The sequence below is a fragment of the Corvus moneduloides genome, chromosome 4 (genome assembly GCF_009650955.1).
Source record: "Corvus moneduloides isolate bCorMon1 chromosome 4, bCorMon1.pri, whole genome shotgun sequence".
Classification (NCBI taxonomy): domain Eukaryota; kingdom Metazoa; phylum Chordata; class Aves; order Passeriformes; family Corvidae; genus Corvus; species Corvus moneduloides.
In genome coordinates this window covers 22,413,687-22,554,682 of record NC_045479.1, presented here as the reverse complement: position 1 = coordinate 22,554,682, position 140,996 = coordinate 22,413,687, and the positions used below count along the sequence as shown (strand labels likewise).

The 140,996-nt window shown below is 46.9% G+C and overlaps 4 protein-coding genes and 4 long non-coding RNA genes across 12 annotated transcripts; 2 read left to right on the top strand and 6 right to left on the bottom strand.

Annotated features, from left to right (window-relative positions):
* Nucleotides 1–12,284: 12,284 nt before the first annotated feature.
* On the bottom strand, nt 12,285–14,731 carry LOC116443627. The gene is made up of 2 exons (XR_004240004.1): nt 14,657–14,731; nt 12,285–14,379 (listed from the first exon to the last, which is right to left on the bottom strand). It is a non-coding gene; the product is annotated as an uncharacterized LOC116443627 (long non-coding RNA).
* Nucleotides 14,732–38,738: 24,007 nt separating this feature from the next.
* LOC116443238 lies at nt 38,739–46,296 on the bottom strand. Its single transcript, XR_004239788.1, has 4 exons — nt 41,517–46,296; nt 41,021–41,173; nt 40,120–40,273; nt 38,739–40,016 (listed from the first exon to the last, which is right to left on the bottom strand). It is a non-coding gene; the product is annotated as an uncharacterized LOC116443238 (long non-coding RNA).
* A 7,674-nt stretch (nt 46,297–53,970) lies between these two features.
* Nucleotides 53,971–63,212, bottom strand: MCM5 (minichromosome maintenance complex component 5). 2 transcript variants are annotated; one of them, XM_032107280.1, is made up of 17 exons: nt 63,114–63,212; nt 62,715–62,897; nt 61,776–61,902; nt 61,534–61,662; nt 61,070–61,242; nt 59,642–59,797; nt 59,388–59,554; nt 58,601–58,772; nt 58,387–58,498; nt 57,481–57,624; nt 57,112–57,177; nt 56,348–56,524; nt 56,132–56,244; nt 55,835–55,963; nt 55,441–55,583; nt 54,743–54,870; nt 54,212–54,313 (listed from the first exon to the last, which is right to left on the bottom strand). In XM_032107280.1, exons 2-17 carry the CDS (start codon nt 62,879–62,881, stop codon nt 54,212–54,214), a joined length of 2,205 nt encoding a protein of 734 aa, XP_031963171.1. In that variant the 5' UTR covers nt 62,882–62,897; nt 63,114–63,212. The 2 variants fall into 2 exon arrangements, with proteins under 2 accessions (XP_031963172.1, XP_031963171.1); XM_032107281.1 differs by lacking the exon at nt 63,114–63,212 and having other exon boundaries at nt 53,971–54,313; nt 62,715–62,881.
* A 2,045-nt stretch (nt 63,213–65,257) lies between these two features.
* On the bottom strand, nt 65,258–71,467 carry HMOX1 (heme oxygenase 1). The gene is made up of 5 exons (XM_032106221.1): nt 71,326–71,467; nt 70,885–71,005; nt 68,089–68,580; nt 67,361–67,472; nt 65,258–66,004 (listed from the first exon to the last, which is right to left on the bottom strand). The coding sequence occupies exons 1-5, from the start codon at nt 71,355–71,357 to the stop codon at nt 65,868–65,870; spliced, it is 894 nt and encodes a 297-aa protein (XP_031962112.1). The 5' UTR covers nt 71,358–71,467; the 3' UTR covers nt 65,258–65,867.
* Nucleotides 69,354–77,257, top strand: LOC116442780. The gene is made up of 2 exons (XR_004239643.1): nt 69,354–69,434; nt 70,644–77,257. It is a non-coding gene; the product is annotated as an uncharacterized LOC116442780 (long non-coding RNA).
* Nucleotides 77,258–80,342: 3,085 nt separating this feature from the next.
* TOM1 (target of myb1 membrane trafficking protein) lies at nt 80,343–101,369 on the bottom strand. Of its 3 annotated transcripts, none has more exons than XM_032106218.1 (16): nt 101,252–101,369; nt 93,823–93,907; nt 91,986–92,064; nt 91,669–91,818; nt 91,422–91,556; nt 91,030–91,176; nt 89,939–90,055; nt 89,361–89,494; nt 88,671–88,704; nt 88,033–88,141; nt 86,912–87,032; nt 84,439–84,514; nt 83,990–84,052; nt 82,235–82,294; nt 81,853–81,889; nt 80,343–81,745 (listed from the first exon to the last, which is right to left on the bottom strand). In XM_032106218.1, exons 1-16 carry the CDS (start codon nt 101,301–101,303, stop codon nt 81,597–81,599), a joined length of 1,548 nt encoding a protein of 515 aa, XP_031962109.1. In that variant the 5' UTR covers nt 101,304–101,369; the 3' UTR covers nt 80,343–81,596. The 3 variants fall into 3 exon arrangements, with proteins under 3 accessions (XP_031962109.1, XP_031962111.1, XP_031962110.1); XM_032106220.1 differs by lacking the exon at nt 101,252–101,369 and adding an exon at nt 94,885–95,040; XM_032106219.1 differs by lacking the exon at nt 83,990–84,052.
* A 1,017-nt stretch (nt 101,370–102,386) lies between these two features.
* Nucleotides 102,387–116,661, bottom strand: HMGXB4 (HMG-box containing 4). 2 transcript variants are annotated; one of them, XM_032106640.1, is made up of 11 exons: nt 116,538–116,661; nt 114,405–114,510; nt 113,694–113,809; nt 112,341–112,416; nt 110,252–111,393; nt 109,005–109,086; nt 108,694–108,758; nt 108,292–108,397; nt 107,576–107,745; nt 106,282–106,404; nt 102,387–104,704 (listed from the first exon to the last, which is right to left on the bottom strand). In XM_032106640.1, exons 2-11 carry the CDS (start codon nt 114,433–114,435, stop codon nt 104,660–104,662), a joined length of 1,956 nt encoding a protein of 651 aa, XP_031962531.1. In that variant the 5' UTR covers nt 114,436–114,510; nt 116,538–116,661; the 3' UTR covers nt 102,387–104,659. The 2 variants fall into 2 exon arrangements, with proteins under 2 accessions (XP_031962531.1, XP_031962532.1); XM_032106641.1 differs by lacking the exon at nt 116,538–116,661 and adding an exon at nt 116,010–116,430 and having other exon boundaries at nt 114,405–114,513.
* A 390-nt stretch (nt 116,662–117,051) lies between these two features.
* Nucleotides 117,052–124,290, top strand: LOC116442944. Its single transcript, XR_004239700.1, has 3 exons — nt 117,052–117,274; nt 120,295–120,486; nt 122,212–124,290. It is a non-coding gene; the product is annotated as an uncharacterized LOC116442944 (long non-coding RNA).
* The last annotated feature ends 16,706 nt before the right edge of the window (nt 124,291–140,996 follow it).

Sequence of the window (140,996 nt, the reverse complement as noted above, 5' to 3'; positions counted from 1 at the left end):
ATGTGCATTGCAGACTGCACATTCCCCGTCTTTCCACCAGAGACCTGTATGTATGCATGTGAGGGGAATGAGTTAGTGTATGTGTATGAGAGACACAGGGAATTCATTTACTTTGCAAGCTGTAAATTCATAAGCTGTTTCTAAAAGCTCTATACTTCCGTGCTGATTTTTTCTGCTAGACAGCAGCAGACTGACTCATTCCCCAAGCAGGGGCTTTCTGTCCATAATTTCTGTAAATCTTTTGCTGTGTGGAATGCTTTCCCCTGTTTGCTCAACCTCAAGACATTTACATCAGAATGGCTGGTCGGCTTGATTAAGAAATAAGAATAATGTGTAACTGTTGTTCTTTCATTAATATTTAAATAAATGAAAAAACTAAACTAGGGATGAGTAATAGAAATGTTAAAAAAGGTCAAACAAACTGAAAGTGTGTGGAACTGAAGCTCAGGAAAAAGAGAGAAACAAACTAAAAATAGGGTGAATTCAAGGAATTTGTTCAACCCCAAGTGAAACATTGCGTTTGCAGTTTATTTAATTGCTGATTGACTTGAATTTTTTCTCCTTTTTGAGCTGAAGCAATAGTTTAAATCTATGCATTTATTTTAAAAGATGTCAAAAAGCTTGCTTTTGAAAGATTTGAAATGAAATACTTCAGCATTTCCCACTTAAAAATCCTAATTGGGGGTGAGGCAGAAAAAGAAGAAAAACACTGAGATTTTCAAGATATTTTGACAATAAGAAAATGGAAGGGAGGCACAGTCTTCCAAATGCAAACACAGTTTCAGGTCTCCCACAGTTGTCCCTCTTTTTTTTCCCCCTGAGAAATTCACTCTTTTTTCGAACACAAAGATTCTTTCAATTACCATGTATGTATCATCCCGAAACCTCCTCCCCTCACCAATTCCTGCAGCTTTTGAGGGATTTCCAAGACGCCTCGCTTTCTCTCCTCCTTTTCCTCAGAGCACAGGGATGTTTCTGTTGCCACCCTCGGAATAAACCTTCCCTCCTTTGCCTGCACTCCTGGTGCTGCCCAGTAGCCATCCACAGCCATCTGCAGCAACCACTGAGGAGAGTTCCACAGCTGTTGCAGGCACAGCCTGACAAGCCTGTGAGTGTCTCTGTGCCCACAGACCTCAAAGGATACAAAGCAGGCTGTGGGATGAGTCCAGCTGGAACTGTCTGTGAGAGGAAGCAGCTCCCACTGAAGTCAGGGTCATGGTCATCCTAAGCAGGATGTGCATCTGGGGACTCACAGGCTAACACAAAGGCAAAACAACATTGATCAAATTTGGGAAGCAGCAGATCCTGCAAACAACTTTAGATTTGGGAAGAAAAGGCAGGACGTGGCAGAGCACAACTGAAACAGTGCAGCAGTACTGAACTGGTATTGGGTCATTGTTACAGTGTGGATACTGCAACACGATGTATCAGACAACGAGGCCCCTGGAAAGAAATACATATGGACCAATTCTTGGTAGATGTTTCAGAGATGTTTATTTCTCCAGCCGCATGGCCGGGATCTGCCAAGGAACTGCTCAATCACGGGACCCGAGGGTCCTTGCCCGCGCAGGGGAACACAAAACATCCAATGGGGAACGAGGCTGACCAGGGGCTAGGGAAACCCTGTGGTCCCCCTGCCGAGGCCCCTCTCCCAGGACTAAATGGCAGGGGGGAGGCCCCCAACATTTCACCCATTTATTTTTAACAAAAAGAGATTTTAAACTTAACATTGAAAACCACTGGATAAACATAACAAGAACAGTTTCAAAACAAAACAAGCCACCCTCCTGAGTCTTTAAATGTCCAAACAGATTCTCTGGAACATCTTAAGGCTGACAGAAGGGAGACAGGACTCTCCGGGCATGCTTTGTGGGGAAACTGAGGCAGGAGAGGGTTTCTTCCATTTGTACCTGTTGGAACTCTAAACAACGATAGTTAATTTCTTCCCTCCCCCTCTTCATCCCCCACTTGGCATTGGAAAGGGATTTTTGGGGAAACAATTGGCAAAGGCATGGTTTTGTGAGGGAAACCATGGGTGAAAAAACGGATTGGGAATACACTGGGGGTTATAGGACATAAGGTAAAAGGGAAAGGTGGGATTAGGAAAGGGAGGGGCTTATAATGGAGATATTGTCTAACATGACTATGATATTTAGCATATATACTGCCTTTTACAGAAACACCACAGGCCCAGTGACCTCTGTTGCTTGTAACCCTTTTCTACCTTGCACAGTTTTGAACTCCACCACCGCCCTATCTCCCAAGCTTGAGATGCATTTTTCAGGGTTATTCTTTTTAACAGCAGTTCTATGAATGGATATGTCTTTTTGGTTGTGACATCTAGTTATAAAACCATAATTTTGTTTAACATTATACCATTTTACTATTCCTAAAACCTTAGCTACAATGATTTTTTCCTTTTTCCAAGTGGCTGCTGTTTTCTGTCTCGCTGCATTTTTGCTTTTTCTTTCGCTTACTCCTGTGTCGGAATTGCCAGGGTTGTCAGTGCCGCCAGGGCTGCCGGGGCTGCTTCTGCCTCCGCGCTCTTCCCTGCGCGCTCTTCCCGGGGTTGCATTCGGGGCCGTGTGGGCCGGGCCGGGCCGCACCGCTCAGCTCCCTGAATGCCGTCTCCTCTGCTCTCAGCTGTGCAGCCGCTGCCTGGTGCCGCACCCACGTCTCGGCCGGGTTCCCGAGCGATGACCCCCCGTGCCCTGCTCCAGCACGCGTTTCGGCTGGGTGTGGCTCCGCTCCACCGCCACCACCGCCAGCTGCTGCCTGCGTGCCGCCCCTCTCAGGCGTTCACAGGACTCGTTCCACCACGCGCTGCACGGGGTCAGGCAGGCACCACTGGGTCACGCCACTTCCGCTGCGCCTCACTCTGCTGCTGACACTGCAGCTCGCGTCGCTCCTCCCGCACGCGGGAACTGCCTCGCTGCTGCTCGGAGAGCGCTCGGTGCACGTGGCCTGGGCCGCACGGTCCCTGCGCCAGGCTTCCCTTCGCCAGGACACAGCTGACATTGCTCAACAGTCTCGGTAATTAAATAACATTCACGAAAATATTCTTCCATCGGCATATATTTTGACTCAAAAATTAACTGTGTCCAAACGGTCTTCCAAAAGTCTTTGGTAAGAATCACATCCCAAGAAACATAGAATAAGTTCTTAAACAACCATGCCAGGAAGTGTTTCAGTTCCTTCTGAACTTGAATTAAGCTAAAATTTACAAAGCGTTGTTCAAGAATCTTTTCAATTTTAAGATAAATGTCCATATGCGGCTCTGAGAGCCAAGAGTCTTTCCACAGTTCCTCCATAGTATAGAGATGGAATAGCAAAACAAAAACAAGGAGAGGAATCCAGAGTTTACTCACAAATCAGTCACTGTAGGGATCGGGGATCGTTCTGCCTGCATTTCTCTACCATTTGTTACAGTACGGATACTGCAACACGATGTATCAGACAACGAGGCCCCTGGAAAGAAATCTGTATGGACTGATTCTTGGTAGATGTTTCAGAGATGTTTATTTCTCCAGCCGCATGGCCGGGATCTGCTGAGGAACTGCTCAATCACGGGACCCGAGGGTCCTTGCCCGCGCAGGGGAACACAAAACAACCAATGGGGAACGAGGCTGACCAGGGCAGGGAAACCCCGTGTCTCCCCCCAGGGCCCCTCTCCCAGGACTAAATGGCAGGGGGAGGCCCCCAACAGGTCATGACCAGAACTGAACTCTTTTTGGACCATTGTACCAGGTCTTCTTTGTTAGCTCCTGAGCCTTTTGGCAAAAGGTGAGGGAGCACATTCATGGCTCAGACAAATTTTTGACATAAGATATGATGTTTCCCATTTCTAAGTCATCAGTTCAGATCAAACCTGGGCTATTTCTGGTGTTTTATCAGCTCTTGTGTAGCTTAGATCCAAACAGAATGACCAGCATCCTGTTGTCATTGCCATAGGAGGAGGAACGGCCACAAAACCCAGCAAAGTGAAATCCTGTAGTGCTACAGAAAATAAACTCCTCTTGCACCCCAATAGTTCACATGTGAAGCGTATTGAGTTCTCTACCAAGAAAGAAGTGTAGTCATAGTGGAGACCATTTCATCAGCCTGGAATTTCAGCCTACTCAAGCTCTTTTGTAAACCAAATGCAAAACTCTTGGCTAGTTGGCTTCACTCAGCCCAAACTCCTACTGAGCTATTCTCTCCAGTCTTTCAAGTAACCAATCAAATTCCTCAAAAGATAACAAAATAAAATAAGAACATACTTAACTAGGCACCTTAGCTTTATTTGATCACTTATTGAACAGCTAACAAAATAATAAATTACTTTTGAAGTAATAACTTTTTGAAAGATAGTTGCTAACTGTAATGCTTCAGAGGCTTGAAAGAAATTGTTGTAGCTTTTTGAGTTGGTGTTTTTTGTTTCATTTCTTCTGGTGTGCTACCAGTTAAGGAGTTGACAAAAAGCTGAGCTTTCCTGTTTTCCCTCTGGGCTCAGGAGACCAGAGCTCAAAAAATCCCTACTTTTTCAAAGACATCCCAGGAGTGGCTCTGCTGCAGAAGTCACGTTACATCTGCCCTCATCTGAGGAGTAGGGATGGCAGCACCTCTTTGCTTTGAGGGTTATAAAGAGAATAAGTGAATCAGAGAGACAAAGGCTCTGCCAAGCAAGAGGAGAAGTTTCCAGTCTCAGCAGTTTCCTCAAAGTCAGAGACCATCAGGCTTTCTTAGAGCTTACAGATATTTATCAATTTAAAAGCCAGGATTGCAACATATTATTCTCTAGAGGCATTTATCCCTCCCACTCCTCCAGTCTATAAAGAAAGTCTAAATGAAGTTTTTATCCGGCTAAAGCTTTCTCAGAGGATGACAGGCAGTGGCTACAGAGAACCACCACTGCTAAGAATGGCTGTGCCTGCCTTGCTGAGTGACAGGCTGGAGGGAAGGGATGCCATCCAGAGGGACCTTGACAGACTTGAGAGGTGAGCCTGTGTGAACCTCATGAAGTTCAAAAGGCCAAGTCCACGGTCTTGCACATGGGGTGGTCCCAAGAAGAAATACAGGCAAGGCAGGGAATGAATTGAGAGCAGCCCTGGGGAGAAGGACTTAGAGGTGTTGGTGGATGAGAAGCTCGACATGACCCAGCAATGTGCACTCACAGCTCTGTATCCTGGGCTGCATCAAAAGGAATGTGGTCAGTAGCTCGAGGGAGGGGATTCTGCCCCTCTACTCAATTCTCATGAGACCCCACCTGGAGTGCTGCATCCAGCTCTGGGGCCCTCAAGATACTAGGGACATGGACCTGTTGGAGGGGGCCCAGAGGGCCACAAAGATGATGAGAGGGATGGAGCACATCTCCTGTGAAGACAGCCTGAGAGGCTGTCTCCTTCTTTCCTGGAGAAGAGAAGGGATTCCTTATAGCACCTTCCAACACCTAAGTAGAGCCTACAGAAAAGAAGGAGAGGAGATAGGACAACTGGTAATGATTTCAAACTGAAAAGGAGAAATTTATATTAGATTTAAGGAAAGAATACTTACTATGAGAGTAGTGAGACACTTGAACAGTTGTCCAAAGAAGCTGTAGATGACCCATCCCTGGAAGTGTTCAAGGCCAAGTTGGGTGGAGCTTTGAGCAATGTGGTCTAGTGGAAGGTGTCCCTGACCATGGCAGGGTGGTTGGAACGAAAGGATCTTTAAGATCCCTTCCAAAAGGAATCGTTCTGTGATTCTGTGGTTTGTTGATGCAATGGCCATTAGCACACATAGCTGTTGTCTCTGATGCTGGCAAGCAGGTCCTGTCAGCTCATCTGTGGGGCTGCCTCAGCTGTGGAAGGTGCTGCAAACTGTGCAGCTGTGACTGGTAGACAAGGCAGCTGCGTGGCTTTTGGCCCTGCCTAGACTGTGTGTGAGAGGAGCGGAGGACTACAGAGGGCGAGTCAAGGGAAGCGAAAGAGTGTGGCAGAAAGAGGCTGGGTGGAAAGATGTAAAGAGGAATGCGGACAGACAAGAAGAAATTACAGCTGATATGTGTTGTACTAACCACCTGTTTCAAATGGTGAAGACCTAAATGAAGTGACTTACTATATGGGGGAACACAACTGCTCCTCAGACCTCTCCAAGCAGTTTCCTTCTCCAAAGAAGGGTGCAGCTCTCGGGTGGCACATATGCTGACCACACCGGCACCAGGATGCAGGACAATGTGGGCTCATTAAGCCAAGTTTCATGGTCATGAGTAATTTAATGCCTTCTGCAGCTTCAGGCACTGGCTGCGGCTGGTGACAGAGACTGATGTGCCGGGCTGATGCAGCAGGACCAATTTGTTTCTCTCCACCTTAATGCAAATGACAGAAGTGACAATCACATGCCCATTCATCTCTGGTCAGAATTAGTTCAAGACAAAAGATGTTCCAAGCCTTTTGTCTCCTCTTCAAAAGCAAATGCAACTGAGATTAAATATTTAAACCAGTTTTTTCTCTCTTTTCCCATTCCTTTTCGTTCTCCCCATTATTCAGTAAAGCAGACTCATTTTTCCACCCCCTCACCTTCCTTCCCTACCTCCCTCCCACATTCATCCCTCCTGCTTGGTGCTCCTCCCTTCCAGCAGTGCCGAAAAGTTAGTGTTCAGGAGCCAGTAAACTGCAGGTACCAAGTCATATTCTGAAAAGCTAATAGATGAGCAGCTGATCTGTTACTGCCTCTGAATTATCTGTTGCTCCCCCCCAGCATTTACACTCAGTGAAGGGCTCTCCAAGGGTGTTACAGTGACCGGGAAAATAACTAATGATCATCAGTTATGAGTGAGAACAGTAATACTTGAGAGAATGCAGCTGAAGAAGGCATACAATTTAGAAAGTGGTGGTTTGACTTATATTCTTGGCCCTGTCACAGAATTTGTGCATGGCTGTAATTTCTCAGCATCCTAGGGTGTAAAATGTAGTAATAGTATTTACTGAGATCCCTACAAAATGGAAAAACATTGTTGTGAAAAATGAATTCAAGTCACCTCTTCTTTGTTGCATTTCTTGTGAATCAGATTTTTATTACATTTTAATGAAATATTTTTGAGAAAAGACTGCATTTCTAGTCCCTCTCCTTTCCATTTGCCACTGGCACAGCATGTTCAGATTTCCTTACCAGACATGCATGCATCCTTTCATTTTTATTTCCCTGCTGAACTTTATAAAACACTCCCCATCTTGGAAAAACTACTCGAAGGAAAAGTTAAAGCTTAACTTCCCTCCCCTTATTTTGAAAAGCTTCAGAATGGAACATGGGGGAAAAAAACCACCTGAAGTGTAAATTTCCTTGCCCTCGGTGAATATCAAGGTAGGATTGTTTATGGTCTCAGGCTCTGATGGAGCAAAAGCAATCCCCAACACATCCATCTTGTAGCTTATGATCCTGCTGGAGCAGAAGGGCAAGTCAGGCACTCACCTGACAGTGACTACAGAATGCTTCAGGAAGTAGTGGCTGTAGGTAAACTTCACAATTTCCATTTCCCTAGCTGCTCTCAGGCCCTGTGTCCATACAGATAACTGCATACCTGTGAGAGAGCCAACATGTCCCTCCTGCTGATGCTGGTAGGAAGGGGTTCATTCAAAAAGGCCCCAAGAGCTCTCCCCTGACTGACACCTTCCAAAAGACAGAGAGGAAAATGATTCCTTTTGGGCCATTTCTACAGCTGTGTCCCCAGTGATGTTGCTTGGATCCCCAAGATAAGTACTTACTCATCCTATTTTACCATCCATTCTGACCCCCTACCAGGGATGATGATCATCTCTTAAACATTTTTACCTGCAATGGGAATATGGACAACTAAGGAGGGCAGAAGGGGGAGGAGGGGGAAGGAAGACTTGGGAGAAGATGAAAAGGATTAGGGACAAGAGCCCTGTAAGCCTTCACAGAAAAATAGCTCATCAAAAGCACAATTAAGCCTCATTAGATGCAGCTGAAAACAAAGACAAAACAAATGGAACATGAAGAGATGCATGAAAAAGAGACAGACAAGCCAGAGCCCTCTGCATCCCATGTGGTGCTGCCTGTGACCATCTATTTTATTTGAGTCTCCATTAAGAAGTGGCAATTGCAAATCTGGGTCTGGCCACTATATTTGGTATCAGCTGGTTCCATATAAACTTTCCCAGTCAGAAGCTCTTCTTGCCTAATGAGCTGTTGAGGGCAGAAAATTGTTTCTCTAAGGATCTGGTTTGTCCATTCCTTTATACTCCACCAACACCTTCAATCTATGCCTGTGCCTCCAGAAAACAGGGTTAACTCACCTGTGAAACCTGTCAGTCTTTACAGGTACATCCTTCCGGCACAGCTCTGCTTGTACCAATGTCTTTTTATGCCTGGCTGCCAAACATCTCTAAATTCAATGCCTTGAAGTTGTATGGGTGGACTACACGATGACAAGCTGATCTCTCCGACAATTCCCTTGGTTGTCTCCTGGAGCCAGACCCTGAGCACGAAAACTGTCTAATACTTAGTGATCTTCTTGGGTTACCACCCTGAAGCTCCATGGTGGCTCTGGCTCTACATCTGCATGATTCTGCACGATTCTGCACAGGTTTTATCTGGGACTTGGTTTCACTGCAGTTATTAATGAGAACATGTGAGTTAGAGCTCTGTGTGTTCACACAGGGTTAATTGTTTCTGTGCCCTCCTCTATCTAAAGGATCAGTTCCATGTTAGAACCTTGGTATTTACAGTTCCTTTATTAAGAAAATAAGAATGTGTTAAGGATTGAAAAATGCCTCATCCCTTTGATTTGAGAGATACTATACACCTTTATTTTTCATGAAAGGAAGCCAGTGAATGGGAATATCACTCTGAGGGAAGAACAGGTGATAATGACAGGTTGTTCTTTTATATTTCCTTTTTGTTCTTGTTCTGTTTCCTCCTCTCAGAGGACTGCAATCATGTACTCAAGAACCAAAGTAAAATACATTATAATAGTAATAATGGTAATACTACATACTCCTAGTGTAACTTTTTTGCTAATATCTCCACACATTCTGCAAATATCTAGGAAGTTAGGCTCAGTCTCTCCTATGCAGCAGGAACATAAATATTTTAGCAGTTTGCAGATGGAAAAACTGAATGTGCATACAGGTTTTAAACAGTTAGTCCCAGGTTACTTGGAGTAAGCACCTCCAGACTTAAGCTCCCCCTGCCCACACACCAAACTAACTGAAAACTGAGCAGCCATTACTAATGAGCCAGCTGCTGAGCGTGAGTTAATCAGTCCTGGTAAGAGATTATATAGCTTTTGGCTAGTTCAGAGCATGAGCAGAGTGAGTTTTATCTGTCTGCAAAGGGCCACACAAATAATAGCCTTCAGGCTGCAGGGCTGGAAACAGTCCTCAGCATCATCTGTATGGCCAGGAGGTGACACAACACACAGAGATGTGTGTATAACAAACTCATTGCAGAGCACCAAAACCTTCCAGGGAGGTACAGTTAATGGACATGTCAATAACCTCATCTGCGTCTTTGAAAGGAGCCAGAGCACAGAACTGCTTTGGCCCAGTTTTTAAAAGGCAGTGCTGTCTGCTACAATCTCTCCACAAATACGTCAGGTCCTCAAAATCATAAAACAGGCTTGAAAACTGCAAGATTAAAACCAACCAGATAAGAGGAAAGAGATCCTCAGGGTGCTGCAGGGTCAGGTTTTTCTCTGCAGTGGAAATGACTAGCATCTTATTTTTTAACGAAAAAATCAGAACTCTGATTAAAGCTTCTCTATTTGCACATACTTACCGACAGGGGTCAAATATGAATGGGCCCCTTTCGTTAATGTGAAACTGGAGAATTTTCCTGAACCTACCTGGTTCCTCTGCCTGCAAATCTCTCTGATTATCTGTAATCAGGAAAATTCAGGGTTTTTTAGCAACAGCTACAGTCAGGTCTTGTTTGTATGAAGCCAGTGGTGCTGTGTCCTGCCTCCTCAAGGGCCAGATTCTAAGGCTGGGGCAATCCCCCTCGAGCCCTGCCCAGCAGAAGCAGGAGGGCAGCACCAGCCTTTCCTTGCTACCAGCCCGTGTCCCCTGCTCAGGCTGCAGGTGGTGCTAGCCTGGCACCCCAGTATTAGCAATGCAAAGAGTGATCATTCTGACATGAAAACCTATCAGAGTGCCTTTTACTCTGGTGTAAATGACAATGCAAGCTGCTGAGACAAAGGAAATCAGATCTAAGCCATCTTCTATGTGTTTTTTCTGGCTGAAGGCTCAGAGAACATGTACAGGAGTATAAATTTACCCATCACCTTTTCCATCATTCTGCACATTCCCAGCCTTCCTCTGTCCAGAGGAGCTTGTTCCTCTTAGATAATTACACAACAGTCCAATTAACAAGAAAACTTTCCCTCTTCAGCGCCCAATCAGACTACCAGATTATTAAAGGCTCCCATCGGCACTGACCTGCACTTTGCTTCGAATCAGAGGGCAACCACATCTGTGAAACGAACAGAAGGGACAAATTTAATTACTGGCAAACTAACTCGTCAGGATTTCCATTCCTGGTATTGCTGGAGTGTAGAGAAAAGGGTTTGTGGTTTATGTGGGAGGTCAAACAAAGATGGGAAAGGGGCTAACCATAAGAATTTGTGCTGGAAATCACTGCTAATTAAGATAAAATGCAAAACCAGGGAGCTGCTTCATCTGCCAGCCTCTTCCATGCAGTATAGACCTAAATCACACTGGTTTTTTGTTCTTGCTCAAGGATTTGACCCTTTTACCATACAACCTAGGTCTATATAGTGTCCTTCTTAAGGGAGGGGTCCGGGGAAGAGCCTAAGGAGTTCAAGTTTTTCCGCTTTTGCACTTGAGGACCGTTTACGTAAGTGCCTGGAAATAGTGATTCCTCCTTCCCAGTGCCTTTGAAAGGCACTTTATTTTAATGCTACAGAAGGGAAAGCAGGCACACGGACTCATGCTGAACTTGTGATTCCTTTGATGGGTAACAGCACAGACTCAGCGCTGTCAATGAGGACTTGAAACTAAATTCAGCAGCAAAGGTAAAGCCCTTGGGACATGGAAGCAGAAGTGCTGCAAACCACTTGCTCTGGTGTAGTCTCCCATCGGAGGCACAAGGGCTGTGGGTACACACAGCTCGCAGAGTCCTTCAGTCTGCTCCACTGATGGAGCAGAACCTCTGCTGCAGGTCGATCGTTTGTTATGTTTCAGGATGGACTCCTGCTCCTTCAGGCCCACGGCATTGTTCAAATGGGGAGGTGGATGGGAGGAACTATGCAAGTTGGCATAGCAACCTCAGGCTCTGCGCTTTGAGGCTTATGCAACCACGAACAGGTTGAGAAGGTGGGAAAGGGCACTTCCCTTCTCTCGCATCAACAATTGCTTCATATCCTTGGCAAATAAGCAGAAATAAACGATCTGCCAGAACTTTGAGCTTCCTGCAAAGCCTCCCCCTTGCCCTGCTTTTCCTTCTGGAGGCTTTACAAGCTTTTGGGCAACAGCAGGAGCCTGCAAAGCGCTCATCACCCCATCCATCACCCATGAGAGCATGACCTGAGAAAGGTTACTGGCTTTCCGGGTTTTACTCACCACCAGCAGCCAACCAAGGGTGCTGCAGGTACAGAGTGCATGACTAAAAATAGGATGGATGACCCACTGACTGCTGTGCTTTAGCCCTTACAGACTCAGCCTTACCAAACCACGTGCTCCAGGTCTGCACCACAGAGATGCAATCCTGCACCTCCAAGGAGAAGATAAAGAGGGTGTATGACAGCTTTTTGCTCTCACTGCCAATACAAAGCGTGGAGGTTTTAGGTACTAAGTGTTTTCAGGTGAACAGCTAAGCAGCTCTTCTGTCCTCCCCCTTTAAGCAAAGGAAAAGGTGAAGAAAAGCCAGGGGTTTTGTTAGCAGAATGAATCCCCGAGATACTTTTCCAGCATAGAGTAGTTCATGAGGTTGATTGGAGATCTGCTTCCATCTTGGCTTATTGCAGCCTCAGTTGTGAGTTTTTTAGACACCACTAGCAACTGCATCTATCATGCTGGACAAATTTTATTTGTGAATACTGAAAAGGGCAGCTAGGGAATAAATCTGATGTCCTCTCTGTAGCTGAGCTAATGTAAACTCTTGCCAGCAGGGAGAGCTTTAAAGTGGGCAGATAGGCAGCTTGGTCAGAAGCGCAAAAGGGCACTGCACTGAGCTGAGCATATGGCTGCTCAATAACCACTGCAAATCCTTGTGGTTTTACAGTGAATCTCCTAACAGCTGATGAGTCCTTCAGGATTTGGATCTGTGTGATGAGAAGAAAAAACTCCTCAGTTTTGTTTTTATTTTAAGGCAGGGAAAGCAACACAAAGACAACAAAACAAAGTTTTCATGAATGCAGAGAAAATTCTGTAAGCAGCATTGGAATTAATCCTACAGATCCAAAGGTTTGGAACTAAATGCAGGTCATTCCTATTTTCAGGCAGAAAATAAATATTAATAACTTGTAGGCCAGTCTCATGATTCAGGAAGAGGTGACTCATGCTTCAAGATGCTTGGCAAGCCAGCATTGACATTGCTACAAACACCTTCAGTGTCCCATTAGCACCTAGTCAGAGGTGCTAGGACTTCCTGAACAGCCACTATGAAGAAGCAAAAAGCCTTGGCTGCCCAGGTTATTATCCCTCTGTGCCTTGGCCTGCCAAACATGCCCCGATGTGTTTCCCAGTGAACCTGGCCAAGCCTCTTTAGGATCATCAAAGGTGGTGAGGAGCTCAGACAGTTCTTTACTGCTCTGTGGCTGGATGGCTTTTTTCTGTATGGAAATTATCTCTACCCAGGGTGCAGTTTTCCGGCACCCCTGACACTGAGCTTCAGGGAATTTTTTATACGACTTGATGAACCAAAGCCAGCCCATGCACTTTGGGGTACTTCAATTTTTCCTCATGCTCTGGACAGGAGAAAGCAGAGGAAGGTGATAGCTGGCAAGCTCATCCCAGCTATTCTGAAGATGGATGTACTTATGGAAAGGAAACAGCTACACAAGGTGCGTTTAACAGCCTTTCCAGACCTCTGTCCCAACTCCTGTCTCACAGCTATCCTGTTTGTGGCACATGAGCATCATGAAAATGGGTCTGCAAAGGGAAGGGAGAAAGGGACATTCAAACCTTGTGCCAACACATCTAGAGGGGAACACTGCTCCTGCTAGAGCCTGCCCAGAGCAAGCACAGATCCACTGGGTTCACACTAAGGAAGAAGGTTATGGTCTGTTCACCAGCACCTGGGCAAACTAACACTTACATGCAAGCCAGCCTGCACTGAAAGGTCCTCACATTTGGTGGCTTGGGTCTGTAAGCTTCCTTCAGGCTTCCTTTTTGATCAACCCCAGGCTACTAAATAAAGATGAAAATTGCAGGTAGCCCTAAGAATGACATGGCAGGTACTGTCACCTCCCCTCTGGTTATTGCTGAAGGAAGATACGCAGACCTAAGGCTGCAGCGTGCCAGACCCAACTACAGTGAGATAACACAAAGTCCTAAATAGCCAAGAAAAATGTTACAGAGCAGTTTTAAACTCTTCCTTAAGCTAAAGGTTTTGCATTCCCTAACTGTCCCACAGTTGCAGTGCAGAGAGGTCCTGGAATATCACCTGTATCTGTGTGTGGTAGTGGAAATGTCCCTCAGCTTCACTCAGACTGTCACTTGCTACCACACAGACAGCATCCCCCATCCTCACCGACCACTGTCTGTCCCAAGAGACAGTGTGACACAACAGGCCAGAGTTATGTAGGGACACCATTGCCTTTTGAGGCTGTGACAGAGTCCAGTGCAAAGTGGAGGCCAAGCACACATGGACTGCACAGCCAAGCACGATTTGCTGCCTGCTGTTTCTCTCCAGTGTCTCTGTAGCCATGGCTGCTTTGCATTTCCTCCTTGCCATAGCAGCAAGACTAACCCAGCATACAGACACAGTTAGGAAGTCAAATCCCAGGAGTTCAAGGGAGTTGTGGGAGACACGGTGAGTGCCTTTCACAGTGCTTCCTTGCTGTTGAAGGAATTTGACAGGCAATACATTTAAAATGGGTTGAGTGGCTCTTGGAGGGGGTGCCTTGCCGGGGGTGGCAGAGGGACGGCGCAGAGCTGCTCATTGTTCTCCTGTCTAGATGCTACCCCCTCAGTCTTTCTGCTCACAAAGGGATTTATCAGCACTCCATGCCAGCCATTTTCTTGGATTTGGCCTGATGACCAAAGCTGCCCTCAGATGAGAAGACAGCCAGATTCCTTCACATCTCTGCTGCTTTCTGTTGTCTGCCATTGTCAGGGAGAGTAAAAGAGGATCATGGATACAGTGTCCAAGCGTGATGGAGTTGAAGTCAGTGGTTGTGGGGAATGGCTGGCACTCTTGCCATCAGACCTTTAAGAAGCTCTGTAAGACAAACAGATACCAATCTGTGGTGAATGCAGTGCTTATTCTCTGCAAAACCTCCCTCTGTAGTCCCTCTTTGGGCAGCAAGATCCAAGTGAGCACGCACTTAAAAGAGCCCTGTTAGATAGTGCACCACAAGCGTGGCATCGTACCATTGCAGGCTTTGTCTCCAGTGGCATTTGGGGGTGGGAAGGGGGAACATTACAAATACTTCCCCTTCCTCTGCCACCTTCCTGCACCCAAAACCTCCTTCTCACTCTCTAGTATTGACTCTTACCAGTCCCATGCAAAGTTAGGCACTGGTCCACTTGCTGTAAAGCTCTTCCCTTCTTCCAACGTGTGTTGTTCCAAGTTGGGTACTGCAGACAGCAAGCGTCAGAAGGAAAACAACCATGTTAACAGAAATGGATTTTTCTCTCCAAACAGATGGACAGCAAATATTTTTAAACACAGTCTCAACCAGATGTGCTAATTTGTACCTCTGTAACCCCACAATCCTTTCTCGTAAGAAAGCAAAAGAACAGATGGGTAATATTATATTATATATATAATTATATATATAATTATATATATATTATATAATAATTAAAATAAACTCCAGGGAGATGGATGGCTGCATAGTGGACACATTTGATTCTTCTCCAGTTCTCAGACAGGACTCCAACAAAGCACTTAATTTTTGAAGCCTAGCCTGTAGTCACAACTAGCCCTGAGATTTGCACACTAATCCAGGTTCAAAAGCACCAAGCATGGTTGCATCAACACTCTAAAGAGAGAAGGGATATGTAGACAAGACAGTAAGAGAAAGTTGTGTCAAATGCTAACTTTTGGAAACAGCAAAAAGCACAGATGCTCCCTGGAAGGGAGAAACATAAAGCAACAGTGTCTAAAGAGACATGAGAGGAATCACGGGCAGCAAACTGGTCTTGGCTCCACAGGTCATGAATGTCAGCCAGAAAACTAAACACAAGCAGTTTGGTCTGCATTGCTTTCTGCCACAGCCTTGGAAGGAAACACTACTTAGGTGACTGTGGCCAGCAATCTTATGGAACAGTTATCTTGAGTGTGGGCCCTTACCAGAAAGATACTGGGGAAATTCATTGCTTAGAGTCCAGCTCAGATCCCTCCATCTCCCAGAGGGTCACATCTCCCTCTCCTCTAAGTCACACCCTACCAGAATCCACCACAGGAATCTGTAAAGGAAGAAACTTGTTTTTCACATACCTATTTTGCCCCATTTAGAGCAGGGACAAACCCAAACTGCTGGAAGTGTGACCTGACCATCACATTCCTGATGACTCAAGAGCTGAGGACTCTAAATCTTGCTGGGATTACTCTTCTTTGAAAGTGGGGATGACTGTGACACTATCCCATGGACCCTGGCACACTTCTTTCCTCTGGTCTCTTGAGTTTGCTCAGGTTGATACAATGATGCCTCTGCAAATCCAGGAATTATGAAACTTCGTGTATGAGATACCCATGAAGAGACACTCATAAAGCCTTTCCTATAAAATAGCTGCTTTGTGAAATGAGTAACTAAAATAAGAGCATCTGCTACCTCAAATATAAATAGGTTTTTCTGCCTAAATTGAAGGCAGATGAAAGACTTTTACCTATTACTGCTCCCGTGAAAAGCAGACAGCAACTTTGAAAAAGGAAATGCATGGAAGAATGGCCCTGAAGAGAGCTTGGAGAAAGGCTGCTGTGCTGTATGCTCTTTAAAAGATTTTAAGACCCAAGAGGAAAGAAGCTGCACAGAAGAAGGATTCCATACCTCCTTGTTAAACATACAGGACCATGTCAAAAATCTGCAACTGCTTTAACAATTTCTTGGCCTGGTGGAAATTACCCTTTGGAAGACATAGCAGCTGTAGATCCATCCCTCCATAGGCAGTAAGGCCTTTGCATAAGGGAAATGCCTAAAACAGGGAGATAAATAGAGGATATAACCCTAGTCCACAGAAGTCCCAAGGATGCAGACATCAAGGAAAAGAGAGAACTGTTTGGCTGGTTTGTGGAGCAGACATTCTGTCCAATGCCATGACAGTCTCTCAGTGCTGGGATCCATCTGGTTTTGGACTAATCTCCAGGAAGATCGGTGAAAGCCACTTTGCTTTTTGTTGCTTGTATAAAGCTTGACAGATTCAGACTCTGGGAGGTGCCCTGAAGTGAGCAGTCCTCTTCTGGCAAGGAGTTACCATCACGATAAACACCAGCCTTTCTTGCCCCTAAATAACCCAAGCAGATGCACAGCCTTGCCTTTCATGGACAAGAGTCCCAGGAGTCCTCCAGGGCAGGCTGCAGCACATTTCAACCTTTGGACACAGCGGGGCAGGGGACTCTCACAATCAGAAATCCAGGTCTAGTCTGTCATTAAGAAGACTTGCTTGGAGGCAGTGCAGATAAAAAACATGGAATGCACAGCTTAAAATGGGAAGCTGTCCATCTGACTGTCTCCTGGAATAATTTTCTTTGCTTCCACAATCTGACCCTGGGCAGCTCCCTCCCTGCCCTGAGGCCTGGACCTATTCTTGGTGGTGCCACTGGATTAATATTGCAGGGAACGGAAAGGTGATTGCAGATTTGGACAAAGGAGAGCATGCCCTTCTCCGTGGGAAGGAGACAACAGCACAATGAATGTGGGAAGCTGTCAGTCAACATTCGAGCCCCTCCACAAGGCTGGACTCCTGCTCTTCCAGCAGCAGGAATGCTAATCATCCAGATGAGCTGGTTGTTCCGCTGCTCCAAGGGTGATACCAGCAATTAAAACGGCATTTCTTTATGGGGCAACTTGGTGTGGTTGCTGCATCTTAGGAACTCAGGCACTTTGGAGGCAGAGTTCAGGGTGGGCTTTGTCTTCTGGAGGGAGCTGTAAAGGCCACTCTGCAGTGAAGTCACCACTCATGTCAAGCAGACCCTCTCACCATGTTAACTCAATTAGCATGCATTTTGTGGGGGGTTTTTGCTCTGTTTTGTGTTTTCGTGCTGCAGATCAACTAATTTTCTTAGTCCAATTAGAGTTACAGCTGCTAAAGCCTAAGGCATGACTGGCTGATTGGGTTTTGAAGAATGTGACATTTTGCAGCTAAAAGCTTTATCAAGGGTAAGCAGTATTAACCTCTTTTCTTGCTTCCTTTTTTCTCTTTAAGCAATAGAGATTTGCTGTCTGCAGCTGGACCCACTGCTCACGCCCGAGTCTGGGCAGCTCGTGATAAATGACTGCTTCCCCACAGCTTTGCATCTCAGTCCTCCCAGCTCAGCCAGTGAGTGCCCAGCCTACTGCCAGGGAAGGTAGATCCCTCACATTAAACCGTACACCTGATGTGAAACTGTCCCTGTGCAAACACAGGCATGGCAGAAACTCCCCTGAATGACCTGGATGGGCTGGGGCCCCTATTTGCTTCAGTAGGAGTGCCCTCATCTGCCTGCTCATCCCACCTTCCCAGACTGAGTTACTGCTGCACACAGATATAACCTTCCCTGCTCCATATGGATATAACATATCCTGCTTCTCTCCTTACAGTCTTGCTGCACTACACCTACACACACACCTGTCTGCACACTCACAGGAAACTCTCAGCACACTGGGAGTTAAGGGCACATTACCTTAATAAGCAGGCAGATTTAACCAAAGCCAACAATGCTGCCAGAATGGCCCCAAGCCCAGCTTTGACGTGACTCTGGAAAGGCCACCAGCACATGGATGAACGAGCTGTGGCCTCTCTGGCTTCTTGAAAGCAAAATGCCACAGTGCAGAGAAACAGCGTCCTTGTCACAGAGCTAATGCAGGCTGAACAAGAGACACCTTGTCCTAAGCCTCTCTCTGTGTGATTCATCTGAGAAATACCAGCTTGCAAAGCTTTTGATTAGGAGTCTTCTTCCAAAATGGCAGCATCCCTTCATACTCTGTTGCCCACTGAAGGGATTTCCTCCTCTCATCCCACCCAGATTTCCCCATTCTTTATAAGGGTCTTGAGACAGAGGTTGCCAGAGCTGTTCTGGGTCATGGTACTCCCTAAGCCAAAGAAAGAACCAGGGGTTCTTCCCTGCAAACAGTATTTTTCTGTAGATACAGGCTCACAGCAAGAGCTTGACTTTTAGAAGGGAAAGGAAATCAAATCCTTCAAAATGTGTCTGCTTTGAGGATTAAATCATATTCATTGCAGCCTATTTGTATATTTAGCACATATTCTTGGCACAGATATAGATTCAATTCTCATTTCGTTTACACAGCTGCAAATCCCCATCTGAGTTAAAAGAAGAGGGTAAAATCAGAGCCTGTAAATCCACTCTAGAAAAGATATTCAATCTTGTAAGTCACAGTTTACACCAGACCTTAACCACAAGAGACTGAGAGGTTGTCTATTTACTTCTAGAGTGAGGATGCAGGACTTACAGACAGTTTACTTCTAGAAGCCAGTTCTGCCCCCATCTGTAACTGCAAAGCATCTCAGCACATTATGGGTAATTACTGCTCAGTGGTGAAAGACTGCTGTAGTTTCCATTGGGATAAACCATACCCATAGCCTAAGCATTGAATGACAGCCTGGCACAACTGTCAGAGTCTGGCTCGTGAATGGTCTGTGTGTCAGTACACTTAGCAATCCAGAAAAAACACACTTCCCTATTCTTCCAAAGGAAGGTTTTAAGCAAAAAATGTGTGGGAAGAGACATCTCAAGGGTGCCTGGAACCACTGAATACACCAGTTGGAGTCAGTTTTGGAGAATGCCTTTTCCACTTGCTCAGGGAGAATTTAGAGATGATTCAAACCTGCCACAAAGAGCCCAGTCCTAAAAGGGATGTGGGGATCAGCCAGTTGTCTCCAGTTTCCATCTCTTCCTTACTGATAAAGGTAGCTTGGTGCAAATCCTCCTGTCTGTATTCATTACTGGTAGATCGGACTATTCTTTCAAGACTTTTCTTTTTAACTGGAATATGGCATTTTACTGATGCCATGTTTTTTACACCAGGTCCAAAATATGGCATCTCCATATGGCTGCAAAACATATTAGCCAGTCTGAACACGAACAAGGATGTGGAGTTAACTATTAAAGATACAGTAAAAATCTACTATATAGCTGATAATTCTGGCTTTCTTAAAATGTTTTCAACATGTAAAAAACTATACATGTTAATATGAATTAACATTGTGACTTCTACTCCTTCTATTTAAAGCCTGGATCTGGACTCCAGGATTTTCCTGCAAGCCTTCAGACTCGGATTTGGTTTTTGACAGTTGAAAACAAATATGAGAGGCTGGCGGATGGAACATCTCTGTTCAGTACTGGCGTAGTTCAGAAAATTGTGCGTGTGTGTGGGGGAAGATGGGCCTTGACATTTCCCAAAAGCCATGCAGCATGTCACCTTTGTGCAGAAGGTGCTTTACCACACAGCCTACCTGGCAGAAGAGCAGGGAAATCATGGGCTGGGGCAACACTGTGCTGGAGTTACCACCTAAGTGGTGGAATGATGCTCCCCCAGCAAGTCTGCGCCAGCCTAAGTGCTAATAACCATCGTGCGCTGGGAACAGACTGAGACCCCTCCCTGACAGCAGCACCAGAGGCAGTGGGAGAAAAATCAGTTTTTCATATTAAGAGGCAGTTCAAGAGACTCTGATACTTGGGTAGGGGAATAGTCTGCTGCTTTGGCCATGAACTCCGTCTGTCCTACACCCCAGCAGTGGGACAGGGCTGCTCTGATTCTGGGTCAGCTCTCTCATTGCAGAGCATGGTCATGGGAACATCCACACTACACGTATGTTAGCTTACTCCTAGCCTCTGCTGGAACAGGTAAACCAGCTGCTACTGAGGCAAAAGCTGTGTGTTCTTCTATGGACATTTAGCTTCACCCTTCAGGCAGAATGGTGGAGTCCTCACCAGACTTGGCTTCCTCAGCACTATACAGCCGTTCAGTATTGTGCCCCCAGGCACTGACTGCTTACATCTTCTGCCAAGGGCGCTTTTCTGGCTCTTTCTCTGGCCCAGAGTGCTGACTGTCTGGTGTGAGCCTTGGAGTAATCCCTGGGCACTCTGCCCAGCAACCACAGGAGTTTCACACACCTTCCAAATCTACGGGAACTGGTTTTGAGATGATGTCCTCAGCAACTGCTGATCAGTGCTCCCCCGGGATCCGAGACTCGATGGTGAGGTGACATGTAACTTCCACCCAAGACCTCCTGGAGCAAATTTCTTAGATGGGGAGTTTCCAAGTAACTTGCTCCTTTAGGAATTTAGTAATGCCTATAAAGACATGAAATAGCCTTTGATTAGGAACTCCTAACTGCTACTTATTTCCCTGGAGAATTTGGCTGTTTACTGCATTGTTCATTCTTCTGTACTCTTACTCCCAACCAAATGGAGGTTGTTATTTTGGGGCTGCATTCAAAAACACCCATATGGGAAGAACATAAGTTGCTTTCAGAACAGAAATAAGTCATGGTTATGTACATGCTTTAAAAGACAGTCAGTCCCCGTCTGCTTCTTGCAACGGTATTCAAGCACCTTGATCTTTTGCAGTATTTACCCCACGACTCAGTCAGCAAAGCACCTGGGAAAGATGGAATGTAGCCATAACTCTCTTTTCAGATGTGCATTGGCTAGTTTAGGCACTTAGTCTACAAGGAAACCACTTGCAAACCCTAATTCTCCCAATGAATTGCTTAGGCATCTAACTCAGAGTGGGCCACCTGGGCAGCCATCTCCTCCTCTCCTATAGCATCTGCTTGTAGCATCTTCTGCCTTTTTCCCCTTCCCTTTCCCCATGCCAGCTATATCTGGCTGTACCCTATCCAGCTGCCTTCACAGACTGGGGGGGAGCAGGGGGACACAGATGGGACAGGCTGTGGAGGCTGCTCTTAGCCTTAAGGATCCGCACTGCTTCCGCTAACGGATAAGAAAGGTGAAGGACTGAGGTTTAAAATTAACAGTTGTAAGGAGAGATTAATTGCTATAAATTTAAAAAACTGGCTGAAACAACTATCTGCCAGGAATGAGAGTTTACTGAAGTGGTGGATAGCTTTGACCACTGAGATCCCTTTTTCAGCTGAATAACATTTTCTCTGCTTTTGTTTCCAGTTTACGTCAGTCCAACAGTTAACCCACTCAAAGCTAAGAAACATAACAGACAATGAAAAGGGGAAGTCTGTCTTCTTCAAAATTAGGCTGATATCTACTAGCGCTACAGACCTGATGAACACCAAAATGAAAATAACTGCCATTAGTATATTTTCTTTGGGTAACAAACCATATGTTTCAATGCAAAATATTTTGATAAGTGACTTCTGTCCGGCACAGGTAATGTTGTTTGACTTGGCTAATAATATCAGTTTAAATGCTAGTTTTCTGGATTCTCAGCTGTTTCCTAATGGTATTTACATAGATTAGGAATTCTAAAGATGTAACTATTTAAAAAATGGTGAATAGTTGTTCCACTATACTAAGATATTTAAGTATGTGCACAAGTTATTCTTTTGATTTGCAAAAAGAAATACCTTATTTATTCTTCAGTGTGTAACTAGTTGCAAATCTGACTTTCAAGTAGCGGGGGGTGAGGGGAGGAAGCTACTTCTCTTTTTTCCAGAGCAACAATTTAAAAGAAAAAATGAAAAAAACCACCACAAAAAACTCAAACTCATGAATAACAATAATAGATTAAACTTTCTTGTTTGGTAGCTTTAGTCAAAGCTAAATGCAGTGATTTTAAAAACACATTCATTTCAGCCAGCTGCCCTTGCAATGATGACCTGACATTTCTGAGGGGGGCAATCAAATATGATCCTGTTATTTGTTTGTCCACCTGTTACAAAGCAGGGATAGACAGGTCCCTGTGCTGAAATGAGATTGAGTTCCCGTGTACTCTGGCTCAGCTGTCTCTAACCTTGCATGCACCATGCTGTCTTTGTACTCTGTGGAATTGCATTCCTGCCAGAGACATTCAAATGTGCTCCATTGCCTGGATCCTGGGGTCTGCTTAAAGGAGTGAAAGAATTGCATAGCTCACGTGTGCGATCTTTATGTGCGGTCCTTTCTTCCTATGCCGAGGCCATTGCTGTCTCTGTAAGAATCTACCAATAACCTCCCACCAGCCTCACTCAGTACGCTCTGGTTCAGTACACTGTGGACCCGAAATACCTTTCCAAGTACAGCAGCCTTGTGATGCAGGGCTTAACGTTCCTTGATCATGTAGCCAAGTAAGTTAGAAAGATTGATTGCCTTGTCTTTTCATGTTGCTGTAGCTCTGGGCTGGATGATGGGCGATTCCTGGCTCTCTTGGTCCAGCTTCACTCTCGCAGCTTCTTGCCAGCCTCTCTGTCAGCCCTTTGATGCCTCCTCCAGCTTTTGCCACTGGTGGGTCTATCTGCATGCTCAGTTCACAAGCTCCTAAAAAGGCTTTGGCTACAAATCCCTGGGTCTGTCTGGGACATGGATTTTTTCAATCTGGGAAAGTCACTGCTGAGTTGACTTCTCCTGTCCCTGTGGACTTTGTAACCGTGGCTCCTCGTCTTAGACGTGAGCAATGTTTTCTTCTAGCTCCCAGCATACATGTCTCAGCAGCAGTGCGGATGTGGGAAGCCCATGTCTTCTAGGTAAGGATGCTTCCCTAGAGATAGCTTGCAGGTGAACACAGTGCCCTGTACTGGAAGTACATGGGGCACAGTTAAGGGGAAATTGAAGGGGAGCATTTACAGCTGTTCAAGAACTCTCTACTCCTCGCTTCCTACACACACCACAGGAGAAAAGTAAAGTCCCCATATTTTAACTAAGAATCAAGTTCAGTTGAGTCAAACATATATTTTAGGTGCAAGTGTTCATCTGGTGATGCTGCACCACAGACACCAGATCTTGATTGTCACAGATACAGTTTTCTTGGAACATATCCTTCAGTTTGCCCTTGTCCAGGTGACACAAGGTCTTTGGCACCCCTGGGAGAGCCAGGAGAAGGGTTGATACCTGCAAGACACTGTGGCAAGCAGAGGGAGGGAGCCTGAGGAGGCAGGTGTGGAATGGGGAGGTCAGCATGTTCCAATCTTGCAGAAACCCTGGGCGTGAAATGCCCAACTGGTGCAAACTCTTCAGATCCCCCAGCAAGAGGAGCTACAGAAATTCCTCAGGAAGATGGATAAGCACTCTCCCAAATTAGTGAGCATCTAAATATAGTGGCTCAACCCTTGCTGAATGACATGTAATCAGACCTCTACCTTAATGCTCTATTATATTGTTAAGCTGCATTATCAAAAATAATCATCACATACGTGTGATTAATACCAACGCAATGTATTATAATTATTTTTTTCTCCCCAAAGGCAGCAGGTATGGGTGTATGTGGTGATGAAGACATCTTTTAAAGGCAGGCTTTAAACTGTCTCAAAAATGAATCATCTTGAAGTGTGTAGGTCAAAAGATTGCTGTAAATATAGGATAACTGCAGTTTACCAGCTTGCTTTTCAGGTGGGGAGCTTTGTTCTTCCAGTTTCCTGCATTTTAGGGGAACTTGGGGGTTTTTTTGGCCAAAAGGATTCAGGTTTTAGAAGTATAATTCTTAAAAATGTTAAATGGCCAGCTGAAAAATAATAAAGACTAAATGACTCAATGATCACAAGAGCCTCTTCAAGAGGTTATCAGATATTCCCACATTTATAACATATGTCATGATGTTGCAATAGGAAAGAGACTTTACAAGATTTCTGTGGAACGCAGGGCTTTTTAAAAAATTCATTGCTTTTTTCTAGAAAAGTATCTTATGAAGGACAGCAGTATCTTCTTAGAACAAAGGCCTGGGAGGACCAATTAACTCTATTCCCTTTTCCATAGCAAAGTGCATTGCAATATCTAGTTCACTGGCTCTGCTTTAAAAGCATTGCTAGTTTTTGCCTCACTAGTCCTATCAGCAGGGGTTGCTCAAAGGTTAAATGCATTTGTGGAAAACTTTTGCTCATTTGCCACTTTTTAACATCATCCTGTGTCTGGAACAGCTGCTCTCCTGACCTGGTATTTTCCTCCTGCTGTATTTAGCTGAAGCCAAACTCCAGAGACAGGCTGTTGTAGTCTCTCCTTGTATGACAGCATCTCCTTAAACTCCCCAGGACATGCTTTCTCTGCCTGTTGGATTCACCTTTCCTGAACATGGCTCAGCTAGGGTTGAATGCAGCCTGCCAGCCTGAGTTTCACCGCAGCTGGTACCCACTATTCTTTAAGATGTCTGAGCATCTGAGCAGTTTTTTTAGTTCCTTGAAAAGATACTCACATGTATCCTAGGAAGACCTGGACTCACTTCCTGGTCCCTTAGGGATGTCTCTTTCCAAAGGCTTTTCATTTCAGAGCTGAATGCAGAACAGGTGATCAACCCATGGAATTTACCTTATCATAGCTGCTGTCATTTGCTTCCCTATTCCCACCAGGATAAAGTCTCATTGAGATGAGATTCCTTTGGTGTAAAGTGAATTCTCAGGGAAGGCAGCTTTGGGTGTTCATGGCTGAAGCAGGCAGCAGATTACGACCCTGTGTTGTATTTTTGGCTGTGATGCTGATTTGATAATAAACATTCTGCAGGTCATTCCTCCTCTGTATCCCCTCCATCCATATTTCTGTTTTGTCTGTTCACAGAGTTATAGTCCTTGGGGCAGCAGCTCTTCACTATAAAACAGAATAAAGCCCAGCACAATGCCTCTTGGATTCAGTGACTCTAATTGCTGCTGTTTTAAATACTAATAATCGCAATTCAACAAAAAAATTTGGTTTTGAAGTAGGAATTCTGCTCTCATCCCAGAGGCTGATTGCTCTGACATTATCAGTGCACAGTTCTAGTTTAGCTTTACCATTTCAGTCCAAAGCTGTAATACTGCATCATGGGAGCTCAGGGCTTTAAGAATAGCATCTTTCCTATTCACATCAGACCATTCAGCATGTAATCTTTTTATCTCCTGCTGCAAATGCTTCTTGTGGTGAGTCCAATCTTCTATTGCAGCATTATTTGAAGTGATTAGATTTGACAGATTCTTAAATTCTGACTCCCAAACTTGATTTCTGGAGGTATCGAGGCACGATGCTTCATGATACATTTCCCCCCAGATTATGATCAAAAATGGAGCAGTGATTGTTGTTAGTTTGAAGTTGAATCTTATTTCCCCTTAGGCATCTGAATAAGGCAGTATTCTGGAGCTTGATACTCACAGAGGAAACACAAGATTAAGAGCTTAATCAAACCAAGAAACAATGCCTGGCAGGAGCCAAATACCTCCCAGTCTCCTTCTCAGTATCAGCCTGTGCTTAGAACTCTCTGTAAGAAAATTCCTGGTCAGGAACTTTCCAAAGAAGCTTTTTTTTTTTTTTTTTAAAAACATTTTCATGCCCATCCACTGAAATGAGGATTTTTTTTTCAAGAATAAACCATATGAGTTGAAACTTGTCTTTGGAGGAGGTTGGTTGTCATTCAGCACTTTGCTGTGTATTGTTTGTCAGTGTTGAAACTGAAGAGAGAGACCCATCCCCCAGCAGATTCATATCAACGCAGGAATAGAAGAATATTTGCCATTCCAAAAACTTATAAGGATGGAAAAATACATGTACTATACATATTTATTCTGAAATATATCTCCCACTGAAGACAGCAGGCTGATTTCCATCTCAAATGAATCACAGACACTTCTACTGGCCTGCAGGGATGTTCTGCATCTATGTAGTCTTCTTAACCCAAAGAACTTGCAAATATCTTTACAGCCCATAGATATATGATCCAGAGTCAATAGCAGGTTTTGCTACCTACTTCAAAGGCTTTACATTAGTCCTCTCTATACACAGCAGAATTTACTTTAAGAAATTCACATCTGTTATGAAATGTGGCATCTGTGTAACAGTCTGGATAGAGCTTTAAGCTTCTCCAGAGTCCAAAAAAAAAAAAAAAAAAAAAAATCCCCCCAAAACTGCAGTTAAAGCTTGCCAGACTGGAATAAGACCAGGACATGAGCAGTCTGACCACTGCTCTTTGAGAAGGTACTTGCAAATGACCATAAATGATGAGTAGCCTGTGTTTTTGTCTGGTCAGAATTTAGAAAGTCTTTTGATACCTGAATGTCAGCCTCCTAGTAAAGATATTATTACATTTCTGAGGAAAGAAAATGATACAGTTATGCCAAGTAGCAGGAAAAGAAGTGTCTATTTTGTAAGAGCTAGGCTAAAACTGGTCACTAGCTTGCATTAACACTGTAAACAGGGGTCCAGGAGAAAGCCAAAACACTAAAATAAAATGCCAAGGTTCATACAAAAGAAGGCAAGTTGTCTCTTTAAATGGGAAATGAGAATTGTGGTAAATCAATATATATTTCTAACATTTTGAAAGTTATTCTGTTCATCTTTTGGACCGCAGGAGGTGGGATAAATCTTTATTCTCCTCTGAAATGGCTGATAGCTCCTTTTGCAAAGAACAGGACAAAAGGCTGCAGTTTATTTTAATCATCCCTCTGACTCTAGCTGCTACTGAAAGCCACCTGATTGGCAGCCCACAAGAGTGAAATCTTCCACTTACCCACAAAAAAAGCTACAGCTGTGATAGTGGGAAGGCAAGCTATTCACCACCAGGAGAGGACCATGGAGGAAAACGCTTAGACCAAGTGAAAAAGGTGCTGTTCATAATACATTTGAACCATTCAATTCCATTGAAAATTATACTGGAGGGCTGTGATGTTGGCACCTGGCCATTGTGTCAAGGATCCTCTCCATCTCACCTCTATTTATGTAGCTCAGTGAAAAATCCACCAGGCAGGAACCACTTCCAGTTACTAATGACCAAGGCTGTGTTTAAATGAGTGGCTGGCAGTGGAAAGTATTAGCACTCCCTAAATTCAGGGGTTTTTTGGTAAGGACCCTCTTAAACCTGTAATCTCTTGTGTTGTTGAGGGTTTGGTTATTACTCTTCTCTAAAAAAATCCCCTTCCATTTTAATGTGACTATTTTTAGCAAGTATCTATAGTGAGGGAAGAAATATTCAGTGAGGCCCAACAGTTTCAGGTGAACAGAAGATACCAGCAGTTCAGCATCTAGACAGCATCAACATCCTGGCAAGCATTCCCCACCTGCTGGACCAGTATGGCCTGAAATGTGTGGTTTCAAATCCAATGGCCACTTGTCTCTGGCAAGTTTGTCCTGCACTCTGTCCCCAGCCAGGTCCCCATATCCCTTTCCTTGCCCTGATACTGATGATTTTCTGTACCTGGAGTGAATCAAATAACAGGGTTAGGTCAAAAAAAAAAACCCCATTAGTTTTCAAGAGCTTTTTTCTGTAAACCAGTGTACTGAAGGGGTTAAATGAGGCCCCGTTCCATCAGGAAGGAGGGGAGGCATAAAGGTAGCTGTCACACACCTTTCTCATCTGGACAGTCTGTGGTGATGGCCACACGAGTCTCAGCCAAAGGCTGCACTTAGGGTTTGGGAGAGGGTTAGGATTAAGAAAGCCACAAAGCCTGGAGCTCCAGGGACAAAGTACAAAAGGCATGCCAAGGGGAGCACAGCACTGCCCCAACATTGCTCCCTTCACACCTCTTGCATCTTGACTACCCACAGTGGCAGAGCAAAGGAGAGAAACCTCCCTTAAAGAATGGTATCGTCAGAAGCTGGTTGAGCTACCTCAGATTGTGACCAGGAAAATGCCTGCAAACCCCCGTGTTTCCTAACCTACTCTCACTCAGCATTCTTCTGATGTAGGTGCTGGGAAATACATACACAGATGGAATTAACTGAATCAATAGATTTATTGCTAATGGATTGTTACTGGCTTGTGAATTAAAACCTCCATGGAAACACAGCATAAGTTGTCCTTGGAGCCCTTTCAGAAGGGAAAGTTGGTCCTTGGATTCCGAAAGCTTGTGAAACTGCCCTAAGGATATTTCTGTTTGACAAGATTAGGTCTAATGGCTCTGTACAATAAGTTAGCAGAGCTGTTTCTTTGTTACTCTGAGTAAAGTAAGAGTGTCAAGTAGGTGCCCGGGTAAGAGGAATGGAAAGCACCATGCCAACAAAAGGCCGTAAGTCTGTATCTGACAAAAAAACCTGTTCAGTTTGCCATTGAAAATAGGGTTTAATAGTCACTGAGAGCAACAGAAATATCCCAGGATGGCAGAGGATATACCTGGAAGGGTTACAACCAAGTTAGGCAGAATAACCTGAAGCCATGTACAATATCCTGAGGTGGAATGAATGTGAAATACAGCAGAAGTCTTGTGTGGAGATGGGAAGGGGGCCCTAAACATATGTCCTTTACATACACTAAAGTCCTGGATAGAGGGGTTGCGTGGAATCAAACCTCTTGTACAATGTGCCCTCTGGTACACTGGGCCTCTGATCAAGCATCTTCCCCCTGAAACTTAAGTTCCAGAGGTCCCTGTGATCTTTAGTGCCCTCCTCCCACCCTCTTCTGAGCCAAACCAGCCCTTTCACAAGTCCTTGTCCTTCCCATGCTAGAGCTCAGATCAGCTCAGGACCTTGGCACAGACTAACCATTTTTGTTTTCTGGTTCAACTGATTTTCCTCCAAGTTAGTGAGTCAAATCTGCAAACCGAGGAGTCCAGTGGGTGCCAGAAGTACCCATGAGAGAGCTGCTGGGGATTGTGACTTTTCTGCCTTAGTGAAAGGGATACCCTGGATCCATGGCAGTGCTGGTCTTACGTGCCTGCAGCTGCTACCGTGACACAGAATGCTTTTGTGAATTTAAACTAAGGGATTAGACAAAGAATCAGCTAACCTAGAGTGCAGCACTGTTTTGTTAGAATTAAAACCTTTCTACATTTTTCACCAGATCTTTATACTTTGTTTAAAAACACATTGCTCAGATATTTCATTTTAACCTTGACATGTTTCTGTCAGCTTTTTTTTTTCTCTTGCCTATATTTCCCTGCTTGTAAATACAGAACACAGTGCTATCTAATCCTTCTTCAGTTCTACATTTCCAAGCAATTGCTGGTCAGGCTGGGGCCTACACTGTCCCCTTCTCCTACTGAGGAAATGCTGTTCTGTGACCACCCTAAGATAAGAGCTGGGCAAGTGCTGCTTCCTCCTGCTTAAGAGATCAGCCTTGTACAACACCAACCTCTGCTCAGCCTGACTCCTCATTCCAGCTGTTGCTCGAGGGAGCCTCCTCCCTCTGCCTGCACCACTCAGGCAGGGCAGAACCATACTTAACTTAGGATGAAGTGGAAACTGCATGAAGATGGTGAGACTCTGACATTTCCTAGAACTGGACTTTTGTGTTTCTAGTTTTTCTAGGTATTTTTACAGGAAATATTTTTCATAGATTCAAAGCTAGGGGAGTTTAGACATTTATTTTATTAACCCCTATTTTCATGGCTTAGAAGCCTGGGGAGCCTAGAGCAAAGACTTGAAAATGGCGTGGCCCTCACTGCGGAGTCATTCTGCCTTTCTGAGCACACCCAAGAGCTCTCTACCTGTTTCGCTGTTTTCACTGGAAAAGCATTCGTAAAACAAAAGGGGACCCATGAGAAACAGGGAACTAAAGGCAGAGTATATAGGACACAGCCAAAGCCAGAGAGAGCAACTGGACCAACGGTACCATCAGGGTATTTAAGGATTTTGATCTCATGTTGAACTGAGAAGGAAGATCTCAGTTTACTGACAGAGGGGATAGCATGAGAACAACTCGCTGTGTGTGCTGACAGATGCTTATTTGGCTGTGCAGCAATGCTGAGTTATTCTAGCTGAGAATCTACACAATTATTCCTCTATGCAGAGAAGAAACTAGAGCTTGCAATATCTCTCTCTGCTTAGCTCTAGAGAGATGAGTACTACTTGTTCCCCCTCCTTCCTCTAAAAACCCCCTATCTTCCTTGCCCAGATCTCTCAAGCATCCTCCTGTGTAATGCTTGAGAGATCCCGTTATGTGATGACAGACATATCCAGCATATCAGGGAGGATGGGGAAAGGGCTGCAGAGGGAAGCAGCAGCTGTGGAGGCTGGTGTATGTCCTGTGGCAGTGTGGTACTGCAGGGCCTCTCCCACCCAGGCACCATGGATCAAAAGACACCCAGGACACCCAGCTCCATCTGGGCCTGGAGGGCTTTGGGGAAGGAAATAGCCAGAGTATTATGTCCTACACACAAGGTATGGGATATCTGGCCTGACACAAGGAAGAGCAAGGCAATTTGAGTTTCACATTTTAATCACCAGCCTCTATTGTTGTACCTCCCCCCACCACTGCTTGCAAAACACAAAGCTACCAGGCTTCCTTTATCCCTGGATATTTTCTGTATCCTTGAGGAATATCTAAAATATATGGGCTTCCCCCAGCCCTGTGGGTGAGTACTCTTTCCCATGGATGTCTCTTCTCCTTAAATATCACAGAAAAACACAGACATAAAGAGATATAGTAGTTTACCATGGAAGCCAGCCCAAGAAGTAAATAATAGGAGAGAGAACAGTTCCCCATGAGCCCTGAAGACCTGCTTGGCTCAAACTGCTCTGACATCTCAGTGCTGTGTACCCCAGCAGATGCTTCTGTCCTTGAGCAGCATAGAGGGATGGATGGCCATTTGTTCTGGTTTGAAAGTGAACCAGCAGGAGAAACGAACCCCACTCAGTTACCTTAAGAGAGATTTCAGGTCAGAGTTATAATTTACTAGAGAGATTACAATAAATGCAACAATACAGAGAAAAACTGGCTTAAACCCACAAAGTCAGAGTACAACCTGGCACTATTTTCATCCAGGTGGTTGCAGTCCTGCTGAAGACGATGATCCTGTGGAAATTCTGGTTTTCTGGATCCATTGAGAGGTGGTGTCCTAGGTCTCCAAATCCCAAGATTGTATACGCTCAGGTTCAGGTGGGGAATGCTCAGTACCTCCTCCAGGGCAGGGAATTTTACGCTGGAATGATGTAATCCTGTGAGTCATGGGGTGCTTTGGGAGTCCCTCATGGTCTAAGTCCTTGCAGCTGTCTATTCTGCTGGTGCCATTGAGTCCATTATGGCCCATTAGAAGAGATGATCCCCTCAGGGTGGGTGTAACTGTGCTGGTGCTTCGCCGGAGGGAGTTATCACAGCTGAGTCATTTGTGAAGGAAAAGAAACATTACCCTGCCTTGCAGAGCTTGCCTCTTTTTCCTTATCTCATTTAACACCCAGTTTGTAGCCTGAGGTGTCAGGTGTGCACTGGGCGGCTCCTGCAAACCACCCATCATTAACAGTTTATCAGAAATGACCTAGAGGGGAGTAGAATGCACAGTTTGGTTACATCCCTATAGCGCTAAACTGGCCCTCTGCTCCTATCACCAGGACATCACTGAACAAGGGAAGGGGGGGAAACTGACTGCAAGTTTTTAAAACGTTGTTTCCGGAAACCCTTTCCTAGATTTCCTGATCTTTATGCTTTAGTGTGCGTCTGTGTCAGTTTTCCCTTGCTGCCCGCAGAGGCAGCCCCCGTTGTCTTTCACAGCTCAGCTCTGCTGCATGCCTTGGGCTTGGCATGGCCATGGGGAGCTGGATCAAACCCTGGGCTGTGAAGAAACCCAGCCAGTGTCTGAACACAGAGGCTTTGCCTTCAACAGGCATGGTGTTATCCAAGGGCAGAAGTGAATTTGAGGGGTATCGTCTGTGCTTTCCCTGCGTTGGTCACCTGGAACCCCAGAGAGTCCGCAGCACATCTCCCGCTCCAGGGTGTGTCTGGGCACTGAGGGGCTTGGCTTCTGTAGCCACCATAGGGATAGGAATGCAAACACAGCCTGTTTTATTGCAAGTGAGACTGAGAGCTCACAGCAGTAATGCTGGCAGTCTAATGGGCAAAAAATGTGAGCCAGCATTTGGGACTTCACCCGCTCCCCATTCCTGTTTGGGCCAGCTCAAAGACGTACTGCCCAGCTGGCTGAGCTTAACCCTCTGCATGCCCATCTGCATAGACTCTGGGTCTGCTTTATATCACTTTCGTTGCGTTCAGTTCCTTGCTGAGCTGTGATGAATTAGTGAGGCTTTACTGTCACCAGAGAACACATTCATGTTTTATTTCAGCTGTTCCAATTAACTCTTTCTCTCTTTCCCCTTAGTTTTTCTCCTGGAGCCTTCCGCACTCCGGTTTTCCTCCCAGTTCTTCTTCCCTGAGTGGTGCCCTGGCTGTGACACCCCATTTACTGAATTTAAGCATCCACAATGAAGATGGTGGTGAAAACCAGCTGTGCCCCTGCTCAACCATTCCCACCTCTGCCCTCTGTTCCTTCCTCACACAGCCCTTGCTGCATCCCACGCCTCCTCCTGGCGTCTCACCCCAGCACAGCTAGATCATCTGGAAAATGTTTTGACAAGCACTAAATGGAACTACTTGCAAAACTGTGTCAAAATCAACAAATAATTTTGGCTGGAAAAAAAAAAAGTTGTGAAGAGAAGGAGGAATTTTGAAAATGCCATGCAATGTCACTCAGACGTGCAAAATGAGATGTTCCATTTTGGAAAAGCCTAAATCACATCAAAGATTTTCAGACTGACTTCAGACTTTCCAACAGCATTCCAATTACTAGATTTCAAAACAGTGGGTTTTGATAGCTGACTGGCAATTTTGTATTAAAAAAAAAAAAAAAAAGATTTGCAGAAGATTCACAAGACAATGGTGAAGTGTTTTCTCTTGGTCTGAGCAAAAAGGCCTCAGGATGACCTGAATCATCTTTTCTTTCAGGTTTTCAATTTTATTTTGAGAAAAATATATGTAAAACTTTCTACTTCAGTTTGACCCAAACAATCTCCTCTACCTCTCCAGTATTCATCCCACTGAAAAGACACACTAAGAAGGATCCTCTTTCACTCAGTCCAAGCCAGGACCTTGATTTCTACCATTTTAAAGAGAATTTTGTACAGCTTCTTTCATCTTAGGCAACAGGGGCAGCTCCCCGAGACAGATTGGCTTTGCTGGGCTAACAGTAGCCTTTGAAAATCCACCCAGTAGGCACACCTAGAGTTTAAATACAATGTGAAAAGATTTGAAGTTAATGTAATGCACTTTTAATGCAGCCAAGCCTAGAGGTAACAGCTTTCAGCACGACGCCTCACTCAGAGAATGAAGCAGGCGACCCACCCCACTGAAGTTTGAAATTAAAATGGAAATGAACTTCCCCACTCATCCATCATTACACCCTCACCTTAAAAAAGCTGAGGTCATCAAGAAAAAAGATGGGATGTATTTTTTAATTCTGTTTTCATTATGCTCTGAGTTAATTTTCATGGAAATTTGGAGAAATCACTTGGGAGAGAGCCCAGAAAAAGAAGGCAAAGAAGGATGGATTTTAAGTGGTTTATAGGAATTTGAAAGAGAAGGCAGTGATTCATTTCTGAGGTGAGGTGCCACTTCCTTCAGCCAGGAACAGTCCTAGCAGCCTCCTGGCATTCCCAGGGGTCAGGTTTCCAACCGGGAGCTGCTGTGCAGGGTGTGTGCCGGACCTGGCTTGACCAAGGGCATCTTTGCTCAAAGCAAGGGTGACAAAGGGCAGCCAGCAGCACCTAAAGACACAGCTGTACCCGGGGTGCTGCGTCCCCGGCCAGTCCCTGCCCACCTCAGGGCTTGCAGGCTGTCACTGTTCTGTTCTGTCACAGCAGTGACTTGTGCTGTCCCATCTGCATCCCATTCTGCACATCAGGGATTGCAGTGCGGGGCCATCTTCACCATACAAAGGTGTCAGCAGAAAATGTGACTTCAAAGGCTGGAAATGCCCCCCCCACTAAGCCAGGAGTCTGACTGCAGCGTCTGAATCTGGCTGAGAGCCGAAATGCGCAATCCTGTCAACCATTTGTGGCATTTTTTTTCCTCCAGCATCTCTTTGGTGTCTCTCATCACTTCAGCTTGCTAATTAGCATGCTTATTGTGGGTTTCTTGCTTCTTTTGAAATGTGCTAAGACACACAGTTCTGGAAAAAGCACACTGACAAACTTGAAACACCTGTAATTATCTGCAGTAATAGAACTTGGGTCCAATGGCAGTGAGCCACGCTATCGTGCTGAATCACATCCTCTGCCTATGAGCAGGCAGATGTCCCCTGCTTCCCAAAGCACCTTCCCCACAACCAAGTAGCACTTGGCCCTCCACAGCAAGGAGTGCTCATCACAACCGGGCAGCAGCGCCGTTTCCACACCCCGCTCAGAAGTGTGTCTGTTGCTTCAGGGGACGATTGAGTACAGCTGCCAAAAAATCACCAGGGAATCTTTAAACTCCACAATTAAGATAATTTCACTGCCTTCCTTGTCATTTCCTTGCTAGATCTGAATCCTGTAGACTTAGGACGACCCACCCCATCTTTCTCGCCTGGCCCACACTGCTGAAATCAAACAGAATGCTGTGAAACCTGAATCACTTATGTCTCCTTAATCAAACTTCAGGGCACAGGCAGTATGACACAGAAAACCCCTGCTGGAGGAAACAAACACTGTGTTTTAACCAGAACTAATCTCCCTGCCTGATAAGGAGGACACCAGTTTGCAGGTTCTTCCACTTTCTTCCAACCTACGCATCAGCCCCTGCATCCTCGCTCAGATCACACAGCATCTGCATGATCTGAATCACACAGGCAGCGTTTATTCATTGTCACATGGCTGGAGAAAACCCACACTCATCACTTGACATATCTGCAGCTTAACCCAGGACATGGGAGAGACCGACAATTTAGGCAGCAGTTGGAAGCTCCCTCTCTGGAAGCTCTCATGGGACATGGAGACCTGATGAAGCTGCTCAGGCTTCCAGGAAGCTCTGTACCAGTGAGTGCACCAGCCACATCAGCACAAAATTGGAAAACACTTTATCTGAAACACAGAAGAGTAACAGGACAGTTGAACCCAAAGAGCAAAACATTTTCTGCCCCTCATCTAAGATGGGCAGCAACACTATCTGGTCAGTCTAGAAAAGAGCTCCATCTCTACCTTAAAAGGGTAACCAGCCTGCCTGCTCACTCCTGGAGGTGTACCCATAAACTCTCTCTGCTCCAGCTGCAGTGTTTAGTGGGGCTAGGCTCTCAGGCTGATTCTTATCACCTGTGCCATTCCTCTTCACTAATTTAAAAATACTGGTATGCTCCACTACTCTTTGCTAGGTGCAGCTTTCTGTGAGCCCACGGAGTGCTTCCAGCACAGTGATGAATTGCACAGCTCAGGCCACGCATCATAGTGTGGTGAAAGTGCAAGATGGAGGAGAAGATGAGGTAGGAGTTCTACACTTGACATTTGCAGCATTTGCCCACCCGTGAAACACAGTGATCTGGAAAGGGATGGTGACATTTCCTCATCACCCCTGAGCTAATGTCTGGGCCTCTGGGCTTGCCTTGCTCACATCTGAATCACCCCATGTTGGTTGCAGCATTACCTTTCCTGCTCTGTGCCAGGTTCTTGCCTGGGCTTTGGAGCAAGTGAAGACATTGTCCTGTGTGGGCACACACCAGTGACCACCTACGACACCTCTGCACATCCTCGCTGATGCCAGTGCAGCCTTTGTCTCACAGGTGCATGACCATGAAGGAGGCAGAGTGTTTCCATCAGAGGGTGGCACAGTCTCTCTGCTGACCAGGGCCAGCCACCATGTCAGAGGGAGGACAGGTGACAGTGAGGGATGGAGGCAGGAAGGGATGCTCCTCACTGCATGGATTAGGACAGAAGGTTGGGAGAGTGGTTGGCCACACTGTATCTCCCTGACTTGAGTCTGAAGCCATGTGGCAGCAGATACTCTGCGTGATCTGGGAGGCCCCCATCTCAAAGGGGCAAGATTGGCCAAAGTGGTGCTTGGAAGTGCCTGGCCCTGCAGCCCATGGAGCTGGGGCTGAGCTACGAACCCAGGCTGGGACCTCCTGCCTCTCTTCAACAGCCCCCTGCCACTGGCCTTGGTCCTTCTGGACACCAGTCCAAACTTCAGCTCTGGGTCTTTGACCACAATGTAATATCTACCCTTGCAGCCAAAAGCATTTTGGAACATGCATGTTTAAGCACCTGGCTAAAACCATCATGACAAAGGACCAAATCACATCACCCATCCTCTTAATATAATTTAATATATATGGTGTGCATACAGTCAATGGTCCAAACTCATTCAGATTCACCAAAATAAACAGAAACAACTGGCATTTGACAGCTGTTTGTGCAGATGGCATAACTAAATTTTCTTATCCTTTAATGTTTGTCTTTAATAGAGAAATGTGATTTATTTGCACCTGTATTTGCAAGGCAGGTTAAATTCATTTTATAAAATAAGCAGTGTAAAATTCCTTTACCTAAATTACGTGTAGATTGCTTTTGATTCTTTATCTCTGTTTCTTCTCAATTACTTGTTGTCTTCTTCTTTTCCCATCTCAGATTATCTTAACACATATTTTTTCCTTTGTTCACCATACTTCTCCATCCTTTCCTCTCTTCCTTCCTCTCTTCCTCACTCATTTTTTGTTTCTTTCTTTCTTTAGTTCACTGAGACTAAAAAAAATGTGGATTTATATTTTGTTTTTCATCTGGCTCTCCTAAGGAAAGAAGACATGAGACAATACAGTCTGGCCATCACTCTCCCTAGTTTCTACGGTGAAAGCCTCAAACATAACAAGTTCTTACAAGCTGCATGAAAACCAATGACCAAGTGAAGATATTCAAGCTAGGAGTGTGCTGAGGGGAAGGCCATAGCATAAATTTAACAATTATTTTTCCTGTTCGCTATGCAGTCAAGCCAAACTGCGAATGGGTGTCAGCCACATGATCACTGTCTGTGTTGTTTGGGCTCTTGAGTGGATATAGAAACAGGGGCAGTGGGTACAGATTTACAGGAATTCACATTGCATTCTTTCTGCTGTTCACTGCGCAGTTTGCTTTCTCAATTTCCTAGAAGACATTTTATTACAGTAAAAATAAACAAAACCTCTGCTACATCTGCTTTATGAGGGGGAAAAAAAAGCTGGCACTGAGAGAAGGAAAACATAGGAATGAGAGAACACAGAGAAAAAGATTTTGAGACTAACTGCTGCCTCAAAGTTGTGAAGAAAGAAACTGTTTCCTGCTGTTTCGTTCCTGTTTTGTTCAAAGAAAGAGGGTTTCCTGTACCTTCAGCGTAAATAAAGCAGGGCTGCAATAAGAAAATACAGGGCTCCATTATTAGCTGTTTTCTCCTAAATGAAACAGTCCTCAGGACATTTAAAACTGGCTAAAAATGCAAGTCAAAAAGGGATAATAGCTTTGTGAAGCGATCTAAAATGATCCTGACATTGCACAGGCCTGGTGTGTGTGCATTATCTTAACACTCCACTGGTGTTTATTTTATATGTGTTGTCACGTCAGAGCTCTGACAAGGCTTGAGCTGAGTTTCCATTCCCCTGGAAACTCTTAACCCTCCCAAGACTAACAGCCCTGTTCAAATGAGCAGAGATCAGCCTAAACTTCCTCCCATTCCCTTGACCTTTCCCCATGCCCACTGTCTCCCCTACCCCACATTACTCCTTCTAAGCAATCCTGTCCTCCAGTGGCATCCAAATTGCAGTACTGATGGCTCCAGAGCACTAAACTGGGGCCCTGGAAATTCCTGGTTGTACTTTGAACTATGAAATGTTAGTGGCTGAGAAACCTTGGGTTCATTGTTTTGCCCTTCTGATTTTGAATTTCCATGTTGGTTTTTTTTTGTTATGTTTGTCTCTTTTAACCTAAAAAGTCTGCTTTCTTTTTCTTTTTCTTTTTTTCTTTTTCTTTTTTTCTTTTTCTTTTTTTTTTTTTTTTTTATTTTTCTCATCTAGTTCATGCCTTCTGGGGTCTGGGTTTTAGAAAAGCAGCATCCCAGGCTACAGATAAAAGTTGTGATAAAGATGAGTGGTGCTGGCATCTGTTTTAGTACACTTATTCTGCAACTCCTGCTCTTGTGGCCTTCCCTAGCTGTCAAAGAGCTTTTTTGACTCCCAGCATTAGGCTCTTTACCCTTCTTGTGATGAAGGGGTTTTTTGATGCCAAAAAAGAAAGTCATATGGATAAAGTACTTCATGACTCAGTCCAAAAAGAAGTCACAGATTGTTTTGCTTTCCAAGTTGTTTCAATAACCTTATGCAAATCTCCAGCTCTGGAATTCTGATATCCCCATTTCTCAGATTTCAGACATCTTTTGCCTGATCGATGCACGGGGCACTGTCCTGTGACTGAAGCGTTAAGGAAGTTTCCTTTATTGAATTGTATTTTCATTCTGTCTGTCTCTACTGTTCCCCACCCCACACCCCCTCAGGATTTTATAACCTCCATGCTCTATTTTGCCAGTGATGTCAGAGGCAGAGCAGTTACCATGGAGAAGGGGACAGACTTCACTGAGATGGACACAAACATAGCATCTACAGCAAACTCGTGATTCATCGGCCAAATTGTGTGTCATTATTAATGACTTGCAAAAGGGGTCATTGATAATTTTTCATTTTAATGTATGTGGTGGTGGACAAGTTTATTAAAAACTTAATGAAAGCCTGGCTAATGTTTACATCAGAAAAAGCCACAACACATGTTATTAATGAATAAGTGGAACAATATCAGGCACCCTCTCAAGAATGGTTACAAGAACATGGCTATAGAAACCAAGCTGGGGGCTGGGGATTTTCACTAAAAGAAAACAACAATTACTCATTGCATGCTAGGATCAATGTTGCAACGATGCACAGAAAATGCAAGGAGCTCCTTAAATGGTGAGGAGAGAACAAATCCAATGGCAGTAGGTTGTGTAAAGGGCATCTCTATGAGGATGCACTGATGAGATTCAAAATATTTCTGCTTTTCTTTCTGTTGTTTGGTTATTCCTAATGTTTGGCTTACTTCTTAAGTTTTGCTTATTATGTGAAATATTTAGCTCCTGCATAACCCTCTTTTCTCAACAGCTGTTTAAACTTTTTCCTCTTCCATCACTCTAGGAACATTTTCATGAGGTGAATGCTCCACAGTAACCTTTGCTTGCATGAAGGGGGAAGCTCAGCACCAGGAGAGGTTCTAGGAGCACCATCTGGCTCCAGAACACTGTGACTTGCCATGTGTTCTGGAGCCAAATAAGTGTCTAAGATCAGTGAAAAATCCTACATGCTACCTAGATTTAGGAAAAGCAGTTCAGAAACACCAAGAAACCCTTTTTTGGTCACAGAATCCAGCACTGAGATGCTCTGCAGAAGTTTTCTATGAAAATAGCTTGCATATTATTTCATAAGAATAGGAAATATTCTCATCTTATAAATAATAACAGAGTTGAGAGTTATTTGTTTTCTCAATTTCCTTTATGATTGTGAGGCTTTTTTGCTCATCATCAGGGTGCTGGGAGTATTTATCTCTAGCAATACAGAGGCTGAGATGAAACACCAAATTCAGCTCCAGCTCACAGTCCAGCATAGGCAGAACAGCATTAAGTTCACTTTTGTATAATTTTATAGTGTTTTGAAAACTGTCAACTATAAAAATGTAGTTAAAATGACAGCACTAAGAGCTCTCTGGATCTTGGCAAAAAATGCTCATTATTGCTCAGTGGAACTTCTTGATGAGGTGTTGTAGCTGTAACTGGCTTCTTTGGTGATTATTAAACACAGTCACCCAGAAGCATCTCCTGGCTCAGGAATTCCTGTAACTACTGTTTTTCAGAAGGGTTCTCCTGAGGCAACATCCCTTAAGACTTACCCTGCATGCTGTACTCATCCTGCCTGCTGGAAAAGGGAAAGGAAAGTTAGAATCTCAGGCTCGTACCATCACATCTTTCTTTACCTTACATTCACCTTAGCCCCACTGGCATGAATCACATGAACCTACCTTGGAAATTACGGAGTTGTGAGGGCTCCCATCCCTTCAGGATCCAGGATTCTGGAGAGCACTCTTCCATGAGTATGGCATGTACACTACCCTTGTCCCTAAAGGTCCTGACCCCTCTCAACTGGACTTGTCCTCTGCCACGGAACAGGGAGTCCTGCTCAGGAAAGAGAGGTATAACACCCTTCAGAAATACATCCCACTCTGCCAGAGCAGGGAAAGAAAAAACAGGGGAAAAAAAAAAAAGAAATTATGGAAGACTCCCAACTGTGCTGCAGTACAAAGGAATATCTTGTTCTTTTTGAGATCCATATGGGAAACTTAAAATGAATTGGTTTGCTTTATGAATTTTTAACTCTGAAGCCAAACAACCCCATGTATAAAAGAACTGTGGAATGGGAGATCCTGACACAGATCTGCAGTTCCAAGAGCAGAAGAAATACATCTCATTTTTCCCTGTTTGTTTCTTTTACTCATCTCCCATCTCCCAGCTAAGGGAGAACTCCTGCAGAGTGCATTTAATTAAGCAAAACCCATTTGTTTAATGTCTCGAACTCGGGGAAACAGGAGTAAACATTCTCGTGAAACACCAATGTAAATTTATTTAAGGACAGGAGTTTGTAATGACCAAATCACATCTTGTACTCAAACCCCACTTAAATAATCAGATTGAGAGTGCCCAGAGACCGCCTGGGAGCTGTTTTTAGAAGAAGAAATGTTTTGTTCTGTTATCTGAGATGTCCCAGGACAATCCTGCTGAGAGGATGTTGTTACCAAAGGGTGTCCTAAGTGGGTACTCATGGAATGACCCTCTGTGCAAACTGAGAGAGACATGGGACACAGCATGACAAAACACTGTTGCGGAAAATCATCTCACTTTCCCCCTAATGTGTTCTGAAATTACCTATTTTATTCCTTCTAGGATGAGTCTTCATTCAAGCCATCTTCATGAAGCCATCTTCACCAATTTCCACTCTTGGATTTGGTAGAAAAGTAAGTATTGAAAATGAAAAAGATTTTTTTTTTTCCTTCTGAAATCCCAGCATTTTTCTTTTCTCTGTGAGAAAGCAAACAATACAAACATGAAGTTTTGAAAAAAAAACCCTAATTTTTTTGATTTCACTAAAATTTTCCATTTGCTGAGCAGGTCTGCCTGCCAATAAAGACCCCGGCCTGTGCCCCCCTCCATCCCATTTCTGCTGAAATGCACCCTCCTCAGGGTGAGACGTGTCTGCCTGAAAGCCCTCAGGGCAATGGTTTCCAAGAAGGGAGATTCACAGTGGCCTCAAAACGAATCATCTGAAAGTGGTCACTGCTGCGTGTCACGCTCACCACAAATTGGTTCTGGCAAATCGAGTGTGGCTGACCTTTTTCTAAGTGAGTCATTTATTTCTGTATACCTGTCCTTGCCTGCTCCACTCAGAGGTACTCCAGCTCCATCCTGATGGCCTCGATACTCAGAGATAATGCTTCCCGCCTCCTTTCTGATTTCAGGTGGTCCTGGGTGTTAATCAACATGCTTTCATCTCTTCCTGCTGTCTTCTGCACCTTCCTCTGGACATGGGAGATGTGCTGCCACTGTCTCTTCAAAGCAGCAGTGCCTTCAGGCTCGGGGCTGGCTGCAAACCAGCCCTGAGAAGAGATGCTGGCCTTCCTGGTGTGAGGGGTGAGAGCTCTGTTGAGGAAAGTTGCTGGAAAACCCATGCTACCATTGCATCTCACACTGGGTGTTAGCAAATGGTCAAAGGTGAAGCCCAGACCAGTTCACAGCCAAGCTAGAGGCCCCCAGGGATGCACACAAGAAGGAAGAGTGCAGCCCTGCCTCTCCTGGGGCACAAGAACAACTCTGCCCTGGTTGCAAGGAGCTGGGATGTATCCAGTCCTACTGCCTTGGGGGTGTCACAGCATGCCTTGTTGGAGGACAGATAGCTTTTAGGTGGAGAGCAAATTTCCAGGAGAAGCTCCTACTAACCAACACCTAATCTCTCTTCCCTCATTGGCCCTTTCTCCTTCTTTCTGGCACTGTCAGCGATGCCACCCTCTCTGCTCTGTCACACATGTACCAAAATCCTGTGTGACCTTCAGCTCATTCTTCTCTCTCCTCTTTCCCCAAGTTCATAACAAATTCCTGCAGTTACAGTTCAGCAGAGAGGGGGTGGCAGGGCCATGTTCCAGCCCTGGCACTGCGGCTGTTTCTGCACATGTGTACACACATGTGGTTTCTGCCAGCTGCTGAGACCAAAAAGCAGGGATTCATTCAGTCCAAGCCCCCTTTAAAAAAAAAATAAATTAAGTATGGTGAGAAATGGAAGCCATTTTCCTATTTTGGGATGTGGGAAATTGCAGGTCTCCCTGGTTATTTATGCTGGTAGTGTTTTCAGCCAGCAGTTCTCGAGGGTGTTGAGAAGGAGCTACAGTGTCTTTTGGTTGAGCAGCACAGTAATTTACAACTTACAGATGAGTGCACACCCACAAAAACTTGTGCACATATCAAACCCCAAGCACCAAAACTGCAGGCAACCACAGAGCCACGCTGCAGAAACCTTCCTGACAGGTCCTGTGAGGAACTGTCAGAGGTAATGGCACGTGGCCATCTTCACCATCCTGGGAATCCACGTCACCAGGCTCTGTCCTGCAAGGCAGATTCTGCCACTGCTGATCAGGCCTCCTCTGGACAGAGTGAGTCAACTCTGAGCAATAAAGTATTAGCAAAGCAACCACCACGGATCCACTGGGACTTCTCTAGGAAACCAGTTCTGCTTCATTCCCACCAATTCAACTTTACTCATCACTACTAACAGAAACTACACCACCAGTGAAAAATACTAACATAACATGAAACAGACCTTCATTCCTTACCTGAACACTACACAGATCCCACTCCCTGAAAGCCTCCACTGCTGGGGCAGGCTGACTGGCTTGGGCTGGGGTACACACAATCTACTTTAAAAGCCCTGTTCTCACATGGTGACGGTGATACCCTTGTACCATGTACACAGAGAGGAGACAGACCCATTCCATGTAAAATAACTAAATATGGTGGACAGGATCATAGACAGGGCAATACTTTAATTTTGGTTAATGATGCTTCTCTGTGCTTATTCTTATGTAAACTGAGAAGAGGTTTCTGTCTAAGTCTATAAAGTATGTGCCTCAGAAATATATTTAGCCCTCATGGCACAAAATAAACCTCCTAAATGAGATTGCTGTAGGCTTGAGCACTTGTCTAGTAAACTGGAATAACCCAAATTTACTGAAGATTAAGGATTTTATACAATTTCTTTATAAAGTAATCGTGGCATTAGTCTCCAGCAAAACTGCCACAGACCTCAACAGGCTCAGATCAAGGGATCCATTTGAAGTGAATATTTAGAGTAACCTCACACTCTTTCCATTTATTTTCCAGATCCCATCTTCATCTGCTGGGTATGTACCATGCCTTTCCATCTATTGGCATGGCTCTGTACAAACAGTAGATAAGGAACAGTAATTAGGTGGAGTGGCAGAGAGGAGTTCCATGAGGGATGAAGCTCATAGCCCAGCAGTCCCAAATATCACAGCAGAGCACGGCTGCAAAGAGGAACCTGTCACCAGGCATGGGACTGGTCCCATCCCTCGAGTCTCCTGCAGTTGTGGAGGCCAAGAGAAGAAAAGGCAGGTGTAGGACTGGAGGCTGGGGAGCTGGCACTGACTAGAGAGCATCCTTACGAAACAGCTGGCATTTCTCTGCTTGCCTGCCCGGAGAGAGCTGCGCATTTTGTCTGAAGCCAGTCTCTTGAGAGCAAGCCCTGAAGAGCCCCTATTGTAAACACCACACAAAAACACAAAGGAGAGAGCCCAAAGTAAAAAATATTTCCATAATAAAACTGTCAAGGGAAAATGAGAGACCAGAAACCTCTGTACCGCCAAGTAATTAAGAACAGTGACTCCCTCTCCAAAGCACTTGAGATAAACTGTCTCCTTGGAGAGGAGCATTTGGGATGAGACGAACACAGGGACTAGAGGAGTAGATGACCCAGGGAAGAGTGCCTAGAAGCTGCAGGGGATGAATACGTGGCTTGAGCTCCTGCCAAGGAGCACAGAAATCCCCACTTCCCTGTGGGCTTCCTGATGTTCTTCCACAATTTCTCCAAATTAGGTCACTCCCACACAGCCTACAAGTAAGAGCAGCCAGCACTGGACCACCCAGGGCAATGGGGACAACGCTAAGGATGATGAAAGAGAACCCCAGATGATATGATGCAAGGAAGGGTTGGGCAACTAGAAACACACTCCAGTGGAAGAGGGACAAAGAAAAGTCACAGATGATGGTGGAACGTGATCTCTGAGTTGTGCCCAGCCTAGGGTGGGAAGCCCTCATGTCATGGAGCTCTGTGCACGCAGTCAGCCCAAGCTGGCACGTGGGGGTCCATCTGTGGCCTCGCTGCATCCGTAGTATGGTGGCTCCTCAGCTGAGGTGTTTCTCTGCCAGCACAGGAGAGCTGACTTTGCCAAAGTCTTATGTTTGCTGTGGCCAGCTGAGAGAGCTGTCCCCATGCTTAGCTTTCAGAAGGGGTTCACCAGCAAGGAATGAAATGTGGTGTCAGGGTCCCGGGTTATTTCTCAGCTAAATACTGAGAATCTGCCTCCTTCTATGAACCATCTGGGATTCACTCTTCTCAGCACTGGACCAGTGCCTCTTTCCCTGCTGCATCTCACAGCCCTTTTCTGACCAACACTGCATTTACCAGAGGGCTGGCTAGCTGCCTGAGACAGTGAAGAATAATAGCAACAGATCACCAAAATTCAATTTCTCACTCTCCTTCTGCTCTTACTTCCCAGGTCACAGGAAGCCCCACCAAGAAGTTGCCAAACAAGAATCAGGCCTTTCTAGGGCAAATGGTGATGAACTCCAGACCCGGATGGTCTTACAGACTCTCAGAGGAATTCAGTTCACATTTGGGCTTGCAAAGTGAGTCTGTCCAACCGGCACAGGAATACCTTCAGGCTGATTATTCCTCTTCCTCACTGTAATTAGGAGAAGGCATCCAGCTGCTGAAGAAAAATCACGTTCAGTTCAGCTCAAAGAGCTGAACGAAAAAGTCTGTGGCCTCTGAAACCCGCTCATGCACCTTATAGCTGAAAAGAAAGACTGTGGGACTAGCAAGAGGACCCATATTTTTGAACAAATCACCTGCTGTTTTTAGCCCAGACACTGAGACATAGAAGTGCCCCAAATGAAATAACAGATGAAACACAGATGTGGAAACCAAGACAACCAAGACCTGATGGAGTTCAAATGACAGAAATAACCCTAACAGATCAATACCACGCTAGGCAACCTAGAAGAACCTGTGGTCTCAAACACTCATCTGTCAGACTCAGAGCAGAAATTACTTCCATTTCAGAAGTGATGAAGTCATTCACATGCCAGGTATAAAACACAAATGCCAGACCCTTGGCATTGTGCAGCTACCTGACAAAGGCATTAAGTTAGTTGGACTCATCTGAAGCACAGTCTTTTTATATTTTCAAAACACCAAGTTCTGTGCAAGTATTCAGGCTGCCATGGCAACGTGGTACATTTGTTCCTGAGTGTCATTTCCCATCACAATTGGTAGTTTTTTTTCAGAACTTTGCCCAACTTTAAAACTTTGGTTGCTGAGGCAACATCTCCCTTTAAAGGGAAGTGATTGGCTCTGCCTATTGTGCCAAGGCAAGGGCTCTTCTGTGAAGACCAGAGTGCTATGGCAAGGGAGGAGGTGTTAGGGAGGCTTAAAAGATATCCAAGGAAGCAGGGGGAGAGGAAGGAAGTGCGCTGAGAAGAGGCTGCGTAAGGGCAACACACGCCTTTGTGGGAGGCAGGTGGGATGGGCTCTGAGTGGGAGGCTCCAGGCTTAGCACAAAGAGCTAATGTGCCACATTACATCACTGAGGAGATTAAATGAGATCTCGTTGAGAAAACACTTTGCCTTTAATGTATCCCGTGAGGATCTCGTGGAGATGCATAGTCCTCACAAGACCTCTGCAAGAAAGGCATTTGTCACTGGGCTTGTTTGATAAAAAAAGTGATGGAGGCAGAGAGAGCTTGAATGAACTACTGAAGGTCACACAGTAAATTAGTGGCTGATACAGGAATAAGCCCCTGGGGGTGTTATGTTTCATTTGTAAGATCATCATTCCTGCGATATTTAACTTAGGCTTAAACAGAAACCCATTTGTGCTCTGCAGAGAAGTGCTGCAATCCCTTTTTCTCTCACTAACATATTACAGTCCTCACCTCTGCTATCTGTCAACGTATTTGGCTGAAATGCACTGAAGCAGGGTTCCTTCCAGATAGCAAGGCCTGGATTTGGACTCTTCCTGATGTCCTGCTGCAATAAACGTGATCACCACCAACCATCATAACAGCCCTGGGCAGCAGTTTGGGAACCAGTTTAGGACTGGGAAGTGGGATTGTCCAGGCATGCTTTACGCAGGACTTCCCCTCTCAGCGGCTCCCACTAGTCTTGTGCTTCCCTTGCCTCCACCAGCACCCAGTCCGGGCAGCCTCTAACTGCTCCTTTTGCTCTGCTGTGATCTTCACATGCAGGAGCCCACAAAAGTGGCCAGAAGAAGCAGAGAAATTAGCTAGCAGAGAAGTTACAGTCCTTTGGACTGTACAGGTTTCACCTACCTCTTGCTGCTCACTCTGCGACCCAGAACAGAACCACTCACATCGTTTTCTATGTCATAAGCAGGCGGATGACACACTTAAAACAATTTACCGCTTCAACAGGAGTTCTCCAAAGCCCTTGGCTACTGCAATGCCTGTGAGCTGGCATCTTTTCCAGCCTGGAGGTGCACACAGGACATGCTGCTGAAAAGCAAAGCCAGTGAGTAAATACATGGGGTTGGTACCAGCTATGGCTTGACCTGAGGGCACAACTGATTCATTAGGGCAGCTCTTGCCAGGTCTCCACTTTCCAGCCTGTATCTCAGTGCCCCAGTTCCAGACTGATGGTGACTCTGATGCTTGTGTAAGGGTCACTGGAGATTAGGCTTTGATTTCTTTCCATTTCAGCATTTCATAGCTGACTGCATAAGCAGAGTCAGATACAAACCCACCGCCTGGATCACCACCTGCCTGTTCCAAATCTGGGTCAATGTAGCATTAAAAAACATAAACAGACAACACAGCCCTGACAGGCAGATGCAAAGAAAAGTAAACATGAGAAGTGCTTTTGATGTCAACAGAGAAACATACAAAGACAGAGGGCAACGAGCTTTGTTTTTATCTTGCATTTAATTGTCTTTGATGCTTCCTTCCCATAGGCATTCAATTTTAACTGCCTCTTCCAAGCTGATGGAGGAGATCAAAAATGGCCTAAGGTGATGGCATGTCTGGCAGAGAACCTCCTGGGAGCTGCAACCTCCACATCCTGGGACATTTTCTTCTGTCCAAGTCACCACAAAAGCAGCCTGAGGAGTGACTCCCATAGTGATAATATTTTCAGGGATTGTCTACACCCCAAGACTTCTCTTGCCTGGGCACTGACTCCAGGGATTTTCCCTCACTGGTCCCGGATGTTTCATAGCCTTAGCTATGAACCCCAACTCATGTCTAGCAGCATTTGCTGAGGTTATGAGACCCTGAGGCAGAGTACTGCCTCTGCTCTCCCATGGGTAACACAGAACATCCCTAGGGCACACATGAACCAGGTGAAGAAGTCAAAGGAGGTCCTATAGCTCCTAAAATACTTCAGCATACAGCAGATGTTGAAGAAGACCTCAGGACCTCTTTCCTGCCTGCTGATCCCTGTGTGGGGGGAACAAGTCCTCTCCCATGCTCTAGCATCTGAGAATTGCCTGGGAGTCTCCTATTCCCAAAGGCAGGACATTCAGCAGCTGCTGGACGGCCCAGCAAACAAACAAGCAACTTCTGCAAAAAGTGTCTGGACATCAGCCATATTAACCATGAGTGCTGCTCTCCCCTGTGGATTCAACAGCTGCCCATTGGAATAAACAGGAAACCGTTTTATCCTCTGAGGAGCAAGAAAGGTGAAGGGGTCACGACTGTAAATTGTGTCTCTGGGTTTGGGGCGTGCAGCATGAGCCACAAACGAATAGGTCTTCTGTTTTTTCTCATAGAGGAGGGACTCAAATGCTGGGCTTCTCCTTCTGAGCTGTCTCTCTGACCCAGCATTGCCCTTTTCTCCAGTGCAAGAGATGCAACAGCAGAAGCTTCACCCTCTTTCCATGTGATTTATCTATTACTGTAAGTTGCATCTGTACCTGAATAAGATACAGTAAAGTGATGTTGCTGTGGAAACCATGATATTTTAATTGCCTGACTCAGGAGAAGCCAGGTAAATCAGTCACTGTAGTTCCCCCGTTGCAGCAGCTGGGCTGCCGAAAGATCTGGGCTGAGCACCAGGTACGCAGGACTCTGGCACTGAGCAGTTTGTGAGAGCCCATGTGGTGCTGGGAAAGCTGTTTTCCTCTGTGTCTTCAGTTCTCCCCAGCTCATGCCCTTACCCTTCACCTGCTGGACCTGCATGAATGCAAACCTCCCAGATTGGTGACAGTCTCTGCACTCCTGGGCATACCACCAAACACCTCATTACAAAACACAAATAGAAGATAACTGATAATGTAGAATGTGCCTCTTATTGTGGTGCAAGAGTCTCGGACAGTGACATTACCTGCATGCTAGATGAGCTGTCAACTGTTTCTCTAAAAACCAAATAAATACCTTTAGCACTGTGCACTTAGCTCCAGAGTCCTAGTGAAATACTGAAGTTCATCTTTCCGATCATTTGTGTTAGAGTCCAAAAAGTACCAGGTGCAGTCTGAAACCTGACAGACTCTATCAAGTGAAGGATTTCCAGAAAGGAAGGACGCCTATGCATATTTATACTGCAGAGGTGCTGGGTGCCAACAAGCATACAGTGTGTGGCCAGCTGTGGGTAGACCTGCTTCCCACTCAGCAAGCAGTCCCTGGGTACTGGGATCAAGGCAGGCATGATAGTGCTCCTGCTTTCGTTCTTATAAACCAGCGCTGCCTGGCTTCCCTGGCCAGAGATTTGTGGGATTTCTGGCCAAATTTCCCACACACAAGTCTGAGAAGAAGAAAAGAAAAGCCTTATGAAAAAATAAAAAAGGGAGCAGAGATAAGGTGAAGATAAATAATGGGGAGAGGAGGTGGAGCACCTTGGCTGGGTGAAAGCTGAAGGGCAAGGAGGAGAGGAACGGCCGAGAAGCAGCAGATGGTCCAGGGACATTCTCTTAGGAATGTCCCTTGGTGTCCTGTTCCTAACAGGCAGTGCTGAGAGTTATACCCTGATGTCCTGCCTGCCTGTAAAGCAGGGAGGCTTTTGCTAAGCACTCTGTAAGGTGGCATGGGACAGACCACAATGACCAGGAAGGGAAATAGGAGGTGATGACCATGCAGATGAGAAGAGAGAGCAGGCATGAGGCATGCAGTGGAGGGGAGGAGGAGTAAATGGACTGCCTGGCATTGCTGGGAGAGACCTGGAACAGAGGTGCCCAGGAAAGAGCAAAGGATGATGCAAAAGGATGGCAAAACATGGCAAAGAGCAGTAGCAGACATTTGTACGTCACCACTGTGGGAGAATGAGTGGTTTGGGATTTTGAAGGAACCAGAATTAGGTTAGAAGGAACTAGCCCAGAATTACAGGCTGTTAACCAAACTCAGAGGACGTGAGACTCAGCATGAGACCCCCCCACCCAGCAGAGCACTTCACAGACACCCTGACCCATGACACGTGTGCTGTTCCGCAGGGTCGTGCCATGGCAGTGCAGCATTGCTGTACCACGGTCTCCCATGGTTTCTTGATCTTTTCTGGCATTGTCCAGAGCAAATCACAGGAATTTCTTTGCCTGCAGGAGATCATTTCTCATCTTAACAAGGGCTGGAGAAGCCCTAGAATATGTTACTGTTACTTAAGCCAGCAGGTAAAAATTCTGCCACTGAGATTGGGCTACTTGTTCTGCCAGGGACCGCACCAAATCATGGTAAGAAGTGATCTGTGCTCCAAAAAGGTTATTATCCAGAATAGGCAAGGAGATAAAGTCACTTGCTCAACTAGTCCAGTAAGCCAGCAGCTGAAAGGGGGAAGGAGTCCCAGCTTCATTTGTCTGAGATTGGTACTTGTTGGACCAGATGAGATTATTTCTCACATTGCCCATATGAGCACATCCCACTCGCCAGTGTTTATCTCACATCCTTGAGCAATAGCCCTCAGGACTGTGCAGTTCGGTTTTGTTTTATTTTATGGAGGAAGTGACACTCACAATACGCTCAGGGGTTATGTTGCTGCACTGCAACAGCTCTCGTCCTACACAGAGATGGAAGAAATCTGAGTGGTGCAGATGTGATGACTCAGCTTTGCTGGATTTTACAGTAGTGGAGGTCCACTGACATTTCACAGAAATATTCTGATGAGTTTCACAGAATCACAAATCAACTAGATTGGAAAAGACCTTTGAGATCATCAAGTCTAACCTATGACCTAACACCACCATGTCAACTAGACCATGGCACTAAGCACCACGTCCAGTCGTTTCTTAAATGCCTCCAGGGACAGTGACTCCACCACCTCCCCAGTCAGCCATCTCAATGTCTAATCACCCTTTCTGTGAATAACTTCTTCCTAAAGTCCAATCTAAACTTTCCCTGGTGCAGCTTAAGGCTATGTCCTTGGACAACCAAAAATGCTGGCAAGAGCTCAATGGACTGGATCTCTTTGGAGTGATCCACTCACATAGATTGACACACCTCATGCAGAATTAGATGTAATCTGCAAGTTCTTTGAGTACTAATTCATTGTGGCAAGATGTTGGTGTCTTCTACAACAGCCCAAGCTTTGAGTCAAAGGCACCTGAGCATTGTTGGTGACTGCCTGGTTTAGGGTGATTACATTCATCCAACTGTGCTTCCCAAGGAGACAAGCCAGGGGTGGGGAAGGGGCCTCCTGTGCCAGTGACAGCACTGAGGTGAGGAAGGGACAAAGTCAGGTCAGCAGGCTAGGTAAGGGAATGCTGTGCTGCTCAAGAACAAGTGGCTAAGCCTGACTGCTTTTACTCTCTCTGTTAGTATTGTATTTGAGAACAGTATTTTTGGTCATCTAAGGACACTTGGACAAGGACTTTATCCCAAATCTCAGCATGCCAGAACTTCAGATGAGACCAAAAGGAGACACCTTCACCAGGAGGATGACAGTCCTTTATCAAGTAGTTATCATTTGAGGAAAAATCTGGTCATTGTTACCAGCAGGACCAGCAATCCCTTATCAAGTAGATATCACCTTGCACCTACCCAGTTGAGAAGTGCTGTTCCTCACAAAATTTCCACCTGCAGTGCTATGCTCAACACAAGTCAGCACTAATCAGCAATCTCACGTTCCAAACAATACCAGTTGCGCACATCCCAGCTCCGCTCCTTGTGATAACACTGCATGCATTAATTGCTAAACAATGTTGTTTCAAGTTGCATGTACACTTATATAACCTCATACCATATAATCAACACATTTCTTGGCATGAAGAGATCAATCATTCTGATCCCCATCACAGAAATATACCTCAGCTCTCTATCATGTCACAAAAACAACATAAAAAAATTAGAATTTCCAACCTCCACACCTGCTAACGCCCAGCACAGCTTGATGTTCCTGGAGATGATGGCTCATTTAAAACCTCTGAATGACACATGACCACCATTGGTAGCCAGCAGCAGCCAAAATCCAGCCATGTCCTACAGAGAAAAAATTATGATGATGGGGGGTGTCTGAGGGAAGAAAGGAGGCAAGAAGGGAAGGGAGGAAGGAAGGTACGTGATGGAAATAGAGCCCTTTGCACTGTGTTCCCTGATCCCATTTCCATCTCTCTCCCCACACAGCCCCATCACTGGGTGTTCTTTCCAAGCCTGGGAACAGAGACTCACAGTCTCCTCTGGAGGCAGCAGGCTGTGGGTACTGATCCCATACTCCCACACTCACTTCCCCGTTTGCTTTGCTCCTGCTGCACCTCTGAAACAAGGTCCATAGACAGGTACTGCCTGCACCTTCGAAGCAAGGACAGAGGTTCTTGTGGGAAGGCGGCAGGGGCTGAGAGACCTGCAGGACCCATTACTACAGCTCCACAGGGGCTGTGGCTCGTGGCAGAAAAAAAGCCACGACACCATGCTGCTACCTCAGGCCTGTGTTGACCCTGCTCTAAGAGCCATTCCTGATCCTGCAAGAGCAAGTGCTTGATCAGGGGTGCAGGAGCTTGTGAGGAGGGCAGGATGTTTTCTACCAGACACTGGTTGTTTTGAGAACTTCGGTTTCTAAGGAAGGATGTGGCCCTGTTATTCCCACATTCCCTTACTCCTCCTCCATGGAGATAATCCCCTCTCTGGAGCAGCAACATCCTCTTGTTTTTCCATCCAGGGAGCACTGTGAGGACAGGTGTCTTTTTTTTCCTAAGGGGAAAAGAAGGGGCCCTCTTTTGTTCCAGCATTGCTTGCTCCAAGAAGCACTCTGAGGTGCTTGGCACATGCAAAAATACGGGGCAATAAAATCACTAGAATGAGAGACCTATCCCTGCCTATCCCTTGTGAGTCTTTGGGCCAGCCTTCTCTTCCTTCCAGCCCTCCACAAGGCTGTCCCCATCCAAAAAATTGGAGAATGAAGAGCAGAAGGCTGTTTCCCCAATTTGCAGCCAATGTTTCCCGGCCCACCACCACCCCAGCCCCTACAGACTTCCGACTCCACAACCACATAAGGAGTGGATTGTGTGCCTCTCAAAACACCCAGAAGCGGAGGGATGCTGTTGAACCCCCAAGTTTTGCAGTGGGGCCCAGCCCTCGTGTGACAGCTGTCAGACTGGGTGCACACCACAGCCCATTGGGACCCCTTGGTTTCCCCTCTAGGAGGAGGCAGTGCCACAAGCAGGCCCACAGCTCAGCATCCTTGGGACTCTGGTACCCTCTGCTGGCCCTGAACGTTTCTTTTGCTATTGAAACCTCTCCTGTAGACACAGGCACCGGCCTCTCCGCCACCTGCGGCAGCTGTGCTCACCCAACACTGCAGTCTTCAAAGGTCCCCACCAGTGCTCTCACAGCCAAGCTGCCGAGGGCACAGACCTACCAGCACCGTTCATCTCTGTGAGAACACCTAAGAGAGCCAGCACTACTTTGCTAGAAATAACAGAAACCTGCCAGTTTGTAAGTGCAAGGCTGTGCAGCAAATGCAGAAGGGTGAGAGGCTGCACAAGGGCACCCTGGGGCAGTGTCCAGGAGAGGCTCCTGGTGTGTGGGACAGTCCTCCCCACGGCCATTGGCATAGATGAAGGAGGTGGCAGGGACTACTTGGAGGATACCACATAGCTCAGGGGGATTACCCTGCATCCACATCCTCACTGGAGCAAGCAGGGAACTGTGCCCATGCCTCCAGCAAGGCTTTCACACAGCCCCTTAACACTGCAGGATAAAGGGCTTTGCTTTTACAAGCCCTGGGAGAAGGCAAAGAGGGGTAAGCAAAGAGCAGGGAACAAGCAGGACAAAAGTCATTTGCTTCACTGCCACTGGCCGAGGGGAAAGCAAGCAGCAGACTGCACACAGGGACTGGGTAAAGTGCCTCCCACCCTGCTGAGCCCAACTGGACAGCCTGTGCCAACAGGCTTTAATGCCTTAATAGACAAACCCCGAGTGAGAAATGAGTTTCTGCCTTCAGGGCTGTTGGTGCTGCCCATGAGGCTGGAGCCTGACTGAGGGCAAGTGCGTAACAGAGGGCAGGCAAGAGGGACACCTTTCTATCCAAAATCCTGCACCACCTCCAAAGGAGGAAGGGGATCCACCCCCCCTGCCCCTCAGGGCCAAAGATCCCAAGCTACCAATATCAGTTTTTACTTTAATACAAACTAAAAGCTTTTGGAGTTCAAAGAAACACGGACACGACACAGCAACAGAGCACACAAAGGAAACCCTAACCATCCCAAACCCTGGTTCAAAACGGAGGCCTGGGGCTGTTTGGCTCCCTAAGGAAAAGCTTATTTCAGGAGCAGTCCCCAACTCCCTGGGCAGGTGTCAAGCAGCAGCAGCAGCTCCCTCCTGGAGCCTGGGACAGGGTGGTCACTTGATGCGGTACAGGACTTTGCGCTGCATGCGGTGCTGGATCTCCCCCCTCCGCATCATCAACTGCAGCACCTTGTAGATGGCATGTTCTGGGTACTTCTGCAAAAGGGAAGAGCAGGGGAAGGTGAGCCAGCACAGAATAGCTGACAGGAGTTCAGCAGGAACCTGCAACCTCTGCTAAAGCCTGGCTATGACTCTCTAGAAGGAGTGAGCCCCATAGTCCAAGATACTGATGCTCCCTTCCCCTTTCACTATTTCAGGTGTGACTGCAGCCAGTGTCACAAATCAAACGGTTCTGGTCTCAAGGGTAGGACCCCAAACCAGTCCCAGACCTCGGAGCTTTTGCAGAAATTCGCCTCAGTCCCCTTAAACTCAGCAATCACTTTGCACACCATTCCCTACAAACAACTTCAAAGGCATGACCAAAAGGCTCTCCAGTCAGCTCTTGGTGAAGGGGTTTCATGCCCCCAGCAGCAGCCTGGGGTCCCTGGTTTCACAGCCCAGCCCTCCACGGGGTCTCTGACCCACCTGCCGCATGAAGTCCTGGATGATGCTGTGCTCCGACACCTGGGAGCCGATGGCAAAGCGGCGCTTGAGCTGCTTCTCAATGCGGGACAGCATCTCTTGGTCCTCCTGTGTTGTGAAGCCTTCTGCCCCTGCAGGGAGACACTGTGTGAACTCCCCAGATGTTACTCTCCAAGACAAGGTGCTCATCTCCTGTGTCTCCCACCATACCTGCACAGCTTAGCTTAGAGACTTTAGAGAACCCATGAACAACTGCACCATCAAAGGCTGTGGAGCACCAGCTACACAACTGAACACGGACCTGACTGCTGGAGCTTTCTTCAAACCCTTTGTTCCATGCTGCTGCCCAAGGAAACGTTGTCTTCACCCCCACAGAGAAAGATATTAGAGAATTAATAGGTTGGGGAACCACCTCCAGCACCAGACTCTGCCCTTGGGACCACAAGGGGCCAGACCAGCCCTCCCCTGACCAGCACAGGAGACCCTCAGTGTCATTTGCCATTGCCCTCCCTGTGAGGCACAGCCCCACAGCCATGGCAGCCCCTTGCTGCCACAAGTATTGCTTTGTCTTTGCTCAGAAAGGAGGTCCAGCACCTGCGCCTGACAGCCAGGTCATGAGAGAGGAGCTCGTCTCTCCCTGCCTTGAGCAGCCAGGCCCAGCATGTCTCTCCTGCCCCCAGCACAAAACACCTCCTCCTTACCTGACAGGCTGCCCGACATGGCTGCATCGAGCGTGGACACCTGGAAGAGCCGCAAGGCCTCCTCAACATCTGCCTCGGTGGCAAAGGGCTGAAGCCTCATCTTCGCCAAGGACTCGGCAATGCGCACGATGGCCTCCAGCTGCCTGTGGCCACAGGAGACATTCCCTGCTTTCTACTGCAGCTAAAAGGGTGTTTTCTTCCCCCTGACTCCTGCCATCCCCACCTACTCCACTCCAGGCACCTCCTGTCCCCATCCACAGCACTTTCAGTGTTTCCCGGTTCAGGGCCACATCCTCACATCCCAGCACCTCGCCAACCCCCTTCCTGGGTTACCCCAGAGTAACGCAGCCCCAACCCCAGAGGTGCTGGTGGGCGAGGAGGGGGTGCTGCTCACCGGATGGTGATGGGGATGCTGGAGCGGCGGTCGCTCTCCTGCTCATGCTGGCGGGTGCCGCTGCGCATCAGGATGTAGCGGTTCTTCAGCTTCTCCGCCGCCCCTGCCGACAGCCGAGGGCCGCACTTCCTGCAAGGGGGGACAGGAGCTAGAGGCAGCACCACTGGGGAGGGTCCCCTGGGCACCACTCCCTTCCTTGGGCCATGCTGCTGCACCACTGTGAGCCCCTCTTGCCTCTCACCACTGCCTCCCACCGCACATCCCGGGTGCTGCCAAAAATGCACTCCCGTCACTCACGTCCGACAGAAGGAGATGAGCTTCTTCAGCTTGTTCAGCTCGATCTCGCCCTCCACGGCCTGGGTCTGCGTCAAGGCACTCACGTGTAAGGACATCACGTGCTTGGCCAGTGTCTAGGAAAGCAGAAGGCAGTCAGACAGCAGGAATTCCCCTGCCTCCTCCTCCCAAAGAAAGGGGCACTGTGAGTCCCAGCTGCACCCGCGCGGCTCAACCCACCATGTCTCGCTCCTCATTGTGCTCATCCTTAACGATGAAGATCATGTCAAATCGGGACAGGATGGTGGGCATAAAATCAATGTTCTCCTCGCCCTTAGTCTCATCCCAGCGCCCAAAGACAGAGTTGGCAGCTGCCAGCACCGAGCAGCGGGAGTTGAGTGTGGTTGTGATTCCTGCCTGTGGGGGAAGGCAAAAAAAGGGATGGTGTCAAGACCACCTCCATGTCACAGCAGGGCAAGAAGGCCACTAGTTCAGGGAAAGGTCCAAAGCTGTTTTCAAGGACTCATCCTCAATCACTTGCATTTAAACAAAGCCCCTTAAGTGGTACCCAATTGCCCTGTAATGGTGCAGCTGGACCCACATGTCCTTCTCAATGGGACTGGCTTCAGCTGAGACTTGAGCACTGAGTAATTTCATTTAAAACCTCTTGTCAAAGGCAGAGACAGAGGAGCCCTCACCCCAGGTTTGTGATCTGAGACAAATACTAGGCAGCCAGGACTGAGTCCTCCTGTGCCAGGCAGCTCTGGCACAAAGCATAGGTTTGCAGGAGCAGCCTGAGAGTGACCAGCAAGGAGAAGCCATGAAGTTCAGGCTGCCCAAAGCCTCCACGCAGGGCTAACTGGTCTCAGACCAGAGATATCAGCAATCACCAATACCACTGCCTGGACTCTAAAATGGGCAGTTCTGGCAAAAGATGTGTGACCACTGGTTGCTGGGCTCTCAGTTTCCCACCTCAGGGCAGCATGCATCAATCCACAGCTCACCTTGGCAATGGAGATGGTCTGCTGCTCCATCGCCTCATGGATGGCCACGCGGTCATCCTCCCGCATCTTTTCATCCCGGGTGAGAGAAACCGGGCAAGGAGAAAAAGTCACCATCAGTCACCTGTGCCAGACCGCTGCTACACACCTACTGAAGTGACCCCCAACATAAAGCTCTGTGAGGACCTCCACCCAAGAGAGCAGGATGTAACTGAATTCCCTTGCAGCCCCATCCCCCCTGACCTTCCCTGAAAGGAAGTGAGGCAGTCTCAAGGGAGTTGCCCTTCCTCCTGCAGCTCTGGGCTCTCCTGGGACAAGCTGGCATCCCAAGGGCTCTCCTTCCCACTCCCACGTAGGCAGCCCCACAGGTACCTTGTCGAACTCATCAATGCACACCACTCCCCCGTCTGCCAACACCATGGCTCCTCCCTCCATGAAGAAATTCCTGGAGGAAGGGTCGCGCATCACTGAGGCTGTCAAGCCGGCAGCGCTGCTGCCTTTTCCCGAGGTGTACACCTAGTGGCGTGTGGGACAAGGAAAGGGACAGCACATCAGCTGCTGCAGCACCCAGGAGCCCACTGCTCTAGCTGAGATAAAGCACCCCTGGCTCTGCAAAGCCCGGAGCTCCCAGGGGGAAACACAAGAACCCTTCAGGAACAGCCCTCAGCACATGTAAAAAAACAGATGTGCTGGGCAAAGAGCAGGACTATTGCCTCATCCCAAGCCTTGGACTAAGCAGCTGTGACACACCGGAGGGCACGCAGACACACAAACACAGATATTAAGTACAGAACAGGGAGTGATTCATTGTTTGGTGGGCTGCTGCATTAGCTTTGTTTTCCCCTGGAGAGAACAATACAGACAGAGGCCGAGTTTAATAGAGACTACAAAAAACCACTGCTGAAAACATAATTCTATGCCTTGGCTCAGGCTGGAGGTCCGTGCTTGTGCTGCAGTCAACTTAATTTGTCCTGACCAGCCAGCCCCTCTGCTGATCAAGTCTCAACAATAAACAGCAGCACCAGGCACGTCTGTGGACATCTGCAAACAGCCTGGCTCATAGCATAATAAAAGGCATGACCTGCTTCCCCTTCCCTCCCTCATCCCCCATCCCTTCTAAGCTAGTGCTGCAAGCGGCAGTTCACACCTCTGCCAGCAAGTCCACCTGTGGATGCACAGGCAGGTGTCTGCTGTGGCTACTGTCGTGTCTCTGGTGCGAGACAAGGGGCAGAAGGCAGAAAAGGGCTGCACTACAAGTGGGCACCTCAAGCCACGTACCCCAATGGGTGAACACTTCTCAACGAACTTCAGCAATTGGGACTTGGCCGTGCCAGGGTCCCCCAGCATCAGCAAGTTGATGTCCCCTCTGCGGGTCAGGCCATCTGGGAGCCTGGAGTGACCGAGTTGGGAAGAAGAGAGGGAGGAGAGATGGTGAGCCTTTATTCTGATAACAAAGCACTGACTTTGATAACAAAAGCTGACTCTTTCCCACCTCTTGCGGGAGCCTCCAAATAAGAGGCAGGCGATGGCCTTCTTGATGTCAGTGCTGCCATAGATGGAGGGAGCGATGCTCTTGGCAATGGTCTCGTAGATGTTGGGCATGGCAGCAAGGCGACGAAGTTCCTCCTCTTCTTGAGGTGTCACTGAGCCTGTGAAGCTATGTCCTGTACAGGGATGAGGGGAATGATGCAACAGTGAACAAATGGATGTTTTAAAGGAAATTATACCACTCCCCCCCCACACACGACAACCAAAATCCCCTCCTGAAGATCAGGCCAAGTGCCACCAGGTGGGAAGGGTGGAGAGGGCAAGCATCTGCTAACCCAGCAAGGCAGGCTGTGCCCTTAGAGGCTGGTAAGGAAAAGGATCTTGGGCGAAGCAGCTCTGCAGGAACCAGAGGGAGAATTACAGTCAGGACCATGTTTTAAATACAATTTTAACCGTGGACTTCAGCTGGGATCCTCAGGGATGGCTTAGCAGATTCTCACTAAGATCAGTAAGACAAAATCACTTAAAGACCATGGAGGACTCAGACTGAGACCTCCTCATTTAATATCACTGAGGAAAAGTCCTACAGGACACAACTAGAGAGAGCTCAGGGCAAGTCAGACCCCTGGAATGGCTTGAACCTTCTGCTATATGAACACCAGAGAAAGACCAAGGCTGTGATTTCAAACAGTCCTTGCTGAGGGATCACCTTATTCAGGAACAGGGTGGGGAGTGTCTCGCAACACCAGGCTACCAACACAGACCAAATGCACACCAAAAGCAGCCCTCACCTGAGCCCTCCATGTCCACCTGGATGCCCACCACGCGGATGTAAGCGCTCCGAATGCCCACGCCCACATTGTAACGGCCTTTGTTCTTGCTCTGCGCAGACTTCTTGATGGAGTAGATCCCCATGATAGTGACTCTGTTCCCTGGGACAACTTTGTCACACAGGTACCTAGAAGGGGAAAGCAGAGGATGGTAGTGGGAAAGGATGGCACCAGCAACAGCCAGCAGGGTCAGGGTGGGAAGGCTGTGCCAGTACCTGTCACAGTACAGCTGCAAGTGCCGGGGCATCTCCCCGTGCGGCACGGCGTCCGGGGACTCCTGCAGTTTCAGGACCTGGAAATCCACGCACTTGCACTTATCTGGCATGATAAAATAGGGGTCTAGAGGGCACCTTGGGCGACCAGCTTGTTCTCTGTGCAGAGAGATTAATCAGGGAAGGCTGTTAGCACTCAGGAGCCACCCCTTGGAGTGCACCTGTAGAGGGGACAGCAGTGACAGCAAGGAGCAGCTGCCCCTTCCAAGCAGTGCCACATCAGCAGGTAAGGGCAGACACACGGGGCCAGACCGGAGGCCACCAAGCCCTCTGTCTTGTCTTCACCAGCTGCCAAATATGTACATGAGAACAAGCCAGAGGCAGGGTGTCACTTGTCTGAGCACTCTCCCTGCCTCCCTCCCCTCCCCTGCTAGCTGTAAGCAGGGAGGAAGGTAATTCATTAATTACACAGAAGGTAAGAGTACAGACTCAGTGACACGGCAGGGCATTTTTCTTTATAACCTCATGCACGAAGCAAATGTTAAGTGGTTTCTGGTGAGAAAGCAATTAGCAATGTGACAAGGCTGACATAAACCTCCCAGTCTCTCAAGACATATCTGCCTTGCTAGCTTACAAGCTCTCTGAGACAAAGAGCAGCTCCACGTCCTGCTGCCATCTCAGAATGGCACGACTGATGCTTGACTCCATGCAGGGCTTTCAGGGAAGGCAACACAAGAGTGCAGATACACTCATGCAGTCAGGGATCAGGAGTGAGGTGCTGTACAGACCACACACAAGAACGATCCCCAGCCCAAACCCCTCTCAAGCTGCATTAAGAGTTCAGGTGCAGAAAATAAATACTGGCAGGTATGAGCCAAAGATACAACCCACCAGGACTCACTGCCTTGAGAGCTACAGCATGATGGCAGCCTAATGCTCACAGCTCTCACAGGCACCAAGAGCTGTAAAGCAGGATAAAAAGGCTAGTAGAAAAGCATCCCTAAGGAAGGTAACACAAAACAACCCCCTCAGGAGGGGGAGGCAAGGAGTTTGTTTGGAAAAGAGGAGAGCAGCTTAACACAGCATTATGGGACAGCTGGAGGCAGGAATGGACCTTTACATACAACAGGCAAAGTTCCCTATGAACAAAAAGAACTCCCTGGACATGGTCACTCAACATTGCATGCAGCACTGACCATGCAGGGTCACAATCAGCATGACCACAGATGGACAGCTAAAACTTGCCAGCCACAACTGCACACTGGCACATGGGCAGCACGAAGGGTGGAGGCAGAGCAGTGCAGATGCTGCTGCCTTGTACAACAGGGAGCAGATTCTGCAATGGATGGGATGTAGAGCTGGAGCAGGAGGAAGGAATGCAGTCTTTTCTCCCCCTCCAGCCTGCTGGAGCATTCCTGTGTCAGTCCTTACGTGTTGCATTTCCTGGGCAGAGCGTAGCCCTCCAGGCCTGGGCGCACCGCGATGTTGCTGATGGTGTTGCGGCAGCTGCGGCACTGGATGGTGATTCTGGTGGCTTTGGCTCTCACAGGGGTTGCTGCAATTACAATCCCGGGGATCTTCACAAGGTGGGACATCTGGTCAGACTGAAAGGGAAAAGGTGAGAGGACAGTGACAAAGCCATCAATGGAGGATGTGAGGGAAACTACAGAGCATGAGCGCCAAGGACAGAACACTCTGTGCTGAACATCACTGACAGCAATAATGTCCCTGCAGCAGGAACCAGCAATAACAGCCCTTTGCAGTCAGATTTAAGCTGCAGTGTATCACTGCTTGTAAATTTGTCTGTGAGCTATGTGACCAGGTAGCAAAAGCTACCCTGCAATCACACACACACAAGCACCGTTCTGCGTGGCAGCCGATTCACTTCACCTCACCTTCAGGCTGCGGATGTTGGCTGCGTTGGCATCTGACCTCAGCATCACTTGGATGTCCTGGAGAGTCTCCTCCCCTGAGGGACGAGGACGAGTGACCTCATCCGCGACTTCTTTTGCCGCTTCTTCCAACTAGAGAGGGAATAGCTGTGCTTTAATGGTTTGTCCCAGCAGAACGTCAAGGCTGCTCTCGCGATGTGACAGTGTTCTAGGTTGCCAACCAGGCTGCCAACCTCCATTCTTACCAGCTGCAGGTGCTCTGCTGGTTGCTTGTACAGATAGTCTGCGAGATCTTCATCAAAGCTGGCCAAGTCTTCCATCTCCACCTCCACCCAGTACTGCCCCAGGTTATAGTGCCGTTTGAGCTCATCCCTGGAAGGCAGAAGTGGCAAAGGTTTGCAGGGCAGAAAGCACCAGTCACCCACAGTGGCCTTAGAACAAGCAAAGATCAGAAAAGGCAGGTTCTGCAGGTAGTTCTTGGTTTGGAAAACAAACAGGGAAAATTAGGTGACTGCTAGGAGAAGCGCAGGGGAACCTGGGCAATCTTTCACCCAAGCCCACTTTGAAAGGTGACATAAGACCAGGGACATCAGTGCTTGCAGTGGCAATGTAAAGTATTTACTAGAGTTACGTGACCAGATAAACAATGAGAAAATTTCTATGTAGGATAGTTATAATCCTAAGACGCAATTTAAAACTAAGGAAGTAATAACAGAACAGACAAGATTTTCCTAAAAAATGCCAGGAGTCATGAAATTCAGAGGTGAAAGACTGTTCTAGCCCTTGATTGTGATGTATCTCCATGTTTTCTCAGTTGTGTCTCCAAAATGCATAAGCAAAGGGATGGCCAAAGGAACTTCACAGACTTGGAAGGCGCATGTGGAGAGTGTTGCACTGATTTTAATGGATACAGACAATACTCCAGACCAGAAAGCACTACAACTTCAAGGACAGACCTTGAATTTCAGAACTAAGTGCAAGCCTGGCAGTGTGGATCCCTCTATTGCTACCTCTGCCACTGTCTGTATGCCTAAAAATTTGTGAGTACACCAGACCTCCACTTTTCTATCAGGTTAAATACAAACATCTCTTAATACCGAGCTTTTTACGGCCTACAGGAAGAGATAAGTGGCTATTGTATATGTGGGGTGTGCACTGCAGGAGAAAAGGGGCCACAGCAGCACCTGTATTTGAAAGTGAAGCCCGTCCGGTCCGTGCCCACTCGGTACTGCCGCAGGAACTCCTTGAACCGCTTCTGCAGCTGCGACTTCCGAACCTGCCCCTCGTCCACGGACGCATCTGCCCCCAAACTGTCGCTGTAGTAAATTCCGGGGTCGTCGAAGCCGGACATCGCGGCTGCTGCTCCTCTGCGGGGGCGAGAGCGCTCGGTCAGCTCCCACCGCCTCCTTCCCCCGCCCCGCACCAAGTGCTCCGCGGGATCGCCCCTCGCCTGCCGCTCCGCTCCGCTCCGCACCCCGCCCCACCCCACCCCCACTGGCCGCGCTCTTTCCCCGCAATGCCCCAGGGACCCCCAATCCCAATCCCAATCCCAATCCCAATCCCAATCCCCTCCCGCCCCGCACCTCGATTCCCGCCGGAATCCGCCGCCAACTTTTTCGCGGCAAAAGCGGCGCGCGGCGGAAACCAAACCGGCGCAGGGCGCGCGCGCCGCCTCCGCTGCCGCGCGCTCCGATTGGCCCGCCCGCCGCGCGCCGCCGCCGATTGGGCCGCGGCCGCCCTCCCGCCCCGCCCAGAGAGGGAGCGCGCGGCCCCGCTGCCGCCGCTGATTGGCCGGGGCGCTCCGCCCCCTGCCCGCCCCGAGCGGTTTGGCGCGAAATCTGGGAGCGAAGAGCGAGGCGAAATGGCGGGTGGGCCGCACCATTGCGGCGGTGCGCGGAGGGGGAGCGGGTGACACCATTGAGGGCGGGGGGAGCGGCCCGGGAGGTGCGGGAATGAGGTGAATTAATACTGCTGTAGGCTCCTGGGGCCTGTCACTGCTTCAGGGCTTCAGGACACGAGTTCTCCGGGATGCCTTCCTCCTGGCTAGTAGTGAATTTAGGGAGAAGGCTGGCAAGTGGCTGGGTGCACATTTTGCCCCTTCCAGAGGGTGGGAATGCGCGCCCTAGGTGAAGAGAAAGCTGGGAAGCGGAGTGCATGGCAAGGGAGGTTTCAGCTGCAGCCGTGGGAAATAAAGACGGTGTCGTCGTTGCAGAGAAACCAGATGTATTCATAAAGATCATAAGCATGTACAAACAAAGCCTTAGTCTCCACCTCTGTGGACTTGAGGCTCGGTCTGGAGTCCTTCAATGTGTGATAGCGATGGCTGTGAGATACCCACAGCACCACCTCTCCTGCCGTGAGCAGGGAGGGTATGATGCCAGCCAGAACCTGTATTTTCCAACTTTGAGGTTGGGCTCTCTGGGCAGTGGAGAGGGGCTGAGTGTGGTGCAGTGTGATTCCGAGCTCATGGACACGTGTTTGGCTCTTTGGGATCTTACCTCAGCATGGTTGAATGAACAAAATGGTTTTGTTGGGGTGCTTTAGAGGGACTGAATGGGTAGAATTTAATACAAATCGGAATGAACGAGTTCTTGTATTTGAATAGCTATCAAGCCTCATATCCCTGCTTTTCAAGCACTTGACTGTCTTTTTCAAGAATTAACTATATTTTTCTGGCAGGGGGATCCAAAGAGAGAATTATTAAATGGGGTTGGGGAAGGGATGTGTAGTAGATAAGAGCCTAAGAATGATGACAGTGCTGTTTTCCCACTGCTTATTCTCAGCAGGACCTGCCTTCTGATTCTTGTTCCTTGAGCAGGTTCAGTGCTGGTCATTAAAATAGATCAGTAGGAACACCTGTGTTTGGGATTAAGGTCACAGCCAGAACACGCAGATCATGGAGACAGATTGATCACAGAGGCTTTCTGGTAGAAAGAGAGGACTCTGAGGTGATAACACAGCAGTTTTGTCAGTCCCTGCAGTGCCATACCCAAACTGCAGCCTCTCCTGTGTTGGGAGAGCTTCTGGAGCAGGCAGGGCCTGTGGCTGGACACAAAGCCAGCCCTCCAGACCCGCCCCAGCAAAAGGCAGGGACAGGAAGCTGTGTGCATGGCCTGCTCCAGCAGTGCTGTGTGTTTGGAGTGCCTTTAGCGATGCCACATGTGTGCCGACTCCTGGGAGTGAGGGGTGTTGGTTTGCCACTCGGGTGAGGGCGTGTGGTTGTGTGCTTGATGCCTCTCATTCAGCTGCCTCGACCAAAACCTAGGATGCCTTTAACTTTTGGGTGGTGAAAACGTAGTTGCAGTTCTGATTCATGCCGAAGTTCTTGCAAAGGCAGCCTGGTAATGCAGCCCTTTGCTGGCAGCTCAGGGACAGCTGTCCTGGTTTCCCCCAGCTGAGGGTCCCATCCCCTTTTGCTTGTGATAGAACAGCAGCCAGTTCTTACGTACCTCTTCCACCCCTCAAAGATACTTTGCACGCTCACTGAATTTCATGGTGTTTCTAGAAATAGAGAGCAGTGTGTAGGAGCTGAAGGAACCTGCCCCAGCTCATAACAGGTTATTGTTAGCACTGAGTGGGAGCAGAGTCTGGCTCTGATGATAGCTCCCACTTCTGTCTATTGTCACGTCTGTGCAGGCAGCAGCTCCAAAAGACATAAAACCAGGAGGAAGAAAGACACTTCCGCTCTCTCTGGGTAAGGCTTTAATAATAGGAAACACCAGGCCTGAAGACTTTACATTGAAATTTATTATGTGTATAAATTATACAACCAGAAAAGAATGACACTGTATCTTCAACAACTGTCTTTTGCTTTTCAAAGACCAAAAATGATTGGCCAAAGAATTAACAAAGACCTACTAGTGTCATATAAAACCGTCTGTAACCCATGGGAACCATGTGGCTCTACAGAGAAAGTGATCACAGTATTATCTAGCAGTATAAAAAAACTGAGCAAAAAGAGCTCTGAGGAGCTCTGTATTTCTGAGGAAAGACAGATGTCAAAGCTGTGTTTCTGATCCTGTATGCTTTTAGTAGGCACTCTGTAAAGCAACGACAATTCTTGGCCATTGTTCTTAGCCTTTCCTACCCTTGGTTTTTGGTGATAAAGTTAGTCTCTGAGAAGAGCTCACACCAAGCACAGGAGAGACTTTGCCTGAACCCCCTTACAGCACAAAGAGAACCCCTCTTTGATTTCTGGGGAGAAAAGTCTCCTAGTATTAGTGGCAGAACCAAGATCACAGTACCCAGTCAGGGGTAATTTCTCTCGCAAGGACTGGGGAAGGTGGATTAGTTCAGGTTGAGAGAAGTCACAAAGAGAAGATGAAGGTCCTGCTTTTTCACATGGCAAATAAGCCCACGGCAACTGTCATGGCGAGGAAGCTGAGGGCCACAATCCACCGCACCAGGGACGTGGTGGGTGTTGTGTCTGTATTTCTCATCTTTGTCCTCTCACTTTCTTTTCCAGCTGCTGGACCTAGATCAAATAGAGAGAAAAAGAAAATAAAGACAAGTGAGAAGAGGTTGTGGCAAGAAGCTGCTAACATGCCACGTTTGCTCTCCCCAGTGCCAGAGCACACCCTGCTGGAGTCATCCAGGGAAGAAGGAGAAAGCCCAGAGCCCAGATGGGAGAAACGGTGGCAGCAGGTTCTGCTCTCCCAGTGGAGAAGGGAAGCAGCAGACTTGACCTGGGAATCACAAAGGCTCACAACCCCTCTGCCTGTAAATGACTACCAGCCTCTTCCCTTGTCTCCTTACAGGCTTGTAACTGCGCTGCCCAGCTCCATCAGACCCCTGATGTGTGCAGAAGACAGATAAATACTTAAGCCAGAATTTTAAAAGGCATTTTGTCTCCTATTTCTCATTGATTTAATTAGTTACGCATCTAATGACCTTGAACAGTCTTCAGCACTCGAACCAATTTTTGCAGTACAGCTACAGGATGGGATTCCTCATCCAACACTAGGTTTTTCTGAAAAATCTTACTTGTATGCATCTATTGGGAAAGGAATGGCAAAGTTTCACAGAGAACCTTTAATGTCTTTCCCACAGAAGCTGCTTTAAGCTTCACTATCTAGAGATGCTTAAGGCAAGGCTTGCTTTTCATTCTTTGCTGTGGAAAAACTGTGGTTCAATCCAGTATGCACTGAAAAAAATCTCCATTTTAGTTTCAGAATGTGTAGGTCGCAAGGGTTTTTTTATTTGAATTGCGTGTCATCATGGAAACCACTCTGCTCTGTAAACATCTGAGCTCGCTCCTCACTCAGGTACAAGCCTGACTTACAAGCTGATTACATTCCACCATCCAGAGCAGTGCTCACTATAAACCCAGCACACTCTCTGGAGTGTTTTCAGTAAATACTTCTGGAAGGCAGGAAAATGATCAGAGGGAGATACAGTCCAAAAGGACAGGCTGCTGGATAGGACTGTGTGTCCAGAAGAGCCTTCTGTCAGCATCACAGCACCACGGCTGATCTGCGGCACCCAAAATTGATGCCTTTTCTTCTCTGAAATCAAGGTCAGTTTTCCCTGTGGTGAATGAACCTTACATTTGTTAAAGCCCTAGAGGTGGAGAGAGGAGTCTCTTTTTGTAAAGCTTCCTCACTGCCACTCTTTCTGGAGAGCCCACATGTGTTATCCTTGCTCTGTCATGTCCAGAAGAAGATTTGCACACAGCAGTGCCTCTCCTTGCACTACCTGCTGATGGCTGGAGAAGAGATGGGGCAAGCACCTCGTGCTTGTTTCCCAATGGCTTTTACAAATAAGGACAGAGGAAGGAAGGAGAAGGAAACAAAGGAGCACTGTGAAGCACCTGCCCTTAGAAGTCTCTTACCGTGCTCATGTGATTTGTTGATGTTCCTCATGCGAAGAAGCTCTGCTTTTGGCTGCACAGGGTGACCATTCTCCTGGCCCTTGGACACCAGCTCCTGCAGTGCCTCGAACACCTGAGAAGAAAGAACGCTGTCTCATTATGTGGCCTCCTCTTGTTCTTTCAGTGGACCCCTTGCCCCTTCTCCAGCCACTTAAGGAACTGGAGGAAGTCATGAGGCTTCAGTCCAAGTCTCCTGGCAAATTTTGCACAGAACAAAAGCTGCCTGTGAGGTCAGGAGGATGTCTCTCAAACTCCTTGCTCAATTTACAGATTCTCCTTGAAGCTTTCAGCTAAGGAGAAGGCTATTGCCCATCTTCTGATGGGAAGGAAAGCAAGGTACCTGTCACCTAGTCAGAGTCCACAGAGGACCTGTGGAACTTCACCACAGAGGCAGGACAGATAGTAGATGGTAATCCCCACTCCAGTATGAGCCCTCATTCGTATCTGAATAGTGGCACATGGAAGAGACTGGATTCAAACACGAAGGGAGGGAGAAGAGCTTTTCAGAGACCCCTGTTTTATTCGGCTCCCAGGTTGGAGAAGCATGGCCATCCAACTCTGACCAGCTCACCCTGATCCACAACTTCTCATAAGCTCCCCAGCAGCAATACTGGCCTTCTATTTCCCCTCAGCTGTTTTCTTGTTTGAGAGAGGATGTGGGCTGGCAGGGCTGACTGGTTGTTACTCACCTGTATATTTAACAGGAATGCTTTCTTGGCCTCCTCCATGACTCTTTTCTTAGTGGCAAGGTCCATCTCGAGAGCATTCATGCGGGAGCGATAGAGCTGCTTGAACTTGGTGGCATTGGAGACCCCATCAAAGGTGAAGAAAGCCAGCCCTTCCCCAGTGCTGGGCAGCTGAAGGGCCTTCTGGGCAATTTTCTTCAGCACCTGCCCCCCTGACAGGTCTCCCAAATACCGAGTGTAGGCATGGGCCACCAGGAGCTCTGGCTCATTCTTGCCTACGTAGTGGAGCCTCTCGACATATTTCCAAGTAGCCTCAGGACATGGGATCTCTTCCCTCCAGTTTCTGCCATAGAAGTACTTGAGGTCTTCCTCCAGGGCAGCTTTGCGGTGCAGCTCCGCCGGAAAATACACTGGGGCATAAACTGGATTGTTCTTGTTACGCTCAATCTCTTCCTCCAGAGCAGAGTAGATGAAGTACAGGGATGCCGTAACCAGCTGAAAGGGAAGAAAGAGGATGAGCTACAGGTGCATGTGTTTGTCTTTCTCAAGTCTGTGGGAAAAAGTGTACTAACAAAAAAGGCACACCCACTGTGAGTCATGCACATCTGTGATGTTGCAGATTTCCAGTGTGGAAAACAGAGTGCAAGGTACAGGGAGACACTGTTTAGTCCCTCCCCTTCTGCTTGAGGCCACAATCAAGCCCTTTCCAGCAGGTATGGGTCTTACTGGCTCTTCAAGTCACTGCTTTGCCTTCAAGTTGAAGTCCTGCAGCTTGATGTCATGTAAACTGGAGCCCTGCTTAAGCATTCCTGGTCTCTTCCCATTCCCTCAGTCAATAGGGTATTCCCAAAGGTATCCTTTCTGGTACATTGTTCAAATTTGAATGCTCCAAAACGTGGCTTCCCTTTGTGGGGCCTTGTGAGATGCTAACACACTCTGGTTATTTTTCAACATATTCATCCTGTCAGCATCCCACCATCCTGGGGACTGAAGCACCACCACTCTGCTCACTCAGGCATGCAAGTGGGGTTGCCTCCTTGCTTGCCCCAGGGAGACAAGATGAAAGGGAGCTGGAAGCACAGCCTGCCTCTGAAAGATGCCTTTGTGAAGGAGTGCTGTGAGGCTGTGTTCTCCCCTCTATTTTGAAACCATTGTTATTGTTGTTTTTCCCAGCTTATGTGATACTTTCTATCTGCCAGCTTTTCCACGTGGTCTGAGACAATATAGCTGTGTTCTTTCCTTTTCCAGGCATTCTGTTTTCAGAGGCTGTTACACCTACACCACCCCTTCCTTACCCTGGGACCCCTTGTGAGCAGCAAAGGGTAAAAGATGAAGGTGTTGCAGTACAGGTGAGTCTGGGGAGGGGGGGATTATGCTGCTCACAGGAGAGAAAGCAGTTTCCTTTCTCACAAAGCAGTCAGTTCTGCAGGAAAAGAGTTCCTGTTTCAACCTTTCCCCACTGTGCCAGCAAACAGGACTTTGATAAACACATGGGCAGTGACTGGTTGTGGAAACAAATATCCACCATCTGGGGAGTCACATAGCAGGGCAGATATATAGGTCTGCCAAGAGAGTAAACAAAAACAGAGTTTTTTAAACAGTAACCTGTTACCCAGCTTACTGGAAAAGAAACAAAAGATGGGAACATTGCCTTAAAAATTAAGCAAAAATATAGCTTAACTGTTTTCAGAGGCAGGGAGTGATTTAATGAGAATGGATTTTTTAAACTTGCTAATTTTTAAAGTTCATGTCCCATCTTGTTCCCCTGACAGCATATAAAAATCATCTAAGAAACAAAGTTTTATTTCTGAAGGTCTTTTTACACTCTTGCCTGTCTCAAAGTTCACTGCCTAACCAATGCCATATTTCTAACAGCAGGAAGTCAGTATCTGAGATTGAATTTATGCTTGACTAAGTATTCTGAATGTCACCTGTCAGAAGTAAGTAGTCTCTTTCCTACTTTTGTGGATTTATTTGCTAAGGAACAATTGAACAACAAAGTAATTAAGCCACAGGTTGAATCGGTAGCTGTTATTTGCAAGTCCATGCGTCACATCCTACAGTCTCTCAGGAATTTCTGGCCCAGGTGTTTGCTTTGGTTTTGCTCACGGCTTTGTTATGTGGCTCACATCCCAGGAATTGTATCTAGCCAGGTTAGGCTAATATGTGAAAATGTTTCTCTTTTATCTCGAAAAAAGCAACAGGCTCCTGCTTGTTAGCAGCAGACACGGATTGCTCAAACTCAGTCTGCTTTTGAGTTATTGTTCATGATTTGAGCTGTGGTATAACTCAAGTGATAATGCTAGGTTCAGTGCCAGCAATGATCCCACATCCTCACTTTCTCACCATCCCATCATTATTTCTATCTGCAGCTGCCTAGAGTGTTGTAAATATAGAATTCCCCCTCTTTTGGGCATTCCAGCTGCTCAAGTATCTGAACATAGTTCTATGTGCATTAACCATCACTGGCAATAATTATCATGCAGGCATTTATGAAGGAAGAGAAAAGCAATAGCATTAGTCCCATCAACCTCTCTGTCCTTTTTCTCCTGTTTCAGCTTGGCTGTCCATCCTGATATGCAGAGTCCTTCCCTACCTTCTGCAAGAGGAGCCAGTAACACCTCAGGGTGCAGGAGTTTGATGTTTTTAATCTTTTTCATAGGAGATGCTGATACCAGCATCATGTCCCCATCCTCCTTACTTGGACTGGCCCCATCCTCCTGCCTTTAGTGCCCTCACAGCCCATCTGATCTAACTGGTGAGGAAATCCTATCCTCAAGCAATGCTGCTATGAAGTACCTTAAACTCCTGGAGTGACACCTGCCCCTTTTGGAAATTCCTCATGAACGGTGTATTCTCCGCCCGCTCGTGCACCTCCTTGGTAGCTTCTTTCAACAGTTCTGACAGGTCTGTGGACATTCTGGGGAAGAACAGTGAAACAGGTATTAGTGCTGTCTGCTCTGACAAAATAGATCTTAGCTCTCCAAGACAAAAGGGGGAGCCTGGGATGGCAGGAAAAGGAGCAGAGCATTCCGGAGAGCTGTGGATGGGAGTCAGAGAGCACCAGCTTTCCAAACACTGTCCCGAGCAAGGAAGACTGACAGACTCTATCCAGAAGTGAAAGCAGCAGCATGCCTTTCCCTGCAGAGCAGGAACAGGAACAGCATGCCTAAAAGCAAGGGGAGAAACACAACACTCCCCTAGCAAAGCGCTTCCCTTTCACTCCCGTCCCGCTCTCACCTTTCGGAGCTGTGCGCCTGGGAAGTTTCCATGTTTCTCCACGTCGTTTCACTCCTCTGCTTCCCTGCTGTTGCTCGTGCTTTCCTCCTTCCTTTCTGCTCCCAGGACAGTGAAGCTCTGAGCCGGGCAGCCTGGCTCCCACATCCAGCTTTATACTGCCAGGCCACGTGAGCAGCGAACCGCTGACCTCAGTGTGAGTACAAACTTCTTGCAACACAGCAGCACTTCCCTTCCGAGCCTGGCTGTCACCCTCTCCTAGCCTGCAGCCCCAAGGAACCAGAAGGAAGTCACCTGATGCATCTTGATAACTAAGCACAAACAAGAGGATGTCCAGAAACTTCTCTTTTAAGGGTGCCTGGCTCTGTAACCCTTTCAGTGCCTTGCCCGTGGCAGGCAGAGCCCGGGTACTGCAAGAGGTGCTCGTTGTCCTGGAGACAGTGGGGTTGGACAAGGAGGGTGGATTTACAGGGGATTTAGTGGATTTAGTGCCTGGGGCAAGGAGAGCAGCCTTCTCTCCCTACACCCCAGTCTGTGTCCCCTGCACCCTCCCTGGAAAGCTAATCCAGCACTCACCCTCACCTGCTCTACCGCAGCTCAGGTAAAAGCATCTTATCTCCCATGGCCGTGCATAGGCATGCACCACCTCTGGCCTGCAGGTGCCAGAACTGCCCTTGAGCAGTTCCCCCTTGCCCTTGGCACTGGGCAGCAAACCCTGACGGTGTGCACAGAGCCAACACAGGTGTGCCAGTGCTGACGTGCAGAGAAATCCATTCCATGCTCTCTTGCTCATGGAAACAATGGCATCTGATTAGTTTGACAGCTGGCTCCTGTTGTCATCACAGCAGCGTGCAGGGCAATTTAGGAAAATAGCACTCCATCTCCTAGATACCCAGAAGGCTGGGAGAGCTGAAAAGATATCATACGGGACTTGGGGAAAACTGAGGGAGTCTGCAGAGACTTTCAAAGGCACATAATTTCTCTGATGTGGGGAAAGAGTTGGACATGGTGCTTCTGCCAGTAGCTGTTGCTCTGCTGGGTTTTTTTGATAAAGTGGTCAGTGAAGCAGCCAACAAATGAAGCTGGGCCCTTCTTTCCCACCTGTAGCTGGGCTGGAAGCTGGGCTAGCAGGGATAGATGATTCATTGGCTAGCTGTGCTTTGGGAAATCCCACATTTGTGCTCAGCCCAAAAGAGCAGGGCACTTAGAGCCACCATTCCCCTGCTGCTGCAGGTATGAGCAAGTCCCTGACAGAGTCGTGCAGGGGGTGGTGGGGAGGCAGAGCCTGGGGTGGAAGGAGAAGGACTGTGGCGTCTGCTGTCCCTCTGCAGCCAGTCCCCTCTGTGGATGCTGCCATCCAAGCCAGCACCTCACCTGTCTCCCTGTCACTGCACCCACACCAGCCCCAGCAGGGTTGGGGGCTGTAGGTTAAAAAGCTGTTCTGGAAAAAATATGCTTCCTCGCTTCTTTTTTGACTCCAGCAGACATCTGGCTTGCAGTGTTCAGGAAGGATTACTCAGCGTTTCCATCCTGACTCAGCCAGACTTTTCCTGTCTTGCTTTTGTCTTTTAAAGCAACAGTGCATGCTGGCAAAAAGCTGACACGTTCCATTCTTACCCCCATGCCACTGCAGACAACTTGCTTACTTTTCTGTAAGGTAAAATAAATGTATCAGGATGTCTGAATCTTCAAAGCAAGTGTGACAACGCCCCAAACATCTCCTGGGAGTGCAGAGTCCACGTGTAGAGCAGCGAGTGGCATGGCCAGTCCCTCCTGGAAACACTGATACCAGTTTGCTGCAGAGATGGCCCCAAAATGAATGTTTCCCTCTGGCATAATTCCTTAATGCTCTCATTTTCTGTCATTTTCAGTGAGTCCTATTCTGACAGGGGAAGCTGGAGCACAAATTGAACCTCTAGTTCTAGTGGAGGGAAGTAGGAAACATATGAGAATTACATGAGAATAAGAATTATATTATGAGAGTATATTATTCATTTTGTGAAATCATATGAAAAGAATCCAATCCTCAAGCCCTGCCCCTCCTTTCACCTGCAGCCCTGGCAATGCACCCAGTTCTTCCCCAAGGATTTTCTGGGTGCTTTCAAGCCAATGACTTTGTCCCCAGCCTGCCTGCCTGCCTTCTTCCAAGTAGCTGCATGCTTGGAGGCCATATAAAGGATGTATCCCAAAGTCCTTCTCCTTTTCATCCAGGATTGTGGTAGGTTTGAATGAGACTGGGGGGAAGAAAAAGAGAGTCTAGTCATGTTGCTACCATTCCATGTAGGTTTTCTGGCTTGTAACCATACTGCCCCAGGACATGGAGCAGTACCTCCTCTGGATCCTGGGGCTTTACCTTCCCCATGGCAGGTCACAAGAGATGCAGCTCACCTCTGCCAGGAGATTTGCAAAGGTGCAGACAAGCAAGCCATGCCCCATAAGTGATTTATGCTGTCTGATCTCCCGCTGATTTGGGTTTCTTGGGATGGGGCAGCTGTGAGACTGAGCCTAGCTCTCTGGAAAGGCCCAAATGCCCTGCAGCAAGATGGAACGAGAACTGAAAGTGGGGTGTCATCATCTTTGCAGTTGCTGGCCTGGAGCATTTCTGGTCCCATCCAGCAAGGACTTGAATTGCTTCTGCTGTGCTGTTGCTTTGTGGTATGGGGAAGGTCAGTGACACCGAGTGAGCCAATGTGCCAGCAGGGATTTGTGAGGGCCATCTCTTCCTCAAAGAGAACTTTGGACGTTGACACTTGAGAGCGGTGAACGAGGAAGGAGATGTGTGCTTTTAGTGGAAGGAACAAACTGGCTCCCAGAGCAGAGCGGGCCATGGGAAATCAGAGGCCAGCTGCATCCAGATCACTAGGAAATTTTGCTTGAATATCACTGAAGTATCAGAGCTGTGGTCTCCACCGTGCCTGCCAGAGGCCCTGTTGTCTCCTGCTCTTCCATCGATCTCTGGCTGGGTGGTGCCAGAGCTACACACTGTGAGGACACCAGCAAAACTGCCCAGGGGATTTCTAGCAAAGATGAATAAAGTAGCCTCAGGCAAGAAGATATTTGCAAAAGTTCCTGCTGGGCTTAAAAGCCTGTCTGCACATCCCAGCCCCTGAGAAAATGCTTAGTCATGAGATGGGAGATGAATGGTTAAAAACAACAGAAAGTTATTGAGGGGTCAGTGTTTCCATGTGGAACAGGAAAGTGGGGAATTTTCCCCTCTTTGTACATTAGCAGCCTATTTTGCCAGTAGATTTATGGCCAGAAGTATCTAGTTACACAGGCAGTCACGGGATGCAAAGTCAGCTCTCCTGAGTCCCTTGTGGGTAGCACTGTTCCACGCTGGGCTCTGGCAGGCTCAGCTCAGCTCAGCTTGGCTTGGCTTGCGTGGGGAAAACCAGCCTCAGCCAGCTCAGAGGGAATGATGGGCTCTCTCAAACCATGACACAGCAAAATGCAGCTGCCTGGTTTGCACTCGGAAAGCTGACTCAGTAACCAGGATTTGCTGTGTAATGGTAGGGGAAAAAGGAGTTACGATAACTGCTTAAAGTTACTTGCTCTAGGAAGGAGTCCATGCTGGAATTTACAGGGATATCCTGTGTGTTAATCTGTGTTTACCAAAGGGACATTACCTCTCCCAGCCCTGCCTTGGCAGAACTGACTGTGCTCACTGCTCTCTCAGCATCCAAAAATCCCAGTCTCGATCAACGATACGGGTGGAAAAAAAGGAGGTCAAGAGTCCAATGCACTGGAAATCCCTATTGGGAGCTCAGGCACTGCAGCTGTTCATGGGGCTGGCACTGCTGGTACCTTTGGAGGGTTGGACAGCCAGGCATGGCTGTGCTAGGCAAACCCCACACATAGGAACCCCAGAAAATGGTGTGGTGGGAGATGGAGGCACAGGCAGATTTCTCAGGATAAATGAACCAGCATGACAAAAATAGGAAATGCATATTACAATACATATTTTCACAGATGTATGGGTATATATAGCACAGAGCTATGGGCAAGGAGAGAGCCTGGGCTGTCTGGAAACAGAGCGGGGAGAAGGAGGGAGAACAGTGCAAGCACCCTGAAAAGCATATGCCTGACCAGAGTCAGGCAGCGACCTAAAGCACACAGCGGGTCTCCATGTTATGGGTACACTGGGGTGAAGTTTTGGGGGAGGGTGAGTAGAGCCCACCACATTTCTTAGAGTCTTGGTAGCCATGGGAATCAATCCTGTGTCCAGCTAGGAGCTGCTTCGGCAGCCAAATGGAGGTGTGGGAGGGAGTGGGGCAGAGTTAGCAAATAAAAATCCCATTTTGTGAAAGTGTTTCACTCGGTGCTGCTCCCTCCTTTGTTTCAGTGCTACAACCGTGGAAAACAAAGTGTGCCCTGACTGCGAGACAGAACAAACCGTGAAACTTTGGATTTGACAAACAACACGTATTCAACAAGGAAGACCTTGTACCACACTGCTCACGCCTCAGGAGAAGGAGGAACTGGAAGCCAAGTTTTGCATAGAAAACGAGACCCAAGTCCCCCCTCCCCGCCAAGGTTTCCAAACGACCTCTGCGTGGTTCCCTGCTCCAGGCTATAGGAGAAATGCTGGGCCGAAGGAAGGGGCTGTTTCTGGAGATTTCTCCAGCTGTCCGGAGCAGCGGGACCGGGGCCAGGAGCAGCAGCTGCAATCTCCGCGCTGCCATAAAGAGCCTCCCGTGGCGCCTGCTCCGCCGTGACTCAGCAAAGCGCCCCTCGCGCAGCCTTTACTCAGCAATCGCCCGGCCTGACCCTGACTCAGCAGGACGCCCACGCTGGGAAAAGGCTGACTCAGCACTAGCGAGAGGCGGCTGCGGGTTTTGGGGCTCGTGGGAGAGGGGGGGAGCCCTGGTGGAACGTGCGGCATCGCTCACAGCCACAAAATGTTCCCCTTTCAGCTGTCCTTCCCAGAGCCACACCGGGTGAGGCAGGAAGGGTTGGAAAAGCTGGTGTCCCAAGGTGGGGAAGCTGCACACTCTGACCTGGAGACGTGGAGGATGCTGTGGCCATCTGCTCTGGGACCGGGACAGTCCGTGCTCCATACGGGGGGAGTCAAGGCATGGGAACACTCAGGGGCCGGATGGGCACCCAGCTTTCACTTGTGCTGGTGGAAAATAGCAAACTAAGGAACCATGTGTGGGAACGAAGCCATTTTAGAGACAGGCATTTAGGATGTGCCAAATTTAAGTGACTTACTCAAGGCCACGTAAGGTGTCTGTGGCATGGCCTGTGCCCTCTCCTTCGCTCATTACCAAGGATCGCTCCAGGGCAAGCAGGCAGGACCTCATTTACCCCACCGAGCTGCTGTCTTTTGAGAGGGTGACAGGTACATGCTGACGAGGAGAAATAAGTCAAAGAAGGGTTAGAAAGGGCAGATATTTCTTCAAAGTCCTTAGTTTATGGCACAGTGGGCTCAGCACTGGAGAGCCCTGTGCACGATGGAGCATACGGACTGCAGCCCCCACGGCAAGAGAGCCAGAACATCCCCGTTTTTTGGGGGGATGCATTCCCTAGAATCCCAGGCACCGACGAATCAGGGCTTTGGGCTCAGCCCTTCTCCTAAGCAGTGCTGGGCACAGCAGGACCTCAAGGCCGTGGCGGCAGCTCTTTGGCTAAATAATCATTAACAAGGCGACGTGGGATTTGAATTGTAGTGTTAGCTGCTGGGTGTGGTCTGGCAGAGGCGGAGAGGGACCAAAGGTGCTCGGCAAATGGTGAGACTGAAGGTGCCTGGTATGGGGCGAGCCACCACCTGACTGCCCTGCTGGACTTGATGGTTCATGGTGTGACAAAACATGTCCCTGCCCAGGGGCAGCAGGGCACTGCTGGCAGATCACCCACTGGCTTTTCTTCTTTTCTTTTATTTTTTTTTTTTTTCCTTTTTGGACTCAGGCTGCAAAACAGCTCAGAGAAATTGGCACCTCTCTCTCTCTCTGAAACTGATCTGGTATTTAAGCTTTTTTTTTTGGGTCAAGCAGCTAAAAATACCACTGAAGTGCCTTGCAGCAACTTTTCTAAACACAGATTCTCCTACCACTCTGTGCTGGTGAAAGAGACCCCCTTAAAACCACAGGAAAGCTGTGTCCTTGCCTCATCCTGCTGCGAGATTTGCTTCATGCCTGATCCACGCTTTGCTGCCGAGATTGGCTAGGAAAACAAGTGCCTGGATACAGGCACATGTAGCTTTCCTGTGCTGGGAGGGAATTCCTGATCCCCCCGAGAAAATCCCTGCTGCATCCCCCCTCTCCCTGGCAGCCTCCCTGCCGGGACTGAGCCCCCAGCCTCACTGTTGCACAGTGTAGCACCCCTGCATACCCCGTCCAAGGACTCCTGGCAAGGGCCAACGTCCAGCCCTGCAGGAAGGCTGCTGGAGACAGCACTGCAGCAAACTTGTACTCATGGAGAGCCATCCTGTCAATGACCATCTCTGTTCCCTTGATCCTAAGCACTGGGGCAGGCACTTTTCTTCTCATTTGTTTATACATTTTCCTATCCTTCCTCCCTCTTTTTTTTTTTTTTTTTTTTTCTTTTGGCCTCTTCATCTCTTCTTGTGCTTCCGTTTGTTTATGCCACCTACACAGATAAAAATGAGTTACCTACAGAAACGTTGTCCTTCCTCACAACCCACCTCTCTGCTGCCCACTGGGTTTCCACCATACCCTTCCCAGCATCTTCATCCACTCTTAGCAGCACCAACAGTAATCTGAAGGAAAGGGGAAGTGGCTTTATTCTCATTTTGTGAAGGGAGGGAGAATTTGGTTATTCAAAATAAGCTTTGAGGAAGTTTTGACATGGCAAAGCAATATGAAAGTCCTGTGGAATGGAGAACAGCCCTCCCAGTGTACTGGCTTTGGACATTTCTGTGCTGACTTTGTGAGACAATACTGTGGGAAGTCAAGACATATTTTTGTTACCTCCCTTTAGAAAAATTCATGTACTATTTGGAGGTTAGTGGTTGGTAAAAGAGAAACATGTAATTTTTTGCCTCTATGAATGTGATGCTGGCACGCCAAGTATCACGCTACCCAGACATCACGGAAATTCTCATTAACTTTTAGCATATATTTCGTTTTTAGAGATGTGGAGCAACTCTGACCCAGTACAAGGAAGTTATGTCTTTCTTCATCTGGCATAGCAACAGCTGTTCTGGGTCATGCAAAATATCTGTCCAGGTCAAGATCCTGTTCCCAGTGTGGCTATTAATGGATGCTTAGGCAGATTACAAGCACCCCTTCCCGTCCTCCGTGCAGTCACAACACGTGGATGCATGTTCTGGAGTGGTAGTTGTGCGAGTCTGCACAGGGCTGATGGTTGCAGTGAAATACTAGAATAAGGAAAAACTTTGTTTTGTTTCTGTCCCCCGGGGCGGCAGAGCCTGCTAAGCAGGTCACTGCCAAGGGAGGGGCTGTCTCTGCAATGGGGAAGCCCGAGCTGGGTGTGCGAGGGACCACAGCCATCTGGTGGTCAGAGCGAGCAGGCAGCGCTGTTCTTTCTTCAACAACGTCAGAAAACTTTTAAAAAGGGAAAAGGGAAAGGCATTTAAAATAATTCCTTGCAGTGCTTTTTTTTTTTTTTTTTTTTTTTTTTTTGCAATCATGAAGCAGTTTTTGCCAATGCAAAGTGCCCAACCTCTATTTGAAATGATCTCTTGCAGAACTAGCAGGTTTTTTTTCCCTTCGCTTCTGAAAAGAAACCTTGCAAAATTATTCAAGCTATTATTGGTATAATCTATAACAGCACGACAGTACTAATTTGGAGTCTTTCCATGCCTTCATCCCCATTCTTCATATTTTCAGTTACTTGAAAAAGAGATACATTTTCCCTGTCAGATAAATCTCAGTGAAAAGCACTGTGGGGAGGGGACAGGCTCACCCCGGGGGCCGCAAGCAGCACTCTGAATTTTCACCTGTTGGCCATCGATTCAAACTGACCTCACTTGGCAGACACCAAAAACCCTTTCCATCTGTTTGCCCCTTGACGAAAATAGCAGCAACTCATTTCTCCTGCACTCAAGTCTTCCTTGGGGACAGTTCCCTCTTAGATTTGCCAGGTCCTGTGCCAGCTGTCTGGGGAATTAAAAACAAGGTGAGGGTGAAGACGGGGGCTTTATCCTGAGGTGGACTCAGGGCATCCCAGAGGCAGTAAGGAGGAGTTTGAACTCCCCATACTCAGGATATCCATTCAGGGATGTCTTCATCTCTCCTTTTGGGAAAGTTGCAGGCAGTGCTCCGAGGTAGCTGGAGGCACTGAGAGCTTTCAGTGCCAGCTGAGGCATGAACCAGTGTTAAAGCATCACCAGTGTGAACAGCCTGGTACCCTGCAGAAACACTGACTGGGCACCAGAAGCCCTTCCTTCCCAGCTGAGCCAGGCAGCCTGAGGCCAGGCACTGGCTAGAGGGCTTGGGCCTTGCTTGCTCTGGAAGCCCTTCCAGCCTCACAGTTACAAAACTAGCCTGTATTCCATCATGAGCCAGCTCTTGCTTCCTCTCCTGCACGTGCTCCAGCAGGGGAACCTCAGCCACTTGGCCCTTTTGCCTTTCTTCGGATGACATTTTCAAATCTACTTAACCTCCTTTTAAGAATCCTTCCCACAGCTCCCACTCAGCTGGACACTGGAGAGGTAGCATAGGGACAACTGAGGATGTCCTGTGGATACCAGAGGGCCCTTTAGTAGCAACTGTATTTCTTGCATGTCTTTATAAGTGACTTACAGACTGCAAGGTGGGTATTCAGATCTGGCCACAAGGCAGAGAGAGAAAGGAGAGGGGGTAGCTTGCCTTCTTGCTGTTTTGAGATGGGCTGTAATCACCTCCCCACAAGACTGTGGTAAAAAGCAGGGAGCACCTCCCTTGACTCCCAGCACCCTCAGCCCCCATGCTGTTCTCCTCTCAGCACCAGTGCCCTTGCCTTTTCATGGAGAGCAAATGTGGCTGCATGGTTTCATCCCTCTTCTCCCCACAGCATCCTCCCCTCCCCACACCAGCACTGACAGCACACACCGTATCTTCAAGGGAGACTCAAGTCTTTGCTCCTTTAATGTGCAGTAAAAAAAGACAACTCTCCCACGCTCAACAAGAAATCCCACGAGCAGAAGCCCTGAGCTTGGCACCCTTCTCCCTGGCTTTCATTTACAACTGGGCAGCGTGTGCAGTTTGCTCAGGAGGGTTTTTCTCCCCATGTGCAGAGGAGCTTCTGGCTGCTGCAGGGCTGCTTTGCTGGCATGAAATGACTGATGTCTCGCTTCCCCTCTGTGCTCATCAGCTGAACAAGCTTCTACAGCAACAGCACGTTCCCACATGCTGATGGAAGGGCCTCCTGCTTTAAGGGGACGCAGTTCTGTGACCCCAGTGCACACAGCCACCCTGAGGGAGTCTGTAGCATTGGCCTGGCTCAGAGAGACTTCCCACACCACGGCACAATGTGGTGGAAGGCATCAGTGGAAGTGAGAGAGGGAGGTAGGATCACATTGGGAGAAAAATATGATAATGGAGAATTAAATTAACTGCAAATAGTTTGCTGAAGGCACATCCTACCCCGTGGGAGACAGTCCCTTCAGCCTGGGGTACCACTTGCAGTCCTGGGTGCTGCCAAGGGCTTGGATGACTGGCTGTCATGCAATGGAAACATCTGAGCTGTGGGTAGGATTCTGAATAAACTGATAGGGAAAGGAAGGCGGGGAAGAGGAAGAGAAGGGGTTGAGTGGGAAGGTGTTGCATACCACAAGCACTTGTGAAAGAGAGATTAGAGCAACAGGGTTCCTCTACCGTTAGTGTTCCTCCTTGGCCACCAGTAATGTTTCACATCCCCGTGCTTTCCAGTCTAACACTGGCAGGCAGAGGGCTGGAGATACATTCTAGGAGAGGGGTGAGGAAAGAGGCAGGCAGGAATGATTTCAGCAGCAGACTGCAGCCTCTCCTGTTTCTTGGCCAAGATCTCTAACTACCTCATTGGAGACTAGGATGAAGGAGCTTCTTCCGGAGCTTCTGCTTTGTCCACACTGTACCATAAAAAGCCCACTGAACTCCCACATTCTCTAGCAGCTTTGAACCCCCCCCTTCAGAAGTCTATTGTATGATATCCCTAAACACAACAAAGATTATCTGAAGTCTGAAAGCAGCTTAAAAATAAAAATAACTCAAAGGTGAAACAGGAAGAGAATGGAGGAAGGGGACAGAGTCCTTCCTGTGCTGGCCCCTGGTTGGAGGCAAGCAAAACAGCACACACAGCCTCTTGCTCCACAGCACACCGGTCCATAGCATTCACAAGGCAAACATAGCATCATCTTCCTTTGCTTGCTTCCGATGATGGCTGGCAGCAGGAGGGGACACGGACGTCCCTGCCGAGGAGCTGGACAAAGTGGGGAGGCGGTCCGCAACTTTCGCTCGCTCTTCCAGAAATTTGTCAAACTCTGAGGGCAAGAGAAGAGCAGAGCATTAGCAAGGAGGGGGGTTTGTGGAAGAGCTAAGGTGCTGCCAGGAACAGTTAAAGAAGAGGGTTGGCTGGCACCAACCTTACCTTCACTGGTGACACCTTTTGCATCCTCTGATTCGCCCTAAAGAAGAAGGAGAAAGGCATGGTTAGAAGGAAGATAGGTAAAGGCATCTCACAGATGTGATTCTTTGCACATGGAGAGACAGGATAGTGCTGCCCCCACTTCCACAGTACAGACACGTTAGAGGGACCCTGAGCCTCAGTTCATTAGCTATGTCTCCCAGAAGGCTGATTGTACTGTTGTGGTATCCCAAAGCCTGTGTCCTTGCCTTTTCCTTTCGTGATCCCTCCCAGCAGCCTGCGCCACACATTCAGCAATGCCAGCACTGTTACACACTGCCTGAAATCCAGCCCACAGACAACTCCAGCAGGACTGCTGGCTCCAGGAAAGCAGCCCCTCACTTACCACGTCAGTGGAGAGCCACTTTTCTATGTCTTCCATGAAATTGGCTTGAGGAACTGGTACCTGGGGCAGAAAAAAAGGGGTGATGAGGCCAAGAAAATAGAGGATGTTCCAGTAAATCCACTATGCAAAATGAAAGCCCAACTCACAAGCTCACCCTCTCGCTCCACTGTTCTGTCAGCTCAGGCCCATCCAAATCCAGCCAGTGCCACTGCAAAGCTCTCCCAGCTACCGGTGCCATTGCTTACCTGCTTCCTCTGCCCCATCCATGCCCAGACACGCAGTTTCTAGGATACATGCCATTAAAAGCATCTGTGGTTTGGTGGTTGGCTTTGGGGTATTAGGACTGGACCAGACTTTGCTTTTTGGTGAGGACCCACTAGGTGAATATTGGCTGCTTGTGTTAGGCAGCCAGAGAACAAGAGACATGCATTTTTCTACACCTCCTCCCTTCTACAAACCAGTGACAGTCTGATGTCAAAATCTGAAATGCTGAAGATATTAGAGGTGCCAGGTCTGGCAGCACAATAAAGGGGAAAGACACCTGCCAAGAACTGATTCCCTGGTAGGATCATGGACCACAGCAGGATTTGACATCACACTTTCAAACTACTGAAACAGACCCATCAAAGAGAAAGTCATCTACAGTTAAATTTTACTTCCAGTAGGGATGAGGCTAGCTCAGAAGAATTCATGTCCCTGATCAATTTAAACAGAAAAGAGACATATTCCTAGTGGACAGAGATAACCTTGACAGAAACAAAATCAGATTCAAAACCCCAGATCCTTTTTTCCAGTCATGAGCTCCTGAACAAAGCTGAGCAAGAAGCAGCCCTTGCTAGAGGCTCCCCAAGCAGAAGCATGAGACAGTATTTGTGGGAACTTATTTATTAGTTTTCTAATATATATAGCTCCCTTGCCCTCAGGAAAACACTGAGACCAAGAAAAAGAGCAACGCCTTTGTACCAAAGACAGGCAGATTTTCCCAAACCAGGGAGCAAGCGCAGATAGTTATCACAGCTGGCAGATGGATGAATGGGAACAGAAGAGGATGTGTGAGATTAGGGAAGTTTCAAAGCAAACTGGCTTTGCCTACACAGAGAGGATCTCTCTGGGGTAGAAGTGCATTCAAGCCAACTGTACAGCATGTGGGGAAACTTCCTAGAGCAGACATCAGTCTGGGCAGTGCCCATTACAGGAAGACAGGCTAACAAGCTTCAGACCCAGGAGCTGTCAAAGCCTCTGTGTGCCTGTGGGAATGCAATTGCAGGAATTCCTGCTGCCAAAAGACCAAATTCAACCTCCTGAAAGCTCAGTCACTAGCTATAGGAAGAGGCCTTCAACAGGGTAAAGTCGGAACGCGTTTTCCTTCAAATGAGGCACTTCATGCTAAGGAGGAGAGACTGCAAGGACAATGAATGGCAGCAGCTGCCCTCAGCAGCTGCCCTATTGCCTCTGCTTCAGACACCCATCCCAAAACAGGCCATCCTCTAGCTCAGAGTGGCACATGCTCTCTTGGCCTCAGAGCTCTTAGGATTTTTTCCTGCACAAATGTTTACTTGAGGAAGGACTGACACACTGCCTGTTTCCTTCCCAAACCTGGTCTCCACTACTGGCCCAGCCCAGGGCTGCTTAATTTCAGTTAGCAGTATCTGCTGATGTCTGCTGTGCATCCTCATGTGCTGTGCCAGTGACACTTCTGTGCCAGAGCCCCAGCCTCCTTCCTCCCTGCTGGTGCTCCACGACCTCAGATCTCACCATTCCTTGACGCATCATCCACTTTGTCAGCTGGGCTCCATCACTAGAGGCACCAGACTCCCCCTGAATGAGAGAGAGTCTGCATTGCAGTGTGAGGGAGAGGGGAGGCAGTGGGTTTGGGGTGGGGGAAAGAATATACTAGTACTGGTGGCCTACTTCTCTGATTGCTGAGAGAAGGCAACTGGACTTGGAAATTTGCTGAAGAGGAATAAAACATACATTTCCAGGTGGAAATTTCCCTGGGGAAGGACATCCTTCAGGCAACCCCAGACCTTCCATAGCTCCTCACCTCAGGGCTTTAAAGAATGAGGTATGTAGCCCAGCTAGGAAATGCAGGTTGGTGGAGAGTGGGAGTTACTTGACTTTTTCCAGATAGCACACTTACTGCCTTGGTGAGCCAGGAGGTTGCTCCCATTCCTGGTGATGTACTAAAAGCTGTGGCCACTTACCGCTCCTGTGTTCTGCTGCCGGGCATCCAGGGCACCAGCGAGGCCTTTGGTGGCTTGGGGGTCTTCATACTTTACCCTGGAAGCAAAAAGTGAGACAAAACACAGGCTGATGAGAGGCCTGAGAATGAAGAGCAGGAAAACTCCTAAACATAATATTCAGTTCTTCTGACTGCACAACTTTTCATGCCTCATCTTTCTGCTCCCAAGAGCATCTAGAAAGGTGTGCAAAGCCCTTATTAAAGGCATAGCCCACCACAAAACAGACTAATCTACTCACTGGAACAGCATTGTGGGATCCAACAGGACAGCCCTGGCACACTGACAGAAGAATGACAAGGACTCATATGAAAACTAAGACACAGACTTACAGCTAGGTGCATTAACCACAACACTTACCTTCTTTGGGGTGGACTATAAAGAGAGAAAACTAACACAGACTGACCAGAATATTACAGACATTTCAGAAAGGATTTGAGCAACAAGCCCCTACATACTCATCTATCTTCATAGACACAAACAGCTCAGAAACATCTCTTTAACTAATACCACTTGAGAAATGATGGTGGCAGAGGCTCACTGGCCTATTCTATATAGGTGGGACTGGATGATCAGAAGAGCCTCATGTTGCTTCCAGGCCTCCAAACGCACCATTCCACACGCAGACACGTCTCACCCATAATTTCCCTCATCCCATTCCTGTGCCCCCTCTAGACTGCTACTACACGTGACAATGCCACACGTCACCATTTGATCCATGCTGAGTGGGGAAAGCTGTCCATGCTAGGAAAATGAAGCCTTTCACAGAAACTCTCCACAAGTTTCCTCTCCAGCTGCTCCCAGGCCCCTTTCCACAGATCCAGCAGAACATCAAGTGGAGCTGGTTTTGTTGGAGGCCAGGGGCTTGGGCCACCGCCGCTCAAACTTCTCAAAGAAGTGCTCATCAGTGAAGGGGCCGCTGTGGACAATGGCATCCAGGATGAAGTACAGCGCTGCTATCATGCCACTGATGAGGAAGAATGGCAGGAAAGGCTTGAAGTGCCTCAAGCACTGCTTCACCGAGACACACATAAAGCATGGGGGGTCAGGAACAAACTCCAGAGGCTCTGCCAGCACGTCCTGTTCGGGAGCTGCAGGGCAATGAGTCTGTCCAAGTGCAGGGAGACACTGAGAGCAGACACTCGTGAGTGAAATGTGAAGCCTGAGCCACCAGAGGTTACCTGGCAGGAGTGCAAGTGCAGGCAGATGAAGGGCAGTGAGGAATAAATAGAAGATGCCTTGTTACTTGTGCAGAGATCATAAACCTCAGCCTGTTAAGGACTGCGCTACAGCAGAGAGGATACAATTCCACCTCTGTGCACATCTCCAGCACTGAGCACATACCAATGGCTCCAGTTTCAGCCCCAGATTGGGTGCTGTTGAGACAACTGTTTTTGTGCTGGACTGTCTCTGTCCTCAGGCAGCACAACCCACAGTAAAAGCGGTGGGGAAACCCAGGGACAAAACACATGAAGTCATGTGTAGGCCATGGGTTTCCCCACCATGTTTACCAGAAGCAGTCTGAGGCAGAGGAATGGAAGGAGATGTAGTTAAGAGACCTTAACTTGACATGTGTAAGAGACCTTAACTTGCTACTGGCCAGCTGCAGAACAAGGCACTCCAGTGGCTGCAGGAATGCAGGAGCACAGGTCTTGGAGGGCTGGAGGCAGTGATGTGCCCTTGGTCTCTACTGCTTGGTACTCAATGGAGAGCAGTGAATGGCACTGACAGGCAAAGCAGTGTGAGATCAGCCACAGTCTCTAAACCCAGGGGATCTGGTCAGCACAGCTCTTGTCAGCTCCTCCAGAACAAGGGTTCGGGAATCCACTCTGCAGTGGAGAAGACCTCTTCAGTTCATCCAGTTCTATGGAGACCCAACTCTTAGTGCTTTACACCAGGAGGTCTCAAACACACCATGGACGAAGAAACATCAGTCCCACTTGCCAACGGGGAAGCTGAGGCACAGAAGAGTGCCCTCTTGCAAGGCACAACTGACTGCACTCTTCCTGCACTCCAGCTCAATACTCTGTCTGTTAGGCTGAATCAGTACTCAGCAATTCCCAAATTCAACATTACCCCTGTCAGGGCACATGAGTTAAGAGGCAGACAAGAAGACTGAGACAGTCCCACTCCACACCTTCATCCCCAGACACTGAATCTTCCAGAACATGTGGCACTGCAATGCTCACATGCTCACTAATTCCTTCTCCCCATACCCAGGACGACACTGTGAAGGGGAGATGTTGGCAGCAGGAAAAAGGACTGGGAGCACAGAGCTCATCCTACAAACACTGTGCATGTGAAGAGTGCATTTCTGTTGCATCCTCCTGTCTCCCAGGAAGTGCTGCTGGTTGGGGTCATGGCCCCATTTACCCTGAGCCCTCATCCTTTGCAAGAAGGCAGGACAGGACAGGACAGAGGGAGCTGCTCCACTCACCCTCTGCGCTGCTCAGCCAGCGAGCTGCCACGGGTCAGGGCAAACATGTCAAAGTCTTCTTCCAGCTTGCCAGAAGTGTCGAGGGAGTGCAGCCCTGCACTTACACTGCTTGAGCCTAGGTCTGTGGGAGAGAGAGCAGGGTCAGCAGGCAGCACAGAGCAGCAAACGGAGGACTGTAGGCTTGGAGAGTGCTGGATGGGAAGCTATCATCAGAATGGGCTAAACTGCTCTAGGTCCACTCCTCCATCCCGCTCCTCAGCTGCAGCACAGTCTGTTCATGTGGGCAGTGTCGTGGGTGAAGTAACAGAAGCAGTTTCTTTGCCTACTCAGTAGATACTTTTGGCTCAGTTTCAGACAGCAGCAGCATCAATTTACTGATGCTGAAGGCTAGATGTTCCTGACCATCTTAGACAACTCTGGAGGGAATTGCTCCATAACCTGTGGAAGAAAATAACCTGTGCTTCTGGGCAAATGCCTCTGAGACAGATGAGTGGATTTTGTGACTCAGGCATCATCTGAAAAAAAGGTGACTTGAAAAATATCTTAGCTGGCTTGTCTGTAAAAACAGTCTTGTGCCAATTTTCTGCACCTGCATCCAGGCAGTGCTATGTAGGCCGTTGGTATATCTTGAAGAACCCCCAGGATCCCTCAGGCTTCTTGAGTAAACAGCCTGTCAAATCCTGGGTCCTGAGCCCAAGATGCTCATGGCTGCCTTTGCAGCATAGCTTCAGCTGCTCTGCTTCTCCCAGACCTCAGTGGTCAGCCTGACACCACACAGCAAGAGAGGTAAGCAGGCAATGCTGCCAGGCATTGCAGAGAGAGCAACTTTATTCCCGATCCTTCTGGAAGGCAAGGTCCTTAGCCACACACTAATGCTGAGGTCCTTCTTAAGTCATGGCCACCTCCTGCACAATGTGAGGTGAGAACACCAAGACATATGCTTGAGTGCCCTGGGGCATATACAAGCTTCTTCATGAGTTTATTAGTTGAAAACACAGGGCATTTCTCTAGGTTACTCTATGAATCTGACTAAATAATTTTGGGAGATGATTCAAGGGCAGGAAAGGATTTTCAAAGCAGTACAGGAGAAAGACTGAGGGGAAAACCACATGGCAACATACTCATTCCAGCCAGCTGAGAGGAAAGGTTGCTGGTGACTTCAGGCTGTTTCAGTGCTGAAGGAGTACTGGGTGCCAGGTCAATCAAGCTGTTCTCTGCCTCATTTGGTGCCTTTGTAGGAAGAAAAAAGAAGATGGTGGAGAGTTTCTGAAGCTTGGACACCCTGACCCTACAATCCTAGCTCATTGATACTGGAGAGGAAAGCCCTTCTGCACTCATTAAAAGGTATCAGCTATGAAGAGGGAGAAGAGGGACAGTGACCAGAGAACTGGCTGGGAATAGTGTCCCAGGGCAGGATATGCCGTGGTAGCCAGCCTCCCAGCTCTGCTGGATGTCAATAAGTAGGGTAGATGCTGGTTCAGAGGACAGGGTAGTGCTCAGAGAAGGTTTATATGGGAATTGGAATCTCACTAATAAACATAACTGCTGCTCTGCTCTTGCTCATTGGGCAGGGCAGGAGAGGCTTGCAGTGGGAACTGGGGTGTCCCACACACCAGGTGGTCTGGTGCAGCCTGGCTGGGACAGCAAAGCCCACCATTTCTAAGTGGGGCAGACTGAACCTCCCTCCAAGTCAGCAGGGCACTGCTGGACCTGCAGGATGTAAACCAAGCTGCACAGAGGGGCAGTTGCTCCGAGTTACCTTAACAGGCTGTCCTGTCCGAAGTCGCTCAAACCTGCAAGAAAGATGACAGGATGCATTTCAGTCGTGTGGGCTCATTCACTCACAGCCCAGGAGATTTCTTATAAGACTTGGCACAGTCTGCCGTTTCCTACCCACAAGGAAAGGGGAATCATGGCTCAGGGCCCAATTTCCCCTCAAGACACCCCAACAAGACCCAGAGAGTTGATGTCTCCTGAGAGGTGGTGTGAGAATGCTTCTTAGGATCCTCCAGAGTTACTCCTAACCAACAGCTCTCCATACAGTTCATCTGGGGATGAACTCCCCAGACTTCAATCTAGCAAAGAGATGTGTTTGTTGAAATAGAAGGAAAAAAAAAAAAAGGAGTGCTGATCCCACCTGGGCAATTTCTTTCTGTCCCCATCTGCCTCAGAGCCAGAAAACCAGCTCTTTCCATGCAGTTGCCTCCTTCTTCTGGGTTATGCCACAGGCACATCTTTATATCCCGTCAGGAACTTACACAGCAGTTTTGAAGGGACAGGAATTAGTCAGCAAAAACTGAGAACAGGCTTTGTTCTCAAGGATGGATGATACAGACTGATATGTCTCGAGTATTATACTCATGGGCAGATCAAAAGGGTGGGCTAGGCAGCCTTCAAGGGCAGTGAACTCTTGAGGGAGAGCAGGGAAGAGAAGGGAGGAGAGAGGTACCTTTCATGGCGTAGAAACACGTTATTGAGGTTGTCATTGATGAGGAGCAGCTCCTCGGTGAGTTGCTCGTGGAGGACACGGGGAATCAGCTCCAGGACTCGCTGCTGCATGGCTCTGCATGTCCGATTCAGCTCCTGTTCAAAGCAGGGCAATTTACCACAAAGGTCACGCTTATGGCTGAGCACTCACAAATCTAGAAGTCTGTCTGGAACACAGACCCCAGAGGCTACTATCAGGGATCTATCAGGAACTGTTGATGAGCAACAAATACTGGTGTGAGAGGTAAATTGAGTCTGAGCTTTACATGGAATAATTGTATGCTTTTAGTGTAACACATCACCCAGAAAGAAAGGCCCTTGGCAACTACAAATTCCCATGTGAGATGATTCCAGCCTCGGTAGTGCAATTTCCATCCACCATTGAAACTCTACCTTCCCTGTGTGTCCCTTATCCCTTCACTCCCTGATAAAGCCCCACACTAAACTGTCCAGTCCTTCCTCTGGCATGCATCGGGCCTCAGTCCATCCAGTCATTGTGCTTCATGTGCCAGCCCTCCACCCCTGCCGTGTGTTCCTTACTTGCAGCAGCTCCAGGTCAGAAGGCTCAGCCTGGGATGGCACCAGCTCCGTCAACATCTCCGACATAACCTTTGTGTTCCCATTCACCACTTCCAGTTCTCTGCGCAGCTTCCCCATCTGCAAAAGCAAAGCAAAGTGACAGCTCCACCAGGGAAGGTGGGGGACGCAGCTGAGGTAGCTCTGAATGGCAGGGAATGGCACCACATATGTAAGCATGTTCACAGAGCTGGAGGAACAGCCACTGGGGAGTTTGTTTGTCACCATTCATTTTAGCTCTCAGGAGCTCCCAACAGGAAACACCTTCATTACTTACCATCAAATTCATTTGCTGGTAACAGATGCCAGGCCCTCACCTGGGATCTTTGGCCACTAGCCTTTGATTTTTAATAGCCAGCACAGGCTGCTGTTATGATTCAAATCTCTCCTCAGCTAACAGCCCCCGTGTGGTAGCCATTTAAATAGTTTAATTTCCAAAGTGGTGTACGAGAGGGGAAAAAAATTAATTCCCATTCAACAGGAGAGCCTCAGCTCAGTGTGCAGTTGAAGCTTTATTCGTCTGGTTTACAAGCTGCTAATGACCCTCTTTAGAACAGTTTCTACTCTCTGTTCTGCAAGGGAATGCAAAATACCGACAGCTGGAGGTTTGGTGCTGAACATGGTATCATATGAAGTCAGGGTGAGGAAGGAGAAAAGAGGATGGGGAAACAAGTGAGGAAGCCCTAGCCTTTGGAAACCACATAGCCAGACAGGGTTGATTCATATAAAGTAAGCAGTGAGGCAAGATAAACAAAGATGATAAAGAGGCATCATGTCTCAGCTCCCCACTTCCCTATAGCCAGGAGAACTTTCCTCTACCTGCAAGCAGCCCTGTCTTAGGAAAACATAACCACTCTATGGTTGCGGTATCCCAGTTCATCACTGTGACCACAATGGAGCTCTGGGGAGCTCTCGAAGAACTGTGCTTTAGATGAACAACTCCTTGAAGACAGAGGCCGGGGCAGGACCAGGACTGCAGTCCCAGAACAGTGTTTGTGAAATAGCCTCAAACACAGGCAGAGTCAGCAACATCCTGGGATTTGTGTCCAGCTCACCTGCTCTGGTGTGGGCGTGATGGGCGCGTCGCTGGATGTCCCTCTCCCAGGGGGCAGGGTGACAGGGTGGAGGATGGACTCCATCTGCTGAGGGGAGTTGACTGTGGGTGAGTTCTGTCCAGATTGAGAGTTGGAGCTATACACAGTCTGCAGACAAAAGTGGGGAAGGTGACAGAGAGAAGGAGATGTTAGACACTCACACTTGACAGGGCAGTGCAACTAGAGGAAAAATATTGATGGCAACTCCCCATCTGCTTTCAACAGCTCTTGGCTGTCCTGGAGCTTCTCACCACCCAAAAACCCTCTAAATGCAAGACAGAGTTCCTGAAATCCCCTCATTGCTCCAGAATGGCAGCTGCCCAACATTCTTCTCTTCAGCAATACTCCCATACCCTCTGTGGTGTGTGGATGGGTGACAGCATGTCCAGATCAGTCATGGGGAACTCCAGGCCCTTCCTTCTCAGGTCTTCATAGACAGCAACGACACCAGTCAAGTCCGGAGAGCTGCGGAAGGCATCTGCCCAGGACTGGGGAGAAGGAGACAGTACAGCCCATCACCACATACAACAACTTTCTGTACAGACACCCAAACACACACACTCTCTGGATGGGTGCAGATGCTCACACTTCTTGACTCACCTGGATGAGGGTCAGCACCTTGTCGTGCACTATGGCAGGTGGATTGTTCTTTGGCAGGATCGTTCTCACCAGGACACCTTCTACAAAGTCCTGGCTGGACACAAGGATGTGGAAGCGATGGCCGCAGTTCTTGACGCAGGTCTCCAGGACCTTCAAAGGCAATGAAGCATTAGCTGTAGCCTTCTCTGCCCACATGTTAGACTTGTTGGCTTTAGGTGCATGTGTCTGTTCAGCATGTGTGCTAAAAAGTACTTGTGTTCAGCACTCAGCTTTACAGCAGGGTATCACAGAGCAGAGAAAGAGCCCTGACCACTCACCGTCAAAGCCAGCATAACTTCATGGAAGTTCTTATTCCCTACAATTCTCTTTTTAATGGCTCGGAAGGCATCTTTGGGCCTGAAGGAGAAATAAGATGAAGGAAGATCATCAGAAGGTTGAGGCAAAGAAAAACAGCCACTGGTTTTGGATGCCTCACACTCAACAGGTATCCCTCACCATGTTTTCAGGATGGCTTGAAGCAGTGACTGGTAAAGCAGCGTCTGCTTGTAGTTCTGCAAGAGGAGTGGGGTTGGCTGATCATAGAACCATTTAGGTTGGAAAAGACCTTCTAAGGTCATCAAGTCCAACCATAAACCTAACACTGCAAAGTCCAGCACTAAACCATGTCCCCGAGTGCTGTTACTGAAGTTGGAGGCCTCTGCGCTGACATCTGAAACAGCTCAAGATGTTTAGGACACAAGAGAGAACAGAGGAAAAACAATGCTAGAAACACACTTGCTGGGGATAGAGCAAAATCCCATGGCAGAGAGACTGAAGAGGAGGAGATCACAGAAAAGCTTGGCATGGGTTAGAAACAGGAAGGAGAAGCAAGCTGTGGCAATTCCTGTGTTGCTCAAAGAGGAGATGTTTAACATTTCCCTGGAGACAAGGAGGCTCAAAAGCCGCAGGGGAGATGCAGTGGCAAAATCTTGCCTATATTGCAGGTGGGTATGAGAGCAACAGCATAGCAGGGCCTCATTAACCATTCTCAGAGGGGAGAAACACCATGGTCTCAGACAACTGTGGTCTTAAGAGGGCACAAATGAACCAACATGCTTTAGCAGAGCACAGGAAGAGAAGCTGAGCTAGAAGAGCAGCAGTGCCGGAGGAGAAAAGTGGGGTGGAGACACTGAGGCAGTGAGGAGGGCAGGAGTGTATTGGGCTATGGGGCAGCATGGTGTCAGTGGATGGGCATTAGCAGGGCAATGGGAGAGCCTGTCAAGCTGTGTTATCAGGTGTCCAAATCTGAAACAAGTGGCCACAGCTCAGGCCTGAGAACTGTGAACAGCAACAGGTGTCTTTGCACCATGGGGATAGTGGAAAAGGAGCGGTGGCAGATCTGTAAGTAGAGATGTTTGACTTGTTTCCATACAACTGTGAAGCTGAAAACTGGGCTTGCTAATCCTCTGTCAACATCACTGTGGGATAGGACAGCAGGAGTGAGACCTACGTGTTTTATTCCATGTAGCACCTTCCTTTTTACATGCTGCTCTTGACATCTCCACTGTGAGAAGGAGCATTCTCCCCTGAATTCACTGGCAAATCCCCAGCTCCAGAGTTAACAAGTCTGGCAGATTGATGATTGATCTCCCTGCAGGGAGAGGGAGACAAGAGCTCCCCCCACCCACTTTGTGTGTGTTTGAGTGACTGTACATGAAAATACCAGAGAAGAAACCTAAGAAAGACTGGCACAGTGAGAGGACTGAATAGCAGCCTGAGATTTTCCCCTCCTCAGTCACCAGCCTTTAGATTTTTACATTCCCAGAGGAGAGAAAGAGAAGGGTAGGAAGAGAGAATAAATCAAAGTAGAAGAAATGCAAATATGCCTTTTGGAGTTGGGAGGCAGCCTGGCTTGAACAGAGGGTTGTCTGGGGACCCTGAAGGCCTGTTTCAATGGCTCCTAGCACTCACCAAGATTATAGACAAGCATCTAATATGTGCTCTGACAGCTTTGCTATGTCTCTAGGTCTCCTAGCAGAGCCTTGTCTCAGGGATTGTTGGGAAGCACAGCTTATTACCTCCACCAGTGCATGTTACCACTGCAGCCTAGGGATGTGGTGTTACAGGCAGTGCAGGGACCTGCCGCTGGATATGGACCCTTGCCAGCTGCCTTACCCTTCTTCAGTCTCGTTAATGATGTCACAGATCTCCATGTTGAGAGCCCAGTCCTCACTCCGCAGGGACCCATCGGTAGCTCTCTCTGGAAAACAGAAACCAAGACAGGGTAAAGAGCAGCCCTGGCACTCTTAAGTTAACCTCTCACAAGACCCCAGACCCCAGCCTGTTTCTCCCTGGCTGCCACTACAACATGCAAGGAAGCTAATCCATATGCAAATTCCAGGTCACCAAGTGCTCCCCACTAGGTGTCACCACGGCAGAGGACATGGCTGGGATGGTGGGTGACCATGGCACCCGACAATACCGACGCACAAACACTCTGTGTGATCTCAGGTGTTCTGCACACGAAACGAAGGGGCTCAGCATGACTTCAGCTCCAGAGCTGGGGAAAAGGGGGCTTATTTGCTTTGTTACTGCAAGGCCAGAAACTGTGAGTTCGGCCCACTCACGCTGATATGGATCTAATGCCAGTAGCACCAATTATTGATTTGTACCACATAAGGAAACAAAAGAATCAACTCCACTTTCTTCTGTACACCAGCTCTATAAAAATAAACAAGCAAACATAGAAAACTATAAGCAGAGCTTTCTCTTGTTCAACATTTACACCTCTCCCCTGAACTTCTGGCCTTTAGGGAGTGTGGGCAGAAGCAAACTGCAGGCTGAAGTTGAAGCAATATTGTTTCAGCTTTGATTGTGTCCCCTTTAATTAGGAATTCCTCAGTCAGCCTTGATGTTATTTATTCAAGGCAGAGATTTGGGAAATGAGCAGCTATTACTGGGAGCACCAGTGTCTCCACCCTGTAATCATCCATGTCTCAGTCCTAGCCATGCCACCGACTGATGCCTTCAGGGACACCACCAGTAGCTGGGGGAAAGAGAACTGCCAGCGGGGCCAGCAGGACCCAGGCACTCCCGAGACCACAGGGAAACACAGAGACACAGCAAATGGCAAGCAAAGGACAAAACCCATCATTTCCAGCTCTCTCATCCTACAAAACACTTGACTTAGCACTGGGGCAAGAGAATTAAAACTGGCCAGACCAGTTTAGCACTTACCAGGTGCTCTTCAGGAGAGCTCAGTCCCAGCGAGGTACTTATAGAAGTGCCTGCATTTTCAAAACTGCTGTCCCTGCAAAATCTGGGGCTGTCCCTTGCTGCTGTGGGTCCTCTACCACTTTTGAGAGGTCCTTCCTCTGCAGAGCTGCCTTTTTCTGCCTTTGACCGAGCAGTTAATGATCCCTGTGTGGGAATGAAATTAAATGCCCATTCACATAGTAAGGGGATAAGGCCATAACACAGGAACATGATTTTTTAATTCCTGCCTGGGTAAGCACATCCATCATGACCTGTTAAGGGTCAGGAACAGAACTATTCACACCACTGTGCAATGGAGCCTCTTATACACGTGTCCCTCCCACAGATTGCACACCACAGTGTGAGGCTATCTGCATCTTATCACAATCCAGCCACCACCTTTTCTGTTGGCTACAGAATGTATTGATTACACAGTGATTAGGCTGATGACATTGTGGCCACAGCCAGATGAAAGAGGGCAGACAAGGGAAGGAGAGTGGCAGAATGTTCTTGATACTCTTCCACTTTTCTGAAGGTCTGGCTATTATTGGAATAACCTTAAAGCTCCTTGATTCAGGTAAACTTTTGTCACTTTGAGTATTAACTTTACATAGGGATTCTGATCTTGGGCGATCCAAGCTTCCTCAGTAAGGCATAGGAGGAAGCATTGCACTGGGTGCTGTGGTGGAGAATACAACCAGGGCAGTGGGCATGTCTGGTGCACCAGTCAATGGGGAAAACTGTGGTAACACATGAGGGAAAATGTTTTCCATTGGGGCTCCTTTGAGATCAGTACTCAGTACAATGTCAGAGCTCCAGGTTTCCTCCTTCCCTGGGACACCAGCCTTGCTGGCAGGCAGGTTGCAGGTCAGGTCAGTGTGATGGGTTTGGCTCATGTGGTTACAAAGCCACCCCTCACTTGCGCTCTCCCCTGGGATCCCTTGCTCATGACACATGATGGTTTGAACAAGCCAGAAATTTCCCTGCACTGTTTACTGCCACTGGCAATGAAATCACAGAAATCCATTACACAGGGGTTGCTCTGCTGAAAGGGAAGTTTACATCCACTCTTCTCACTGCACATGGAAGGAAAAACCCACAACTCAGGAACAGGGCTGAGCTTGCTTGGAAACTGAGCTACAGAAGAAACACAGGACAAAATAAAGCCTGCTTTTAACCATCAATCCTTGCTGTTCAGATCTCCCCAACCTTCCTTTGCATTGTACACAAACATGAATTGAATCTGCAAACACCCTTCCTTCGCTTCCCAGTGTTTGGTGGCATGCTGTAACCTGCTCTCCACCACCCTTTCCCTCCAAATGCACCAATCCTGCCAAGGTCAAGCAGTGGGTTTGCTTTTCAGAGAGGAATGCAAATAAACCATGTGTGCTCCTTCACCTGGCTGGCCACTTAGGGGAAAACTGGGCTTCCTCAGAAGTGACACATCCTGCCCCGCTGCTACCCCACAAGACAGTGGTCATCCTGCTACTTCACTCCAGTTCATACACTCATCAAGGGACAGCTGTAGTAAAGCAGAAAATCTGTCATAAACTCAACACAGGCTCACAAAATACAAAGCTGGAAGAGTAGTATTAGAGCATATGGAAAACAGGAGTGTGACCCTGAGGCAATTTCAAGGACAAAACGCTTGAATTTACCCAGTACAAATTAAGGCCTGGCCTAGCTGGCATTGGGAGAGCTGGAGTTAATGCCCTTCTAATCATCCTTGCCCTCTTCCAAGCTGTAAGGGACTGTCCAAGCCTAGTAAGATACGGAGTTTTCTCTGAAATCCTGAACTTTACCCTTTTGTAAAGCCTGCAGAAGGGGAGGAAACAAAGTCTAATTCATTAGTCACATGAAGGATCAGAGTGGCTGGCCCCATTTCATGAGCTGTAATTAGCACATGAGCTGTCTGCTCCGCATGAAATCTGAGCCCGGGATGGCTGGGGACAGCGACAAGTCCCTAAAAAGAGCGAGCACAGGAGGCAGGGCACTGCCACACACCCAGCACTCTGCCTGGTGGGACTCATCAGGCAGCATCTACTTCTGTGTGTTACCAGCTGAGCCTGACCTGCAGCAGAGAATTCCCCTGGCAGAGGTTACTGTGAGCCTGCGAGTGCTGTCCCCCTCCAAGCCCCAAACCAACTGGCCGCTGAATGTACAGGAGGCCCTTACGGGGCCGCTCCAAAGCCACATTGTTTTGGCAGCCAGTCCGGCTCCCCGGGTGTGACAGCACTGGGGTTTGTCTGATTCCAGTCTGCTGCCTCACAAATTCCTCGGGTCGACCCAGAACTGTGGAGGACTGTGGTACGGGTTGAACCAGAGCATCAGCTCTTTTCCTGCATGGCATTTGATGTGCTCCTGCTGACTGCAGCTAGGTGATAAAAGTTATTTGGAACCGTCAGATGATGAAGAACTCCGAGCTTGGCATAACTGGCGCAAAGGAGCTGTACATTGCTTTGTGCTATGAGTACATTTCACAACTTTGCTTCTTTTCAAGGTTACTGTCTCTGCCCTGGTGGCAGGGGAGAGCACACTGTGGGGCTGGGGATCCCACTCAGCTGTCCCTGCAGCAGCACACCAGCACTGCAGCCAGTATTGTGGGGAAGTACAGGAGCCAGGGACAGAAGGTACTGTGCAGGCTCCTGTCCCCTTTGCTCCCCATTCCAGACCTGGAGTACCCATAACCAGCCAGATGCTTCTCAGAAACCCTTTGCTCGTGATATGCTCTGCCCCTCCTCCAAGCGAAGCCTTCAAACGGTGTTCCCTGCAGTGCTTCTTGCTGGCTCTAAGTTCCTCAGCAAAGCATCAAGCACTTTCTCACTCATTTCAACAGGCGTTTGAGGGCACCAGCAGTTTGTTGCATGAGCCAGCTTAGGTTCAGCAGAAAGCAATTCAAGAGTCCCTTCTCCCAACTTCAGTTCACAAACTCACAGGCCCAAATCAGCATCCTGAACAAGCCTCATGCTTTTACTTCCCTTGAGGGAACTTCAGCACCAGCTCTTTCAGGACTTCACCATTTAGATGTATCCTTCCCCCAAAGCCTGAGAGGACAATGTGCTTTCTAGAGAGACCAGAGATACAGCTCCAAACCTAATTCCAGGATGGTGATGGACACAGACTTTGCTGACATAGTGGTGTGGGTATTTGTGTCTCTGAACTCCTGCCCCTTTCCTGTGAATCAACTCAAATTCTCAGGGATCAAGTGGCTCTTCAACTGCTGCCTTTGCCCCTTTTCCTCCAGACAGAGCAGGCACAGAAGACAAGGCAATGCCTTTTTGAGAAGCACAACCTCACAGGGACCCACAGAGCCCACAGAGGGGTGCAGGAACACCTGCGAGGTGGGATCCAAAAGGTTGTGGGGATTTTTTTGACATATTGTCTTGCATCTGCCTCTCTTCCTCACCCAGGAGCCTTTCCTACTTGCTCCCTCTTTACAGTCTTAACTTTTCCCAGTCCTCGTGCTTAAAATAACCCCCATCCATAAAAAAATCTGTGTCATCTCTGTGCTACACCGTTACTTCTATGCCTTGCCTGCCCTCACTCACTGAAATAACCTGCCTCTGTCCATTTTGGTATTGCTATAATTACTAGTTATTTTAGACTTCCAGGGTGAGGAGAGAGCATTGGTGGTTTCCTGTCCATCCTCTCACTAAGAGAGAATTCACCTCCTTGAAATTAGATTTTCCATTTTGAAAATGGAAAAAAGCTTCTCTTAGCTCCTAGATGGAGGCACAGTGGATTTCCCTTTTGAGGGGAGAATCTGAACTATGGTGCTTTATCACTCTTTGGAAATTTTCCCACTGGATTTTAAAAAAACCCACCACACAACAGAAACAAAAACTAAAAAACTCAAACAAGCAAGTCTGTATTCCTCTTACTTGGGAAGAGACATCACAGGAAGAGACATCATCCTGTGCAAAAACCAGACAGAGGCAACTTTTGTGACTAAATCTCAGAACTGTGAGTAAGAAACTAGGAAACCTACTCCTCTGCAACTGACTCATTCTGTGACAGATCACTGAGATTATCTGGGCATTGCTTTCCTAATCAGAAAAATAAATGGGTCTTACTAGATTAACATTAATGAAGGAATTTGAGAATGTTGCTAGAGTATGCCACAGAGGATTTATTTTTTTTCTTCCTTAGCCTTCATCTAAAGCTATTTTAGACTTCATAAGCTCTATCAAGCATACATGACTTTGCCCAAATAATTTACAAGGACGCAGCATTATCTTTCTGCAGACAGCCCAGAGCAGCAGTGCTGTGCAGGTTTGGTGATCAGGCTCATGGGTTGGACACGCAGCTGCCACGGACCTACCAAACGAGTTTGGGTAAGTCATGTTTGCATCCCAAATTAAGCAGGGAAGATAGCATTTATCCATGTCCCCAGGATGTTGATAGGCAATGTTCAAAAGGAGAAAATATTCATATTTTCAGTCACCAGCCCTTTCAAGTCCTCCACAGAGTTCCTTTCTCACACGCTGTAATTCCTCCATTCCTTTGGACTCCCATAACCCAAATCAACCCCATTCACTAAGATCTCCCTACTATCACACCTCTGCTACTGAGGCTTCTCAACCCCTCTCTGACAACACTTTTGAAATAACTTTTCTTTTTCCTCTTCTTTGCTGTTGGTTTGTTAATTGGGAATCCCTTGCTTAATTGAAGCAAAGCCTGGTTACAATCTGGTTACTCTACTGACTAGAAAAATCTGTGAGGCAACCTTCAGATTGCCTCTACCCAAACGCAAGGGCATATCTGATACACTCACTGAGGGAACACAGAGCATTCATTCAGGAAAGGACAGGAGATGGCTTCTCCTGGAATGTGTGACCAAACATGTGATGTTCTTCTGGGGGTATGTTAAAGATCATCTGGAGGATTTTGATAACAGGAAGTATTTCCTGATGATCCTTCCCCCACCTGGCTGTAATGCATCTCACCTATCTGTCCCAACACCAGAGTGGCACAACACAGTGCCCCTGACACACTTTGGGACAGTGTTAGGATAGCCTCTACAATCATTATAATAAAAGCATTACTTAAAGCAGCTACTTGCTCCCTTCCCACGGCACACACAGCCACTTGCTCACTCATGCAAGCACATCAAAAAGACTGAATGTGGGACCACATGTTCACAGCAAAGAGCAAAGGTCTGACAAGTGACGAACAGCAAAAGTGACCAAGTACATAAACTTACAAGTGGAGAGTTTAAATGGGCATCAACCTTCAAGCACAACTTGAAGGCCCTTAGGCAACACAACATGGGAACAGAGTCTTCATTCTAAGCATTTTAAAGACTGCATCACTGTCTGACACCAGCACGGCTGTTGACGGTCTTGTTCTCTCTAACTGCGGCATCTCTGCTCCACTTTCTCCGACCACATCCTTCTCCCATGTTCCCTGAGCAGCCCTGAGCACAGGGTCTGTGGGACACCATGTGCCTGTGGGCCTGCCAGGTCACAGAGGGGGTGCTGTGTTCATTGTCAAAGCTGGTGCTCCATGCCGTGAACCAGCTCCTGCTGCAGGACCCAGTGCATGGCCCTGCCAAGCACCGCTTGTCCCACAGCTCAATGCAGGGAGGCTCGGGGCACACAAACACCCCCAGCTGCCCAGCGCATGAGTCCTTTGGGTAAGGGACACGGGTCCGAAAGGGTGAGCCGCGTGCCCCAAAGCCAGCCCAGCCTGCACCCGCTGTCTCCGCAGCCCCGCTGTCCCCGCAGCCCCTGCCACCCCCGTCCCACAGCCCGGCTGTCTCCACAGCCCCGCTGTCCCCGCTGTCCCCGCAGCCCCTGCCCTCCCCGTCCCACAGCCCCGCTGTCCCCGCTGTCCCCGCAGCCCCTGCCCTCCCCGTCCCACAGCCCCGCCGTCCCGCGGCCGCCCCTCGCGCCACCGGGGGACACGAGCCCCGCTCCCGCCCGGCCGCGATAGGCTGCCCTGGCTGGAGCCCAGCCAATCAGCAGCTCCCCGAAGAGGCGCGGGCGGGAATGGCCCCGAGCCAATCACGGTGCTCTGCGGTGCCGGGGGGCGTGGCGCGGACCACCGGCCTGCGGCCCCTTTAAGAGAGCAAACTTCACCTCGCCACCCCGAGACCCCCTCGCGCCCCGATTGGCTGGCGGGGCCCCCGACGGAGCCGCCTCGGGCTGCGCGCTCACTATTGGCCAGCGGCACCTGTCAGTCAGAGCGGAACGCTCTTGTGATTGGTTAGCGCGCTGCTGGTCCCGCCGCGGAGGCGGGGGCCGGCGCTTCCCCACGGAAGGGTCCGGCGGACGCCCCCGGGGGCGCGGGGCCGGACGGGCGAGAGGGGGCGCGGGGAGGGTCGGGGGGGCGCGGGTGCGGCTCTCACCGATGCGCTGCCCCACGGGGGAGCTGAAGGGGTTCCCCAGCAGAAAGTCCATCGCCGCCGCCGCCGCGCCGCGATCAGCTGACGCCGCCGCCGCCGCCGCTCACGTGACCCGTGCGCCGGCCGGGGCGGGCCCCGCCGGGCCCCGCTGTGACGCCACCGGCCGCCGCCCGGACCGGCCCCGCCGTGCCACGGGCTGAGTGAGGTGCGGAGCGGCCGCGGAGGGGCGGTGGCTGCCGGCGGATCCCTGGTCCTGCTGAGCCTGCTGGCCCTTACCCCCCGGCCGCAGGAACCGAGGGGCTCCCGCTGCCGAGACCCTCCGCCGCTTTCTGCAGCCACGCCGAACTCGCGAGCCTGAGCGGTGCCCAAATCCTGGAAAGCCTGTGGCGATGGGTTTTTAGTTTTCCATAGCCCGGTGTGGGAGCGTACTCATAGGAGTTAGGAAGAAATTCTTCATTGTGAGGGTGGTGAAGCACTGGGACAGGTTGCCGAGAGTTGTGGATGCCCCATCCTTGGAAGTCTTTCAGGCCAGGTTGGATGGGACTTTGAGCAAACTTTTCTTGTGGAAGGTGTCCCTGTCTGTGGCAGAGGTGTTGGAACTAAATGATCTTTAAGGTCCCTTCCAACCCAAACCATCCTATGACTCTGCACAGAGTGGTTGGTAAAAGCACATTCTGAGATGTGCTCCCGGCCTAAGCAACTGCCCTGCCCAAGCTGAGGCTGCAATCAACCAACACCCATACCCGGAAAATGGGGCCGTGTTAATAACCAGCACAAATCCTGCTCTAACGCTGCCACGCCTGACAGCCTGTGTAACACACTCGAGTCCTGTGTGTTGGTGTCACCTGAATGCCACAAACCTGAACTGAGGTGAGGCAGCAGGGAAGACAAATGCCCTGGTGTTACCTGCAGTGCTCCATGGTACATCTCCCTTCTGGGGGGTCCCAAGCAGGCAGGAGCCTGAGTGGTAATTTGGGTGACCTGTGCTGCTGGATACAGTACAGCTTGCCTGGCAACTGAGTGAATTTAGCAAGGTTAGGATTGGATGTGTTTTGCTGAGAAACACTAAATACGAGTAGTAACAACAGCTGCAGAAAACAGCATGTGCCAGAAATGAACGACAATACTCCAGAAGTTAAAAAAAAAAATTATATTGTTAAGTACAGTACAAAAAAATCTGTGTATAATTGTAATGTAATCTGGACCAAACAGCAAAGAAATAACAAAAATATAAAAACTGCTAAGTCTTGACAAAGTTTTCCCTATAGTACCAAATACCACAAGATACAGATTATACAAAGTGTACAAATTTTAATAAAAATACAATACACCAGGGTCGTGTGTGTTTTTCACTCTTCAAGAGTTTTCTGTTGTACAGAGGACAAAGCTAAAGCTGATCCCCTTCTGTTTCCAAAAGCAGATCCAAAAGCAGCCTTCACCACAATGCTCTCAACTGTGAAGGGCTGGAAAGAGCCAGTTATTTTCTGCTGCTCACAACAGCAGATGCTTTAATATGGGCCAGGATCTGAAGCAGGATTGGACTGCCTCCCTCCTGGGCCCTTCCTAATTCCAGGCTCATTAGGATTTGTCCTAAATTGTTAAAATGTGTGTTCTGGTCTGGTGGTCTGAGAATCTTCAGCGCCTCCTCTGCTGAGAAAACCTCTCACTGCACTGAGAGAAGATCCTTAAGAGACAGACTACCTTGTACAGGCACATCTAGGGAAGATGTGGCAAAGAGGCATGGGGAGAAAAACCCTCCTCCACACCGCAGGATTCAATTTACTTCTGATGTGGGGCTCAGCCACAATAAGGGACAGCTCACTTTCAACTGTCCTGAAAAACAGAAGCTTGACTTACTTGGAAGTAAAAAATGGCTCTTCTGTAATTTAAAAACTTTCCTGTTACAGAGATGATAAGGCCTGAGTCAAATGATATTTCAGTTGTTCTGCCTACCTTCACAAGATAGCCTGTTTCTACAAACACTTAGAATCTTCCTGGTGTTTCCTTACACAATGCCCATGCTAACTACTATACATAGAGTTGATTCCTGCAGGAAGTGAGGTGAGGCAAACTTGATTCACATTTCCCACACACTGTTGGCTGAGGGAGGAATTTTTGCTTTTAAATTATGTATATATATATAAATATATACACACACAGAGAAATATACAGGATAAATTAAAATCTGTTACAGATATTGGTAGAAGTTAAATACATGTGATATGAACACCACATACACATACATACACACAGACAAAAGCCTAAATAGGAATCAAGCGTTCTCCTGCGGCTCCTCCTCCAGAGGAGCAGAAAACCAAACTCCAAGTATGTGGCTGGAAGGAAGGGAAACCGGTCCAATCAACCCACATGTGCCTTACTCGGTCATAACTGCTTCACACTGGCCACTGGTCACTGCCCTGCAGCAGCACCACAGCTCCTGAAATAGTGCTGGTGAGAGGGATGGGGGATGAGCCATTTCACAAAACAGGTGCAAGATGGGCAGAAGCAATCCGAGTTTTTCCCATCTGCTTCCCTACTCCTTTCCATCAAAGCAGGCTGACCATGCCATGGAAAAATCAGCAGGAGGTTCATTCTCTCAAGCCAATGCAATGGGTTGATACATTGTGCTAATGATGATTTGAGTATGAGTCCACAAGGAAAAAATTATCTTGTTGTTGTCTTCTACTTCACTTCAAATGCCAGCTACCAGACCAGCCAGCTGATAACTTTCAGTTATTACTGACTGAGGAGAAGGGGTTGGAAAAAGTGACCAAGAAGCAAAAAGCTATCCAGCTTTCCCCTCAAGAAGTGGATTTTAAACAGAAAAAGAGTTACAAATAGGGCTGGTGAAGAATTCAGTTCTATTAATTGGTCCAAAATATGTTGTCATCTCTACCTGCCCACAGAATATCAGAATACTTTAGTTTAGGCAGGGATATCAGGAGGTCATCTGGCCCATCTCCCTGCTTAAAGCAAGTCCAACTAGAGCAGGCTGCTCATTCAGTTTTCTGAGTATCACCGAGGAAGGAGAGTCAAGAACCTCTCTGGGCCACCTGTTTCAATGACCCCTCTCACGGTGACAGCTTTCTTCTTTATATTGAGAAGTCCATTCTCTGTCTGCTTCCCCCACTAAATCTGAATTTAAGGCGAGTATCTCAAAAGCTTTCTGAATTCTTCGTACAAAATACTTTCAGATTGGAGGACATTTCACCCACCAACACAAAAGGGTTTTCTCAGCTTAACTTCACAATTTTTCATAAAATAGAAGTCAAATAGTTACAATCCTATGTATATACTATACATATATAAAACTTTAAAAGCCTCCACATGGAGCCCTTCGGGAGTGCCGGCGTAGTGCATGTACACAAGTCAGTTACGCAGAGGTTGAGTACATCCCAGGGTCCTTTCCCATCAAAGTCCAGGCATGATGTAGGCAATGTTGTCTAGCGTGTTTGACTGGGGAAAAAAAATTCGGTGGTTTTTAGTGTCAGATAATCCTTAAAAAATGGCACAGGTGAGAGTACTAAGCATAGTCACTTGTGTTACAAGTTATCATAGGATGAGACAACCGAATCTGCCTATTGATCACCTCTAATACGGTGCCAGATGGGAAAAAAAGTGCTCTTCAGTTTTTCTTGCAAAATGTAACAGAATTCTGAGAGTAAGAATCCTTCTCATGCACATCAGACAAAAGACCCAGCTGTATGTTCTTCAGATACAGTGTTTTAGTAAGGTCAAGCCTGTGGCTGGATAGCTGAAGGAGGCCTTAGGAACAGCACCGTCAACTGAGAGACTGAGGAGCTGGAGCTGCACCAGTTGTGATTCTAGAATCTAGCAATGCCACCTACTGTCTGAAAGATAAATTGCAACACAACCGCTGGGGTTTATCCATGTCTTAAAACATCACTGTCGTTACGCATCTGACTGTGAAAATCAGATTTATTACCAGCTCCTGAACAGCAGCTTCCAGAAGTGAACGGTAGTTGCCATAATTCACCTAAAGCTCCATTGCTCCTTAGAACAATAAGCTGATCAAGTTTCCAATAAACACACCACTAGTCATGTAGCGTCACTGCTCTGAATAAACTTGGCAAGCAGGAAGGAAAAAAAGCATCGGAGTTTTTCCATGGCTTAAGATGGGAACACCCCACTGACTCGGCTTTTGTGCACAGAACCAGTTTGTGGGAGTTCACAGACTAAACTGTCAACTTTGCTCCTGTTGTTGACAGTCCATTCTCTTAATGAATAAACGTTTGGGCTGCCCTATTATGATATGACAATTGATATCCCAATTCTCTTGTCCTCTCTGTCAGACTGCTTTTAGTCTCTTAGCTCTTCAGACTCTGTATTTTTGATTTTTGCTCCTCTCCTTTGCTGCTTTATTCATGTCTCCTGTAGGAAGTATGACTCCTGATGGCTGCTGCCATCTTAATCTATGTCCACATCAAGCTACATAAATGCCACAAGCTGTAGCTAAATTAGGGCTCAATATTAAGAGTAGCTTAAAGTGGAAAAGAAACTGTAGTTATGCAGCTCCTTAAGACAGAGACTATTTTTCTTTCCTCAGAGAAGGTTTCAGCCACTTGTAAAAGGTGCTACACCATCACATTAGGAATCCTGAGATCACAAATTGTTTTTTATGCTGCTGAAGGAAGAACAGCTTGCGTGATACAGAGCAGCTAGAAGATGGGTTTTATTTTTATGGAAAATTAGAACTTTCAAAAATACTGGTATACCTGTATTTGATTCAGATTGATTGACTCCATCACTAAAACAGGACCTACCCACACTGCAATCAATGCTAAAAATATTAGGTCAGTAGCCAGTGGGAGAAAAAAAGGTTGCACAGTATTGTACAATCGTAATATCTGTAACAATTTCAATAAATATTCTTCTATAAAAGTGCATGACCAAGATAAATTTTCTTATTGCACTGGAATTATAATTACATTACACTGATTAATCAAAAAAACTCTATTTAGACTCTACTGAAATTAACAGCGCTAGAGAGAAAATAACCACAGAGAACTCACCAAAACATGCTTTGGGCAGCCATTCAACTCAGGTAGTTGTGTGGTCAGACATGCCAATGGGCCCAAAGCACAGATGATTGAATCTAGGAGTACTGACAAACTTCCTGAAACAGCCACCATTCCCTGGTAGTGAGGAAAGCAAAAGATTGGGATAGGGATGAGTAGTGGAAATTGCGGTTCTTTCTCAACTGTATCCACGCTCATGCAGATACAGTATCTTCAGCTCCTCCAGTCCACTTCCACTATTTACACAGTGACAAAACTGTGCCTCGTGCTTCACAGAGAGACTGCAGGCCCAAAACATTTGAAGTGTTCGGTAGGCAACAAACTAGTGCAATATAAAGGTAGGAATCAACAGAAAACACCAGAAAGTTGTCAGCTGCATAAAACACTGATTCCACACATTTTTGTAATATACTTTCTCTGCCATTTTGTACCATCTATTTTGCTAACTATGTGAGTCCTAATGACAATGGTTGTTTTATTTTTGAAGTTAAAGGAATGCTAAGCCTATAAACAAATGCTTTATTCATTGATATACTTTCAGGAAAGGGAATTTGTCTGTGTGCTTTTCCGGACTCTGGTTGTTCCTCTCATGATCTCAATAAGCATACCAAAAACAAAACGCTAGAACATTTATTTCACTGTTGATAAAATAAGCAAGCATAGTGGGGTGAGATTATCATGCTACTCATAAAATTCAGTGGTATTATTTGAGACAAATATGTTTTCTCCTTAGAGGCTGAGCTGAGTTCTGAAAGTGTACACGTGTGTATGTGCATTCATAGAGTCATTGTCATTTAACAGTAGGAAACCATTAAAATGTGACATTATGTTACCAGGTAAGTTGAAACAATAGTAGCCCCTTATCCAAAGCACTGGCAATATGATACTGCCAGAAAACCACCGGACATGCAAAAAACTTCTTGGTAAAGGCTGGTAGTTTTCTAAGAAGTAGAACAGTAATAGCAACTGCCCAGAGACTGACAAAATAGCAAGCAAGTACCAAATCTATGGTAAGTAAAGACTGAAGGGTTTGCTGAACTACAAATTGCTTTCAAGGACCTAGAGCTGCAAAGCATCTGTCTTTCTTTGATGCCCACTGTTTACTGAGACTTTTTACTTCACTGAAAATAAAGAGCAATGTGTCAAAGAAACAGGGCATGCCACCTCTAGTTTCTGTTCCTAACAGAAAACCACCGGTTAAACTTTTAAGAAAATAAAATAATCATCTCCCTCAATGCATTGTGTAGATTACAGGACATCACTGGGACTCTGCTGGTTACAGACTCACCTCTGTTTCCTGCAGTCTGTGTCCAATGAGGCTCAGAGATTCACCCAGCAACTGTAAATGTGCAGCTACATCAATAGGATCTGTCTCAGGGGCTTTGGCTGGTGAGGAAGGCACCACCACAGTGCTGGTGGGGGATTTTTTGTGAGGGGAAATCGCTCCTGTTGGAAGAGCTGAAAACACAAAAAATTAAAATTCCATATTCCTTGCTTTCACTCTTTTACTCAGAAGCCCATTTAGTTACTAAAGTTCAAATCTCATAGGCATGAGATGCTTAAATGGTTCTTAATGGTTGCCTCAGTCCCAAAGTCTTTGTAGTCGCAACTTTTTTTCACATGTACAGAACATCTACCTCAGCTGAATGCAGTTGGGGAGATTTGATACCAGAGATACTAAACTAAGAACAACCCAACTTCCCTCTAGCAGCAAGCTAATCCCACTAGAACTTCCTTTCTGCCTCTTCTGATTTTACATTTCAATCCCTAAACTGCTAAAATGAATACCATTCCACAAATTAGACAAGGAAATCTTTATGAAAAATGCTGACATCATTCTTGCTCTCACAGAAAAGTTGCTTTGACTGTGATTTAAATGTCATGGTTTGTGAGAAAGCAGGTAGGGAAGTGAAGCAGGTAAGGACCTTTGTTTTTTATTCCACAGGCAAGACTACCTTCCCTGTCCAAGAAAAGAGATGAGAGTGAATAAAGCGCAACAATTACCTTTCATTTTTGGTGCACCATCTGAAGATGATGCCTTTCTCTTCACAGTGGTGGCCTCTGCTTTATTCTGCTTGTGTTGGAGATACTGAGCTTTCTGTTTCCAGATCTGTAGTTACCATGGTAGGAAAGGAAAGATTCATAACATTAGGTAATTCTGTTACCTGATGCCAGGACCTGGAGGCAGAATGATGTTACAAAACTAGGAGGTGAAGCAATACCACAAGAAGAAAATGAATGCTTTTATGTTTGCAAGGGCAGGATTTCCATACTTTCCACCTTTACATGCTTTAGGGATATAGGAAACGTATTTCATGGCATTGTGGCAATGCTGCCAGCACATTCTGATCTAAGCACCTAGTTCACAGAAATAATTTTACAAAAACATGTCACACAAACACTCACCAGTTTATCCTTCTCAGGTAGCTGCTTCCACACTTCCGCCAGTTTTTTACTTAACTCCCCAAAATCTGGCAGAAAGAAAGAAGAAAAATGTTTAAAACAAATTTGATTATAATTTATCTAAATTCACAGCTTGGTTAAAGTAAAATTATAATACACTCCTGACTCCTTTGCCACCTCTTATTCTAAGTATTGGCATATTCTTTGCACTACGTCAAAATTAAGAAGCTGGTCTGAAACAAAGACAATATGTTCTGCTAATTAATCTGACTGGGGTATAATCAAGAGAAGAGAAGGCTGGATTATTCTCTTACCTATTCCAGGGTGCTCAGACACAATATTTGTACGATATTCCTTACAGAACACTTGATAAGCAGACATGTTTTTCTTCTTTGGCTAGTCAGAAGAAGAAAGGAAACAAAGATTTTTAATTATGATGAGACCTTCTCCAATTTAATAAGAATTTGGCATTTATTGAAGACCTAAAGAAAGATACGGTACTTAGATCAGGAACCTTAAAAAGCAGTCCTTTACATCTTCTGGCTGAGTTTAATCTTTATGAAAGCACAGGAATCAGCCAGAACCAGTCTTAGTACCAGGCTTATCTTGCAAAACTCAACAAGCTCCTATTCTAAATTCAGGATCGACAGAAAACTTTTTAATGTATCTCAGTTTTAAAACTTAAAATAATGAAACCCTGTATCTGTTATACTATTCACAGTACCTATTATAGATCTGTCAAAACAATTTAGTCCTCATGATAATGTTTTGTTCCATTTCTTGAATCCTTACAAAGTGCTTCCATTTGGCAGGAAAAGAGACTGTGTAGTACACTGACAGCAAAGGTATTGCGATTGCTGAGCTATGATCAGGGAAAAATTCCCGAATAGAATAGGATACTGGCTGAACAGATCTGAGCTCTGTCTGCCCATTTCCTCATACGAAGCATTATTTCTCTATCTGAACATGCACAAGCTGCTTTCCCCCATTTACTCACACAGCTACAGTTATCTCATTTGTAACCTTGTTCATATGCTAGCTACTATTTCTGCTACTCGTATCTTTATGCAGTAACCATGGAAAACTGAATATATAAGTACAAAACTGGGAATGTGGCAGCCTGTAAGAATTAGAATTTTGTTTGAATACAGGAGTAAATGGGTAAATATCTTCAATTTTCAGGTAACAGCTTGATTCCTTTTTACAGGAACTTTGATCACTAGTCCAGAAGTCTGCCTGGGAATAGCTAGAGCCAGACCCATTAGAAAAAGATGTAAATGTGCTTGGTACATGACCTGTACCAAGCAAAATTAAGTGTAACTTTCCCAGAGGACCGCTATTGGCTGAAGACTGTCTGTGCCACAAAGCCAGAACAACATATATTCGTTTTGCTACAAATAGAAATCACAGTGGCTAACAGTTTTTCAAACATGCTTCAGTTAAACCATTGATAATTGGTATCAGTTATCCTTTGTTTCAATTTAACATGCCTTTGCAATGGAGTGCCTAATTCACTATTACCCGTCACCCAATTTCTGTTTTCCCTCCAATTTTTCCTTACTTTGTCTCTTTCTCTTTCCTTTTCTCTTTCCTTTTCTTTTTCTCTTTCTCTTTCTTTTTCCTTTTCTTTTTCTCTTTCTTTTTCCTTTTCTTTTTCTCTTTCTTTTTCCTTCTCTCTTTCCTTTTCTTTTTCTCTTTCCTTCTCCTTCTCTCTTTCCTTCTCCTTCTCTCTTTCCTTCTCCTTCTCTCTTTCCTTCTCCTTTTCCCATTTCTCAGACTTGTCCTTCTCCTTGTCTTCCTTTTTCCTCCTCTTCTCACCTTGACCATCTGAGTGAACAACAGCAGAAGGAGGTGGAGGAACAACATAGGGGGTACTGGGAGGTGGTGGTGACACTCTTACTTCTGCTACTGCCACTGGAGAGTGCCCAGAACTCTTTTTAGACTTGGAGTGCTTCTTCTCTCTGTGTTTCTCCTTGTCCTTTTTTTTCTTACTTTTTTTTGACTTCTTCTTTTTCTTGATTTCCCGGTAGGAGTCATCTATCACCAGCTCTCCAGCCTCCAACTCTCCACCAGAAGAAGAACCAGATTCTGGTGGTGCCTCCATACCTGCAACCTCGTACTCGCTTGCATGGCCCTCTGAATGAAGGGAGGTGTCAGCACCAAAACTCTCAGAAGGTGGATGTGAGTCCGGAGGCAGTTTGTGCTTCTTTCGGGATGACTTCAGGAAGCTCTGCAGATCGTGCCCCAGCAGGAATGAGCCTTGCTCATCTCGAGCTGATTTCTTTGAAGATTTCTTTGCAGCTGCTGGTGCTGAAGAGTAGGATAAAGAATCATCATCTGCTGCACTACTTTTCTCTTTTGGTGAAAGGATGAGCTTCATCTTCAAGCCATCAGGTTCACGAAGAGTAAGTGTCTCCGTGTTCACGTAAAGAGGTTTCATTTTTTTAGATTTGTGGGAGCTGCTGTCATCCACTGAGTGCTCCCCACTGCTCCCACTCAGCTTCTTCTTGGGATGCTCCTTTCTGCTTTCAGAATGGCCAGAGGAAGAATGAGATGATTTTTCAGAGGTCCTCTTTGAAGACTTTGAGCTTGTGGCCAAAGGTGTGGTGATAGCCTTGAGCAAATCCATGGTTGTATCAGCTGAGGATGGGCTAGAAGCTGCTTTTTTCTTCTTCTTTGATGGTAGATCCAAAGGCGAGACACCTGAAAGAGACCAAGAGAAATGTACATTGAGATGCTTCCCTTAAAGACAGCAAAGAAAGGAAGTGAGAATCCTGTGAGCCTTACAATTACAGGTGACAGATTTACATTCTGGCTTAAACAGAACTGCAGCCAGCTCAGCACAGCCTTACTGATACAATTCAGTATTCACAGAAGTATTCAGTGTCACAGAAGCTGTGACACCTGAGCTGGTCAAATAATTTAAGGAAGGCAGAGACAGCAGGAAAGTTCTTGAAGTTTTGTCAAACTCCATTCTACTGTGAAATAATGTATTTTGATGAAAATAAATCTTACTGAAATTGTATCTCAAGTGCAAGGTTTTCGTGCCATTTTTAGCCAAGGTGAGACCAATGAGTAGAAAATATGAGCTTTTCCATTCTGTAGACAGATTTTGATGAAAGATGAAATTTCAGCTTGGCTTTCTCCTTCTATTGGGCCAAAAAAAAAATCCTAAAAGTGTTAAGCTTTTATGAACCGAATTGTCATTTTCTGGCCAACTTATTAATTGTGATAATAACTGAACAGAAAAGCATTTATTTTTCAACCTCAGACATTCTGTTCTTATAAATTCAGAGAAAGTTATACTACCTGTAAGTATAATTAGTTTGTAATGCAATAGGAAAAAAAGAAAAGCAAATGTCAAATGGGAAGGCATGGGTTAGAAAACTACAACTTGTACATGAAAAGGGGATGGAAGATCTCTGTGCCCTACAATGGCAATTTGTTAAGACAGACTCTGAAAATGTAATTCCCTAACCTTCTGCTGTCTGGTGCTGATCAGTGTCAGGTTTCTGATGACTTGTTCTAAGGTTGATGTACTCTCCTCCTATAAAATGCTAACCACAAAGCTTGCTGACACTGGCTTAAGAGCATCCTTTCCTTAAAGTCATGATTTGTTAGCCCCTCCCCCTACTTGACTACTACCTTACCTCTGTAGCAGAACTCATCGGAGGAGTGCTTTCTCTTCTTTTTGTGAGGTTCTGTCCCTGGAAAAAACTCACTGTCCTGGAATAAGAAGAAAAAAGTTGCTGACAAAAAGGAGGGAAACAATATGACAGTCGCATGGACTATTAGACAAAAATTAGTAGGAAGTATCTTGATACTACTGTAACATCAAGGAACCGTAGGTAAGAACCAGGATCATCATTCTAGGTGTTAAAAGGAAACCTACTCTGTCCCCAAGAGCACAGTGTATGTATAAAGAAAGACAAGTTACAGATAGGTGTGAGAATACAAGAAATGGTATTACTCAGGATTGGTTTCAGCACAGTCACCTAATAGCCATCGAGCTTTCTGTAGGCACTGCAGCAAAACAGGCATCCAAGGAAACTGAAACACAGATCTCTGTACGGAGGTCCCCCAAGTGAGAGGAGCAATATAAAAGAAAACTTGAAAAAGCACATTTGGAAAGTGTTGAGATATGGGCAGTGTGTGTGTGTGAAAGCCATCACTTGGAGATCAGCTGATAAGTTGACAAAAGACAGACATCTACCTCTTAACAAAGCTAAAAAATAACTTAAGATGCACAGACTGTCAAGCCTTGAAAACAAAGGCAAGCAGTTGATGTTTACTATGCTGAAAAAGAAGTGACAGGAGGTACAGAAAGGTGATAACTAGAATGATGGGTGAAAAATACGTCCTTAATATGCCATGTCACCTAATTATTATCTGTGTCTTGATCAATTTATCAATCTGAAACTGAAGCTCCTCTAAAGAATTCCAACTGTGGGGTAGAAGACTTTGATTTTAATTTTACACTAGAACTTGCTTTCCAGATGAAAAAACCCCCAAATCACTAGATATCCACCTCTGAGCTAACAGCAGAAATTTTAACTCAAAGAGGAAAGTTTTGAAGAAACTTAAGTTGCCACTATGTGATTTCAAAAGTTAAGGCCCCAAAGATGTAAATAACATTCTATCCATCATTTGCTGGCCATTTATACAGCCATAAATGCTAATTTTTTTTTAATGTGTGTAAGAAGCTATTCACGTATAGGCATCTTATGATTTGCAAGGTTCCACATTAAGACTAGGACAACACTCCTACTAGCTTATTTTCTGAGGCCAGAAAAATCAGAATCAAGGATTGATCCCCTCCATTTTTCCCAGGAAAATTACTGAACAACACAGGACATGATTAGCTGCTCTTGCTGTCTTCTACATGCATTTCTAAGTAAAAACAATTTTAAAAAAGGACAAGAAATCCATTCCATCACATTCCATTCCATCACAACCTTTATGCATATCCTTACACCTTGAACCTTTTCTCTGAGGGTTTCTACCTGAGTCGCTATCTCATCTTCCTCTTGCAGAAGATCCTTGTACGAGCGCTTTTTCTCTCGCTGTATCCTGCCAGATGCCAGCCCATCGTCAACACTTCGGTGACTCTCTAGGAATTCTGTGATTTATGTGACATGGGAAAAAAGGAAGAAATGAAACACCACATTAAGGACTGATAGACAAGTGGACCATGCACAAAATAAGCTAACAGAGGATGCAGGCACAGAGTGATGCACAAAACCCCATAAGCACAGAGGCTTGAAAGATAACAGTCTGTACTGTCTGACCAGAGGGATGGGGCTTGGTGCTCTAACACAATCATTCCAGATTTAATTTCTAATGCCTGGAGATTCCTTCCTAAAGACAAATGGACCTGGAAATGTTACCATGACTAAACCTATCATTATCCCTCGTTCCTAGTCCCATTGACCTGGCCGGGAGAAGAAGGGCTGCAGTGGCAGGGCTCCCAATCAGGGTGTCTACCTTATGAAATACCACTCATTTCTCTCAAGTTCTAATCCCAGTACTTTACACCTGGAAGTCAAGGGCTTGGGATCCTCCAGTAACTTGGCCAGGTTAAATTTAAGGGCTCCATAGCACACTAGCTTCCTTTCCCACTCTGACTGCATGGCCTGGTAAGGGCTGCAAAGGGCACTCTTTTAATTAATTAATTAATTTTTTTGTAAATCCTTCAGATCATGAAGCAGTCATACCTTCTTTCTTCTTGGTGCCATCATAAGCCATGGTGGTCCTGCAGGAGCCTGTGAATGAGCTGCCACGTCTGGGCTCCTTCCCCCGTTCCCATCTATAGGAAAAGGTCTGAGAAACAGAGAATGAAAAAAAACCCTCCCATATAGAAGAATCATTATGTAAATTGGGAAACTTTCTCTGAACCAAAGAGGTATTCTCTGGAAGACAGCGGGAAAGGAAAGAAAAGGAGTGGTCACTCTTCAGGCTTGACAGATCAAAATGGATGTTGTATTATTTTAAAGATAGAAATTACCACCTCTGTCTTAGAAAATACCTAAATCAAGGAAGTAATTTATTTACAAAAATAGAAAGAAGGTGAGAAGACAACTGAGTTTGATTTTTATGACACACAAAACTGCACCCAAACTGTGTCAAAGCCATTTTTGTCAGAAGCCACTGTAGCAAAGAGTGGGATATTTTAATAGATTTCAAACCCTTGAATCTCAGATGAAGTGAAGGAAAAGAAGGGACCAGGCAGAAAGAGTTAAATTACAAAAGAATTATTATTAATTTTTTTTAACTAGAGGACCACATATTTTGTATTAGAGGTGTGCATCCTTCTGATGTGTTTCCCAATGCTACCACTGCAGCCATTCTGAAAGCCAGCCTGGGAGACGGGAGGGAAGAGAGCACTCCTTTTAGCTAGGCCTGCAGCAACCCAACCTCTGCCCCCCCAGTTTTCAGGTCTCCTCTAAACAAGTCACTGCTCCAGCTATGGGCATACAGCAGGACAGAGCTGCTATGGAATAGCCATGCTCTGGTTCTCTCAGAGCAAACAGCTTTTGCTCCTCAGCCAGTGACCAGCTTTGCAAGAAAAGATCGACCTTCTGCTCCTATGGGATTAAATCAATTGCACCCAGCTGCCTTTGTGTGTTTGTGTGTATGTGCATATTCGTGTAAACATCCAGCCACAAAGACCGTGCAGCTTGCCATCCTAGCTGTCACGGTAATCTTGCCACACTACATGGAAATACTTTGGGAGCAGGGAACTTGTGCTTGTACATTCCCCATGCAACTCAATTTTATAAACAACTGGCTGATGCTGACAATGTACAACATATTCATCCTATTGTGGCTACTTAAGTGATACAACGAAGTCACAACTAAGTAAAGCTTGTGGGTACACAGGAGATGTTTCTGTTTAAATCCATAGGAATACATGTTATTTCTTCAGCTTTTGGGAAAACACCCACTGCAGATTGTCAAGTCAGTATTCTGACCATTATACATTGCTGGTAGCAAACACAAGGATTCTACCTACGCACAAGAGCACTGCATATGTACACTCAGAGAGCACTGCACTTAGCAATAAAAAAGAGCATCTTGCCACTTGTGGGCTCGTGATCTTGAACCAGACCTTGTCAACATTTTGTAATGTTCCCTTGTCATACAGACTTCAGTGGGAAGACACACAATACCAGACCATTGTGCTCAAGACGGTAAGGGCCTAATCCCGATTATGCAAAACAAAGCTGAAGACGGTAATTCATGAATAGTTGACTTGGAGAGTCTAAGATTTCTTTGTACCTACATGCGTATCTTTTAAGACTCTTTTAAAATCTTATCTACTTGGCAGTACAAAGGTTGGTAGATACTGCCCAAAGGCGCTCACAGCCCAGACCTCCAATCCGGCAAATACAAAACACACCCTTAACTACTCTCATCCTGTAAACCTCAATTAGGGTCCCCTGCTTCACATTCCTGTATTTCAGCAGTGATGGCACAGGCTCAGCGGGGAAGCTCTCCCTTCACGTCTCCCGTTCCTGCGGGTTCAAGGCCCAGCCTTGCTCTTCTGTAGTCCCGGAGCTCCGCACGGACCCCCGCTCCTCGGCCCGCTGCCGACTGGCCGCAAGGGGTGGCTCCCTCGCCCCATGTCCGCCGGCGCTCTCAGCCATAGCCGTGAGGGCAGACGGGACCGCCGGGAATCGCGCGCGCAGCCGAAGGCGCGAACGCCGGCACCGGCCCCTCCGCGGGCGCGGACCCACGGCCGGCCCGTCCTGCGCATGCGCCCCGACACCCCCCGGCGCCCGGGTCCCGCCGCCGCCTCCGTTCAAAGCGGGCTCACCCGCCCCACTCCCGCCCGCACGTCCTCTCACCCGAGCAGGCTCCAGCCTCACGCCAGCCCGCGGCTCCGCCCCTGCAGCAGGCCCGGGCGTGCCCCGACTGCGGGGCCGCCCAGCGGCGACAAGGCCCGCCGGCGCTGAGCAGCGGCCGCAGGGTGGGGACGGGCGCGGCCGCCTCACTCGGCCCCGCCGCTTCCCGCCGCGCCGCCGCCCGCGGCCGCCATCTTGGACAGGCAGACAAGGGACCCGCGCTAGCGCCGGCCAGCCGAGCGCCGAGCGCCTCCAACGCGGCACCCGCGGGGTGGGGGAAGAGGGCGGGGCGCCGGCTTGCCGAGCGCATCGATGGCGCGGAGCGGCTCCCCGGGAGCGGCGTGTCCCGTCGGAGCTGTGCCACACGCGGGTGGGACGCGCCAGGGGCACCTGTGCCCGGCCCCGCTCTGACCCCGGCCACCACCAGAGGAGGCGTGCCCACCTTTCCCCTGGCGTGGCGCAGCCTCCTCTTCGCGTGCGCGGGTGCTGCGCGGTCCCGGCACTGCTTCTTCTCTCGTGTCGTCTGAGTCCGTAAGAGACTGAGCTGGCTGGGCTTGCAGCCCGGGTTGATTGTTGGCTGCTTGTTCCTGCCGCGGTGGGTCAGTGGGAAAGGGTGAAACTGTTACTACACAGTTACAGAGCCAGCACTTCCATGAGACTAGTCACACATGCACGTGAATGGGCACATCTCCCTCAAGACTGCCTAAATCACCGAGGACCTGAATGGGTGCACTGCACAGGTGGGGATTCGGGGCCAGTTGAGGCAGAGATAAGCACGACTTAACAGCACACTTGGAACTGCTGCCCCTGAAGGCATCACCCAACCCTCGAACCCATTCCGATCGATTGTCCAAAGGCATCAGGCAAGAGAAAGGCAAATTGCCCCCAGCATCTTCTAAATGGCTCATTCATTATTGCAAAGGCATCAAGACAGAGGTTAAAAAAAAAGCTCAGGAAACAGCCAAGTCAGAAAAGAATCCTTTTTCCCACTAGGTTAGCCCTTCTTCACTCTGACTTGTTGGGAGGTTCAACAAACCTCATTTCACTGTTACCTTAAATCCCATAATCTCCACTGATGCACGAGTTGTCTTTTTATTTAGATGCCGGCAGATAGCCCCGTGACTCTTTGGCAGAGGCTGCTCACAGTCACATGCTGTCTGCAAACCACCGTTCCCAGCCATGCCTGAGGTTAAACCTGACCCATCACAGACAGGCCATTCCACAGCCCCTACAGATCCGCCTTCTGGCTCTGCTGATGCTTTTGTGTCCTAACAAGTGCAGAATGATGACAGTAATTATTTGCAGTGCAGTAAGGGCCTAGAGGAATTTGAAGAGAATAGAGGCCTATGCCTGTTATGCTGTGTCAAAGTGTAGTTTGATCCAAAGTGAGGGGTACAGCCTGTACACACAGATCATTGTCGGCAAGCGCAGAAGCTGTAACACATCAGGGTAAAAACTAACCAGCCCCTAGGCTGAGCACAAAAAAACCTGTGCAGATGTTCTCCTGCGTGTACACGTGTGCCTGCTGCTGGCAAAACTAAAATCGCTCCTTGCCCTCCAGACCGTAACCCAGGGAGGAAACACCAAGGTGGACAAGTCCCTCTGCAAATTTATGACCAGGATCTTGTCAGAGGTGAACCTGACATGACCTGCTCCTTTACTTCTGCTTGTTGGTGATGTTTCTAGGAGTCCCAGTGGTGGATTCATACCCCATTCAACAATGCACAGCACAACAAAATCACAGTTCCTGTGTTTTTATAGTCTTCAGCTTTCTTGCTCGTATTACAGGCTGTGCAAAAACATCTATGGACAGAAATATCAGTTAAGTCCTGGGAGCACCTGGCCTATGGGTCAGGTGGAGGCAGAATGGGAGCAAGTCAGAAGAAGCCGTGAGCATGGTTGGGAGAGACTAAGTACAGCCCAAAGGAACAGGGATTCAGATTGCTTTGAAAATTGAGAGCTTAAATTAGCCTGGTATTTGATGAAAGCAAGCATTTGGTAATGATAGCTTGTTGGGATGTGTTGTTTTGGTATGTGTTGGGATGGTATGTTTAATATTCTGTACCCTAGAAAGAGAAAACGTTTGAGCTCCCCTGCAGTTTAATGTTTTTAGTGCTGGATTGCTCATAGGTATTAGATTGTGTCAGGGACTCTGTGTGGATGAGAGAATGAATTTGCAGGTGAATTTGCAAAAATGAGCATATAGCAGGATACTTGCACATAAGGCCACTGAAGCACCAGTCATTCAGACTTCCCCTGTTGAGATCCACCCAAGTTTCTTTCCTCCCACAGAACAAACATAATAGTAATAATAATAGGAATTGTAACAACAATAACATGTAGTCCCTTCTACTGCACTTTATATTAGTGAAGAAATGTTCAGAAAAATTCATTTCAATCATTCACATTCTTCAGAGCTCATAAAGGGAATCAGCCAGCACAAAACATTGGCATTTATTGGGTGCTTTCAGACAACTTAGCCTTTCTCTTTTCTAGAAAATCCAGGAACGTCTTTAGAATATACACCTAGATTAAACAGGTCAGGTGGGGAAAATGTCAGAACTCTGATGGCAAATTTAAGAGAGTCACAACCCCTTCAAATCCTTAACACTTGACAGAATTGTTTCTTTATACTCTGGAATATAAGAGATTATAGTGAGGGAATCAGAAAATCAAACAGTCCCTAGAGCTTTTAAGACCTGAAGTGCAGCTTCAGTCAGTCAGTCTTCAGTCTGTTGTGAGAATATTGCTTATTCCTTTTGCTCAGAGCACCTTGCATTCTTTTTCCTACATCCCTGGGAGACAAACTGCAAAAGGGTACATGATATGCTCCCTCAGGTGTCTCCTTGGCTGTGAGATACATATTCTGTAAACTGCTCTTGGCAGTGCAGAACATTTTAGGATGTGTGTATAGTTCCCTATACTTAATGCAAGATTAGTTAGGTGCTAAGGGCTTAGTGCCCATGAAGCCACCCAATCTGGTCTTGTTTTCCCCACTTTATTTCCACCATGCGACCTTGTCTGCTTATTTTCTCGTGACTGAACAACAGTCCAAGCTTCTAGATTTAGTAGCCCTCTTTTGTTTCATTGGGTTTTAGTACTCAGTTCTGTGGTGTCTCAAGTGCAATGAATGTAAGAAGAATAAATAATAACATGAGCACAAGCTTACAACCAAGTTATGTATTGAATTAAATTCAGCACTCAGAACTGTGTGAACAATTATCAGTTTTACCTGTCATAGTTTTGCAACTCATAAATCTCTTTTCACTCCTGTCCCAGTTTCTCATATTTTTTCCCTAGATTCCAGGATGAGTAGGCATTAACTGGAATGGGACCTGGTTTAAAACCTCTGCTCTCCACCTGTCGAAGAAAAGCAGCACACAGACAGTGCTACTCTTGTAGCACTTGTTAGTCTTGTTGCTTGTTTTGCACAGTGTTACTCTTCTCCCTGCACATTTCAAGACTTGTGTGTTACTAGCTACCAAGCTGCCCTTAAAAAGGAAAGCAGAGGAAGTGATCTCGATGTCACAGTGATTTTAGGTGTAATGAACCTTGCTTGCTTGCTTGCTTGCCAATTGCCTCACCCATATAATTTCCTTAGTCTTATTTATAAGCAATGCTGGTGACTCCTCTTTGGATACTTTGGATTCAAGGACTTGCTTCCTTAGAGAATCAAAACTTCAAAAGATTTGTTATGTGCGTTGTTTAGGTGTTGGGGATTTAGTTAAATTACTTCCCATTTGTCTTTGCTTTTTTGCAGGCTGCATTCATTTTCATGCCTCTTCATCTTTCACTGCAGTCATTAATGAAACCACAGAGGTGTATGCATTCATTTGTAATGTCAATACAGCAGCCTGATTGTTCCCTGGAGCCACAGCATCTGTCACAGCGGGGATGCACCTCCCCCTGCTCCTCGTGCTGCACCCTCTGTATTCACACTGAGAGAGCTAAGGTGAGATGGGGGGGTCAGTGTCCATCTGGTAGGGAAGAAGTACAGTGAATTACAGTAGGATTTATGGGGTCTGGAGGGGAAGAGCCTGCTCCTGGATGTGGTTAAGCAAAGGCAAAAGGACTATATTGGGGTGATACACATAAAGGAAAGGCTAAATGCAGGCAATCAGTCAGCACTGAATTTGCCTCTTTTCGCTGATTTTGCTGTCTCCCTTCTCACCACCTGCCAGGGAGGTAGAATTGGTTTAATCCGAGTTTAATTGAGCCATGCAAGGCCTATTGCATTGCTTTCAGCAGTGAGGTCTCCCTCCATGCCTGCTCCCTGGAGCCCTTGCTGGTGTAGGCTTACAACCCTGGTCCCATGAAACATCAGATATTCAGCTCTATCTGTATTCTTGATTTGCATTTTCCTTCTTTTTCCTTGAATTTGTTAATTTGTTTAAATTCCTCCTTTCATACCTTGTTTCCATTATAGCCCTCTTCTGTACAGGTCAGATTGACCCGCTCTTCTTTTTTTTGGACATTGTGGCATGATCCTTCACCTCTAGGAAAAAAAGCTTGTAACTCTGAGGTGCTTCATTCCTGCAGTTTTCTGTTTATGACAGACCCACAGCATTGACGTCTGTCCTGTACTGGGTAGCTGAAATTACCGTATTACTAATATTTCTCTCCAGATAATGTAGATGGGTCATGGCTATTTCTGTAGACCAAGCCTGCATATTGCCTCTGCTTCTGGCTAGAGATGCCATTGCTGGAGATCAGAACTTTTGGGAAGAGCAGGAGATTCCACTGTTCCCTGAACAGCTAGAAAGTGGCAGTGGAGTTTGCAGAGGCTGGCAACAGGACAGTGCTGCCCGCAAAATTCTTGAGATGCCAGCTGGGGTAATGCCAGCCTTGTGACTGTGGTGTGCCATGGTCTATGGAGCTGCTGCAAAAGTATGGGCAAGAGGTGACATGTGGAAAGGTCTCCAGCCTCACCAAGGTTGGAGTCACGGTAAAGGCAAGGAGATGTACTGATGTGGTGAGTAGGTGAGGAATAACAAACAGTTATGCATTGCAGAGTAGTCTGTGTTGGGAGAAGTTGGTGGTGTTGCAGGACATTTTATGTGTTTTCCATAACAGGTAATTTTCAGTGCTTTCAGGGTCACTGGAAAGGACAACATGATCTGGGTCATCAAGTGCTGTTCTCTGCTATTGTCTGTCATTCAATCCCTATTGTAAACTGATCAGTCTTTATCTTAAAAGTAATCAAGTCTCATTCCCCCACAATGCTCACTGAGAGACTGTTCCAGAGTCTCTTTTGTCTGATGGTAAGGAACCATCTCCTAATTACCAGATTAAATGTATACATGGTTAGCTTGCATCCATTTGTTCTTGTGCCAACATCTTATTTTAGCTAATATAATTATTGTCTCTTGTTGCTGTTTTTGCTCAGAAATATTTATAGGGAGACATCCTACCTGCACTAATTCTCATTTTGCAAATAGAATATGTCACTCAAAGGGAAGAAAAACTGTGCTGCACTGAGACATCAACCCCTCTTTCCCCAAATATGTAAAAGCAGTTAGTCCTTGCTATGGGGGTAAGTATAGCTGGTCAGGGATACAGTGACTGTTTTTTGTGATTGCACTATTGTTTGTTTGCAAACTTGCTTCAAGAAGCCTCACCTCTCACTGTGCCACAATCTGAAATAAAATTAAATCAAGCTCACTTTTCTGTGTTACAGGAGAACCTAAAAATAATGACCTGTGGCATCACAACGTGGTACAACAGAACTATCTAATTGGGAATTCTGCAGTCTAGGCTATGACTGAGCTAGTGCTGGGAGAGGTGGAGGAATGAAAGGCCTCTATAAAAGGAATTTTAACTATGCTTTGCACCAAGAAGGCAGAGGAGTCATAAAGCTGAGCTTAATGTTTTTGTGTGAAGACATTCAGTATTGGTCCGAAGTGTAAGTACAAACATGGGATAAACTTGAAATGAGAACATTTTCTTTGTAATGCACAACAGAAACCTTCAGAAGAAGTTAAGGTGCTTCAAGATGAATCAGAGTGGAAGCTCCTTCAGCTCATCGCTCACTGCACCGTTCAACAACATTTTGAAAATTCTCCTTTTCTTTCATCAATTGTTCTCCAGATGGAAGTTCAGGGTTTTCAACTTTTTCTGGGGATGCTGAAGCTGTGACAGTCTGAGAAGCAATTTTGACCAGCCTCCCAGTGATTCTCAAATCCTTATCATGTGCCTGGACTGTGTATTGATCCCTTGTACACAAGGGGGATAAATTGTTCTCCCAAAAAGTGCTGGTCCCAAATAAGACACATGGGTCTGCATGCCCCACATTTATCTTGGTGAGTGACCTAGGGAAGAGTTTGGTGGGTTTTAGTTTCAGATTTAGATTTCAGAATGGGGGAATGTAAAAAAAAAAAACCAACCCAAAACCTGTTGTTTGTTTCTATGCAGGATATAACAGTGTACTTATATAGAGAGAAGTAGAGAGACTATATCAGTGTATATCCCAGTCATAACTCATTTCTTTTTTTAACAGTACCAGCCAGGAAAGGCTATTGAGTATTGGTGTTGCACTTGAAGCGCAGAAAGAATGGGATGTTTTATGGTCCTAGATTCAATTCAGGGTTAAATGTCTCAGGTAATGGAAGCTTTTACCATATCACTTGAGAGCATTGTTTTGTCTGCTAGATTTCATAAGCAAGGAGTTTTCTTTTTTATTTAGTTGAGCTGCTTGCTTTTTCTGAAGAAATAAATGACCAGATAAAAAGCAAATCTGAAAACCTCCCCCACTGAGTCTATTTCAGTTGTTGCTGTTTTCTTCACATTTTCCTTCTTGAAATGCATTAGTTTCCAGTTGAAGGAACCTGAAGAAAAGATGATTATTACTAAGAAATTTGCAAATTAGCACAGCTCAAAACACCCCCACAGCAGTGTTCTAGTAAAATGAGTGAGGCTGGGCTAAAACCTCTATATATTTATTTGGATCATTCTATATTTGGATTTAGCAATCCTATTACTGAGCTGAAATTTAGGACTCTTTAGACACATTTGTCCTGGAAATAGCACTGGTAAATTACCAGCTCTGATAGGTGGGAGGATGAGGGCAGTGTCTAAGATCTAACAAGGAGAAAAGTAACAGACATTCTTCCATTTCTATCAAGTGTGTTTGCATATTTTCAGCACATTCAACAAATGAATAGTTCTGTGCTTGGACAAAATTAGTGGTTAAAGAGAAGCAAAATGTACCAAGTATGGTGTGTGGGATATTGCAGTGCTATTATGCAAATTGATGCTATGTCTTCAGCAGGAGTTTTCAGTTTAGATCTACTCCAAAGCAGGAGAAAAGTGTGTTTTAGTCAGACCACTGGGATGAGACTATGCATGGAAAAACTCTTATATAAAGAAAGATTGAAACATCAGTGTAAAGATGGAGAAGGGATGGGAAATGTACACCATGTATGGTAGAGAAGAAGGTATGACCATTAATCGCTGAGAATTTTTTGTGAAACAAGGAGAAAGGAGAGCTTAGTGGGGAGGGAAATGACTGGTAAAAGGAAGCTTTGTGCCATGACAAAAGGAGGCAGTGGAAATCCCCGCTTTCATGTTTGTTGGAGTACAGGAGCTCAGTTTTAAACAAGGGTGGAAATTTCTGTGCTAGTTTTAGTGTAATTACTGTAATGGCAAATACATTTTTTATTTATACTCTTCCACTCTGGAAAGCAGAGCCCTGCCATATTCCAGAACAGAAGTCGAATTTGAATTCTGAGAACCTGTCAAGAAATGCTCATGGGAGACAAATGATCACATAAATGTCAAATGCATCATTTCTTAAATGTTCCTGCTCTGGTCATTGCTAGCAATAATGTCTCGGCAGTATCTTTTGGGCTGAATGTGGATCTACACAGCATTATGTTCATTATGTGCTGAAGACATCCAGCACATATTTTTCACCGTATTCCTCTCTTTACCGCAGGTAAGATCACGGTTTATGGCTGTATTATTCTGCACTGCTAAGCTCGTGCTACCCGCCAGGATTTACAGCATCTTTCCTCAGCTCGAATGCTTATACAAACCACTAGATGGCAGAAGTGTCGTTCCTGGTCTCCTCTTGTCCTGAACTGGTCGCAGCTCTGTGCCCGGAGATGCTCCTTGGAGCCAGTTCCCAGCTTTGCAGAGTATGCAAGGGCAGCTATACCCACCGAGAAAATACTTGTCTCTTCCTCAGCAAGAGATTTGTGTTCTCCATTTGGTGCCTTCAAAAAAGGTGGCTTTTTATGGATGATCCCCTAATTTTTCTTCAGATTCCTTGTTTTTCTCTGAAATTGCCCCAATTTTTAGCTTGCAGATGCTGGTGTGTACACATGCTAATGACTGTATTGTTATGATATGTTATATGCTGCCAAGGCAATGCAAGGTAACCAACTTAGCTTTGGCTGAGAGCAGAGACTGTCCCTGGAACCAACAGAGGTTGACTCCATGGCTCAGGTATGAAACTGCTTAACAGGAATTTGTTAATGGCACTATTTGTTGCTGTTCCACTGTTGCAGTTGGCTTTGCCCAGTAAAATGCTAAAACCAAAGTGCTAAGAGAAGAGAAGGGAAATACACTGGAGAATTAAAAAAATCAGAGTAATTTTGGTCTTGAGCAATCCTCAAGTTTCCCAATTCAGGAATTTCCTGTGAAAAGGAATAATTCCAGTCAGTTCCCCAGCTACAACCATTAGACTCTGGGGGTCTAGCAGTGTGATGAATGGGTGCACAGCCTGGCTGGTGGTGTCAGTGTTGTTTTGCCTGCTTTCCAAAGAAATCTCACTAAACTCAAGCAGTCTCCAAGAACCCTTCAGATGTCAGTGTCAAAACCAGGAGACTTTCCTCTGGTGGTCACCATCTGGTCTTTGTGGGTTCAATAGCTCCTTCCCTGTCTGCTTCAATGACAAGCTGAACTCTAGGGCAGGGGGAAGAAGGAAAGGTTATTGTAATTCTTCTGACTTGCTTTTTTTAACAAATCCTCCTTCCCCTCCCCCCCTCCCCCAACCAAAAAACAACCCACACTTTAATTCCTCATAAAAAAATTCTTTTCAATAGAGTTTTAGGTCTGGAAATGGACCAAGGCAACTGTGTTCAAATGTACTGGGAAGGACATGGCTCTTGGCTCTTGTCACAGATTTCAAGACCACCTTCACCAAACTCTCAGAAAATCAAAATAGTGCTGCTGTGCTCTGCAAAAAGGCAGATGGGGATTTCAAAACTGAGGGTCATCAAACCCATAATTCAGGATAGAGACTCTTACAAGGTCACCTCCTCTGTAATTTATGAGATTACTGATTTTTTTTTTAATTGATACTGGGGGTTGGTGCATCTGAAAACTCTCACAAGGTTAAGGGCTTAATTCTTATTACCACAAGTTCCTATTACAATTTGGTGGTGGAAAGAATCCTCCAAACTGATGCTAATCCATGCATTTTTAAGGCCTTCTTTACATGGCCAAGAGTTGTGGGAAGGTAAGTAGAAAAGAAAAGGAGACTATTTTATATATTTGCACACCCAAATACACATTTTGGGCTACAAATTTTCACTTTCTCATTCTCCCTCCTACTTCACTTGCTCCGTGCTGTCCTTCAGCAGGAGTTAGAATTTTGAAATGGATGTAAAGCAAAAATACATACTCTCTTTTATTATGAGCATATTTCAAGGGGAAAATGGATTATATTTTTATTGGGCTGAATGCATTCAATTGCAGCAACTTTTATTATTTTGAAACAAAGTTTTGTTATTCAAACAAAAGCCTAAGTGGTACCCACTATGCCAACTGTAAGCATTTTCCTACAGCTCATTTTTAAAATAGCCTTTAGGATTTACTTGACTAAATCAAGCCTCAGGAAGAAGAAGCTTGCAGGGGGGAAATCACTGCATTAGGGGTGATAAAATGAGAAATGAGTGAGACGAACATCGGTGCAAACTCATCAGCATTAGAATAAACTCAGAAATAGACATTCCACATTTCCATAATGCTGTCAGCTGCCACTCCAGAGACAGGGATCTATTACCTCTGTTTATACCACTGCTAACTTAATTTATAGCAATTTATTGTATAAAAGTAGACAGTAACTTGACTGGCTGGGAAAAAAAATCTCCTTTGTGCTGAAAATAAAAATGATAATGCACATAATAGATTTCTGAAAGTAATTTGAATGGCCGGTTAAAACACAAGGTGAGTTAGGTATAGTTTTAGTAAATCTCAGATTGAATTACCTACTTTCATATGCACATTTGCAGATGGATCAATAAAGGGCAGACATGGGACATTTACTTTGTAAGATTGGATGGGCCCAGGTAATTCACCACTTGCAGGCTTCTTTATTTTGCTGTGGCTGCATGGGGGGACGAAGCAGGAGCAGAAATAGGCACGATGCCCCCAAGGCTGAAATCAGGTCCCTACTCGTGATCAGCTTTATGAGAAAAGAATCTGACACAGCCTTGTCCCAGAAAAAATGGGCAGTTCATGTCATTTCTGTCCAGATGGTGGAGAAGATAAGAATCACCAAGCTTTCCACGGCTTTCAGTCTAAGGAAACATCTGTAAGATATTTTTCAAGCAGACACATGTATGTCCTGATTTTGCTTCAAACCAGCTAACACAAGCTCCAAACTGGAGGCTTTTGCTAATGCCCATCCCTCATCACAGTGTCTCAGCTCGGACTCAGCCCTGTGCTCACCACCACTGTTCCATGTTGGGTCTGGAGCTGGTTGCATCCTGTCAGATTGGCTCCAGAGCAAGTTAACATTGGTTTGCAAGACACCATGAAGACATACCTAGAGGTGGTGGGATCCCAGCCTTTTGTTAAAGCCCATGGCCTGAGACTGTCAGACCTGTCCTGCTCTCAAGCAGTGGTCCTTGGTCTCTTCATTCCCTGAGAAGGAGTCTGGACCTTCTCTGTAGCAAACAAGCCTCTTGGTGAGAAGCTTGCTCTTCTTAAGTACCTTTCAGGCCCCCTTAGAAGTAGTTCATGAGTCTCTAGGGGTGCATAAACCAGAGACAGAAAAGCATGGCTCTGGCAAGTCTAAGGGATATAATCATCAGCCTGCAGGTAAACATGTGCTTAAATGTTTTGCTGATCAGAGACAAACTGCTGAACTGGGGCCTTGGGAGCTGCCTTGCGACCACAGTTATTCCCTTTATGACAAGAAGGTGATCTTCAAACTGAGGTGGAATGCTTTGCTGTTGCAGCATAACCTGGTTTTGCAGGGAAAAGGAAAGGGAGGATAGAACTGGCCATAGTTTGTTGCACCCTGTGCTCAGAATTAAAATATATGGGAGCAAAATTAGAAGTACTGTCACTGCTGTGCAAATACTACCAGGTTTGAATACAACAGGGGATGAGGTAGCTGAGAACTGAGCTGCATGGGCCAAACCACTAAAGGAAAAGTGTAATGCAGAAACAGCCAGGTCTGGCACATCTGATAAGGACTCTGGGTGGAGAGGGGTGTGAGGAGTTTGCACAATGTCAGCTTTCTGTCTCCAGAGAGTGCTGGTCCAGAAGAATCTCACATCTCAGGACATTGTCATGAGTAAAAAAGAAGCCCCTATCACATTCAGCACCACAGACATCCCGCTGTCCCAGTGGCATTCCCAGTGGCATCCCCAGTGTCTCCAGGTTTAACAGATGTGTTTGCCCTCATGTGGACATCATTTCAGAGCTGCAAGGACTCCCATGATAGATTGTGTTTCTCAGCCCGGCTCTGTCCATGTCTCCCACAATTTGGAGGCCTCCAATATGCTTTCCCCTGAGCAGCTGCAGGTTGTCAGCACATCCTCCCCTCCCACGGCTGTGGAAATTTCTGGGGTCTGTGCTGCTGTGCAGGAGCAGTTTGAGGGAGGACTGGCAGAGTCCCTTGGCCTCACAAACAGCCTCTGCACAGACTCCTGACATCATGGCAACACAGAGTGTATGCCCCATGAGTCCCGTTTGGGTGGTGCAAAAGGCCAGTCCTGAAGGTAAGCTCTCAGGCTGCTACCTCCTGCTTTGCGTGTGTCGGTGCCTCAGGATCAAACCAGTGGTTGAACTACTTTGTTGATGCCTGTGCTGCTTCAGTTGTGAGCTTTGTACAAATAATTGTTGATAAAACAAAGCTGGATTCTGTTCAAAAGTCCAACTTGTTCTCTCTGCTTCAGGCCCTGGACCCCTTAATTTGTGGCTAGTGGAGGCTTATCCATCTGCCAGGCACAAACTCTTCCTGCTGCAGGACTATGCTGTATTGTGTGCCTGCTCCACTCAAAGGCAAAAGAGGAGATAAGGGAAATGCTGAATTTAGAAGGGCTTTTGATTTAATATTTCAAAGCTTTACAAAATACTCGGCCAGGGGTCTGTGTAGACTCCTCATTCTAACTGAAATTTTAGGTGAAGAAAAACAAGCTGTTGATTCATTGACTCAGGTCTTTAGTTCTGCAAACCAGCAGGGAATTGATTTATAAAAGGTGAGAGTCTAGGACAGTCTGGAAGCCTACATCATGAGTAAGCATACAAAAGGATTTATAGGAGTGCAAAAGGATAATGCTTCTGGTCCTTATTGGTTTTCAGCTGCTTAAATACCACAGTCGGTGTCAGAGGTTTAATAACTTTGAGGATCTGCCATCTTGCACATCACTGAAAACCTCCTAATGGGGTTAAAAGAGCACAGACAAATTTTTTGAAGTTTCGTGTACGTCAGCACCTGTTACTGTCTTTCCAAATTCACGCAGTCACGCAAACAACAGTGGCATGTGCAGCAGCATTGTGGGAAGGAAGGGAAAAGTCAGTGTGTGGAAAAGGTGACAGGTCTAAGACATGCTGCCATATGGAACGGGATGCCAGGTTGGTTGTCGGAACAGGGAACTAGACAGAGGGTGAGCAGTGACACTGAAGTAGTGAGGGTTGAAGTGCAAAGCAACACGTGTCAAGTTGAAATCTTCTTGTTGTACAGGATGTACCAACACAAAAAGAAACACTGCCTATGATTTCAAGCCTGATTGCTGCTCCTTGAGGGCCTCAGCTTAACAGTTTATTATCGATGTGAAAGCAAGAGCTTCCTAGGAAACATGATTAAATAAAGATTTGAACTTCAAAAGCTTTGATCATAGGGATGATTTGTGTCCACTTCAGCCCAACTTACTTAACATATAGAATTGCTCATGACAGCATTTTTGATAGTAAACATTTACAAATCATACTTTACCACAGATCAGAAAGAAGTTAGGAGCCCGTTAGCAGTGCAATGTAATGCATTCAAATGCAATGCATACCGCACTACTCAGCCACACTGCAGGTTAAAAACAACATCACACATTGCATTCGAATAGCTGCACTGTCAGGTCTGCCGAACTCCAAGGTTTGCCTTCAAGTGCCATCCTGCTCTGAAAAGCAGGCTCTAAAAAGCTCATTGTTTATTCCATTGTTCTAGTCCTTGAAAGTGCTGCTTGAAAGAAGGTCAAGATAGAATCCTAGTGGTTTTTGTTAGAAGGGACCTTAAAGCTCATCTTGTTCCAGCCATCCTGCCATGGGCAGGGACACCTTCCACTAGACCAGGTTGGTCAAAGCCCCATCCAGCCTGGCCTTGAACCCCTCCAGGGACGGAGCATCCACAACTTATCTGGACAGCCTGTTCCAGTGCCTCACCACCCTCACAGTACCCTCTTTCAATTTAAAGCCATTACCCCTTGTCCTACCACTACATGCCCCTGTAAAAAGTCCCTCTTCAGCTCTCTTGTAGCCCCCTTTAAGTACTGACAGGTGCAATAAGATCTCCCCAGATCCTTCTCTTCTCCAGGTTGAGCAACCCCAAGTCTCTCAGCCTGTCTTCATAGAAGAAATGCCCCATCCCTCTGATCATCTTTGGCCTCCTCTGGACTTGCTCCAACAGGTACATGTTCCTTCTTACGTTGGGTGCCCCAAGGCTGGATGCAGCACTTCAGGTGGGATCTCACCAGAGTGGAGCAGAGGGACAGAATCCCTTCCCTTGCCCTGCTGCCCATGCTGCTCTTGATGTGGCCCAGGATAAGGCTGGATTTCTTGGCCTGCAAGTGCACATTGCCATGGAAGGACGCTTCCTTCTATTCAAGGAAGATGCCTTTTTCCTTCTATTTCTCAGCTCGAGGTGGGTTCAGAGAAGAAAGATAGATTGTCCTTCCATGTCAACTCAAAGAGGATAAGTGGTACACAAAATATTTCATCTCATGTTTTCCACTATGTTTGGGCAGCCCTTGTTTTCTCACCTGATAACTCTGCTGCTGGAGCATTCATCACAGCATTTGCTTTTTATAGAAGCCAGCTTTACCTTCCCTGCTGTCTCGGTTTTGAAAGACAGGTGTCTGCTAAGGAAGGCAGAGGCCCCACTTGAAGTGGCAGATATAACCCCTTTTCCCTCCAAGTTATTATATTTTGAAATCAAGGGCCTTTAGGCAAAGATGTGGGAAATAGGAATAACAGTTCTTTACTCTATATATATATATATGTATATAACCAGTCAAACAAAACAACAACAACTATGGCAGTAACAGCAATCACAAACCCAGTGCCAGCCTTCTCGGCTGTCAGGCTATTTCCCCTCGGGTGCAGTTCCGCTCGCAGCCGGCAGGGGCGCTGGCGGCTCCCGGTGAGCAGGGCAGGTGCGATGGTTCCCCCGCGGCTGCAGGGGGCGCTCCGGAGCGAGCTCGGGAAACACGCGGCACCGGTGCCCTGGGATCCCGGGAAGGATGGAACAAAGGCTTCACAAACCCCTGGGCAGCCGATCCCGGACTCTCAGGAACAGCAGGCTGAAACAGCAGAGACGGACGCAAATCCCGGGTGGCAGACGAGATGTATCCAGATGGGAAAAGCCCACGGAGGCCCAGGCAGGCAGGGCGAGCAGGGCTACAGCGTAGCGGAAGCTCAAAACAGCAGCGGGGCAGGGCAGCCACAGCCCGGTCTCCAGCAGGGCAGGGAAAGCGGCTTTTGGGGTCCCGGCGTTGTTTCCAGCAGGAAGAAAGAACGGCCAAAAAGAAAGAAGCAGCAGCTCCTTTCTCTGCAGCTTCTCTCTCCGGACGCTGAGAGCGAACTGACCCCACACCCAGGTGTAGACAAAGGAGTAGCCAGGTCCGCCCCACTCCCCTTTTGTCTTTCTTAAGTACAGCTATTTGTCCCCTAGCAACATGCATATGGGAGAAAATTCCTTTAACAGGAAAAAAAAACCAGACTAAACTAAAACCCCAACACCTGCCCAGCGACATTTAGGTTGAGTTGCATTTTGAGGTAAGGCATCTCATAGATCAGCTGTGGTATGGCCTCCTTCTTTTGGTGACTGTTCCCAAAGGTCTGTCCAGCCTTAGGCTCCTGGGGTGGATAAAAAGCACCATCAGACACCAAAGGGTGCACATCTGCTTGTGTGTGCATGATTCAACATCCCTGGCTAACAGATGAGAGGGAAGCCAAATGAAGTGGGACGTGGGGTATTGAACACATCTGTCAGAAACATCTGTCAGAAAAGCTGAGCACAGTTTCACTGCCGTGCAATGCTCATTCCTTTTCAGTAGTTACTGACTGGGCCTTTTGGGTCTTCTTCAGCTCTCCTAGATAGCTGACACCTACCCTTCCTCTTCTCCTTTCTTTCTTCTCCTTTTGTGGAGTTTTTCCTCTTGTTTCAGCAGGAGGGCACAGATGGACATGAGCTGAGACTTAGGCCCTGTTCTCAATGGGGGGTTCTCCGGGAGGCAGGGGACAGAAGGAACTTGGCAGGAGGAAAGGCACTGTGAGCTGCAAGGACCAACAGAGCACTTGTGCTTTTTTGGGGTGAAAAGTTCCACCTCAAGGTCCTAGGGTTGGGGTATCCTCAGGTGTCTCTTCCTTATGGGTCCTCTAATCTCTGTGAGGGCTGAGCTCACTCTTGGATGCTTTTTTTCAGCTGTGCTATTCCAGTATTCACCACTCAGACAGCTTTTGTTCATTGGCTTGTTGGGACGTAAAAGTCTCTGACCCTTTTGGTCCAGCCTGGCTGGTCTCACAGTCAGCCTCTTTAGAAGCCACTCATGAGAAGGGAGAAGGACTGGAACCTGATAGTTTTATCAGATTTTTTTTATTAGCTTTGTTTCTGTGGGAAAGCAAGGTAACAAGTGCACATGCAGTGAGTTTTCCACTACCTAAGGAAATGACTTAAAATATTCATGCATCTGGTTTCTTCTGACGTGCCTGTGGGCCTCATGATCTGCTCTGACAGTCTTCTAGGAAATGCTGATAATGAGCAATCTTTGCTTTTCCCAACATGCTTGTTTGTTTTCTTCCTAATCCACTCTACAGCAAGAACAAGATCTCATGTGGGGTCCTATCTACACTATCTTAACAGAAACAATTACACTTCCTGCTTTAATTAACAGTGAGCTTGACTTTCCTTTCTGAAACCAGAGGATGCATTTTCCTTAGCTGTAGCTGTGCAGCTTTCTCTGACTTGGAGGTCAGACAGGTGCATGACAGGAAGCACCCAGCCTCTTTCAGAGTTCCCACAGGTATCACCATGGGGAGAGACTCTCCCTTGCTTTTTTCAGAGAACAAACTGCTCAAATCCCTCCCTCTAAGGGAGAGGAATTAACTCAGACATAAACACTGCCTTCAGATACAAGCTGCTTATCTGAGAGCTGAGCAGGGCTTTGTACGGGAACCCCTTAGGAGGCACTCCACCACAGGCTTCCCTTCCAAAGCAGGCAGCCAAATGGTGAGCCCCCCAGCAAGAGACAGTGATACAGCTTAAGCTAACCTACTTAGCCACCCCAGCAGCCTTAAGCAGGTTCCCCAGGCAGTTGACACTGCTCTGACACAGGGAGTCCCTGTCCTTGCTGTGCTGCCTCACAGCCACAGGCTTGGCAGTCAGGTGGGGCTCAAGGACTGCTGCCTTTGCCAGCATCCCCAGCTGCATGTGCTTGAGTTTTGGTAGTGATGATCCCCAGCCCCCATGCTGGCTGTGCAATCCATAAACGGCACTTGAGGACCTCCATCACTGTCCTTGGGCCCTGGCAAGGTCTCATCCTTGTGAGTGGCTGTAGATTAGCAGATTAGTAGTAATGTAGAAAGAGGGAAGTCACCTGGGAAGTAATAGGCATAAAGAAAAATAGTTATTCTCTCATTCAAGGGCATTTTAGAGGAAGGTGAGAGCAAAGGATAGTGTCTTCCTTTTATATCATTACAAGAGATGCAGGGAAAACAGCCTCTGTTCTGCCTAAGCATCCAGAAAAACAAGTGGATGTTGGAGGAGCAGAGGTGGAAATCCTTTTCTTCCCCGTCCCTATTCACTGTTAGGAATCAAAAAGAGGGAGGGGATTCAGTGCCTGGAGAGGAGACTGCTGATGGCCCAAAAGGTACTGAAAACCTGCTGGAGTCTGTAAGAGGCACAAGAGGAAAGGAGGAAAGAAGTGAATAGCTGATGAGTGGAACTAATGAGACCTGGGTCAAGTCACTCCAGCTGAAACTTTTTCTGTGGTTGGGGCATTTAAAAGGTTTCCTGTCCATGCGGACTGTCTTGAGTCTAATAAGCTGTGAGCTCAGCCTGCAGATTTTCCATAATTTAGAACACGGGGACTATGTCCTCTATCCAGACATCCTCCTTTTTTTTTAATGACACCTTTCATTTATGCCTGTCATTCCAGTTAAAATCGGCTAAAATTGCCCAGTGAGCTCAGGGGAGTGAGGAAAAGAAAGGCAGACAACTGAACAGACAGACATATGTGCATTAATTAACCCATCTGCACAAAGCATAATTGTTTGAATCCCATTTCTGTAGAAAATATCTGATTTTTCAGCAAGTGGAGGACCCTGAGAGCCTTGGGGATGTGAAGGACTGTGCAAATGGGATGCTCAGTTTTTATTGTCCAGCTTCCATCACTGTTCTAGAGAAGGAGAAATGCCACATATGATGCCTGAAATCTTCAGCCAGAATCTACCTCCAGCTTCTCCCCTGCAATTATCTTCTCCATGAAAGAAAATTGTTTTCTACTCTCAATCTCTAACTCATACTTTCTTCTCCTTTTCTTTCCTCATGAAATCATTATTTGAAAAGAGGGAAAGAGGGAGAGATTAATTAAGAAGCTTGTATTCCAGTTTGAAGCTTTCACTGGTAATCAGAAACTGCTTGAGTTGTGCTTTCAGGGGTTTGTAATATGAACAAAATCTCTGGATAAGGAGACAGGCTGTAATTAATTTCTCTCTTCAGGACGATTACAGATATAAATAGTAAAACAAAGACAGACAAGTATCAGCAGAGGTGCCCACGTTGCATGTACTCCATTGTAATGTGGCTCAATAGCACATTATTTTCTACTCAAGGTCAGTGATTCACAGCATGAAAAGGATATGGCACAGGATTTCCAGGATTTCTAGCCTTTCCCAGCACACACCTGGTGATCATCACTTCAGCCACTTTTCCAAGTAAAAAAGAAACCAAGCATAGAAAAGAAACCAAGCCTAGAAAAGAAACTTTCTCTTCTCATCCCATTCCTGCATTATCTTGTCCTCTGGAGAGCTGACAGCAGAAACCAGTTAAGCTGGGGTAGTTTGAGCATGAGTGCAATAGTATAGTGGGAAGCAGGAAGCCTTAGCGAGGAGATTAAAGGCAAGGATTGGCAGAAGCCTCTAGCTGCTTTTCAGCATCTCAGGTTTCATGGAAAAAAAAAAATGCCTGGCTGCCAGGGCTCTGCAGCAAATTTTGAAAGAAAGAACTGGCCTAGTGTTGCAGCACCGAAGAAGTTTGCAGAAGCTGCAGGATGTGGTGTGTGAATGGCATCAGTTTGTTTTGGTTTGTTTCCTCACAGCCATCGCTGACACTTCCAGTGTCTTCAACATGGAGTGTTTTGGAGCTGACCAAAGAAGCTGGGGGAGAAGAAGGAGAAAGCTGGGCTCACAAAGGTTCATGTGTTCTTCTCAGGCAAGCCAGTGTCCTGGGCAATATTTTGGGCTGTAAGACAGCAGCGGGTAGGGCTGGGGGAGAACATGTCCTTGCTTTCATGTCCCACGAGGATCGGGAGATGGAATGTTCTGGAGGAGGAGACCTTCTGTATGCCCAAACAGGTCAGTCCAAAACTAAGGGAAATTACTCATAATAGGATAACAGCCAGCTCTTTCCTAGAGCTCTTCATTAGCAGCCATCGATGTTCTTGCAAAGCAGGTCAACAGCTTCACTGACTGTTTATGGAAAGGGACAAAGAGGCATGAGACTACACAGACCAATGCACTCACAATTTCTGCTAGCAACAGGTACATGTTTTCCATGACCCGTCCTGAGCCCTACTCCAAAACTACAGCTTATTTTAAGGGCAAAAAAGCCCGAACGAGCTAAACTATGAGCAGCTTCCAGAGCAAGTCGATGCCACAGCAATGAAAACTGCTTCTGTTGTTCTCTCCAGGCTTGTAAACAGCAATATCCAGCTCTGTGTGTGTGTTAGGAGTAGAAATGAGGGGATAACTCACTTTGAAAGCTTTCTTCAGAGGTTTGTGTAAAGATTTCATTGAGTTCTTCTTGCACTGACAATGTGCCTAAAGTAAAGCACTTTGCTTTGAAAACAGGGACCGCAGTATCTACCTTTAAATAAGCAGAAAGCAAGCAATAGTCAGGGACTGGCCAAATGATGCAACAGGCTCCCTTTTAGAGGACAATAGGAAGGATCAAACTGATGGGGGGTCAGAAATCGTTGTTTGTCAGGTGAAGAAAAATGTAGGAGATATTGCAAGGTCCAGAGAAGGTCAGTGAAGATAGAAGTGTCATTGAATTTACAGATGATGAGAGATTGCAGGGACTCTTTAGCCAGAAATGATGACTAGTTGGAGGGAGTCTTGTCTGAGACATTCACAATGATTAAAGATGGAAAGTGAAATTGATTGCCCCTTCCTTTCTTTCCTTTTTTTTTCCTTTAAACTCTGTCCTGCAACATGGGAACAAGGGGTCATTCACTGAAATTAAAGGGCAGAAGCTTTAGAGCTGATAATTTCTTCTTTTTTAAATGCTGCATGTAGTATATCCATGGAATGTATTGTCCCTCTCCCCGAGGTCATGGACACAAAGGCTGTGACCGGATTTTAAAGAGGCTGAACTAATTTCACAACCTTTTACAACACTTGTGGGTACCTGAGGCAAGGAAAAAAGGGCCAGTATTGAATCACATGCTTTTGGGCAAAACCTGAAAAATCCTGCTCCTGAGGCAAGATGGACATCTCTTTGTCAGAGCACTGCAAGCAGCTGCAGTGAGCTTAAACATGCTCACCCCTGTGCAATACTCTTTTGTGAGGGGTTTCTGCCTCCATCTGGAAGCACTTGAAGGGAACATGAGCCTCAATGCAGCTTCTTTCATTTCCATGATGGGATCTTAACAAAGATTCACCTTCTCAGCTGCTGTAAGCCATTAATTAGTGCACCCTGTGTCTCAGATCCACCCCTGCCAGTCTCATGCTGCAGGAGGCTGCAGATGCAGGGTAACAGCAATTCTGCAGCCAAGGAGTCAGGCAGGGTGGAAGAGTCACTGCAGGGTGGGAAGCACCGCAAGGCATGGATGGGAGGGATGTTAATGATGTACATGCTGCTTTGAGAAGCACTTGTGAGAATCAAACATTATGGTCAGACTGACAAGGTGAGCCTTCTGTCAAAGAAATAAATACATGCCAAGCCCAGTGCATGGCTCTTGAGTGCTCTCCAGAGTAACTGGGATTCGGGTTCAGAGCTGAAGGACAGATTCAACTCTCACGCTCATTTGGCCTTGTCTTTTCTTAGGGAAGGTACCAACCATCACGTTTTGTACTTTGGAAAGAGATGGTTTCATTATTCATTGGCCATGAAACTCCATCTACTAGGGAACAAAGGACAGATAAAGCTGCAAATCTGCTGTGACATGAGTCCCAGGGTGATTCTGCCAGGGGTGAAGGACTCTCCATTTCACCACCTGGGCCCTACAGGTAAAATTAGAGCCTTCTAAAGTGCCATAGATGGCTCACACAGAGGAAATAATGGCCCGGTGGTTAACTTTGGGGCCTGGGATACAGTTTTGTTTGCCATTCTGATTTCAAGGGAAGATGGTGATGGAACATACATGTTTGTTTGAAAGAGATCTGCCCTCTGGCAAAATACAGATTAGGATTTCTTAGCATTTATTAGTGGATTTTTCCCTGGAAATATCAGTGCTCACATCTCTGTGTCCTGGAGAACCATCAGACATTTCCAATGTTAAGGGAAACACACAATGCCCTTTCCCAGAATTTTCTGAAGTAGGGATTACATGTCAGTGCCCCTTGGCCCTTTTCATGTCAGTGATTTTCTTTTTTTTCTTTCCAACAAGAGCCATGACTAACAGCTGAGGTTCTTTATTGCTCTGCTGGGCCACCAGACACAGTTTTCCCACTTCACCAGTTAAAATAGGATAATCCTATTGACAATGCTGTCGGCTTACTAAAATGTTGCATGATGCCCTCCCAGTGACAACTTTGGCCAGGCAAAGCTCTTATCTTCGTGGTTTCTTGAAGAGTTTTGGTGTCAAGTCCCCCTTTACCTGCACACTCTTTGCATTCTGATCTCACCAGGATAGCCTCCTGATTAGTTCCATTAAAATAAGTAAACCCTTGTTCTCTTCCCTGTCACTTCATCCTTCACCTGTATCCTGCATGGCCAGCTGGAGAGGATGCTTTAACGAGTGATGGACTGTTTCTCAAACTGACACAGAAGAGCAGACTTGTGAATTTTTTCCAAGTCCCCAGACGGTGCCCTCCACTGAGATTGCTGTTGATCAGGTGGAGCTCTTTTCCATCTGGGCTGCAAACATACACATATACACACAGGAAGGATTATTAATAATGCAACAGTGGCTGTGATGAACCATGATAGGTGGTGACAGAAACTGGGAGATGAATACATTCAAATCAGTGTGCTTGGCAGGTATATGAAATATTATTTTGTTAGAGAGAAGACCTTTAGTACTATAATGCCAATACCTCAGGCAAGAGATCTAGCACTGAGGCTGTCAGTCAAATTTGATTTTTCCTGGTTTCCTCTCACCCATCACTGTGGTGTAGGAGCTCCTTTTATCAAGCAATATCAGTGGTGTCTGTCACTGGTTCTTTTCTCTTTCCTCCCATTTTGGCTTCAGGAGAAAGAGGGCAAAATTAAAACAGGCAAATAGAGAGGAGGAGAATGGGTGCATCTGTGGGACCTGTATTACAAAGAGGACTGCATGACACTACAGGCTATTTCATAACTCTAGCCAGTCTCACAGTGCTAAAGCAATTATGAGATGTGGAAGTCAGGGGAAAAGATATTACACTGCAAAGAGGATCACCCTCATGTATGCAAATGCGATTACTTTTTGAGACCATGAAGAGAAAATGTGAGGTGAAGTTTTCCAAACAGTCCATTGATCAGGCTTATGCCTTTCTTGATCCTTTAGACAGGAAAGGATGAAAATACTTCCAAATTTGAACCCTGTCTTCACTGTCTGAATTCGTATTTTATCTCACAGAAAAGCAAAATGTCCTGCTGCTCTTTTTCTCTGGTCCTTCTTCCAGGGAATGGTTCCCCTTTTTCAGCCCTAAGAAATCAAGGCTGAAAAGAATGGTGTGGTTGACAGGTCCCTTGGCAGTATGTGAATGTTGAACTCTTGAATGAAGGTCACATCAAATGATTTGTAGATAATCCACATGCAGTTAAACAGGTTTGCACATAACACTCATCAAATAATTCTGAGTAATGAGTGCAGGTGCAAAAGTCTTGATGTGTTTGCAGGCGTTTCATGATCAGAAGTAAGAGCTTGAAATTCGCTATCTTAAGCTGCCCCTGACAGAATAATCAGCGTGCTCTGCTGTGCCCTGTGGTTGCACCCTCTGTTCTGTGCCTGAATTACAGATAGAGGAGATGCTCTTAGCCCTCCCCATCTAAATGTTTTAACAAGCCCGTTTTTTCAGTCTGCAAAGTGAGAAATCTCAAAAGCAGACTCACTGAGAGGTAAGTTGGTTCTGAGGAATTAAGAATGAAAACCAAAACTGACTTGGATTCAGAGGAGACTGGAGGTGACCAAGGTTTTATGAAATGAGGCCACTGGCGTTGGTAGTCAGTCTTGTCAGCCCTTGGGTCCTTGTTTCCTCATTTTACACACAACATTCATACTCCATCCAGCTCTGTTCTGAGGAGAGATGACTTGACCCAGGCTGGCTTGGTGTGAACCAGTGAGCTGTGCTGGTTCATATCCCCAGAGGCCACATCCAGATGTGTGTGAAGGAGAGGAACCAGTGACACGGGTGAGGTCGGCACTGCTCCTCATCACAGGCTGGGCTACATGGACACAGTCCCAGGAAATCCTCTGTGATGCACAAGCCTCTGTGTTTGGGGTCGGTGCTTTGTTAACTCTTTAGTCATGGGAAGAAACACTTGCATCTCATGTAGGAAGAGACTGGACACTGTGACCAAGAGCTAGGCAGGACTGCTGCTTGGGCAGTTCCTTGCCTCCCAGGGACTTTGTTCTTTAGGAATACTTCAGACCATGTAATACTACCTATGGTATAGCTGTGTCCAGCTTTCCTGACCCTAAAAAATCATGTCAACAGCTTTCTACAGCCAAGGGTCGGCAGACAGCACATGCCTCCTGGAGACAAGCCTGGGAGAATTGTTGGGAGATGTTTGCAGGCAGGGATTGACAAAGCCTGGCCAGAAATCCTGCTTCTCCATGGTGAGAGGGGACTGTGATTGCCAGACAAGCTAGCTGGGTCTTTGAATTTGTTCTCCCCCTCATACATACCTTTCTCTGATGGGCAATGTGTTTTGTCCTAAGATAAGAGAACCAGGTGGGTATTGCAGGAGGAACTGTCTGGTTGCTTGCATAATTAATGCATTCCAGTGGTGGGGGAGCTGAGATGTTTTCATTTGACTTTGGTGCACACTGGCCTACAGAAGGGCATAAAATACTGCTGGAGACTGGGACAACTGGGTAAACTGGTCTCCCAAAGTTGCAGACTGCAGGATCCATCCAGTCCAGAGGCAGGGAACACTCACTTTTGGACTGATGATTAAAAAGCACTAATATTTGGTCAAATACAGAGATAAAATCCTAAAATAGCTAGATAGGTGCTTTGTTGTTTTGTAATTGGTAATTCTGCAGGGCCAAAGCCTGTAAATATGTACATTTCTCATCAAATCTGCTTATAACCCTGTAAACAGTTGACCAAATCTGACACTAAGTGGACCTAGCTGCACCTAGATTTCTCTGAGAAGCTTAGACAGCAGAGGGGTCTCACTGAAGCCTGTGACTCAACAGGAGAGACCATGACCTGATTATACTGTAATCCATTGTAATAGATGATAAAGCCGTTGTTTAGATACTGCATTGGGAATATTTAGATACTGTATTAGCAATAAATCTAATCATAATCATTCACATAATCATTGTGTCCTACTTCTTGCACCCAGCTGAGAGCCTTCTCTCCACTACACTGCCACAGGGGCTGGTCTGCCTCACATGTGAGGATGGGACTATGGTGGTT

Bases quoted from the DNA above. Each gene is read 5' to 3' on its own strand.
- TOM1 (XM_032106218.1), bottom strand. From the start codon at position 101,303: ATGGACTTTCTGCTGGGGAACCCCTTCAGCTCCCCCGTGGGGCAGCGC. The intron at 91,819-91,985 runs GTGAGTGGTCAG...TTGCCTTTGAAG, and splicing joins AAGTTATGCTGGCTTTGACG to GTCCTGGAGACCTGCGTCAA. The intron at 81,890-82,234 runs GTAAGTGAGGGG...CTTCTTCTTTAG, and splicing joins AGTGGCTCTCCACTGACGTG to GGCGAATCAGAGGATGCAAA.
- MCM5 (XM_032107280.1), bottom strand. From the start codon at position 62,881: ATGTCCGGCTTCGACGACCCCGGAATTTACTACAGCGACAGTTTGGGG. The intron at 55,584-55,834 runs GTGAGCAGCACC...CTGTGGCCACAG, and splicing joins AGCATCCCCATCACCATCCG to GCAGCTGGAGGCCATCGTGC. The intron at 54,871-55,440 runs GTAAGGAGGAGG...GTCTCCCTGCAG, and splicing joins CATGTCGGGCAGCCTGTCAG to GGGCAGAAGGCTTCACAACA.
- HMOX1 (XM_032106221.1), bottom strand. From the start codon at position 71,357: ATGGAAACTTCCCAGGCGCACAGCTCCGAAAG. The intron at 71,006-71,325 runs GTGAGAGCGGGA...GTTCTTCCCCAG, and splicing joins CAGGCGCACAGCTCCGAAAG to AATGTCCACAGACCTGTCAG. The intron at 67,473-68,088 runs GTGAGTAACAAC...CTTTCTTCTCAG, and splicing joins CATTCCTGTTAAATATACAG to GTGTTCGAGGCACTGCAGGA.
- HMGXB4 (XM_032106641.1), bottom strand. From the start codon at position 116,105: ATGAGAGTAGTTAAGGGTGTGTTTTGTATTTGCCGGATTGGAGGTCTG. The intron at 111,394-112,340 runs GTAAGGTAGTAG...GGTCTCTTTCAG, and splicing joins CGATGAGTTCTGCTACAGAG to GTGTCTCGCCTTTGGATCTA. The intron at 109,087-110,251 runs GTAAGGAAAAAT...TCTTCTGACTAG, and splicing joins AGGAAAGAGAAAGAGACAAA to CCAAAGAAGAAAAACATGTC.